We start from the raw sequence: 123,041 nt of genomic DNA, 5'->3' as shown, positions 1-123,041 counted from the left end.
GTTCAATCAGGAGAAACCTCATGTTGAATGAACAATATTTACATATTTATTGATGTGTGCACAATAAAATCAATGGGAAAAGTCTTTTTGCAATTAGACCCCATTGTGACCTCATCGAATTCCCATCGTGACATCATCATATTTTAAAGTCGAGAAGCAGGTATGAGTATTATAGGCCTCCCCCGATGGAGTGTAGACACCGGTGGTGATGTGATGAATGAAGAGGATGCTGAGCTCTGAAAGAGAAGAGGAGTGAGCTCTGCTGAGCTCAGACCTGGGAGCTGGAAATGATGAACTGGAGGTGAAGGGGGAGGAGAAGGGGCACGACGATTCACACTTAAATGTGAGCTGACAGCATAGAGAGGAAAACATTTAACCCCCCATTTGTCCTCGGGACAAATTTGACCCATTTGCAAATGTTCAATTTTCGACATTTGGGTTTCTTTCAACCAAACTTCCCAAAATAACAGGCATGGTTCCATATGCTATTCACAAGTAAAATTAAGGATCAGATCTCTACTTTCATAGAATTATGGGTGTTTTATTTAAATTAATAACATTATCCTGACTAAACGTTGACATATCTGTGATTAACCATTAACTTCATTCATCTGATCTTAACTATTAGTCAACATCATTTAGAATTTCTGCTTTTTTCTAACACAAAAATTATAGATAATTTCATATAATGAGGTTTATTGACCAAGAATTTCAAAAATCAGTGTTAAACTATTGGTAATAAGTTTGTGTAAGTGGTGAAAATACTGGTGGTAATGGAAAAAAAGTGCCAAAAACGTTGAAATAAGCGACAAAATATTGAGAGCAAGAATTGGTTTAACTAAAAGTGTAAATGCCCCTAAGCAGCTGATGTGAAGCAGGAGGAGAGGGAGAGTGAGCTGAATGAGAATGAGTGAGTAGGCTAACATAATGAATGTCTTCCTTGCTGAACTTACACTACATTACACTTACACTTGGATCTACTCCAAAAGCGTGGCAAAGACGGCCCAATCCATTGCAGCAGACCCTAGCCACCCCTTGTCCTGTCAGTTTAAGCTACTTCCCTCAGGCCGTAGGTACTCAATGCCCAGATGCAGGTCCAATAGACTCAGAAACTCTTCTCTTCTATTTCCATTTTAAACAATTTGCTAGAACTGTTTTAAATGTATGTATTTCATTTACTGTTGTGTTTTAGATACTGTGGGTATTTCATGTTTTGCTGTATTGTTGTGTGTCTTGTCCTTATGTCTGTCTGCTGGCTGTACAAACAATTGCCCCTCAAGGACAATAAAGTTACCTTACCTTAGCCCCCACCCACAACCTCATTTTCTATCCTCTTACTCTATTGTGTTGTCTATTATTATTTTTTATGGATTTTATTGTTATTGTTTTTATTGAGCCGGAACAGGTACACAAAGAAGCACATTGTACTGTGTATGAGTGTGTATGTGACAAATAAATTAGAATTTCTTTTTATCATCCTGTCCTGTTTTTTTTTTTTTTTTTTTTATCTGTGTGAAGAGGTAAGTGGGCGGGAATGTGTTTTTGTGTGTGGGTGTGCAAGTAAGGGATTGTGAAAGTGGAGTTTGCCCTTTTAAAAAACAATGTATGTACACATTCATGTTGTCCTTGTCTGTTTAAGTTTAAAAGACAGTTTGAGCTGCCTGGAGAGATCATGGAGAGCGCTGTGGTGCAAGTCACCCTCTTTGGGCTGCTGCTGGTTTTGGCTAGCACACTACCAAACAAGGTAAGGTCACAAAACTTAATGGACACACTACCACACTGCAAGGAAACTGAAACTATTGAAAATGTTGTTGCTGTCGGGCAGAAAACTTGTATCTCAAAATGCCATCATCACCCTCTGTCTGTGGGTTTTACAAATATTTAAACTACGATTCTGTCTGACTTCTTCTGAAGTAAATAGATCAACAATATGTTTTCATTTTCTTAAAGGAAAAAAAGTTTGGACATACAACCACAACACAGCAACAACATTTAGTGTATCACTGCTGATTTATTACTTCTTTTCTGATGTTTGTTTAATTATTTTTGTATGTCAGCGTCTTTTGGTCAGGTTGAAGGACATGCGGGCTCTCTCACCCTCAGTGTTGTATCTATGTGTGTGTGTGTGTGTGTGTGTGTGTGTGTGTGTGTGTGTGTGTGTGTGTGTGTGTGTGTGTGGGTGTGTTTGTTACTCATGTTGTTGGGCTGTAAATCTGTTTACAAAGTGAAAATGGGGGGGCCACAATCAAGTTAATCATTACATTTCAGGGTTAAGACTTGGTTAAGGTTCAGTAGTATTGGGACACATTGCCATGAAAACATGGTTAAAACAATAAGAATGGGGTGTTTCTGCAGTTAGACCAACAAGATTTCACCGATGCCACCCACACTTGTTTGTTTTCAACCATCATCTGATCTTTGGTCAGCTGGTCGTCAGCCAGCGACATTAACCAAGCCATTTATTTTATTGTGAAATGTGCATCCTCCTGTATTTGCTCAGGACGACTGGAACATCTACAGCTTTCACATCAACTCCACAGTGACCAGTCGTTATGCAACCACGGTCATCACAAGCCGCGTGGCCAATCGCATGGACGACTCAAAGGAAATAGAGTTCCAGGTCCGGATTCCCAAGAACGCCTTCATCAGTAAATTCAGAATGTATGTGAAGCAAAAATACTTTTTACAGGATTTTGCAAATAAAGATTTCTACAATAAAGCATCATGAAATTAAATCATGGGCTACTCAGGAGTATGCATATAAACAAAGACTTTTGCTTGTTCTTCTTCAGGTTTATAGATGGCCAAGTGTACGATGGTGTTGTGAAAGGTAAAGAGAAAGCTCAGCAGCAGTACACTGAGGCTGTGTCCCGTGGCCAAAGCGCTGGGCTTGTCAGGTACATAGATCAATGGATCAGTTTATTGCCAGGTCTAATAAAGCTTGTTTTTATTTCGTATTTTTTAGAAGAGCCTTGTGTGTGCTTCAGGATAAAGGAGGAGAAAAAAAATACAATCTTTATTTTGTCTGACTTTTCTCAAATATTTGCCTTTTTCTTTTTAAATACGGCTACTTTAATGTCTTCAGGTCTTTGAAATTCTTCAAATGAAATAATCTGAGAAGGAAATGTCGCTCTTTAGTTGAATTACTCACATCTCACATCCACACCATAACCTGTGATGAGAGGTCATAAGTGTCATTGTTCTATTGTAAAGGGGTCAGAAGGAGGACCACTGCTTTAATGTATCGTCTCTGTTGCAGTTCTGTAGGGAGGACCCTTGAGGAATTTAAGACCTCTGTGACTGTGGCTGCCCACAAAAAGGTCACCTTTGAACTCACATATGAGGAGCTGCTGAAACGCAAGCTTGGCAAGTACGAGCTGCAAATCCACGCTCGACCCATGCAGCCTGTCAAAGACTTCAAGGTGTGTCTTTCCTGTTGGTTTCTATCCATGTTAAAAAACATTTTACATAATCAGAGCTTCAAAGTGTTTTATTCTTTTTTAATTTATTCTCAATGCCAGGTCGATGTGTACATTAATGAGAAAGCTGGTATCAATTTCATCGAGGTTAAAGGAGGACTAAGCACCAAAGCCCTGGCTAATGCCATCACCAGAACACATGCAGACAAACAGGTACATGCAGTGAAGCATTGCTATCTTTGTCCTGAACAATATTTTACTAATATTGGTAATAAAAGAATATCTGTTTGACCACAGTATACATAATGGCCCTGGACATTCTGTCTTATTTCTCATCCTTGTGCACGTCTTAGCATCATTTATTCATTTTTAAATACTGTATATATTTATGTACTTTTGCAACAGTTTTCACTTTGTTTTCACAGTTTTCACACAGTCGAATCTAATCAAATTAAACAAAATGCAGAGAACTCATATTTTTGGCCGATGAACCCAGTACATCAATTTCCATATCAAGAGTCTCTAAAACCTGTTTCATCCTGTTTCCAGGCGTGGGTGTATTTCTACCCAACAGAGGACCAACAGAAAACATGTGATGGCTGTGGAGAGCAGGGTATGAATGGAGATCTGGTTATTGTTTATGATGTCAACAGGGACACCTCACTTGGAGACATCAAGGTAAAGCTAGAGTCCATTTCCTGGTTGACTCCAGTGGTCTATTTGCATTGTTAAAAATACTGTACTTATTTAAATGGCTATCTTCCCTTGTTATCTTAACTTTCTTCTTCCTCTCTCTAAGACATCAACTGGATACTTTGTTCATCACTTTGCTCCATCTAGTCTTTCCCGCATACCAAAAAATGTTGTCTTCGTTATTGATCAAAGTGGCTCAATGAGTGGCAGAAAAATGCAACAGGTACAGCATTTGAAGAGTTAAGTTTGTGACGGATTGTGACTGTAGCACTGAATGTTTTAATGTCAGTTAATTATGTCTGTGATTCACTTCACAGAAAGCTTTATTAAATACACAATTTAAGAACACGTGAAACAAATAATATTACATGGTTTCTTACTTAAATAAAAGTTCTAATGTGTGAATGATTTTTTTGCCCAGACCCGAATAGCATTAATCCACATCTTGAACGACCTGGCAGAGGATGACCACTTTGGTCTTATCACTTTTGATAGCAGCATTTTTCACTGGAAAAGAGAACTTGTTCAGGCCAACAAGAAAAACCTGGAGAGTGCTAAGACATTTGCACGGAATATTCAAGATAGAGGAGGTAAGGTTTTTAATAAATATTTTATGAAGGTATGTGACTATTTTAGTAATGGCAGTAATGAAACATAGTTTCATTCCATTTCAGCCACAGATATTAACGCAGCAGTGTTGGAAGGAGCGCGTATGCTGAATGCACATCCCAGAGAAGGTTCAGCGTCTATCATCATACTTCTCACCGATGGAGATCCAACCACAGGTTACAATAAAACACACATACACACAAACGTGAGAACATACTTCAAGAGAGTAATGTAAGACCACTACCGCGACACAGTCCATGTATCACTGTGTGAGCTCAGCTTCCCCTTTTAAATCCCATGCTTTGGTTCTTTGCAGGGGAGACAAATCTTGAACGAATACAATCAAATGTCAGAAGGGATATTGCAGACAAGTTCCCACTCTACTGTCTTGGTTTTGGTCATGATGTCAATTTTGAGTTCCTTGAGAAGATGTCACTGCAGAACAATGGTGTGGCACGACGGATTTATGAAGACTCTGACGCTAATTTACAGCTCAAGGTATTTTAATTCACTTGCTCACATTATAAATACTCTGTTCACCATGTGATTTGCTACATTTCCATAGATAAAATTGATCCTGATTGGCTGTGGAGAGATAAACATTCATACAGCATCCATACTGTACCGTATGTCAACAGGGTTTCTATGACGAGGTGGCCACTCCTCTGTTGACAGATGTGACAATGATCTATAACGGAGGGACCAATCTAACCCAGACTAACTTCAGCCAGTATTATAATGGCTCTGAGATTGTGGTGGCCGGTCAGATCACTGACAACGACATTGAAACCTTCACTCCACAAGTTGTAGCCATTTCGGTAAGGATCGCTCCACCCAGCACATCAACTGTAATCTTCTGAAAGGTTGGTGAAAGCCTTTGTATATACTGACATAATAATTAATCTGGACTATGACAGAGGGATAGAAGAGTGACATTTTCTAACACAAACGCCACCGTGGAGTACACTGGGACAGATTTTGACAGCCACATCCAGAGGGTTTGGGCCTACCTCACAGTCAAACAGCTTCTGGAGAAAGAGTGAGTGTGATGTTGACAGCTGTGGCTCAGGTGGTAGAGCGATCGTCTACTAATCGGAAGGTCGGTGATTCAATCCCTGGCCCTATAGTCCCATGTCGAAGTGTCCTTGGGCAAGACACTTAACCCCAAATTTCTCCTGATGCTGTGCCCTCGGTGTGTGGTTTTGTTATCTAATGAGCAGATGGCAGCCTCAGCCACCAGTGCATGAATGTGTGTGAATGGTTCCTGTACTATGTAAAAGTGCTTTGAGTAGTCGTTAAGACTAGAAAAGCACTATAAAAATACAGTCCATACAGTCCATTTACCTGTTTAGCAGAATATAATTTTAGGTAAGGCACATAGTGAAAAGACTGCAAACTGCATGACGCCAGATGTGTCTGGATATGGCCAATAAACGCGACTGGATGTCTGATCAATGGACACAGCTATGTTAACAATCATTTCAGCAATAACACAACAAACACAACAAAATGTTATCAAAAATAGTGTTAGCTGTTAAATAACTTTATCATACTTTACTGTCATGTCAAATGTTTGAATTTGTGACACAATTTGTGACACAGGCTGCTGTTTTCTGGACCTGAGAAGGAGAATGTGAAGAAAGAGGCCTTGGAGCTGTCGCTGAAGTACAGCTTTGTAACCCCACTTACATCCATGGTGGTCACCAAGCCTCTGGGGGAGAACACAGATGTGCTCCATAAACCTAAGGAAGGTGGAACAACACAGGCATGGCCATCTCCTGTAGGGCGTAGACCCTCGGGAAGAAAAGCTCAGAGGAAACGTCTTCAGGCACGCCCTGGTTCCTTTAGTCGTAAGCAACACAAACGTTACCAAAACAAATTCATTATTTACTAATATAATGTATTTCATATAATGTATATAGCCCTACATTGGATTGGATTATCTCCTGAATTACTTGTTTCTTTCTAAAAGTAACATTATTTGTTTTAACTGTCTAACTTTCCCATATGTGAAACGTGATTCCACTTGAATAAAACCTGATATAGCATGACTTACAGCAAACTAACCATGACCATTTCAAAGTAAATTAACAACTTTTCTGTTATCATCTCTTTCTTTTTAACAGCACAACTTATGCCGGGTAAGACATAGATGCATATCATCTTTTTTCCTTTTAACAGCAAGGCGTCTTTCTTAAGGCATTAGTAGTGGTTTCTCCGGAGGTATGGGTACACATTTCCACTGTTCTGATATGAATACACTCGTGTATATATTTTGCTCTATATAGAGATTTGTTCAATTTCGTATAGGCTTTGCCTTCTAAGCCACGCTATGGGTTTATCCCTTCGCGCATGCGCAGTCGTGAAGATTTTCTTTCCCGCCCTTGCGTGCCGCACGGGCTCCAACTACGTCCGCAATTACTGTATAAAAACAGGGCGGACCCGTTGCTCTGCTCCCAACATCAGCTTTTTCTTCCGCTAATGCAATAGGAGCAGGTGGCCCGAATCTTAGAGGGCTACGCCTATACTCATAGAATCTGGAGTTACAATAACGTAACTATCCTGCCCGTTCTGCGCCTGCCTGCCTTCTAAAGAGCTTCAACGGCGTGCGGACACTTTTCTGGCCTTTGAGGTCGACGGAGAGGGGGACGGCAGCTGGGCGGACCGACGCGACACCGTCGACGCCCTGGAGCCGCTGGAAGAGGGCGTCTTCGACGGGCACGAGTCCGATGACTCGTCTCCCCCGAACGACGACTCTCTCACCGGGTTTCCTTCCTCCCCACTGGGAGGACTGGATCTGGAGACAGGGATCGATGCTTTTCCGCTACGGCTCTCCCCGTCTCCAGAACGACCAGAGGCACCGCCTCAGCGGTCTTCCCCTCTGCCGCAGGTGGCTCCACCCTCCACCACCAAGGTTCTTTTTATGGACCTGCCGGAGATCATAAAAAGGGCGGCGGACCAGAGGGGCATAGCGCTTCCAGCGGAGCCTCCAGCCCCCTCTCGCGGCCTCCTGAGCGGTGACATCTACTCTCAGGAGCCGCCGTCCAAACGGGCCCCACTCTGGCCGCGCTTCACGGAGCTTCGGCCGTTCGTGGAGGAGGCTCTCTCTCAGCCAGGGAAACTGAGGGCGCCAGTCTCGCGCTATGCCCCGTTCACACGGGTTCATGGCGACACAGAGGCAGGCTTTCCTTCGGTCCCCCCTCTGGAGCAGAGCCTGGCGTCGATCCTGCTTCCGAAGGCTACCTTCTTCGGCCACCGGAAGCCGACCCCCCCGTCCCCGCAGGACCAGGTTTGCGTCCAAGTCACTGACCGGTCTCACCAGTGTGCGGCCCAGGGCTTAGCGGCGCAAAACAACATAGCCTTGCTAGCCTCCGCCGTCTCCGCCATGGCCACCAACCCGGAGGCCCTTCCTCCGGAGCTAGCTACGGAGATCGGCAAGGCTATGACCGCCATCCTCACCCTCAGCACGGCGACTACGGTGGTGTTGTCGAGGATCCAGGCTTGGCAGACTGTGGCCCAGCGAAATATCTGGCTCCACATGTCACAGCTACCCACGGAGGTCAGGCGCGAGCTTCTGTACGGTCCCATAGCTCCCGATGGACTAATTGGACCTCATCTACAGACAGCCACATCCCACCTCCACCAGGCAGCCGAAGAGGCAGAGCGGCTACGGCGGCTTGGCTCCTGGAAGGCGGCACCTCAACAACAGCGCCACCGCTCCACCAGCCGCCACAAGAGGAAACGCCCCACAGCCTCTGCTGCGGCTGCGCCCTCCCAGGCTTCGATCTCCGCCCCTCCGCCTGCCCCACCGCAGCGACAGCCGGCCCCCGGCCCCCGACCGGCAGGCTTCACGGGGTCGAAGGATCATGAAGGCGGCCCCCACCTGGTCTAACCCGCCCCCGGAGCCACCCACCAAGCAGCGGCGACGGTGGCAATGACGGGGCGCGGGGAACGTCTGTCCCTCCACGGTTGAGAATCGGAAACACAACGGCCCTTTTAAGGGCCACTCAAGTCTTTCTAAAGAGCAGTTTCCCCTCAACCTAGCCCTGGCTATGCCAGCGGGATGAGGACAACGATGTCCCGCCACCCTTTCTACAGGGCCCTACCATGGGCTGGGCGACACGTTCTACCCACGTCTCGCCCAGCGGCGGGACGGGCTCTGCGCTTCCTGCTAGCTATGTCTGTGAACAACACACAGACATGCGCGCGCCCGCTCTCAGAGCACAGCGCAGCATGGATCAGACTGACACACATGGACTTGTGGATGTCAAAACTGATATCACGGGGCTACACACTCCAGTTCGCCTCCCCCCCGCCTCGCTTTGCGGGCGTGTTGGAGACAACTGTGTCGTCCCAGGCGGAATCAGACGCCATGATGTCAGAATTACGGGAACTGCTGTCAAAGGGAGCAATTTCCCGAGTTCCTCCGGGGGAGGAGAACGAGGGTTTTTACTCCCGATACTTTCTCACGCCAAAAAAGTCAGGCGGGTTTCGTCCCATCCTCGACCTGTCCCAGTTCAACCGGTGCGTCATGGTACGTCCATTCCACATGTTGACTATCAAACATGTGTTGGAATGCGTGCGCCACAACCGACTGCCATTCGGTTACTCACTGGCCCCTCGCACTTTTTCCAAGTGCATGGAGACGGCACTTCAGCCGTTGCGGAAAAAAGGCGTCAGAGTCCTGTTTTATCTGGACGATTTGCTCATCCTGGCTCCCTCTCGGGAAACGGCGGCGCTACACACCGTGTCAGTCCTGCAGCACCTGCAGACACTCGGTTTTGCCATAAACTGGCAGAAAAGCGCATTGGTTCCCTCACAATCGATAGTTTATCTGGGCGTAGTGCTAAACTCGATTGTTATGAGGGCCAGGCTGTCAACGCCGAGGCAAGATGCGCTGCTTTCTCTCCTGTCGCGCACCACGCCCTGCGCAAAGGTGTCAGCGCTTTCTATCATGCGCCTTCTGGGCATGATGTCCGCGGGCTACATGGTAGTACCTCTGGGGCACATCGACCCCATACGCCACAAGTGGCGAATGCTGACTATCCCTCCCTCTCTGCAGTCAGACCTGTCAGCTGGGGTTCCCCTGGGCAGAGTGACGTCATACGTGACAGTGTACACGGATGCGTCCCTCACTGGCTGGGGAGGAATGTGCGAATCACAGGTGGTGGGAGGGGAATGGCCTCCTCCTCCCCTCCCACACATAAACTGCCTGGAGCTGTCCACGGTGCTGAAGGTCTTGAAGCACTTCCCCCCGAAGGTAGCAGGGAGACATGTTGTGGTGCAGACAGACAATGTCACAGCAGCGGCGTTCATAAATCGCCAGGGCGGCGTACGCTCGGCCCGGCTATTGGAAATAGCCAGGAGCCTCCTGCTGTGGTCTCACAGCCATCTGCTGTCCCTCAGGGCCGTCCACATCCCCGGGATACTAAACCGGGCGGCAGACCTAATGTTGAGGGGGGGACCCTCTCACAACGAGTGGAAATTGAATCCCACTATCGTTTGGAAGCTGTGGAGCAGGTTCGGGGAAGCGGAGGTGGACCTGTTCGCCTCACGAGAAAACACACAGTGCGCTCTGTGGTTTTCCTTGAGCTCACGGGACAACCCACCCCTGGGCGCGGACGCTTTCTCCCACCATCCCTGGCCCAAAACCCTCCTATACGCTTTCCCCCCGGTCCCTCTGATCCCTCGCCTCCTGGAACGCATCCAGGAGGAAGGCCTGTCGGTCATCCTGGTGGCACCGGAGCGCACAAACGCATCCTGGTTCCCGACGCTGGTCCAGCTGCTGGCGGTTCCCCCCTGGCAATTGCCGTGGCACGAGGACGCCCTGTCACAGCTGGACGGCGCGATAGCCCACCCCCCGGTGATAACCCAGCGACTGTGGGGCTGGCTGCTGAGCGGGAACGCTTTCAGAGGTTAGGCTTGCCACCTGCCGTGGTGCGCACCATTCAGAGCGCGAGAGCTCCCTCTACAACAGCGTGTTACGCGGCGCGTTGATCCGCTTTCCAGCGCTGGTGCACGGAGAGGGAGTCAGACCCCATATCGTGCCCCCTGCCCGTCGTACTGACTTATCTCCAAACGCTGGTAGATAACGACTTGGCCCCATCCACGGTCAAAGCCTACGCGGCGGCCATTTCATCTTGCCACGAAGGCTATGGAGAGAGAACGGTTTTTGCGCACCCCCTAGTTAAACGTTTTTTGAAAGGGGTCCGACGGCAGAAACCTGCCGTGCGTTCTCTCACGCCCCAATGGGATCTGACCCTGGTACTCCGAGCTCTGGGGAAGCCCCCTTTCGAGCCCCTGGCACAAGCCCCTCTCAGGTTGCTGTCTCTAAAAACGGCGCTCCTCCTTGCATTGACATCAGCCAAGCGAGTGAGCGACTTATGTGCGCTGTCAGTCTCGCCGTCCTGTCTCTCAATCAGAGGGGACGGGAGCGCAGCCACCCTACAGCCCAACCCTTCCTTCACACCAAAAAGTTTAACAAATTCCTTTTGGTCGAGGGTTTTTTCCCTCCAGGGTTTTTTCCCCCCGCCTCATAACAACGACGCGGAGGAGGCCTCTCACAGATTGTGCCCGGTGCGTGCGTTATCACAGTATGTTTTACGCACGGCAGACATAAGGCGGACACAGCAGCTGTTTGTTCACTACAGGGAACACTCCCAAGGGGCGGCCCTGTCGAAACAACGCCTGTCCCACTGACTGTGCGAGGCTATCACCCAGGCCTATAACGCAGAGGGGGCGGTGCCCCCCCAGGGCATTCGGGCACATTCTACACGGGCTCTGTCTACATCGACAGCCCTGTTCAGAGGCATGTCAGTGGCCGAAATCTGTGCTGCGGCCTCTTGGGCATCTCCATGCCCTTTCATCCGCTTCTATTTGCAGGATGTGTCTGAGCCCTCCCTGACTCACTCGGTCCTCTCTTCTCACAACGACGAATGAGGCCCCGTCGTATGTATAATTGTATATATTATGTACATATGTATATGTTTTTGTCACTATTATACAATCACGACATGTGCCGCCTTATGTTTTCTTCTGCCCCCTCCCCTCCCCCCTACTCTGGGTGTCTGGGAGGAACTCGGGCATCCCATAATTATCAATCATGTATTCCCCTCATCAATCATGCACGCCTGCATTCTCGGCTTGGGCTTTCAGCCGGCTAACAGGTCGTTGCCATGGCGGCACATGAGAGATAAAGTGACAGTAAGGGAAAACAGTTAGTCTATGTTCCACTTGTGGGATCTGTCGCAGGTGGCATTGACTACATCAGCTTCGCCCTAACCCATAGCGTGGCTTAGAGGGCGAAGCCTATACAAAATAGAACGATAGTTACGTTATTGTAACTCCAGATTCTATGAGTATAGGCGTAGCCCTCTAAGATTCGGGCCACCTGCTCCTATTGCATTAGCGGAAGAAAAAGCTGATGTTGGGAGCAGAGCAACGGGTCCGCCCTGTTTTTATACAGTAATTGCGGACGTAGTTGGAGCCCGTGCGGCACGCAAGGGCGGGAAAGAAAATCTTCACGACTGCGCATGCGCGAAGGGATAAACCCATAGCGTGGCTTAGAGGGCTACGCCTATACTCATAGAATCTGGAGTTACAATAACGTAACTATCGTTCACATTTCTTGAGTGACATGCAACATTTGTTTAAATTTGACTAAGGCAAGGTTTATTCCACATCTGCATTCATGAAAAAGGTGTAACAGTGTAATGATCACCTCATGAGTAAATCTTTTGTTCTTCTTAGCTAAATGTATTTCACAAGACACTGCTTAGATCAGGGAAACTTTGGTCCCCTCCTGCAGACTCACCTGGAGGGGACATTGCAGCCGACCTGTGGTGTCACAAATTCTAGTAGTTTGCCAGCAGGTGAAGGCAAGGGGCCATGGCAGTCGCTCTGAGCTGTGAAATCTTTTGCAAGGATATTGAAGAGCTCATGCAAGTTGTATGACAGTAATGTGTTGCTCAGCATGTCTTGTGAAGGGTATTGCTCGAATAAGGGGTGCTCTGGCCATTTCCATAGGCCATTCAGTCCTTGTACAACAGTGCAAGTTTATCAGTACTAGTTTATCAGCATTAACCTTACTGTAATGAACTGTGACACTTCAAAGACATATTCCTTCACAATCCTTCATTCTACCCATTATTCTTTAGTTGAAGAATTCCTTATAAAGTCACGACCAACAGTGATCAAGTTGTTTCCATGGCAACTTCATCAGGTAAACTTAATTTTGGGATGCTCGGGAAGTCTCTGATTTCCTCTGCTTCGATTCGGTTTTGATTCAATTAGACTCGGTTGCGATTAATTCAATATAGCAGCGCTGCCATCTTTTAATGAACTGTGAGGAAATCTTCAGGTTCACAACCAAGTTGTGACTGTAAAGGTGATGGCAGTTGTCTGTTGTTTCTTCTGTCTGACCTTTAGCAGTGTCGGCACACAGAAATAGAACAGACTGGAATAGCTTCAAGCTGGAAGCAGCCACTTAGGGTTCAGAGCTTAAGAGCTTTCTTTGGAGATCAGGGGATCCACCTGAGTACCGGGCACACAGGGCACTTTAGGCCAGCTTGGGGGGTTTTAGGAGAAGCAGGGGAAGTCTGAAAACAGGTTGACAGGACTGAAGAAACGGAAAAGAAAAAGGGGGAGAGAGGAGCCTGGCTTTTCTCTCTTAATAATAGCCTCAGTCAAGTGGGCATGTCAAATATCAAAATGGTGCTAAACTGACCCCTCCCAGCTTAACAAACAACATGATTCCACTTGAATAAAACCTGATACATCATGACTTATAGCAAACTAATCTACAACCATGACCATTTCAAAGTAAATTAACAACTTTTCTGTTATCATCTCTTTTTTTTTTAACAGTACTGTTACATAAACAAGGTAAGACATAGATACATAGATACACATCTGCAGCATTCTGACATGGTTATTTATTAATTACTCATATAATGTATTTCATATAATGTATATAGCCCTACAGCATACATTTCTCATGTGTACTGTACACATTTGCATTCTTTGCAGTACAATGCATCGTTTTCATTTTGTAAAAAAAGAACTGAGCAGAAAAAAAGAGGGTGGAGGACGGTGCAAGCTAATTAAGAAATCATGACTATTTCAAAGTTATTTAACAACTGTATCACAATGTCATGTTATCATCTTTTTTCCTTTTAACAGCGAGGCTTCGTTCTCAAGGTGTTAGTAGTGGTGGTCTCTCCGGAGGTATGGGTACACAAGTCCACTGTTCTGATACGAATACACTTGTGTATATATTTTACTCTATATAGAGATTAAAAAACACATAGCATGTTTCATGGTATAGTTTCCATAAAATGTATCTATTTCTGTTCAAAATCATACAAAAAGTTTAGTAATTTATTATGAGGTAAAAATATTAGTTGCCCTCATGTCATTAGGTTGCAGAATTCTCGAAACAAAGACTGACAACAAAGGCCTAACATGTGTATACTGTAACACACATACATGTGTATATAATAAGCCTAAAGTAATTTTTTTGTGGTGTTAAAGAAGGGTGAATACTTTTACTAAGAGATTTGTGTCTTGTCCACACAAGTACAAGTGTGCTTTTACCTTTTACTGTAAATGTAATTCTCAAATGATACATGTTTACTGATCACCACATGATAGTCAAAATTTTGGATAATCATTATCAAACACTCTATAATTCATCTTAAAGGGGTGATAGAATGCAAACCCGAGTTTAGCTTGTCATAGTTGAATAACGACAGGTCGGTGGGTAAAATGGCCATACAGAGAACCTCAAAGTCCCATTGACACCTCTTTCCTATCCAAATCTCACAATTTGAAACTGCCGCTGAAAACGGGCGAATCCCAACAAAGCTAATAGTTGACGTCAACTCGGTGGCTGTACCTTATTAGGCTCTGGTCTGTACCTTTGTCACGCCCCAAAATTTACATACAGACCACTGGTCTGAGACCAGCTGGTGTTCTGAATGTAGGTCGCGTAGATCTCAGACACTAATTTTATCTGCGCACTGCTCTGTGTACTTCCACGGGAATTACAAAGAAGACAGTTTGGAAGTTTTTCAAGGATATTGAAAACAGACCACGGTCGTAAATGCAGTGTTCCAGACTGTACAGGGAATGCTGACACTTTTCACATTTCATCGTGAGCTGCCGGTCGTGATGCTCCAGGTAAGCAGTAGTTGGTGGTTCAGTTACCCCAGAAAAGGTGACTGTGCGCTGGGTACAGAGCAGCGCGAGCTGCCGGTCGTGGAGCTCCGTCATGTCAGCGGTAGTTGGTGGTCTAGTTTGGGGTAACTGCGAGTGTGGCAGGCATGTTCCCTGATATTATTAAATTCAGTTATGTTGTCATTTATATTGCAACGTAAATAATACACTTAACACTTACAGTAGCTGCCATGGCCTCGCACAAATCTCCTGGATTTTGAAAACCAAATGTTGGCAGGTATGAGTTACCCCAGAAAATGTGACTGTGCGCTGGGTACAGAGCAGCGCAAGCTGCCGGTCCCAGTGAGTGCTGTTGGCCATTGCGTATTTGCTCCTCAGCTTCGCTTGTTGTAAACCAACCAATCAGCGCGCAGCTCTTCTAAATATTCATGAGCATACCATAAAAGGGAGAAAACCTCTCGTTTCATTCTAGGGCTATTTCACAGGGTTGCATTAGGGCGCATAGAACAGCACCCGGGCTAGTTTCAGCCCAACCAATGTTACGTACCCTATTCTGAGACCTTAAGGAACAGTGTGAAATACCTTATATAATCATTCTCTCACCCCTTTAAGTTAGTTAAATTGGTGTTGAGAGCAACAATCATTTTCAGTGTGTCCTTCTGCTGTGTGACTCTGTGTTCCTCTCTAGTTCCTCTTTCCCACAGGTTTCTGCTAAAAACTGAGAATCTGTCTCTTCCACTCTGCTTTGATGTCACTGGAGATGTTCGGCTTAAACTACTTCACCATCCCAACTGGGGTCAGTAATGTAACTCTTTGTGCCATCACAGTTTTACTTAAATTCCTTTAACAGCCCAGTCAATAGTCGGTTATATAATGTGTATCAAACCATAATTATCCCCTAGTTTGCAGTGGAGGAAAGTAACTAAGTACATTTAATTAAGTAGCATTAAGTACTACTACTTAAGTATAATTTTGAAGTACTTTATGAGTATGTGCATGTGTACCACCAAAGAGATTTTTCTCCTCTTAACATTATCAGATGATTTCATTGAAATAACTGTTGTTTTGGTCTAAAGAGGTATAATTATCTAATATTTCACAAAAACAAAAAGATTAGAGAAAAGACCAAAAGATTAATTCAAATTTATGTTTACTAACATCTTGTGGGCCTGACCCCTAGATTGAGTACCACTACTACACTGCTACAGTGCAGTACTTTTACTTTTGATATGTTTGACAATTTGCTGATAATACTTCTGTACTTTTTTTTACTTAAGTGGGATTTTGAGTGGAGTATCTTTTTTATGTTGTTGTACTGGTAATTCCACTTAAGTGAAGGATCTGTGTACTGTATAAGTGTGGTGTTGAGTTGCATTTGTTCTCTTTTGTATTAGAGCTGTCTGTGAATGGTGAGCTTGATACAGTAACGAATGGAGGCTTCAGAAGGATTGTCATCCACTTCAAGACTGACCTTTATGTTGAGGTTGACAATGACAATGTCATCACTGTACGAGAGGGACAGACACTGACACGCCACACTGGACAGGCTCTCATCACAGCTGGAAGGTGACTTTGCATTGCAATGGTCCCGACCAAGAAATAGTCGGGCATTAAAAACTTTTTTACAACACCTTTTTTTGTACGGATTAAACAAACGAGATACATCATGTTAATTAGTGAGCTTTAGAGGTGCTGGTGCAGATTGTGTTACCCTTGGACAGAGCCTGGCTAGCTGTTTCCTCTGTTTCCAGTCTTTATGCTAAGCTAAGGTAACTGGCTGCTGACTGTAGCTTCATATTTCCTGTACAAGCATGAGAGTGGTATCAAACTTATCATCTTACTCTCTGCAAGAAAGCCAATCAGCATATTTCCTACAATGTCAAACTTGTGCAAACAAGTCCAAAATTAAGACAATGTGCATATTTCTCTAGTTTGACAGTGATTAGGCGGAACAAGGAAATAGATGTTGCAGCTGGAGACACACGCATGGTCATCTATATTCATGAGAAGGATGGCATGGAATTCCTCTGGCCAGTTTTGAGACAGAAGCCAGTGGACAACAACGTTACAGGAATTATAAGTGGGTGAAAATGTTTATTTGATTTGATATCGGGTCAAAAATAATTTGTATGTGTCTCTTGTAGTGTCAGCTTGTCATTGTCATTGCTTTATTGTTTTTCCTCTTTGTGTCCAGCTCTAAAGCCAGCAGTTTATGAGGAGGTGCAACAAACTCCTTCAACAAAACTTAAGATCAAAGACCAGGAGATTGACGTTACCAGGTATATATGTTTGTATGAAAAATAAAGCTGTTAGAGAGTGCTTTAATTATTATTACTCATATTATACACAGAGATATATAACTATTTATGTCTCTCTTTTGTAGGGTCAATGCTGTTGACTACAGTATAGTCTCTCCACCAACACTGGACTGCTGGCTCACGTCTGCGGAGTCTGTCCTGCAGAGACGCCTGGATGATTTCATCGTTACTCAACTTTAACTGGGAATTATGTTGAATCACTTGCAAAGATTTAATTTTAAAGAAAGAAAGGCAAACACTGATTGATCTTGGAAAAAACTTTCCACCTGTTGCTAACAAATAAATAAATAGTATTCCCGATCTTCCTTTGTAGCTCATAATTGATTTTTCAGATGGCATCACTGTTTTATTTGTTTGGAATAATTCTTCAATCTTAAAACTTTATTCTTAATGTGCTCATATTATGCTTTTTGGCTTTTCCCCTTTCCTTTATTGTGTTATATATCTTTTTATGCACGTTATAGGTTTACAAAGTGAAAAAGCCCAAAGTCCACCCCAAAGGGACTTACCATCTCCAACAGAAAACACTGTTCACAAACTGCTCCAAACAGCTCTATTGTAGTCCAGCCTTTACTTCCGTGACAAACGTGCGTCACTTTGTAACACACGTTATAATGCTCGCCTAGCTGCTAGCATGGCACTCCTCATGCTCTGCAACTGACAAGCTAGCTGTACTTAGTGTGCATATGCGACTCCCAACAAAGATGGAACAGAAGTGTGATGCCTCACTCTGTAGCTAAAACAGAGAATTCAACACACAGGGTGAAAAGAGGAGCTGCAGCAATGTGCTGTACAATAAATATATGGTGTTTTCTGAAAATTAAACCACATAAACCTATTCTGGTACAACCTCTAAATACAATCATAAATCTCAAAATTAGCATAATATGAGCAGTTTAAAAGATTAGAAGAGAAAATAGTAAATTAAGAATTTAAACACCTCCATGGTCTGCAACACCACATTAAAGTGCTGATTCTATATGTAACAAAATATATAAAGCCAAATTGTCTCTTTTCAAACCAATGTTGTCTGTGTTTGCATGACAATTCCTGGTAAAGTTGGCAGGCTGGACCCAATATCAACAGTTAAGGTCACATAAGCCGTTCAATCAGGAGAGACCTCATGTTGAATGAGCAATATTTACATATTTATTGATGTGTGCACAATAAAATCAATGGGAAAAGTCTTTTTGCAATTAGACCCCATTGTGACCTCATTGAATTCCCATCGTGACATCATCATATTTTAAAGGGGGTCGAGAAGCAGGTATGAGTATTATAGGCCTCCCCCGATGGAGTGTAAACACCGGTGGTGATGTGATGAATGAAGAGGATGCTGAGCTCTGAAAGAGAAGAGGAGTGAGCTCTGCTGAGCTCAGACCTGGGAGCTGGAAATTATGAACTGGAGGTGAAGGGGGAGGAGAAGGGGCACGACGATTCACGCTTAAATGTGAGCTGACAGAATGGAGAGGAAAACATTTAACCCCCCATTTGTCATTTGTACAAATTTGACCTATTTGCAAATTTTCGACATTTGGGTTTCTTTCAACCAAACTTCCCAAAATAACAGGCATGGTTCCATATGGTATTCACAAGTAAAATTAAGGATCAGATCTCTACTTTCATAGAATTTTGGGTGTTTTATTAAATTTAAAGTGATGGTTCGGAGTAATTTCACCCTAGGGTCCTTTGCACCATGAACGCGAGCCAAACACCCCCCCAGAAGCTTTTTTCAGCTTGGTCTAACATTGGGAGAGTTAGCGTAGAGTAGCGTTATCAGCTGAATAGCTTAGCGCAGGGGCTAATGGACCCACGTTTGTATCTCGTAAATGACCCCACTAATAATGCCCAAAATGATACCAAACGTCTACTGTAGTACAAATAGGTTATGTACTCATAAAACGATGGATTGGAAAGTTTGTAAGTACACCAGAAGTTTATGAACACTTGTCTGCTCTCTTCTGCTCTCTGCTGCTACTGCTGCTGCTGCTGCTGCTGCTACATGCAGTTAGACGAGTGCTTACTACACCGAAAAGAGATACAACAAAAATATTTATTAATTTAATGATTAAATAAGGTAATGTCTCCAAACTTACCTCAGTTATTACTTGTCTCCTGCTAGTTATTCTACAACACTTAGTTAAAAAAAAAAGTTAAATTAAAAAATATTTTTGTTGCATCTCTTTCGGTGTTGTAATTTGTAGACCTCCCTAAGCACTCGTCTTGCAGTAGCAACAACAGCAGAGAGCAGAAGCCAGCAGGCAAGTGTTACTTACAAACTTCTGGTGTACTTACAAACTCAACAAAATCCATCGTTTTATGAGTACATAACCTATTTGTACTACAGTAGACGTTTGGTATCATTTCGGGCATTATTAGTAGGGTCATTTACGAGATACAAACGTGGGTCCATTAGCCCCTGCGCTAAGTTATTCAGCTGATAACGCTACTCTACGCTAACTCTCCCAATGTTAGACCCAGCTGAAAAAAGCTTCCGGGGGGGTGTTTGGCTCGCGTTCATGGTGCAAAGGACCCTAGGGTAAAATTACTCCGAACCATCACTTTAATAGCATTATCCTGACTAAACGTTGACATATCTGTGATTAACCATTAACTTCATTCATCTGATCTTAACTATTAGTCAACATCATTTAGAATTTCTGCTTTTTTCTAACACAAAAATTATAGATAATTTCATATAAATGAGGTTTATTGACCAAGAATTTCAAAAATCAGTGTTAAACTATTGGTAATAAGTTGGTGTAAGTGGTGAATATACTGGTGGTAATGGAAAAAAACGTTGAAATAAGCGACAAAATATTGACAGCAAGAATGTGATTGGCTGGTAGAGAGTGTGGCTAAATCCAGTTGGTTTAACTAAAAGTGTAAATGCCCCTAAGCAGCTGATGAGAAGCAGGAGGAGAGGGAGAGTGAGGTGAATGAGAATGAGTGAGAAGGCTAACATAAGGAATGTCTTCCTTGCTGAACTTACACTACATTACACTTACACTTGGATCTACTCCAACAGCGTGGTAAAGACGGTCCAATCCTTTGCAGCTGACCCTAGCCACCCCTTGTCCTGTCAGTTTAAGCCATGTAGTTAATGCGGACCACCATACTGTAGCTTCTGTAGCTTCTTTAACTTCTGCTAGCTGTCCCCCATCAGACCCCGAGCAGCCGGGCGTGTGGGTGACTGTCCGAGGGAAGAGTAGCGTTAGAGGGAAGCGTAGCGTTAGATCTAGACCAGGGAGTGCACATGATGACGGTCGCTCTAAACCGGAGCATCTTCGCCTCTGTAACAGTTTCTACCTACTCAGTGATACACCCGCTGAGAAGCCAATTCTGGTTATTGGGAGCTCTATACTGCGACATGTGAAGCCGGCGGCCCCAGCGGCTACAGTACCTACGGTCATATGTGTCCCCGGGGCTAGAGCGGGCAATATAGAAACCCACCTAGTGCTGCTGGCTAAAAAGAACCGTAAATACAGTAAGATCATACTTCACGTAGGGGGTAATGGTCGTAAATCGGAGATCACTAAATTGAATGTTGAGTCACTTTGTGCATACGCAAAGACAATGTCGGACTCAGTAGTTTTCTCTGGACCCCTGCCAAACTGACCGAGTTTTATCAGACATAAACCATGACAACCCAAGTTTGATATTAGTAATCAGGGGTGCAGTACTACGCGCCCCTCTGTGCTTCCGTTGGAGCAGTCACCCACTCATAGTCTAATAAGCACGGTGTCTGTTCCCCGACTCAGATCGGTTAAATCAAAGGTAAACAAAAGATGCGCTATACTTAACAACCTAATTGGAATTAAAACGACTGCAACGATAGAACAAAATAGGAAAATTAGATGTGGACTATTAAATATTAGATCTCTGTCTTCTAAAGCATTATTGGTAAACGGGTTGATATCAGATAATAACATTGATTTATTTTGTCTTACTGAAACCTGGCTGGGCCATGAAGACTATGTTAGTCTAAATGAAGCCACTCCTCCCAGTCATATTAATACTCAAATTCCTAGAGGCTCAGGCCGAGGAGGGGGAGTTGCAGCCATCTTTGGTGCAAGCCTGTTAATTACTCCTAAACCTAAATTAAATTATAACTCCTTTGAAAGTCTTGATCTTAATCTTCAACATCCAAAATGGAAAACATTCAGCCAATTATATTCGTTGTTATTTACAAGGCTCCAGGTCCGTATTCTGAATTTTTATCTGAATTCTCAGAGTTTTTATCATGTTTAGTCCTTAAATCAGACCAAGTACTTATTGTAGGTGATTTTAATATCCATGTGGACGTTGACAATGATAGCCTTAGTACTGCTTTCAACTCATTACTGGATTCAATCGGTTTCAGTCAGAGGGTGCACAAGGCGACGCACTGTTTTAACCACACCCTCGACCTTGTGCTGGTATATGGTATTGAAATTGAGGATTTAATAATATTTCCGCAGAATTCGGTATTAACAGATCATTCTTTAATCACTTTCGAATTCTTACTACCTGACTATATTAAATTAGATAAAAGCTTCTACACCAGATGCCTATCTGACAGTGCTATCTAAATTTAAAGAAGATATTCCAACAGCATTCGACTCTATGTCATGCCTTAACATAACAGAGGACCTCTATGTTAACCTCAGTCCCTCTCAAATTGATACATTTGTAGACGGTGCTACGACTTGCCTACGGACGACCTTAGACTCTGTTGCTCCCCTGAAAAAGAAGATGATGAAGCAAAGGAAATTAGCACCTTGGTATAACTCCCAAACTCGCAAATTAAAACAAATCTTGCGAAACCTCGAATGTAAGTGGCGTTCCACAAAAGTGGAAGAATCCCGTTTGGATTGGCAAGAAAGTCTCAAAACCTAAAGGAAGGCCCTAAGAAAGGCCAGATCAGACTAGTACTCATCACTAATAGAAGAAAAAAAATTTAATTGAATTGAATTGAAAACAAGAACAACCCAAGGTTTCTTTTCAGCACTGTAGCCAGGCTGACATAGCTCAACTGAGCCATCTATTCCTCTAGCTCTGAGTAGTGATGACTTCATGAGCTTCTTTAATGATAAAATTATAACAATTAGAGATAAAATTCATCACCTTTTGCCCTAAACTTCTAACGGTTCACCGTTAAACTCAGAGTCGCTAGAAATAACGACTAGTCTCGACATATACTTAGACTGCTTTTATCCTATAGACCTTCAACAATTAATGCTAAAGATATCCTCAGCTAAGCCATCTACCTGTCTCTTAGACCCCATCCCAACGAGATTACTCAAAGAAGCGTTACCCGTAGTAAACACTTCATTACTAGATATGATCAATATGTCCTTATTAACAGGTTATGTACCGCAGTCATTTAAAGTAGCTGTGATAAAACCTCTTCTGAAAAAGCCCACCCTCGTCCTGAGGTCTTAGAAAACTATAGACCTATATCTAACCTTCCCTTTCTATCCAAGATCCTTGAGAAGGTGGTTGCTAATCAGTTATGTGATTTTCTACATAGCAATAGTTTATTTGATGACTTTCAATCAGGATTTAGAAAGCATCATAGCACAGAGACGGCACTGGTGAAAATTACTAACTACCTTTTAACTGCTGCAGACAAAGGACTTGTCTCCATTCTTGTTTTACTAGATCTTAGTGCTGCATTTGACACTATTGACTATACAATCCTGTTACAGAGATTAGAACACTTGGTTAGCATTAAAGGAATTGCTCTAAGCTGGTTTAAGTCTTATTTCTCTGATCAATCTCAATTTGTTAATGTTAATGATAAATCCTCCAAGTACGCTAAAGTTAGCCATGGGGTTCCACAAGGCTCAGTGCTTGGACCAATTCTATTCTCCTTATATATGCTTCCTCTAGGCAATATTATTAGGAAACACTCAATTAACTTTCACTTAACTTAATTAACTTAGCATTAAAGGAATTGCTCTAAGCTGGTTTAAGTCTTATTTCTCTGATCAATCTCAATTTGTTAATGTTAATGATAAATCCTCCAAGTACGCTAAAGTTAGCCATGGGGTTCCACAAGGCTCAGTGCTTGGACCAATTCTATTCTCCTTATATATGCTTCCTCTAGGCAATATTATTAGGAAACACTCAATTAACTTTCACTGTTATGCGGATGACACCCAATTATACTTGTCAATCAAACCAGACGAAACCAGTCAGCTAGCTAAATTTCAAGCGTGCATTAAAGATATAAAATCCTGGATGATCTATAATTTTCCCAGTTATTGTACTGGGACCTAAACACCTCATAACCTCATTATCTAAAGACATAGCTACTCTGGATGGTATTGCCCTGGCCTCCAGCACTACTGTCAGAAATTTAGGAGTTATTTTTGATCAGGATATATCCTTTAATGCCAATCTAAAACAAACCTCAAGAACAGCCTTTTTTCATCTTCGTAACATTGCCAAAATTAGGAATATCCTGTCTCAAAACGACGCTGAAAAACTAGTCCATGCATTCGTTACTTCCAGGCTGGACTATTGTAATTCCCTACTGTCAGGTTGCTCAAATAAGTCCCTTAAGCTGATCCAGAATGCTGCAGCGCGTGTTCTCACAAGAACTAAGAAAAGAGATCATATTTCTCCTGTATTAGCTTCTCTGCACTGGCTTCCTGTTGAATCCAGGATTGAGTTTAAAATCCTTCTCTTGACCTACAAAGCTCTAAATGGTCTAGCACCATCATATCTAGAAGAGCTCCTAATACCCTATTGTCCCACTAGAGCACTGCGCTCCCAGAATGCAGAGTTACTGGTGGTTCTTAGAGTCTCTAAAAGTAGAATGGGAGCCAGAGCCTTCAGTTATCAGGCTCCTCTCCTATGGAACCAGCTCCCGATCTAGGTTCGGGGGGCAGAAACTGTACTGTACTCTTCTATTTGATAAAGCTTATAGTTAGGGAGTGAGGAGTTGCAGTGTTCACCTAACTGGCCCACATGCTTCTCTTCATAATTGTTAGATTAATAATACATAACAAAGTAGAGGGAGGCAGGCCAGCCAAGCCCGATCCGGCAGGGGGAGAGTTCTAAGCCCGAAAAAGCTACCTCTCCTTATGACCTGTCTCTCTTAGTTACGCTGTTATAGTTACGCTGTTATAGTTCTAGACTGCCGGGGGACTTCCTTCCTTCCTTTGACACACTGAGCTGCTCTCTCCTCTCCCTTTCTATTACTATCACTATTACTATTTGTGTGTATCCCGTCCCAGAAATGCTTGTTACTAATCCTAGCTTCTGGGGAGTTTACTCCCCGGAGTCCTTATGTTTTTCCCCCCAGCGTATTTCCTTGGAGAACGTTGGCACCAAGATCCTGGTTCCAGCTGTCGCCGTGGTCCTGCTGCACTCCCTGCTGAGCTCAGCGGTGCCCTGCAATGTCATGCTGCTTCCTGCTGAACCCTGCTGCTTCCAGTCACTGTTCCATTATTAATGTGACTACTATTGCCACTGTTCATCACACCCCCAACTGGCGCGTCAGACACCGCCTACCAAGAGCCTGGGTCTGTCCGAGGTTTCTTCCCAAGAGGGAGTTTTTCCTCGCCACTGTCGCACTGCTTGCTCTTGAGGGAATTACTGTAATTGTTGGAATTGTTGGGGCTTTGTAAATTATAGTGTGGTCTAGACCTACTCTATCTGTAAAGTGTCTCGAGATAACCTATGTTATGATTTGATACTATGAATAAAATTGAATTGAATTGAATTGAATTGAATTTAAGCTACTTCCCTCAGGCCGTAGGTACTCCATGCCCAGAGGCAGGTCCAATAGACTCAGAAACTCTTTTATCCCAACTTTTATTTCCATTTTAAACAATTTGCTAGAACTGTTTTAAATGTATGTATTTCATTTACTGTTGTGTTTTAGATATTGTGAGTATTTCATGTTTTGCTGTATTGTTGTGTGTCTTGTCCTTATGTCTGTCTGCTGGCTGTACAAACAATTGCCCCTCAAGGACAATAAAGTTACCTTACCTTAGCCCCCACCCACAACCTCATTTTCTATGCTCTTACTCTATTGTGTTGTCTATTATTATTTTTTATGGATTTTATTGTTATTGTTTTTATTGAGCAGGTACACAAAGAAGCACATTGTACTGTGTATGAGTGTGTATGTGACAAATAAATTTAAATTTCTTTTTATCATCCTGTCCTGACAGTTTCTGTTTTTTGTATGTGTGTGACTGCTGTGAGAGGTAAGAGGGTAAGTGGGCGGGAATGTGTTTTTGTGTGTGGGTGTGCAAGTGAGGGATTGTGAAAGTGGAGTTTGCCCTTTTAAAAAACAATGTATGTACACATTCATGTTGTCCTTGTCTGTTTAAGTTTAAAAGACAGTTTGAGCTGCCTGGGCTGCACTCTGGTGGAGCCATCATGGAGAGAGCTGTGGTGCAAGTCACCCTCTTTGGGCTGCTGCTGGTTTTGGCTAGCACACTACCAAACAAGGTAAGGTCACAAAACTTAAAGGACACACTACCGCACTGCAAGGAAACTGAACCTATTGAAAATGTTGTTGCTGTCGGGCAGAAAACTTGTATCTCCAAATGCCATCATCACCCTCTGTCTGTGGGTTTTACAAATATTTAAACTATGATTCTGTCTGACTTCTTCTGAAGTAAATAGATCAACAATATGTTTTCATTTTCTTAAAGGAAAGTTTTGGACATACAAGCACAACACAGCAACAACATATAGTGTATCACTGCTGATTTATTACTTACTTATTTTCTGATGTTTGTGCTTAATTATTTTTGTATTTCAGCATCTTTTGGTCAGGTTGAAGGACGTGCGGGCTTTCTCACCCTCAGTGTTGTATCCATGTGTGTGTGTGTGTGTGTGTGTGTGTTTATTACTCATGTTGTTGGGCTGTAAATCTGTTTACAAAGTGAAAATGGGGGGGCCACAATCAAGTTAATCATTACATTTCAGGGTTAAGACTTGGTAAAGGTTCAGTAGTATTGGGACACATTGCCATGAAAACATGGTTAAAACAATAAGAATGGGGTGTTTCTGCAGTTAGACCAACAAGATTTCACTGATGCCACCCACACCAGCGACATTAACCAAGCCATTTATTTTATTGTGAAATGTGCCTCCTCCTGTATTTGCTCAGGACGACTGGAACATCTACAGCTTTCACATCAACTCCACAGTGGCCAGTCGTTATGCAACCACGGTCATCACAAGCCGCGTGGCCAATCGCATGGACGACTCAAAGGAAATAGAGTTCCAGGTCCGGATTCCCAAGAACGCCTTCATCAGTAAATTCAGAATGTGTGTGAAGCAAAAATACTTTTTACAGGATTTTGCAAATAAAGATTTCTACAATAAAGCATCATGAAATTAAATCATGGGCTACTCAGGAGTATGCATATAAACAAAGACTTTTGCTTGTTCTTCTTCAGGTTTATAGATGGCCAAGTATACGATGGTGTTGTGAAAGGTAAAGAGAAAGCTCAGCAGCAGTACACTGAGGCTGTGTCCCGTGGCCAAAGCGCTGGGCTTGTCAGGTACATAGATCAATGGATCAGTTTATTGCCAGGTCTAATAAAGCTTGTTTTTATTTTGTATTTTTTAGAAGAGCCTTGTGTGTCCTTCAGGATAAAGGAGGAGAAAAAGAATACAATCTTTGTTTTGTCTGACTTTTCTCAAATGTTTGCCTTTTTCTTTTTAAATACGGCTACTTTAATGCCTTCAGGTCTTTGAAATTCTTCAAATTAAATAATCTGAGAAGGAAATGTCGCTCTTTAGTTGAATTACTCACATCTCACATCCACACCATAACCTGTGATTAGAGGTCATAAGTGTCATTGTTCTATTGTAAAGAGGTCAGAAGGAGGACCACTGCTTTAATGTATCGTCTCTGTTGCAGTTCTGTAGGGAGGACCCTCGAGGAATTTAAGACCTCTGTGACTGTGGCTGCCCACAAAAAGGTCACCTTTGAACTCACATATGAGGAGCTGCTGAAACGCAAGCTTGGCAAGTACGAGCTGCAAATCCACGCTCGACCCATGCAGCCTGTCAAAGACTTCAAAGTGTGTCTTTCCTGTTGGTTTCTATAAATCTTAAAACACATTTTACATAGTCAGAGCTTCAAAGTATTTTATTCTTTTTTAATTTATTCTCAATGCCAGGTCGATGTGTACATTAATGAGAAAGCTGGCATCAATTTCATTGAGGTTAAAGGAGGACTAAGCACCAAAGCCCTGGCTAATGCCATCACCAGAACACATGCAGACAAACAGGTACATGCAGTGAAGAATTGCTATCTTTGTTCTGAACAATATTTTACTAATATTGGTAATAAAAGAATATCTATTTGACCACAGTATACATAATGGCCCTGGGCATTCTGTCTTATTGTTCATCCTTGTGCACATGTCTTAGTATCAATTATTCATTTTTAAATACTGTATATCTTTATGCACTTTTGCAACAATTTTCACTTATCCCTTAAGAGTCTCTAAAACCTGTTTCATCCTGTTTCCAGGCGTGGGTGTATTTCTACCCAACAGAGGACCAACAGAAAACATGTGATGGCTGTGGAGAGCAGGGTATGAATGGAGATCTGGTTATTGTTTATGATGTCAACAGGGACACCTCACTTGGAGACATCAAGGTAAAGCTAGAGTCCATTTCCTGGATGACTCCAGTGGTCTATTTGCATTGTTAAAAATACTGTACTTATTTAAATGGCTATCTTCCCTTGTTATCTTAACTTTCTTCTTCCTCTCTCTAAGACATCAACTGGATACTTTGTTCATCACTTTGCTCCATCTAGTCTTTCCCGTATACCAAAAAATGTTGTCTTCGTTATTGATCAAAGTGGCTCAATGAGTGGCAGAAAAATGCAACAGGTACAGCATTTGAAGAGTTAAGTTTGTGACGGATTGTGACTGTAGCACTGAATGTTTTAATGTCAGTTAATTATGTCTGTGATTCACTTCACAGAAAGCTTTATTAAATACACAATTTAAGAACACGTGAAACAAATAATATGACATGGTTTCTTACTTAAATAAAATGTGTGAATGATGTTTTTGCCCAGACCCGAATAGCATTAATCCACATCTTGAACGACCTGGCAGAGGATGACCACTTTGGTCTTATCACTTTTGATAGCAGCATTTTTCACTGGAAAAGAGAACTTGTTCAGGCCAACAAGAAAAACCTGGAGAGTGCTAAGACATTTGCACGGAATATTCAAGATAGAGGAGGTGAGGTTTTTAATAAATATTTTATGAAGGTATGTGACTATTTTAGTAATGGCAGTAATGAAACATAGTTTCATTCCATTTCAGCCACAGATATTAACGCAGCAGTGTTGGAAGGAGCACGTATGCTGAATGCACATCCCAGAGAAGGTTCAGCGTCTATCATCATACTGTGTGAGCTCAGCTTCCCCTTTTAAATCCCATGCTTTGGTTCTTTGCAGGGGAGACAAATCTTGAACGAATACAATCAAATGTCAGAAGGGATATTGCAGACAAGTTCCCACTCTACTGTCTTGGTTTTGGTCATGATGTCAATTTTGAGTTCCTTGAGAAGATGTCGCTGCAGAACAATGGTGTGGCACGACGGATTTACGAAGACTCTGACGCTGATTTACAGCTGAAGGTATTTTAATTTACTTTCTCCCATTATAAATACACTGTTCACCATGTGATTTGCTACATTTCCATAGATAAAATTGATCCTGATTGGCTGTGGAGAGATAAACATTCATACAGCGTCCATACTGTACCGTATGTCAACAGGGTTTCTATGACGAGGTGGCCACTCCTCTGTTGACAGATGTGACAATGATCTATAACGGAGGGACCAATCTAACCCAGACTAACTTCAGCCAGTATTATAATGGCTCTGAGATTGTGGTGGCCGGTCAGATCACTGACAACGACATTGAAACCTTCACTCCACAAGTTGTAGCTATTTCGGTAAGGATCGCTCCACCCAGCACATCAACTGTAATCTTCTGAAAGGTTGGTGAAAGCCCTTGTATATACTGACATAATAATTAATTTGGTATATGACAGAGGGATAGAAAAGTGACGTTTTCTGACACAAATGCCACCATGGAGTACACTGGGACAGATTTTGACAGCCACGTCCAGAGGGTTTGGGCCTACCTCACAGTCAAACAGCTTCTTGAGAAAGAGTGAGTTTGACGTTCTCCACCTTTTCTCTGTGTTGTTGTTGTTGAGTCTATCAAATCTAACAAAAATTAAATAAGAAAATATTGGGAAAAGGCCCCTCACAATTTCACATAGTCATGTATTGATTTTTTGCCAAGCAATTGACTGTTTAAGGTTCCAGGTTCATCTCTATTGTCATAATACAATACAATACATGATTGCACAATGAAATACAGTTGTAGCCCACTCCACATTACACACACAGAAATGTATAACAAAATATTTAAAGTAGAAAAAAAATAATAAAATAGCAGAGTAAATTAAGGCATTAAAGGGATACTTGCCGATTTCAAGTCAGCTCTGTGTCATCTTTGTGTCCTCTTTGTGTTGGCAGTGTGTTAAGATAAACGGTGTGTGCATTCCCTCCATGGAGCAATTGCATGGAGCTAGGGGCAGCCACGTTTAGCATCATCCAGCAGAATCCAGCAGACCACAGCTACTCCGAGCTCCATGCAGTGGCGCCATGGCAGAAAGGCACACACCGTTCATTCAAACACACTGCCATTAGACAGAGCTGGATTGAAATCTGCAAAATATGTCTTTAAGGAAAAAAATAAAAGGGAAAACAAAATTTACATTTACAAGGAAGTTAAAATTACGTAGACACAGAAAATAAATAAAATATGTGCAATGTCAGTGTAGATATAAGCGCAAATATAAAACTCTGCTTAAAGTAGGATTGACTGCAAAAGGAACCTCATCTCACCGATATCACTGATGCTCAGTAGGGTACAATGATGTTCTGTCTCACCCGCTTGAATCACCCTCTGCAGAACCCTGCTCAGGATGCTTTCTATTGCTCCTCTGTAAAGGTTAAGGACTTGGCATGGGAAATTTGCTTTTTGCCTTTCATTAAGATGTACAGTTGTTTACAAAAAAAAGTTGACAAGAGCAAGTATTTTATGTGTGTGCATACAGTAATTTTAGGGGAAGCCTAAAAACACAAAAAAAATAGAATGTAAGGAATAATGTAATGTTAAAGGACCTGGTCATTATGCAAACTAGATCCACGACGGGGGTACGCTTCAAGGGTCTTGCATCAGCCTGAAAGGGTTCAATTCACAATAATGCCAGGCTTACTCTACATTATCCCACTTATTACATATTTTATTACATGGCTTATTACACAGTTACTCATACAGATGTTACCCGTTGATGACGCCTGCGTCCCAGTGGGGACGGTTAACTTTACAGCTGATGAGCACAGCTCTCCGGCGGAAGCTAGGTGGCCCCGGTGAGTTTGCTAACCATGGAGCTAACTCTGTTTGCAGTCTTACCATTAGCGCTGTTAGTACTCCTAGTTTCCTCTACCCTCTCTCTCCCTTTGGTTGATCAGCAGCATGAACTCAGTATGAGCACAAATATTGATTTGAAAAAGTAATTTATTGATTAAAAATGTTTCCCAGAGTCTATGATGAGAACTCCGTCCATGGCATCGGCCTGGTTTTTCTGTTATTTCTAAACAGCAGAAAGCCATGATTGACCAATCAGAATCGAGTATTCAACCATTGCTTAATTTGTAAAGTGGGAAGTCCCGGAGCGCAGAGGGGGGGTGGATCCGGCGACTCAAAACGGGGGTTGGAGGTAACGGAAATTAATCACACTGCCTATGTAGCTTCTCTGACAAAAAAAAAACTAAACAACGCTGTGTGTACATGAGGCCAATTATCCATCGGACTATTAAATTAACCAAAAAACGCACCGAGGTCTGCACATTCTTGATCGACAGAAACGTTTTTTGCTTGTTTGGGATCCGACTGGCCAGCGTATTTGGAAAAGTTAAGCAAACTTTGTTGTCTTTTTGAAATTTTTCCAGCAATCTCAAGCAGCATAAGTTCTTGTGTCAGTAGAAGTGCAGCGCCGCGCTGTTGATGTGTCTCCCCTCCCTCTGTCTTTTCGGAAAATTGGAAAATTCACCTCAAAACGCATCGAAAATGCAAACACAATATTTTTGTGGAGCTTCAATGGGGGAATAAAGACTAACAAGACAGATAACAACATTGAACACTACACAAACAGTAGTTTATTTTTTTCATTTAGGCGATTAATTTTTCCTGGTGAGACAGGAGGTGCCAGATCCAATAAAAAAGGTTCCGGATCCAACGTCGGAGGTGCCGGAACATGTTCCGGCGTGTTCCGGCTCAAATTAAGCCCTGTATTCAACAATGCTGTGTAATAACAAAACATGGTGTTAGCTGTTAAATACCTTTATCATACATTACTGTCCTGTCAACTGTTTAAAACATATGGTTTGATTTGTGACACAATTTGTGACCCAGGCTGCTGTTATCTGGACCTGAGAAAGAGAATGTGAAGAAAGAGGCCTTGGAGCTGTCGCTGAAGTACAGCTTTGTAACCTCACTTACATCCATGGTGGTCACTAAGCCTCTGGGGGAGAAAACAGATGTGCTCCATAAACCTAAGGAAGGTGGAACAACACAAGGACACAGCACTGGAGTCCCCTTTCCACCCCCAGTCCAACACCTCTGTGTGTAATGATCACCTCATGAGTAAATTGTTTGTCTTCTTAGCAGTAGCATTAATAAGGTGGGTCTTATCTAATATGAGTCTTTCCGAGGTTTTGACACCACAGTGGAGAAAAAGAGAAGGAAGGAAGGCGACCGAAACACAAGAAAGTTGGCGCACTGCAGAGTAGTGTGGAGCTCTATTGTTAAGACCAAACAAAATTGTATCTCACAAGAAAGAGAGAGACATTGCTCAGATCAGGGAAACTGGGGTCCCCTCCTGCTGATACATCTGGAGGGGACGTAGCAGGCGAGGGTCACAGATTCTGTTCAAAGGTCCCTGCTGTGGCAATTATGTATTATGTTATGTTATTATTTATTATGTTATTCATCTGACTCTTCTTGGCCCCATTGGGTTAGGATGTTGTCAGTAACCCAGCTGTATCTCAGGTTATTGTTTACTTGTGAGAAAAACATGGACAGTGAAAGTGAAGTGAAGCAGTGTTGGACTGAGCCTGAAGGCAAAACTCTTAGTTTGTTTTTCTACCTACCAATCTCACCTGTTGTCATGATGTAAGATTTTGGATATAAGTGGCCAATAAAAGCTCCCCCTGAGGGTCAAGGTAAGGAGCTCAACATCTGGAAGGACAAGATGAAATGCTGTTGTGTTTTCTGAAATGACGTGTTTTGTGAAATGTAGTTGTGCTTTATCCTTCAGGGATACCAGGCTTTGCAGGCTTCCCTTTGCAGGCAGAAGGTAAACTTCATTTTTGCAATTCTGATCCATCCTTCTAATTTTGCTATTATGGTTGGACAGTCCTCTTAATATGTCATTCTAATGATAAAAAATTGAATAGACGTTTTTTGAATTTGTATCATAACACACATAGTGAAAGATAATGAATTTTAGGTGCATATTTTAAATAGCAAAATGGGGCATATCCACAAAAATGAAGCATGAAATGTCAAAAACTAATGAGTTTCTGTGTGTCCTCAAAATATATTTTAAAGGGGTGATAGAATGCAAAACGTATTTCACCCTGTCATAGTTGAATAACTACAGTTAGGTGGGTAAATAGGACATACATAGAAGCTCAAAGTCCCACTGACACCCCTTTACTATGAAAATCTCATATTTTGAAACTGCCGCTGAAAACGGGCGAATCTCGACAAAGCTAGAAGTTGACGTCAACCTCCCAAAAACCGGAACCTTTGTCAGGCCATGGGTGTATTAAGAGAACGGTCACGCCCCAACATTTACATAGGCTACACAACTGACCTGAGATCAGGTAGTCTTCTGAATCTAGCTAGGTCACGCAGATCTCTGCGATTCCATTACAAAATTCACTTCTGAAACTTTTTTATGCGAGAAATCAACTATGTAAAGCTCAAATATGGGCCACTTTACGAAAATGGATGGCTAATTGCAAATTTTGTCCGACTGTGTGTCGGAGTTCAGCGCCGGTGCTGCCTGTGTTGCTGCCTCGCCGCCCAGCCTGCCTTCCTTCACAGACCCCGGCCTGCTATGAGGTACTTGGAGCTCCGTCACGACTGGCAGCCCACAGCACTCCATACCCACGCAATGTCACCATCTCTTGGGGCAATAGACAACTAAATGCCCCTGCTCTGACAGAGCTCCAGGGCCTGAAAATCCCCTCTTCCTGCTAGCTAAATGCCCGGTGTATGTGAGTGAGAGCACGGTCAGCGAGCTTGTTACACTAGCAATCTCTTACCCCGGGTTTCAGTTAATCTTTTAATGTGTGTAATTATAATGTGTTGAGTTATTTAATCAAACGATTGGGAAACTACACGCCTCTTGTCCGCAAGTCTCATTGATAGAGCCTGCGGCTGGATGGAGCTAGCTAGCCTCCTCTTAGAATTCCTCTGGAATTCACAAAAATTAATTAACTTGAAATCAGACACCGTTGTTAGCTTTATAAGACATTTAGTTAGATGTGGTATAACTGGCGTGACGAAATTCAAACTGTAAATATACTCGGAATTACGACAAAAATGAAGCTAACTATCCGTGATTTGTAGCTACACATAGATATGATTGAAGTGACAGTCATAGCTAACGAAACACCTAGCTAAACTTCACAAATATTAATTAACTTGAAATCGGACACCGTTGTTAGCTTTATAAGACATTTAGGTATATGTTGTATAGCTAAGTGGCGTGACATTGTGTGTAACATGTGGTAAGAGATTGCTGGTGTAACAAGCGCGCTGACTGCGCTCTCACTCTTACACAACGGGCCATTTAGCTAGCAGGAAGAAGGGAGTTGCAGGCACTGGAGCTCTGTCAGGGCTGCCAGCCTAACGGAGCTCACAGCAGGCCGGGGTCTGTGAAGGAAGGCTGGGCGGGCGGCGAGGCAGCAGCACCGCCGCTGAAGTCCGACACTTACCATACGTCTTACCATATTTGCAATTAGCCATACATTTTCGTAAAACGGCCTATATTTGAGCTTTATATAGTTGATTTCTCACATAAAAAAGTCTCAGAAGTGAATTTGGAAATGAAACATTGTCTGGAATATGAGATTCTGTCGCTTCTCTAATGTGTGTGTATTGGGGATTCGCTGAACCAATCAGCGCGCATCTCTAATGTCTGCGTATGGCAATTCGCTCAACCAATCAGCGCGCAGCTCATCTAAATATTCACGAGCAGACCATATTTGGAAGAAAAGCTCTTGTTACAAATAGGGCCAAAACACAGGGATGCATAAGGGCCAATAAAGTATCAACCAGGCCATTTTTAGCCCAACCAATGTTACATACCCCATTAGGAGACCATAAGGTACAGTGTGAAATACTCTATATAATCATTCTATCACCCCTTTAAATATTTACCAACAAAAGATGATTTGCAAAAGATTTTCAACAGTTAGAAAAAGTGTTGAGGCAAAACGTGGCCACTGATAGATTATTCTAATAATCTTGTATCGTGTATTTAATGATTTGTTTTAAAGCCGTCCGAATATGAACATCAATAAATGCAATATTCTCTTAAATTAATACAATATCATCTAAAGCCTTTAAATGTAAATGTATATAACTGGCTTTGTGTAAATGTATTCACAGCAATTTCTTCTGATTATGGGTACTATGTTTCCTAACATTGTGCCAGATAAAGAATCTAATGGTAAAGTATCTACTGTATTGGGCTTGCAGAATTTTAAAAACAAAAAAAAAAGTTTTCATAAACAAGTGTGTATACTGTAACCCTAAAGTATTTTGTTGTGGTGTACTTTACCTAAGAAAAACGCTGAAATTAATGTGGCCACTGACATATTATTCTAATAATATTGAAGATATACATACATATAATAATGTGCTTCCATTTCATGTTTTGTAAGTCATAATGTAAACTATTTTATGCCACTGTTGGATCTAAATTTTCAACAAAACAATTTACTTTTTGTATGCCCCTTAGCCTAAACTTTCCAAATATTTCTGAGCTGTAGCAGTTTTTGAGATATTGTGCTAAAAGTCAAACAAACAGAACAGAAAACCTCCTTGGTAGAGGTATAATGCCCCCTGTATCCAATGTCTACATTTACATAATGCAAAATTAACCCTTGTATTATGTTGAAAAAAAATTACATTGATGATGTTACGGGTCAAAATGACCCGTACAGTGTAAATACGCTCAAAACTAACTTTTTTTCCTCATCACAAACATTTTTTTTTGTAGGTGAAAGCTATGAAATTGATTTGCAGTGTTGGTTAATGCAATATCCTCAAAAGCTTTAAAGAAAATAAATGTATATACGGGTAACTGACTTTGTGTAAATGCATTCACAGATTATGTTCTTTTTGATGATCTTGTTGGTTATGATGACGAAATGATTGTGCCTGACAAAACAACTAATGGTAAGGTATTTATCTCATATATGTAAATCATCATAATCATGGTATAGTTTATATAAAATCAGAAGTTTGTGGTAATTCATTATGACTGATGATGGGATAAAAGGTTGGGAAGGTAATAAAAATAAAGATAGTTTTTGTTATGACTACATTTTAGTGTTGCCTTTTTTGTCAATGATATTGCATGTTGATATCACTACAGCCAGGGTTTAAAGCAACACTATGTAACTTTTAGCTGCAGCTGTAGTTCCAATGAGACTAGACCCCAAGTTCATTGGTTACACCTACCCAGGAAGCCAAGTGTGAAGTAGATAGGATGAACAGTTCTCGAGATATTTGAATAACACACACACTCAAACTCACACACACACACACACACACACACACACACACACACACACACACACACACACACACACACACACACAGTGGGTCCTCGATTTATATTTAGAGGTAAAAATATTAGTTGCCCTTGTGTCACTATAAGGTTGCAGAATTCTCAAAACAAAGACTGACAACAAAGGTCTCACATGTATACTGTAACACACATACATGTGTATATAATAAGCCTAAAGTTATTTGTTGTGGTATGAAAAAGGGTGTACTTTTACTAAAAAGTTATGTGACCATAAATATAGTAAACTAACATAATTTGGCTTAACTGTTCTTTGGAATCTTGTGAGTCTGAGAACATAATGGTACCCATCTTTCATTCCTTATGTGCCACACAAGTACAGGTGTGCTTTACCCTTTTAAATGTAATTCTCAAATGATACAAGTTTACTGATATGAAAGTCGAGATTTTGGATAATCATTATCAAACATGTTATAATTCATCTTAAATTAGTTCAATTGGTGTTGGAAGCAACAATCATTTTCAGTGTCTCCTTCTGCTGTGTGACTCTGTGTTCCTCTCTAGTTCCTCTTTCCCACAGGTTTCTGCTAAAAACTGAGAATCTGTCTCTTCCACTCTGCTTTGATGTCACTGGAGATGTTCGCCTTAAACTACTTCACCATCCCAACAGGGGTCAGTAATGTTAGTCTTTGTGCCATCACAGTTTTTCTTAAATTCCTTTAACAGCCCAGTCAATAGTCGGTTATATAATGTGTATCAACCCATAATTATCCCCTAGTTTGCAGTGGTGGACAGTCACTAAGTACATTTGATTAAGTACTATACTTAAGTATAATTTTGAAGTACTTTTATGAGTATGTGTACCACCAAAGAGATTTTTCCCCTCTTAACTTTATCAGATGATTTCATTGAAATAACTTTTTCTTTTTGGTCTAAAGAGATATACTGTAGTTATCTAATATTTCACAAAAAAAGCCAAAATTAGAGAAAAGACCAAGATTCATTCAAATTTGTTTACCAAATTAATCATTTCTTAACATCTTGTGGGCCTGACCCCTAGAATGAGTACCACTACTACACTGCTACAGTGCAGTACTTATACTTTTGATACTTCAAGTACAATTTGCTGATAATACTTTTTTTTGTTGTTGTTAAGTGGTAATTCCACTTAAGTGAAGGATCTGTGTACTGTATAAGTGTGGTGTTGAGTTGCATTTGTTCTCTTTTGTATTAGAGCTGTCTGTGAATGGTGAGCTTGATACAGTAACGAATGGAGGCTTCAGAAGGATTGTCATTCACTTCAAGACTGACCTTTATGTTGAGGTTGACAATGACAATGTCATCACTGTACGAGAGGGACAGACACTGACACGCCACACTGGACAGGCTCTCATCACAGCTGGAAGGTTATTTTGCATAGCAATGGTCCCGACCAAGAAATAGTCAGGCATTAAAAACTTTTTTATTACACCTTTTTGTACGGATTAAACAAACTAGATACATCATGTTAATTAGTGAGCTTTAGAGGTGCTGGTGCAGATTGTGTTAGCCTTGGACAGAGCCTGGCTAGCTGTTTCCTCTGTTTCCAGTCTTTATGCTAAGCTAAGGTAACTGGCTGCTGACTGTAGCTTCATATTTCCTGTACAAGCATGAGAGTGGTATCAAACTTATCATCTTACTCTCTGCAAGAAAGCCAATCAGCATATTTCCTACAATGTCAAACTTGTGCAAACAAGTCCAAAATTAAGACAATGTGCATATTTTTCTAGTTTGACAGTGATTAGGCGGAACAAGGAAATAGATGTTGCAGCTGGAGACACATGCATGGTCATCTATATTCATGAGAAGGATGGCGTGGAATTCCTCTGGCCAGTTTTGAGACAGCAGCCACTGGACAACAACGTTACAGGAATTATAAGTGGGTGAAAATGTTTATTTGATTTGATATCGGGTCAAAAATAATTTGTATGAGAAGACAAATATTTGTTGCTGTGTCTCTTGTAGTGTCAGCTTTTCATTGTCATTGCTTTATTGTTTGTCCTCTTTGTGTCCAGCTCTAAAGCCAGCAGTGTATGAGGAGGTGCAACAAACTCCCTCAACAAAACTTAAGATCAAAGACCAGGAGATTGACGTTACCAGGTATATATGTTTGTATGAAAAATAAAGCTGTTAGAGAGTGCTTTAATTATTATTACTCATATTATACACAGAGATATATAACTATTTATGTCTCTCTTTTGTAGGGTCAATGCTGTTGACTACAGTATAGTCTCTCCACCGACACTGGACTGCTGGCTCACGTCTGCGGAGTCTGTCCTGCAGAGACGCCTGGATGATTTCATCGTTACTCAACTTTAACTGGGAATTATGTTGAATCACTTGCAAAGATTTAATTTTAAAGAAAGAAAGGCAAACACTGATTCATCTTGGAAAAAACTTTCCACTTATTACTAACAAACAAATAAATAGTATCCCCAATCTTTCGTTGTCTTGTGTGAAGTTAACTAGATCATAATGGATTTTTCAGATGGCATCACTGTTTTTTGTTTGGAATAATTCTTCAATCTTAAAGTGCCCATATTATGAAAAAAACACTTTTTCTGGGATTTGGGGTGTTCTTTTGTGTCTCTGGTGCTTCCACATGCATACAAACTTTGAAAAAAATCCATCCATGCTGTTTTGAGTGATATACGGTTTCTGAATGTGTCCTGCCTTCAGTCTCCGGGTGAGCTGTTCAAAATCGGCACGGCTTGTGACATCACAAGCCGAAAACAAGCTGGCTAACTGCAACCGTTAGCTCGTAGCGTTAGCATTAGCTTGCTAACGCTGATGCTAACACTAGCATGCTACCTTGTTCTCAATAGCAAAGCACTGCTACAACACACAACTTCACCATAATCTACAAAAGAACTACTTACATGTGCGCCCTCATTTAGAAGTCTCCCAGCTAATCCTGCCTTGTAACTGACCGAAGTTGGAGAAACAGGCTCTTTTACTGTCTATGGAGCTAGCTAGCTGACATGATCTACATCTGAGCTACTGCGCATGTGAGAGTGCAATCAAAGACAGTACAGAAGAAGAAAAGGTCTCACTCTGTAGCTAAAACAAAGACCAGGTGAAAAGAGGATCTGCAGCATTGAGAGAGAGCTGTGCAGTACAACAAAAATATGGTGTCTTTTGAAAATTAAACCATGTAAACCTATTCTGGTACAACCTTAAAATACAATTATGAACTTAAAAATGAGCATAATATGGGTGCTTTGAAACTTTATTCTTAAAGTGCTCATCTTATGCTTTTTGGCTTTTCCCCTTTCCTTTGTGTTATATATCTTTTCGTGCACGTTATAGGTTTACAAAGTGTCCAACCCCAAAGGGACTTACCATCTCAACAGAAAACACTGTTCACAAACTGCTCAATTGTAGTCCAGCATTTACTTCCGTTACAAATGTGCGCCACTTCGTAACACGTTATAATGCTCGCCTAGCTGCTAGCATGGCACTCCTCATGCTCTGAAACTGACAAGACAGCAGTATTTACTGAGCATGTGCGACTCCCAACAAAGATGGAACAGAAGGGAGATGTCTCACTCTGTAGCTAAAACAGAGAGCTCAACACACAGGGTGGAAAGAGGATCTGCAGCAATGTGCAGTACAACAAATATATGGTGTTTTCTGAAAATTAAACCACATATGTGATGATGATGCAAGGTAGAATAGGACCCAAATGCAAGGAGATGGCAGGCAGGCAAAATGTTGAACACAAGGATTTATTGGTACAAAAACAGGGAGCAGACCAACAAAAGGGACCCAAAAGGCAAACGGCAAACACAAGGAGTCCAAAACTGAGGCAAAAGGTAAAAGGCATAGTCCCAAATCCAAACAGTCCCCAGAGACAAGGACAACAAAGAACCGCAGAGAAGATTCCAAAAACACACCGACAGGATACAGACAAACTGACAGGGCAAAGACAAAACAATCTGACAGCAGACAAAGGAAACACAGAGGCTAAATAAACTAGGTAATGATCAAACACGGGACAGGTGACACCAGGGCTGGGGAACAGGTGGAGCACATTAGACAATCACACAGGTGGGAAAACACAGGAAGTAAAACCAGATAAGACAAGACAGAAAACCAGACTATCAAAATAAAACAGGATAACCAGAAACACAAAATGAACAGGGAAATAAGGAAACCAAAATATACACAATCCAGTATACACAAAACAGGATAAATCTACACAACAGGGAACAGAAATATGCAGAATATACACACAAAACAGGAAACAGCAACAGAAACATACAAACTGGCAACAGAAACATCCACAACCACAACAGTACCCCCTCCTCAAGGGACGGTTCCCAGATGACCCAAAAACAAAAAGTCAACCCTGGGAGGGCGGAAAGGGACCGATGGGGGAATAGTCAAAAAGGATCAAATAACAAAGTGTCCAGGGAACCAAAAACAACCCAAGGAGGGCGGAAAGAGTCTGGGGGAGGCAGAGATTCAATGGGAAACTGGGGAAAAAGGGAACTTGAGAACCAGGGACAGGGGGGCACAGAAGCACTGGGGACCGTGGGCACTAGGGAACAGGGGACTGAACTGTTTAGGGCAGCAGGGCTGCTGGCAGCAGTGAAGGCAGAATCCTTCCGCCGGCCAGTGGCGAAGGCAGAACCCCTCAGGCGGCCAGGCAGGACGCCAAGGGCTCTTGGGCAGCAGTCGGCGAAGGTGAATCCCTTCTGGTGGCCAAACAGGACGGTGAGAGCAGCTCCCCCCCGGAGAACGAGCAGGTCGGCCAAGGCAGAGCAGGCGAGGGGGAAGCTGGGCAGGAACCAGACGAAGGGTCTGCTGGGCTGGAGCCAAGCAGCGGGTCAGTGGGGCTGGAGTCAGCCAACCAGGCAACAGGAACAGAGGTCGACAGGGGTGCCGACAGGACACGAGGGGCAGGAGTGGGTCTGACCGCCGACAGGGTACAAGGGGCTGGAGTCGGCCAAGCCGCCGACAGGACACGGGTGACAGGAGTAGGTCAGACCGACAAAGGCGAAGTCTCTGGGGGGCAGGACAAGGGCAAAGTCTCTGGGGCAGTCTCAGGGATGCCGTCAGTGGAGCTGGAGACCGACAAGTCTCAGGGTTCAGGACAACATAAACCTATTCTGGTACAACCTCTAAATACAATTATGAACCTGAAAATTAGCATAATATGAGCACTTTAAAAGATTAGACGAGGAAATAGTAAATCAAGAATTCAAACACCTCCATGGTCTGCAACACCACGTTAAAGTGCTGATTCTATATGTAACAAAACATATAAAGCCAAATTGTCTCTTTTCAAACCAATGTTGTCTGTGTTTGCATGACAATTCCTGGCAAAGGTGGCAGGCTGGACCCAATATCAACAGTTAAGGTCACACAAGCAGTTCAATCAGGAGAGACCTCATTTTGGATGAACAATATTTACATATTTATTGACGTGTGCACAATAAAATCAATGGGAAAAGTCTTTTTGCAATTAGACCCCATTGTGACCTCGTCGAATTCCCATCGTGACATCATCACATTTTAAAGGGGGTCGAGAAGCAGGTATGAGTATTATAGGCCTCCCCCGATGGAGTGTAGACACCGGTGGTGATGTGATAAATGAAGAGGATGCTGAGCTCTGAAAGAGAAGAGGAGTGAGCTCTGCTGAGCTCAGACCTGGGAGCTGGAAATTATGAACTGGAGGTGAAGGGGGAGGAGAAGGGTCACGACAATTCACGCTTAAATGTGAGCTGACAGCATGGAGAGGAAAACATTTAACCCCCCATTTGTCTTCGGGACAAATTTGACCCATTTTCAAATATTCAATATCAGACATTTGGGTTTCTTTCAACCAAACTTCCCCAAAATAACAGCCATGGTTCCATACAACGCTATTCACAAGTAAAATTAAGGATCAGATCTCTACTTTCATAGAATTTTGGGTGTTTTGTTTTATTTAATAGAATTCTGACTAAACGTTGACATATCTGTGATTAACCATTAACTTTAGTCATCTGATCTTAACTATTAGTCAACATCATTTAGAATTTCTGCTTTTTTCTAACACAAAAATGATAGATAATTTCATAGAAATGACGTTTATTGACCAAGAATTTCAAAAATCTGTGTAAAACTATTTGTAATAAGTTGGTGTAAGTGGTGAATATACTGGTGTTAATGGAAAAAAAGTGCATTCATTTGAAGATGCTGCCATCATAGAGGCATCATCGCTGCCTTAGAACAAACTCAGAGAGCATGAGGAGGAGCTTCTTTCCTCAGGCTGTCCGTCTGCTCAATGACACCTGGGGCTAGCCCCCCACCCACAACCTCATTTTCTATCCTCTTGCTCTATTGTGTTGTCTATTATTATTTTTTATGGATTTTATTGTTATTGTTTTCATTGAGCAGGTACACAAAGAAGCACATTGTACTGTGTATGAGTGTCTATGTGACAAATACATTTGAATTACTTTTTTTCATCCCGTCCTGACAGTTTCTGTTTTTTGTATGTGTGTGACTGCTGTGTGTATGCAGAGGAGGGAAGTGGGGGGGAATGTGTTTTTGTGTGTGGGTGTGCAAGTGAGGGATTGTGAAAGTGGAGTTTGCCCTTTTAAAAAACAATGTATGTACACATTCATGTTGTCCTTGTCTGTTTAAGTTTAAAAGACAGTTTGAGCTGCCTGGGCTGCACTCTGGTGGAGCCATCATGGAGAGAGCTGTGGTGCAAGTCACCCTCTTTGGGCTGCTGCTGGTTTTGGCTAGCACACTACCAAACAAGGTAAGGTCACAAAACTTAAAGGACACACCACCGCACTGCAAGGAAACTGAATCTATTGAAAATATTGTTGCTGTCGGGCAGAAAACTTGTATCTCCAAATGCTATCATCACCCTCTGTCTGTGGGTTTTGCAAATATTGAAACTGTGATGAGGCAATTGTGTCTGATTTCTTCTGAGTTAAATAGATCAACAATATGTTTTCATTTTCTTAAAGAAAAACACGTTTTGGACATACAAGCACAACACAGCAACAACATTTAGTGTATCTCATTGCTGATTTATTACTTACTTATTTTCTGATGTTTGTGCTTAATTACGTTTGTATTTCAGCGTCTTTCGGTCAGGTGTGTGAGTGTGTGTGTGTTTATTACTCATGTGTTTGGGCCGTAAATCTGTTTACACAGTGACAATGGGGGGCCACAAACAGCTGGTGCCTCTGATGTAAATCCTTACATTAGAGTTAAGACTTGGTAATGGTTCAGGAGTATTGGGACACATTGTGTTAGGTTGTAAAAAGTTAAAACCATGCTTTTGTTTTATGTTTTAAATAATAAATTGTATGCTGCAGTCAGGTTATGAAAATAGGAATGGAATCTAGAATGACTACTAAGGAAAAAACAGCTGGTTATTTATCTCCCCTCTCTTCCTGTTTCTTGCAGATAGATTAGGTTAAAACCAACTATTAACATATGAAGAGAAACGTCTCTTTGAGTCTCCAACCTCCTGGTGCCAAGTCTGGGTTAGAACAAAGGAAATGCAAACTCTGTAAACTTGAATATAATCAGCACTACCAAGATAAATGAACTTTGTCTGTGACCTGGGGTAAACCTAAAATCAGAGGTGTGTCCTTAATCAGAGACCCACAATTCCACAGGAATACAATTCGGAAACCGATGTGATTTCGGGACTACAAGCCTGGGACCCGACAAGGGATCTGTAGTCCGCTGTTTTACAGTGTATTGTTTGTCATGTCAGATGGCTGCTAACTGTGACCCGACAGGGGAAGCATGTTTTGCAGTCTGCTGCTGGCAGTGTTTTATGTTTTATGTTTGATTGTGTTTTGTCTTGTCATTTTCATGTTGTTTCATTGAACCTTTTGCTTAACTTTCAATTCGAACGAACACATCTTTTAGAGATTTCTTAACAATTGCCATGAAAACATGGTTAAAACAATAAGAATGGGGTGTTTCTGCAGTTAGACCAACAAGATTTCACTGATGCCACCCACACATTTTTGTTTTCCACCATCATCTGATCTTTGGTCAGCTGGTCGTCAGCCAGCGACATTAACCAAGCCATTTATTTTATTGTGAAATGTGCCTCCTCCTGTATTTGCTCAGGACGACTGGAACATCTACAGCTTTCACATCAACTCCACAGTGACCAGTCGTTATGCAACCACGGTCATCACAAGCCGCGTGGCCAATCGCATGGACGACTCAAAGGAAATAGAGTTCCAGGTCCGGATTCCCAAGAACGCCTTCATCAGTAAATTCAGAATGTATGTGAAGCAAAAATACTTTTTACAGGATTTTGCAAATAAAGATTTCTACAATAAAGCATCATGGAATTAAATTATGGGCTACTCAGGAGTATGCATATAAACAAAGACTTTTGCTTGTTCTTCTTCAGGTTTATAGATGGCCAAGTGTACGATGGTGTTGTGAAAGGTAAAGAGAAAGCTCAGCAGCAGTACACTGAGGCTGTGTCCCTTGGCCAAAGCGCTGGGCTTGTCAGGTACATAGATCAATGGATCAGTTTATTGCCAGGTCTGCCAGGTCGCTCTTTAGTTGAATTACTCACATCTCACATCCACACCATAACCTGTGATGAGAGGTCATAAGTGTCATTGTTCTATTGTAAAGGGGTCAGAAGGAGGACCACTGCTTTAATGTATCGTCTCTGTTGCAGTTCTGTAGGGAGGACCCTTGAGGAATTTAAGACCTCTGTGACTGTGGCTGCCCACAAAAAGGTCACCTTTGAACTCACATATGAGGAGCTGCTGAAACGCAAGCTTGGCAAGTACGAGCTGCAAATCCACGCTCGACCCATGCAGCCTGTCAAAGACTTCAAGGTGTGTCTTTCCTGTTGGTTTCTATAAATCTTAAAAAACATTTTACATATTCAGAGCTTCAAAGTATTTTATTCTTTTTTAATTTATTCTCAATGCCAGGTCGATGTGTACATTAATGAGAAAGCTGGCATCAATTTCGTTGAGGTTAAAGGAGGACTAAGCACCAAAGCCCTGGCTAATGCCATCACCAGAACACATGCAGACAAACAGGTACATGCAGTGAAGAATTGCTATCTTTGTTCTGAACAATATTTTACTAATATTGGTAATAAAAGAATATCTATTTGACCACAGTATACATAATGGCCCTGGGCATTCTGTCTTATTGTTCATCCTTGTGCACATGTCTTAGTATCAATTATTCATTTTTAAATACTGTATATCTTTATGCACTTTTGCAACAATTTTCACTTATCCCTTAAGAGTCTCTAAAACCTGTTTCATCCTGTTTCCAGGCGTGGGTGTATTTCTACCCAACAGAGGACCAACAGAAAACATGTGATGGCTGTGGAGAGCAGGGTATGAATGGAGATCTGGTTATTGTTTATGATGTCAACAGGGACACCTCACTTGGAGACATCAAGGTAAAAGCTAGAGTCCATTTCCTGGATGACTCCAGTGGTCTATTTGCATTGTTAAAAATACTGTACTTATTTAAATGGCTATCTTCCCTTGTTATCTTAACTTTCTTCTTCCTCTCTCTAAGACATCAACTGGATACTTTGTTCATCACTTTGCTCCATCTAGTCTTTCCCGCATACCAAAAAATGTTGTCTTCGTTATTGATCAAAGTGGCTCAATGAGTGGCAGAAAAATGCAACAGGTACAGCATTTGAAGAGTTAAGTTTGTGACGGATTGTGACTGTAGCACTGAATGTTTTAATGTCAGTTAATTATGTCTGTGATTCACTTCACAGAAAGCTTTATTAAATACACAATTTAAGAACACGTGAAACAAATAATATGACATGGTTTCTTACTTAATTAAAATGTGTGAATGATGTTTTTGCCCAGACCCGAATAGCATTAATCCACATCTTGAACGACCTGGCAGAGGATGACCACTTTGGTCTTATCACTTTTGATAGCAGCATTTTTCACTGGAAAAGAGAACTTGTTCAGGCCAACAAGAAAAACCTGGAGAGTGCTAAGACATTTGCACGGAATATTCAAGATAGAGGAAGTGAGGTTTTTAATAAATATTTTATGAAGGTATGTGACTATTTTAGTAATGGCAGTAATGAAACATAGTTTCATTCCATTTCAGCCACAGACATTAACGCAGCAGTGTTGGAAGGAGCACGTATGCTGAATGCACATCCCAGAGAAGGTTCAGCGTCTATCATCATACTTCTCACCGATGGAGATCCAACCTCAGGTTACAATAAAACACACATACACACAAACGTGAGAACATACTTCAAGAGAGTAATGTAAGACCACTACAGCGACACAGTCCATGTATCACTGTGTGAGCTCAGCTTCCCCTTTTAAATCCCATGCTTTGGTTCTTTGCAGGGGAGACAAATCTTGAACGAATACAATCAAATGTCAGAAGGGATATTGCAGACAAGTTCCCACTCTACTGTCTTGGTTTTGGTCATGATGTCAATTTTGAGTTCCTTGAGAAGATGTCGCTGCAGAACAATGGTGTGGCACGACGGATTTACGAAGACTCTGACGCTGATTTACAGCTGAAGGTATTTTAATTTACTTTCTCCCATTATAAATACACTGTTTACCATGTGATTTGCTACATTTCCATAGATAAAACTGATTCTGATTGGCTGTGGAGAGATAAACATTCATACAGCGTCCATACTGTACCGTATGTCAACAGGGTTTCTATGACGAGGTGGCCACTCCTCTGTTGACAGATGTGACAATGATCTATAACGGAGGGACCAATCTAACCCAGACTAACTTCAGCCAGTATTATAATGGCTCTGAGATTGTGGTGGCCGGTCAGATCACTGACAACGACATTGAAACCTTCACTCCACAAGTTGTAGCTATTTCGGTAAGGATCGCTCCACCCAGCACATCAACTGTAATCTTCTGAAAGGTTGGTGAAAGCCCTTGTATATACTGACATAATAATTAATTTGGTATATGACAGAGGGATAGAAAAGTGACGTTTTCTGACACAAATGCCACCATGGAGTACACTGGGACAGATTTTGACAGCCACGTCCAGAGGGTTTGGGCCTACCTCACAGTCAAACAGCTTCTGGAGAAAGAGTGAGTTTGACATTCTCCACCTTTTCTCTGTGTTGTTGTTGTTGAGTCTATCAAATCTAACGGAAATTAAATAAGAAAATATTGGGAACAGGCCCCTCACAATTTCACATAGTCATGTATTGATTTTTTGTCAAGCAATTGACTGTTTAAGGTTCCAGGTTCATCTCTATTGTCATAATACAATACAATACATGATTGCACAATGAAATACAGTTGTAGCCCACTCCACACATGCCATTAGACAGAGCTGGATTGAAATCTGCAAAATATGTCTTTAAGGAAAAAAATAAAAGGGAAAACAAAATTTACATTTACAAGGAAGTTAAAATTACGTAGACACAGAAAATAAATAAAATATGTGCAATGTCAGTGTAGATATAAGCGCAATTATAAAACTCTGCTTAAAGTAGGATTGACTGCAAAAGGAACCTCATCTCACCGATATCACTGATGCTCAGTAGGGTACAATGATGTTCTGTCTCACCCGCTTGAATCACCCTCTGCAGAACCCTGCTCAGGATGCTTTCTATTGCTCCTCTGTAAAGGTTAAGGACTTGGCATGGGAAATTTGCTTTTTGCCTTTCCTTAAGATGTACAGTTGTTTACAAAAAAAAGTTGACAAGAGCAAGTATTTTATGTGTGTGCATACAGTAATTTTAGGGGAAGCCTAAAAACACACAAAAAAAATAGAATGTAAGGAATAATGTAATGTTAAAGGACCTGGTCATTATGCAAACTAGATCCACGACGGGGGTACGCTTCAAGTGTCTTGCATCAGCCTGAAAGGGTTCAATTCACAATAATGCCAGGCTTACTCTACCTTATCCCACTTATTACATAGTTTATTACACGGCTTATTACAAAGTTCCTCATACAGATGTTACCCGTTGATGACGCCTGCGTCCCAGTTGGGACGGTTAACTTTACAGCTGATGAGCACAGCTCTCCGGTGGAAGCTAGGTGGCCCCGGTGAGTGAGCTAACCATGGAGCTAACTCTTTTAGCACTCCGGTTTCCTCTACCCTCTCTCTCCCTTTGGTTGATCAGCAGCATGAACTCAGTATGAGCACAAATATTGATTTGAAAAAGTAATTTATTGATTAAAAATGTTTCCCAGAGTCTATGATGAGAACCCCGTCCATGGCATCGGCCTGGTTTTTCTGTTATTTCTAAACAGCAGAAAGCCATGATTGACCAATCAGAATCGAGTATGCTTAATTTGTAAAGTGGGAGGTCCCGGAGCGCAGAGGGGGGGTGGATCCGGCGACTCAAAACGGGGGTTGGAGGTAACGGAAATTAATTACACTGCCTACGTAGCTTCTCTGACAAAAAAAAACTAAACAACGCTGTGTGTACATGAGGGCAATTATCCATCGGACTATTAAATTAACCAAAAAACGCACCGAGGTCTGCACATTCTTGATCGACAGAAACGTTTTTTGCTTGTTTGGGATCCGACTGGCCAGCGTATTTGAAAAAGTTAAGCAAACTTTGTTGTCTTTTTGAAATTTTTCCAGCAATCTCAAGCAGCATAAGTTCTTGTGTCAGTAGAAGTGCAGCGCCGCGCTGTTGATGTGTCTCCCCTCCCTCTGTCTTTTCGGAAAATTGGAAAATTCACCTCAAAACGCATCGAAAATGCAAACACAATATTTTTGTGGAGCTTCAATGGGGGAATAAAGACTAACAAGACAGATAACAACATTGAACACTACACAAACAGTAGTTTATTTTTTTCATTTAGGCGATTAATTTTTCCTGGTGAGACAGGAGGTGCCAGATTCCAATAAAAAAGGTTCCGGATCCAACGTCGGAGGTGCCGGAACATGTTCCGGCGTGTTCCGGCTCAAATTAAGCCCTGTATTCAACAATGCTGTGTAATAACAAAACATGGTGTTGGCTGTTAAATACCTTTATCATACATTACTGTCATGTCAACTGTTTAAAACATATGGTTTGATTTGTGACACAATTTGTGACCCAGGCTGCTGTTATCTGGACCTGAGAAGGAGAATGTGAAGAAAGAGGCCTTGGAGCTGTCGCTGAAGTACAGCTTTGTAACCCCACTTACATCCATGGTGGTCACTAAGCCTCTGGGGGAGAAAACAGATGTGCTCCATAAACCTAAGGAAGGTGGAACAACACAAGGACACAGCACTGGAGTCCCCCTTCCACCCCCAGTCCAACACCCCTGTGTGTAATGATCACCTCATGAGTAAATTGTTTGTCTTCTTAGCAGTAGCATTAATAAGGTGGGTCTTATCTAATATGAGTCTTTCCGAGGTTTTGACACCACAGTGGAGAAAAAGAGAAGGAAGGAAGGCGACCGAAACACAAGAAAGTTGGCGCACTGCAGAGTAGTGTGGAGCTCTATTGTTAAGACCAAACAAAATTGTATCTCACAAGAAAGAGAGAGACACTGCTCAGATCAGGGAAACTGGGGTCCCCTCCTGCTGATACTTCTGGAGGGGACGTAGCAGGCGAGGGTCACAGATTCTGTTCAAAGGTCCCTGCTGTGGCAACTATGTGACATGACGTGTTTTTTGAAATGTAGTTGTGCTTTGTCCTTCAGGGGCATCAATCCTTCCAGACTTCCAATATGGCTTGCGGGGGATGCCAGGTAAACTTTTTTGCAGTTCTAATCCATCCTTCTAATTTTGCTATTATGGTTGGACAATCCTCTTAATTCTAATTATGGAAAATTAGAAAAAAAATTAAAAAAAACACACATAGTGAAAGACAATGGATTTTAGGTGCATATTTTCAATAGCAAAATGGGGCAGAGCCACAAAAATGTAGGCATGTATTGTCAAAAAACTAATGAGTACATTTCTGTGTCCTCAAAATATATTTTAAATATTTAAAACAAAAGATGTTTTGCAAAAGATTTTCAACAACTAGAAAATGTGTTGAGGCAAAATGGACGTGGCCACTGATAGATTATTCTAATAATCTTGAATCGTGTATTTAATGGTTTATTTTAAAGCTGTCCGAATATGAACATCAATAAATGCAATCTTCTCTTAAATTAATACAATATCATCTAAAGCCTTGAAATGTAAATGTATATAACTGGCTTTGTGTAAATGTATTCACAGCATTTGTTTCCTATATTTCACTGTGTATAGAGATTTTTTCACATTTCCTGAGTAACCTGTCTGAAATTTGAAGAAATATGACAAAGGGATGTCCCCTTTCCACCCCCAGTCCAACACCCCTGTGTGTAATGATCACCTCATGAGTAAATATTTTGTTCTTCTTAGCAGTAGCATTAATAAGGTGGGTCTTATCTAATATGAGTCTTTCCGAGGGTTCGACACCACAGTGGAGAAAAAGAGAAGGAAGGAAGGCGACCGAAACACAAGAAAGTTGGCGCACTGCAGAGTAGTGTGGAGCTCTGTTGTTAAGACCAAACAAAATTGTATCTCACAAGAAAGAGAGAGACACTGCTCAGATCAGGGAAACTGGGGTCCCCTCCTGCTGATACATCTGGAGGGGACGTGGCAGGCGAGTGTCACAGATTCTGTTCAAAGGTCCCTGCTGTGGCAATTATGTATTATGTTATGTTATTATTTATTATGTTATTCATCTGACTCTTCTCGGCCCAATTGGGTTAGGATGTTGTCAGTAACCCAGCTGTATCTCAGGTTATTGTTTACTTGTGAGAAAAACATGGACAGTGAAAGTGAAGTGAAGCAGTGTTGGACTGAGCCTGAAGGCAAAACTCTTAGTTTGTTTTTCTACCTACAAATCTCACCTGTCATGATGTAAGATTTTGGATATAAGTGGGCAATAAAAGCTCCCCCTGAGGGTCAAGGTAAGGAGCTCAACATCTGGAAGGACAAGATGAAATGCAGTTGTGTTTTCTGAAATGACGTGTTTTGTGAAATGTAGTTGTGCTTTATCCTTCAGGGATACCAGGCTCTGCAGGCTTCCTTTTGCAGGCACAAGGTAAACTTCATTTTTGCAGTTCTGATCCATCCTTCTAATTTTGCTATTATGGTTGGACAGTCATTCTAATGATGAAAAATTGAATAGACGTTTTTTGTATTTGCATCATAACACACATAGTGAAAGATAATTAATTTTAGGTGCATATTTTAAATAGCAAAATGTTCTAGCAGTTCTATCTCGTAACAAGATGGAATGTCAGTCATTAGGCTAACCACTTTAATCCTATGGAAAACACGCTACCTAGCATGACCAGCTAATGTGCTAGCAGACTTGTGGTGGTATGATCTAGCTAGCCTAAAGAGCTAACGTGTAGACTAAACAAGCTAATGCAGATAACTAGCATGACCAGCTAGTGTGCTAGCAGTAATTCGATTGGAAAGGGCTGAGCTACCAAGTGTGATATTGATAAGAAATAAAATATCACTGTCCAGTTCTATCTCTTAACAACAGGTAGCATGTTTTCATAGGATTAAAGTGGTTAGCCTAATGACAGACATTCCATCTTGTTAAGAGATAGAACTGGAGAGTGATATTTTATTTCTTATTAATATCACACTTGGTAGCTCAGCCCTTTCCAATTTAATAACTGCTAGCATACTAGCTGGTCATGCTAGGTAGCCTGTTTTTCATAGGATTAAAGTGGTTAGCCTAATGACTGACATTCCATCTTCTTAAGAGATAGAACTGGACCGTGATATTTTATTTCTTATTAATATCACATTTGGTAGCTCAACGCTTTCCAATTGAACTACTGCTAGCACACTAGCTGGTCATGCTAGTTATGTTATTAACTTGTTTAGCCTAGCTACACATCAACTCTATAATGTTTTGAAGACGTTCAAACTCTTGGAAGTAGGCTAAATCTTACCTTTTAAGCACGATAGTGAAGCATCGGCGGCAGCTCTGGAACGGGCGGCCGTTACGATAGTGAAACTGGCAGACGTTTTTTTTCTTTTTTGAATTTGCCATCACGTCGCACTATTAATGACATCACAAGCAAAACGTGCCAGTGATTGGTTGGTTAAAATGTTAATCCAGGGCAAACAACTTTGTCATTGATTCTGGACTGTTAATTACTTGGTGATATCAGATCGTGCCCCCTCTTCCTGCTGGCTAAATGCCCGGTGTATGTGAGTGAGAGCGCGGTCAGCGAGCTTGTTACACTAGCAATCTCTTACCCTGGGTTTCAGTTAATCTTTTAATGTGTGTAATTATAATGTGTTGAGTTATTTAAACAAACGATTGGGGAACTACACGCCTCTTGTCCGCGAGTCTCATTGATAGAGCCTGCGGCTGGATGGAGCTAGCTAGCCTCCTCTTAGAATTCCTCTGGAATTCACAAAAATTAATTAACTTGAAATCAGACACCGTTGTTAGCTGGCGTGACGAAATTCAAACTGTAAATATACTCGGAATTACGCCGAAAATGAAGCTAACTATCTGTGATTTGTAGCTACACACAGCTAGGATTGAAGGGACAGTCGAAGCTAACGAAACCCTTACAGCTCACAAATATTCATTAACTTGAAATCGGACACCGTTGTTAGCTTTATAAGACATTTAGTTAGATGTTGTGTAAGTGGCGTGACGAAATTCAAACTGTAAATATACTCGAATTACGACCAAAAATGAAGCTAACTATCCGTGATTTGTAGCTACACATAGATAGGATTGAAGTGACAGTCGCAGCTAACGAAACACCTAGCTAAACATCACAAATATTAATTAACTTGAAATCGGACACCGTTGTTAGCTTTATAAGACATTTAGGTATATGTTGTATAGCTAAGTGGCGTGACATTGTGTGTAACATGTGGTAAGAGATTGCTGGTGTAACAAGCGCGCTGACCGCGCTCTCACTCTCACACAATGGGCCATTTAGCTAGCAGGAAGAGGGGAGTTGCAGGCACTGGAGCTCTGTCAGGGCTGCCAGCCGTAACGGAGCTCACAGCACGCCGGGGTCTGTGAAGGAAGGCTGGGCGGGCGGCGAGGCAGCAGCACCGCCACTGAAGTCCGACACTTACCATACGTCTTACCATATTTGCAATTACCCATGAATTTTCGTAAAACGGCCCATATTTGAGCTTTATATAGTTGATTTCTCACATAAAAAAGTCTCAGAAGTGAATTTGGTAATGAAACATTGTCTGGAATATGACATTCTGTCGCTTCTCTAATGTTTGTGTATTGGGGATTCGCTGAACCAATCAGCGCGCATCTCTAATGTCTGCGTATGGCACTTCGCTCAACCAATCAGCGCGCAACTCATCTAAATATTCACGAGCATACCATATTTGGAAGAAAAGCTCTTGTTACAAATAGGGCCAAAACACAGGGATGCATAAGGGCCAATAAAGTATCAACCAGGCCATTTTTAGCCCAACCAATGTTACATACCCCATTAGGAGACCATAATCATTCTATCACCCCTTTAAATATTTACCAACAAAAGATGATTTGCAAAAGATTTTCAACAGTTAGAAAAAGTGTTGAGGCAAAACGTGGCCACTGATAGATTATTCTAATAATCTTGTATTGTGTATTTAATGATTTGTTTTAAAGCCGTCCGAATATGAACATCAATAAATGCAATATTCTCTTAAATTAATATCATCTAAAGCCTTTAAATGTAAATGTATATAACTGGCTTTGTGTAAATGTATTCACAGCAATTTCTTCTGATTATGGGTACTATGTTTCCTAGCATTGTGCCAGATAAAGAATCTAATGGTAAAGTATCTACTGTATCGGGCTTGCAGAATTTTAAAAACTAAAAAAAAAGTTTTCATAAACAAGTGTGTATACAGTAAGCCTAAAGTATTTTGTTGTGGTGTAAAAAAGGGTGTACTTTACCTGAAAAACGCTGAAATGAATGTGGCCACTGACAGATTATTCTAATAATATTGAAGATATACATACATATAATAATGTGCTTCCATTTCATGTTTTGTAAGTCATAATGTTAACTATTTTATGCCACTGTTGGATCTAAATTTTCAACAAAACAATTTACTTTTTGTATGCCCCTTAGCCTAAACTTTCCAAATATTTCTGAGCTGTAGCAGTTTTTGAGATATTGTGCTAAAAGTCAAACAAACAGAACAGAAAACCTCCTTGGTAGAGGTATATAATGCCCCCTGTATCCAATGTCTACATTTCCATAATGCAAAATTAACCCTCGTATTATGTTGAAAACAAATTACATTGATGATGTTACGGGTCAAAATGACCCGTACAGTGTAAATACACTCAAAACAAACTTTTTTTCCTCATCACAAACATTTTTTTGTAGGTGAAAGCTATATGAAATTGATTTGCAGTGTTGGTTAATGCAATATCCTCAAAAGATTTAAAGAAAATAAATGTATATACCGGTAACTGACTTTGTGTAAATGCATTCACAGATTATGTTCGTTATGATGATCCTGTTGGTTATGATGACAAAATGATTGTGCCTGACAAAACAACTAATGGTAAGGTATTTATCTCATATATGTAAATCATCATAATCATGGTATAGTTTATATAAAATCAGAAGTTTGTGGTAATTCATTATGACTGATGATGGGATAAAAGGTTGGGAAGGTAATAAAAATAAAGATAGTTTTTGTTATGACTACATTTTAGTGTTGCCTTTTTTGTCAATGATATTGCATGTTGATATCACTACAGCCAGGGTTTAAAGCAACACTATGTAACTTTTAGCTGCAGCTGTAGTTCCAATGAGACTAGACCCCAAGTTCATTGGTTACACCTACCCAGGAAGCCAAGTGTGAAGACGATAGGATGAACAGTTCTCGAGATATTTGAATAACACACACACACTCAAACTTACACACACACACACACACACACACAGTGGGTCCTCGATTTATATTTAGAGGTAAAAGTATTAGTTGCCCTTGTGTCACTATAAGCTTGCAGAATTCTCAAAACAAAGACTGACAACAAAGGTCTCACATGTATACTGTAACACACATACATGTGTATATAATAAGCCTAAAGTTATTTGTTGTGGTATGAAAAAGGGTGTACTTTTACTAAAAAGTTATGTGACCATAAATATAGTAAACTAACATAATTTGGCTTAACTGTTCTTTGAAATTTTGTGAGTCTGAGAACATAATGGTACCTATCTTTCATTCCTTATGTGCCACACAAGTACAGGTGTGCTTTACCCTTTTAAATGTAATTCTCAAATGATACAAGTTTACTGATATGAAAGTCGAGATTTTGGATAATCATTATCAAACATGCTATAATTCATCTTAAATTAGTTCAATTGGTGTTGGAAGCAACAATCATTTTCAGTGTGTCCTTCTGCTGTGTGACTCTGTGTTCTTCTCTAGTTCCTCTTTCCCACAGGTTTCTGCTAAAAACTGAGAATCTGTCTCTTCCACTCTGCTTTGATGTCACTGGAGATGTTCGCCTTAAACTACTTCACCATCCCAACAGGGGTCAGTGATGTTAGTCTTTGTGCCATCACAGTTTTTCTTAAATTCCTTTAACAGCCCAGTCAATAGTCGGTTATATAATGTGTATCAACCCATAATTATCCCCTAGTTTGCAGTGGTGGACAGTCACTAAGTACATTTGATTAAGTACTATACTTAAGTATAATTTTGAAGTACTTTTATGAGTATGTGTACCACCAAAGAGATTTTTCCCCTCTTAACTTTATCAGATGATTTCATTGAAATAACTTTTTTTTTGGTCTAAAGAGATATACTGTAGTTATCTAATATTTCACAAAAAAAGCAAACATTAGAGAAAAGACCATGATTCATTCAAATTTATGTTTACCAAATTAATCATTTCTTAACATCTTGTGGGCCTGACCCCTAGAATGAGTACCACTACTACACTGCTACAGTGCAGTACTTATACTTTTGATACTTCAAGTACAATTTGCTGATAATACTTTTTTTTTGTTGTTGTACTGGTAATTCTACTTAAGTGAAGGATCTGTGTACTGTATAAGTGTGGTGTTGAGTTGCATTTGTTCTCTTTTGTATTAGAGCTGTCTGTGAATGGTGAGCTTGATACAGTAACAAATGGAGGCTTCAGAAGGATTGTCATCCACTTCAAGACAGACCTTTATGTTGAGGTTGACACCAATGTCATCACTGTACGAGAGGGACAGACACTGACACGCCACACTGGACAGGATCTCATCACAGCCGGAAGGTGATTTTGCAGTGTAATGGTCCCGACCAAGAAATAGTCAGGCACATCACCCCCCTTAAAACAAAGATTTTTTGTTTTTACACCTAGATTTTTGTATGGATAAAACAAACAAGATAATACATAATACATAATGTTAATTAGTGAGCTTTAGAGGTGCTGGTGCAGATTGTGTTACCCTTGGACAGAGCCAGGCTAGCTGTTTCCTGTACAGGGAAATGACCTGTGCATCTGTGCAGGGCCATTAAAAAAAGTGCATATTTCTCTAGTTTGACAGTGATTAGGCGGGACAAGGAAATAGATGTCGCAGCTGGAGACACACGCGTGGTCATCTATATTCATAAGAAGGATGGCGTAAAATTCCTCTGGCCGGTTTTGAGACAGCATCCACTGGACAACAACGTTACAGGAATTATAGGTGGGTGAAAATGTTGGATTTGATTGTGTGATTGAATCACAGTGATTCATACCCTCAACAATATATTGAATCAGTGTTTTACACCCAACTGTGGATGGAGAAATAATTCATCAAAGGGGCAAAATGTTTTGCTGTGTCAATTGTAGTGGCAACTTTTATTGTCATTGCTTTATTGTTTGTCCTCTTTGTTTCCAGCTCTAAAGCCAGCAGTGTATGAGGAGGTGCAACAAACTCCCTCAACAAAAGTTAAGATCAAAGACCAGGAGATTGACGTTGTCAGGTACACTGTGTTCTGTTTTATTAGTGGTATAAAAAAGAAAGCTGTTTGAGGTTATTAATTATGATATAATGATTATGTAAGATATTATTACTATTTTTGTCTCTCTTTTGTAGGGTCAATGCTGTTGACTACAGTATAGCCTCTCCACCGACACTGGACTGCTGGCTCACGTCTGCGGAGTCTGTCCTGCAGAGACGCCTGGATGATTTCATCGTTACTCAACTTTAACTGGGAATTATGTTGAATCACTTGCAAAGATTTCATTTGCAAGAAAAAACAAGGCAGACACTGATTCATCTTGGAAAACAAAGTTTCCCCTGGCTATAACTGACATAAACTAATAAATAGTATCCCAGATTCCCTGTTGTCTTGTATGTATTAAATCACATTTACCTAAAGAATTGGTAAATGTTTCATTTCTTTGGAATAATTTTAAAATATAAGAATACAATTTTTAAAAGATTAAAAGAAGACATTTTTCATCAACTCATGTACCAATACCTATTTTTGAGAAAATGTCAATATACATTATAAGTCTTTATCATTCATATAAGATTAAAAGGGTATATCATGTAATTAAAACCACCATAAAGAATACCATAACTCATGATCAAACACTATCATGAGTCATATATTTTTCTGTAAACTACTAACTACAGTGATCACTTAAATGTTGTCATGTACATTTATGAATCTTTATAAAATGGAAATGTTCAGTGGCAGTGCCTCACCCAGCTAAAGTAAATATATTGTCCACCTTTGCTGTAACAAAGTAACTCCCATATTTATTTGCAAAGTACACAATAGGTGGTTGTTGTTTTTACTCTGGTTTGAACACATTTCCTAAGAGTAGTAAGCCAACAAGGGTTTTGTATTTACACTAGTTCAACATTATGTGGTCTAACCAGTTGAGCTGCTGTGGAGCTGTGTGCCATTGTGTTGCATGGGATTGTCCTCTCCCAGTGAACTGCAGTTCAAAGGTGGATTTTTATGAGCGTAGGTGGTAAACTTGTTTATCAAGGCACAGTTTACTGAGAACTGCAAAAGGAAAAAAAATGGGTCTTTGCCAAATCCACATATGAAGACAAAGAACATGTAACAAATTGTTGCCAACAAACCGACAATGTAGTGTTAACTCCATTTAAAATGCAGCTCTGTGTGAAAAGCTGCTTTAACCTAGTGATCAAAGTGGAAGTGTTGTCTTCATAAGAAAAGGAAAAAAGTTAGACTTGGACCCATCTACAGTAAATTGTGGTGGTTACACTGTAATGAAGAATTCAGAGCAGGAAGTTATGTGCATTTTGACCTGGTTAGGGACTCTGCTGGGACTAAATCAGAGATAGACAAACAGAAACAGAGAGAGAGAGAGAGAGAGAGAGAGAGAGAGAGAGAGAGAGAGAGAGAGAGAGAGAGGGAGGGAGCGAGGGAGAGAGGGAGAGAGAGAAAGAGAGAGAGAGGGAGAGAGAGAGAGAGAGAGGGAGAGAGAGAGGGGGAGAGAGAGAGGGAGAGAGAGAGGAGAGAGAGATAGAGAGGGAGAGAGAGAGGGGAGAGAGAGAGAGAGAGAGGGAGAGAGGGAGGGACTACTCCTGAGACTCCTGACGCGCTGTATGGTTCAATTTTCACATGACTCAAACACTTCTAGGCAACTCTGACAAGGTGTACTCCTGGTCTGAGGAGTGGAACTATACTTACAGTGGATTACTAAACACAGTAAGTAAGATGAGGCTACTAGTATAATTTGATATCATTTCTGATGTTACCTTATAGCCTGGCAATGTTAGCTGTTTTACTATATTAAAAGCAAACATGGGTTGTTATTGTTGCTACTGCATATACCTGCCTGCATTCATGTATGTCTCTTCTTCCCTAGGCCATAACCAAAGGCCAAACCCATCAACCAGCTATTCTCAAACAGTTTGTCTCGATTCACTGCCCCCCATGCCAGTGTGCAGTTTCAGCCAGGATATCATCAACTTGATTTTCCAGCCTTAAGTCATGATGAGGACAAAGACGCTGGGCTTGTTTAACAAGGCTGTCATGTCGCACCTGCAAAAATGCTGTAGGATTTAAATCTTTCGGTGTGTCCCCAGGCAAAATGTTACTTCCTGGACAGTCCATTTGGTGCATTTTACTGCCTCTATGCATGTCAGTCTGTGGTTTGGAGATTTCTGGAGATGAAGTCATTTGCTCACAGGTACTGGACCTACATTACATTTCCTCTGCTGCAGTAGTGTACATATAGTTTTTATTGACAGATTATACTTTTAATTTCCTTTCACTACTGTAGCCTGCTCTGACATTTTAATTTCCCTTTTTACTGATAAAGTGTTTTATTCGCAAACATTTAATTAGACGCAGGGGCATGACCATCTGCCAGCTTGTCACAACATAGGGCTGGTGTATGTACATAATATAGCCCTCTGAACAGCAAATATTTACCGTCCAGATAACATTCAGTACAAATATGATGCCACACATTAAATATATGTCAAATTCTGTCTCTTTTTAGGGTCTCTCTGATTGCACCATGAACAAGAGGAATATTCTTGTAGTAGAGGACAACAATGCTGTGAATGTTCAAAACCTGACTCCATCTATCGAGCTCTGCTGCAGAGACAGCGCAACGTGTACATTATGTCTGGTGATAGACATAGACATAAACATCCATCTGGATAAAGTCATTGAGGATGAAGGCCACTCTGGATATGAGGAAGAGGATTATAGCGGGGAGACAGAGAGGAATTCAAACGGTAAAAACTAAGGCTACATGTAGCCTACTGTCACATTATCACTTGTCATTAAATGACCATACCGGTTGTTTTGTACGGTTAAATCCATTAATGAGCCTCTATGTCATTGTCTCCCAAAGTATACCACGTTAAGATAAGATAAAATAAGACAGACTTTTTTAATCCCACACTGGGATTAATGGAGGTTAATATAACTGGGGGTTAATGTATCAAGCTTTAAAATAATGTTCTACCACCAAGGCTGCTTATATTGTAATAGGTAACCCATCACAATGAACACATTCTTTTTATTAATATTCGGTCAAATTTACAATACCGTCACATGGAGTGGAAACTATTTTGAGCAGGTCCGAGATTTAACAGTAAGCTGCTGAGGAGCGTGTTGTAGGGTGTTGGGAATTCATTACTGGAATAATGCATGAGCAAACATGGAGGTTGTGACAAGGTTATCGTGAAATTAACAGTAGTTTGTTGTATTTGTGTAAATGGTTGATGTATTTCTGCCATGAACATTTCCTTGAAAACACTATAATAATGTAACTTTAACACCACAGAGAAATTTCATTTTTAGCTTTATTCTCATCGTTGATTGATCAACTTGGCTAAAATGTTTACTGTAATCAACTTGAATCTAGTGGAGTAAATAAGTCACAGTAAAACTCTATGGTCATTTTTGAAAAAAAATATATGTAGGCCTTCAATATGTTATTTATACTCAGTTCATAGTTAATGGGTTGAAACATGACCAAACACTGGTGTAGCGTGGGTGTTGGAAGTGAGTTAGCAGTGTTCTACAGGTGCGTTTCCATGAATTCTGAGCCCCACCTTGTTTCTGTTGCAACAGCGTCTGTGACAGTGTGTTACTACGCAGTACATACCCTGCCCATGTGCAAGAAGGTGGAGTTTACGGTTAATCATACAGCTCTTACTCTGCAAAACCAGGCAAAGGTACTGTAGACTCCCTGTACTGGAATATACAATCTGTACTGTCAATAGGGATGTACTATATGCACACTTCTGGGCATCTTGTCTTATAAACTGTTTGTGTGTGTGTGTGTGTGTGTGTGTGTGTGTGTGTGTGTGTGTGTGTGTGTGTGTGTGTGTGTGTGTGTGTGTGTGTGTGTGTGTGTGTGTGTTTGTGTGTGTGACTTCTATAGATTTCCGTGAAGATTACTAAGCCAGCTGGGGTTTCCTTCAGCAGCCAAGTGTTTGTTTATTCTACACCACCACCGCCACCACGAGAAGTTGTTTCTCCTTCTCTAGATGAAGGTATGACGTTTGGTCTTCTAACTACAAAGCACCTGTTGAACTCATAACTGGCTGCTAGTGACACATATTATCTGTCTTCAGTTTGCTCCCAGGAGTGGAAGGAACGTGTAGAAGAGTGTCATGGTGAGTAATCCCCTTCATAATACGTGTAATATGTGTTGGTTTTACTTGTTTAATTTCTGTATTTGGGGAAATTAACAATTTTTTTCTTTCCTTTCTTTCAGTGCCCAGTCTCAACTGTGTAATTGACCAAAAAATGAATTGGGTGGAGCTGCATTTTGGCAGGAATAAAAGCCCCCCCTCTGTGTGTGTCCAGTATGAGAAGAATGGTATATGTCAGGTCAGTGTTGGATATCAGTGCCTCATTTTGGGGCAGTCACAGTTATTCATTTGTGTTTTTTGCTTCTTTTTGTTTGTTTGTTTGTTTGTTTGTTTTTGCAGAGGTAAAGAAAGTATTCGGATAGCACAACAATGTAAAAAAGAGTAATGCGTTCAAAATAACACTTAAGTGAAAGTTCAAAGCATATATAGCGTATAATCTCAGAATGGGGCCTTTAGATGTTTATAAAAAAAACGACTGCATTATTATTACTCATGTATTTGGTAAAGCAATGCATCATATTTTACAAGCTGATCACGTTTTGTATTTTAAATGTTTGCAGAGAAGTATCCTGCAACAATATGCATTAGACAATAAGTATTGTCATTATTGATCAATCTGCCGATTAGTTTCTCAATTAATCCTTTTGTTAATAGAAATGTCAAACATTTGTAGAAAATGTAAATCACAATTTCCAAAAGGCCAACTTGGCATATTCTATTTGTTTGTTTTGTCCAATCAGCAGTCCAAACCCCAAATATATTAATTTTATTATCATATACAACAGAAAAAAAAAAAATGAAATAGAACCAGTGAATCAGAAAAGAGAAGGAGTTATGACCAAAAAAGTCATAAAAAACATATTCAGGCACTCAAGGTTGGTTACAAAAAATAATAGGCCTTTAATTGATTTGGCAACAAAACTCCACCACCGCGTGTCAGCTAGAAACTTCTCTGTCTGAAATTCAGTAGTACTATGAAGTAACATAAAATAGAAGTTGAGTAAAGTACAGGTTACCAACAGTACTTGAGTAAATGTTCCTCTCCACCACTGGCTTCTCACTCTCATTAAAGCCATGATGTGTTAAATGTTACTTTATAGATATGGAATAGGACGACCATCCCTCTGCATTCTGTGACCCCCTGCATGTGTCTTCAGGTACCATCACTTAAACATCATGATTACTTACGGCTACCACACCAACAGTGTTGTCTACACAGAACTTTATGATTGGTGTGTGTGTGTGTGTGTTGTTAGGTATGGGATGAGGATGATCAGAGGTCTATGCGCACTCAAAGCTGCCCCTTCATTAATAACACAGGTGAGATGTCACTTTCTTTCTGGTCTCAGTCCACAGGGTGAATAGTGGGTAGTTTACCATTGGTCGGCTGATGTTTCCTGTTTGTCTATTTTAGATTCTCTCCAAAGGAGCGTATGGCAGAATGTGTCAGTGTTTGTAAGCCAGGGACAAATGAACAACTACCACACAATGTTGTCATGGAACCTGTCTGCCCCCTGCAGGCTGGGGGGTGAAGTGTGGCCCTGCCAGAAAGAGAACAGCAGCTGCTGCAGAGAAATGAAGGGCTTTAGACAACAGCTGGAAAATGGCACATGGAGACAAAACAGCAAGGGGCACTGGGTAAGAAACTTTAATACTGAGGGTTGTATCCCTTGTTTTATGCCTGCCATTTTTGTTTTTGTTAACTTCAAAAGTATTTTTTTTCCCACACTTTAAAAAAAATCCTATCTGCTTTGACAGTGCCCCACACACACACACACACATATACATATTTATATATATATATATTCTGTATCAGCTTATCTCAACTTTTGATTGCAGCTGTATAATGTTTACACTGAGTGAACTATCTTTGTTGAACTATAATATTCAAGATGTCTTGTGCAAAACGTTATACACATTTACCCAATTTTCAACTGACATATTTGGTATCATTGGAAATTTTGGGGAACGCCTGGCTACACAGCATGAGTTGTTAATGACTGACCAAAGATGTATAATTGTGTCCTCTTCAGGAGACAATAAGGGTGTTTGAAGACATCCACGTTCAGCTCTCAACATGTGTGATGGTAAAGTATTCGCAACTGTCCTGTGAGTCATACAGTATATTTCCTTAGTTAGTGATGTTCAATAACTCATTTATGTTTATCCATTTATGCAGGTGGAAGTAAAGGGAATGGGACATGAGCTGGGTCCATTCTGTTTAAAAAACAGTGAGTCTGAAATTTGATCCTTAACACAAGCTGGGGCTGGTTGGGACTATTTTGCATATATACAGCACCTGTTCCTTTAACTTTTTATGAAAAGGGTTTTGTTTTGTACTAGGCCTACTTGCAGACGACAGGTCACGCTGGATTCTCCTGTTTGTTGGTGTAATGCTGCTGGTTTGCTTGGCTGTGCTCATGTTTTATCTCCTTCACGACTTTGTCAAGAGTGAGTTTTCCTTTTTTTTTCTTAGGCAATCACAGAAAAAATGTTTACTAAAACTGGGAATTGTGCATCAAGTGTGCATATATTTTACCCACATACAGTTTAAGGAATCAATTATTTGTGCACTGAAATTATACATATCCCTGTTGTGTATTTCTGCTCAGCCCTCTGGTATATTTACTTTTCATTTTCTAAATTTTACAGAATGGGCTTGGAGCTGGCATCATGGCGGATTTGTAAAGAGTGAGTAATTTCTTTTAATACTACTACTTGTAATAAAAAAGAATCATCAAGTCATGATTGAACAACTCTCTGACATCCCCCCCCATGTTTTTTCTCTCTAAAGTTGGCAGAAAGGGTCATATGGTGGTGTTGCTGAGCCCCCCAGATGTGGATGATGGTGTTTCGGAGTCAGTATGTCAGCTTGGCTCCCAGCTCTTTAACCAGGGTTTCAGTGTGTCTGTGGATCAGTGGAGCAGGAAGGAGCAGTGCACTATGGGGCCTCTGCCATGGCTGCACTCCCAGCTGCTGCAGCTGAAAAGCCTGGGCGGCCGAGTTGTGCTCGTCTTGACCCGCAAAGCCTTGGAGAGAGCAGAGGAATGGACCCATGGGAACAAAGAGGTTATCAAGATGAAGGGAGACAAGGGTCTCCCTCAGATATGTTCCCCTTACTCTGATGTGTTCACAGCCTCTCTATTCCTCATTCAAGCGGACAAGCAGCTGGGCAGAGCTGGAGAACGTTTTCTTCTGGTGAAATTGGACTCCCATCCAAGCATTGACAGGAGACTACCGGAGCTTTTTCAGGGGCTGCCCCTGTTCCAGCTTCCCTCTCAGATCCAGGCTTTGTTGTCTGAGCTCACTATGGGAAGGACAGGGAGGCGATCAGGTAGAAGGACACGGACAAGGTGGAAATGGAGTGCAAAGACCAAAAAGGGACAAGACCAGCAGAAGGCATCACACTGTAAATATGTTGGCCCTGAGAAAAACTTGGAGCAACGCCTTTGAAGTTCAGTTAAATTATTTTTGCATATTATTGCTGCTCTGTGAATATGAAAGACATGTTCATCCATATTGTGGATGAGATAAACATAGGTCACTAAAGGCTGACTGGCAATGATCTATAATGTTGTTATGGTCAAGAAATGCCATGAAATGACCAACAACAATACGTCCATTCCTCACTACTTTTTTCGACTACACTTCTCTGTCTGGAGTTTCCAGAACCCAAACCTGTTTATTTTTACTTAAGATGTCCTGTCTGGACTGCGCACCAAGACCCTTAGCAGACTCCAGTATGCCCAGAACTCTGCTGCCAAGGTTCTAACCCACACCAAGCCCTGGCAGCATTACATTCTCATCCTCCAAAAGCTCCACTGGTTGCCAGTCAAGTCATCACCTACAAGATACTCCTGCTCACCTACAAATCTCTCCATGGACTCTCACCGCAATACCTCATAGATCTCCTCCACCCCTACACTCAGTTACATTCCCTGCGGACCTCTGACAAGGACCTGCTGGTTCGCCCGCGCACCAGGTTGCGGACTTTTACGGACAGATGTTTGTCTGCCAAGGCTCCCACACTCTGGAACAGTCTACCACTCCACGTCTCTGCCCCATCCCTGCCCATGTTCAAAAAGCACCTCAAAAAAATTAATTTTCATTAAGTCCTTTGACCCCTAACCCCCCTCCCCCCCTATTTGTTAAGCGACCTTGAAAGGCGCTATATAAATCCAAGTTATTATTATTATATTATTATTAAGTAATTTCCTAACAAATGGCTGGACACTGCAGTTTTTAGAAAACGTTACTCAAATAGGAGTAATTTGTTAGGGACTATTTTCAGCTGCGGTTTTGATGTGTTATTGAACAGCTTGGCAGCAGGAGGAGTTTGTGGGACTGGCTCAAATGTTCATTGTCATGAAGGAAAATGTCACAAAGTGCAACAATGTCAAAAGTGTTTTTTGGACAATAACGGTGGTCTATGGCACAGAGGAATAAGTTATATAAGGCTTTGACTACACAGACTACTTTTTTCAGGATTAAATCATTGTTTGTCATTGTCTTCACATGGAATTTGTTGAGTGTAAGAAAAATATAGAATATGACCAGACTTATCTTTTAAGCTTTAAAATGTTTAACCTAAAATCTTACAGACTAATTCTATCCATGTACTGTAAGGCTTTCAACACTTGTCTATAAATAAATGTGCTTATTTTAGTGCATGGCGGATTTCGGATAGTGATTGGCCATCTCTGGGTGAAGGGCGGTGGATCTTATTGGTGCAATCTAGTGTCATTTTAAGGACACACAGAAGTACTTGTTAAAATATTCCACTACATCCCGGAGGGGCGGTGCTTTGAGAGTGCTGCATGCTCCGCCCGCTCGGGATGTTTGGTTTATTTTCTATAATCAAACACAAAGGAGTGTTGAAGTGTGACAAGTGCGTCTCGGCTGTATTCGCAGCATTTAAACTTTACTTAGGAGGACAGAGTTCAAACTCGACACACATAGAAGAGGTACAGTAAAACCCTTAACTTATGGCTAGCGTATTCAGGTCCACTTAAATGATTGCTTCGTTATTTGTAAAAGTACAGAAGTATGCTACGTACTCATAAATTATAGCTGTCAGGTTATTGTAGTGGAGTAGAAAGTGCAATGTAATGTCTCTTGCATGTAGTGAAGCAGAAGTATAAGTTGCATACAGTACAATTAAAATACAAAAGTGAAATAAGTGAGTAAATGTACTTAGTTACTTTCCACCACTAGTGCCACAAACAGACTCCCCAACTCTTTTTTTGTACCTGGTGGAGCTTCTTTTCTTTTTTTCAAGTGGAGCTTTTTTTATTTTAATCCCTCATCATATAGCCTACTTTATTCTGTCAGCCATCTGTTCTTAACTTGCAAGCATCATTAAACAAACCTGGGTGTGATATTTAGGAGAGAAACCTATATCTCTTGTGGACCTGATGGGACAGATAGGAGTAAGGATGCTTCACAGGAACCCGCTGCAGGCTGCCTGGCTTTGTTGTCTGTTGGCTGTTCAGGTGCACAGCTGTCCAGATACCTGCGGCAAGTGTTCAGGCCCAGAAAATGACCAGTGTGAGGAATGCAGAGCAGGATGGACACTCCATAATGACACCTGTGTAGGTACTGTATATAGAGCCTATCATCACATACATGTATGGCATAAATCATACACACTAGTGTTCTAAATGTATTTATGTTTTGATCTGTTTTAGACGTTGATGAGTGTGGCACGGAGCTGGGTATCTGTCCTACAAACAGCTACTGCTTCAATACAGATGGTTCCTTTGAGTGCAGAGGTCAGTGGTTTAGAATTGGAGGAAAAACACAACATGAAGGCTTTTTCTAAAGAAGTAGAAATTACAATGTCAGACGTGTCTTCAAGTTGTTTTGCTCTACCAGCAATCCAAAATATAAAGATATTAAATTTAAAGTGATATAAAAGAGAGAGAAGAAGCAAATCCTCACTTTTGGGAAGCTGGAACCAGTGAAAGATTGATATATTTGACTGATAAATGGCTTGAACAATTCATTAATCTGTTTTTTTAAATTGTTGTCTTTTCCTTTCTATTTAACTTCTCACTGACTGACTAATTGTTTCAGCACTAATCCAGGTGAACAGAGCCCCAAAACTGAAAACACAAAGCTTTATGTCTTTTTTTTTATCGCCAATCAGCATGTAAAAAAAGCAAAAAGCTTAAACTAGAATATTTTATTTTTTCAACTCTTGAGTTTTTCGTATTTGTATTATTATTATGTTTTGGGGTTGTCCGCCATCTCATTCTCGTAAACGTGATATCTCAGGGACGCCTGGAGGGAATTTCTTCAAATTTGGCACAAACATCCACTTGGACTCAATGATGAACTGATTAACTAATTAAATTAATTACTGATTAAAACACTTTTCTGGCCATATTCAACACGATAACTCAGGAAAAGAAGGGGATGCATTTGGTGGACATGGATGTAAACTTAATTGGTTGGCAGTGGCATACAACCACAAGGTGCTAACTCTAGTTTGGTCTTGACATACATTTAATCAATTATCAATGCCCTATTTTCCCCGCACAACATTTCCAATATTCCTCAAAATGTTTTGTTTTTCTAATATTTATATGATAACAAGATGGGTGTGTCCATGTATGTACAGTGCAAGGTATGTGTGTGTGTGTGTGTGTGTGTGTGTGTGTGTGTGTGTGTGTGTGTGTGCGCACTACCTACATAGCAGAGGCTTACTTTCTTTATAAAATTACACCCATTATAGATCATATTAATCATCCATATACTGTATTGTATAGAGCTCAAGCATCACTGCATAAACTCTTGTAACAGTAGATGAAGCATCTTTTAGCGTTCATACAAATGCTCACAAGGTAAGCCAGTCAGTTTTTGCAATAGTCTATTTGACGTTATGAAACAGGAGACATTAAATTACACACATCTACAAAATGTCAAGCATAACGCAGTAAAGTCCAACAAGTACTCCATTGTGTCCCCTGATGACCACTGTCAGTTACTACAGTCGTATACTTGTTCCCTTTTAATAGCTGCACTGGAGAGCCTAAATATTAAATAACGCTAAGGCACCTTTCACTCATATACATTGTTTTGTAAATAAAGAAATTAAATGGTCACTCTTTCCTCAGACTGTGACTCGGCCTGTGTGGGCTGTATGGGTAGCGGACCAGCACGCTGCCGGAAATGTGCCTCTGGGTACACACTGACAGGGTCCAAGTGTTTGGGTAATTGCTTAAAAAGAGAATATGTTTTAAGTATTATTTCATCAGCATGCATACATTATGTGCTCCTTGGGAGCTGCATTGATCTACAAGTCTCTGATGAGATGATATCTTTGTTTTTCTTAGATATAGATGAATGTAGTGACAGGGTACTTGCCTGTCATGGTCTGGATGAGATTTGTACCAACACAGAAGGCTCCTTCCGCTGTGACTGTGCTGAAGGATTCATCCATAGGGACGGCGTCTGTGTGAAGAAGCAGCAGCCTGGTGAGTCTCATCACACACAATCATGTGAACACCTAACCACACTGCAACCTCTCACATGTTTATCTCCCTTTGCAGGTGTTCAGGTGAAAGGTCTGTTTGAGGATATTCAGGATGACGAGGTGGAGGTGCTGCAGCAGATGATCTTCGGGGTGGTACTTTGCGCTCTGGCCACGCTGGCTGCTAAGGGGGATTTGGTTTACACATCTGTATTCATGGGAGCAGTGGCAGCCATGGCAGGGTACTGGCTTTCTGACAGGGGAGACCGTATGTTAGACAGCTTCTTAAAGGGACGTTAAAGCTCAAAAAGACTTTAACATTGTATGTCCAGATGGACAATGTCACACTTTTCTATCTGTAAGATCATTTATGGCAACATTTTAACAACCACTGAACCACCATGAAAATAATATAAAACCAAGTTCAGTATACAGACAGTAAATCTACCCACAATAGAAAAAGAACATCCCTTCTTTCATATTTGAAGCCTTTTAATGAAATCCAGGTTTTAGATGCAAATACCCAGAAGAAGTGACAAATCAGGTGACAGCTTCTTCTGTCCCTGCAGCTTATTTCTGTGTTGTCTGACTGACTATGGGAAATATTTTTTTTAATTTTCACCGGCTAGAATTGATCATGATTCTTCGTCCCTACACAGTTTTTAGATATCATCCTGTAATATCACAGAGATGGGCAACATGAGTGTGGAAGTTTATTCTTGACCTTGTAAATAGTAGTATGACAAAGTTTAATTCAATGTCCACTTACCAACTTTGTCTGGAGCCTTTCAACTGTATTTTACTGTCTTCATCAGTGGATGGTGTTTGCTTTGTTATCGTCACAAACTCCAGTAACTGATGAGGACCACAAGATGCAGTTGAAGACTTTTAAACGACTGTCCAGTTGTACCACTTTTCTGTAATGAGCTGGAAAGTGCTTTTTATTGTTTTCAAGCAGCTACCTTGTTCTGGCATTTGTAGCCACCAACAAACAATGGTGTCAATTGTAGCTTCAAGAATTTACAGCTTGCTTGAATTTGTTTGCAGAAACCATGTACTGTATTAGATTTACTTCTTATACTGTAACAATGGCACTGCATTTGTAACATGTACATTATACTATATAGTAATATTTCTAATGACCCTTTCCTCCACGTGTACACTGTAAACCCAGATTTACAGTAGTTTAGTGGTCACTACTTTACATTATTACATTACATGTCATTTAGCTGACGCTTTTATCCAAAGCGACTTCCAATTAAGTGCTTATAACCCTGAAGGTGCAAACTTCAGGTGCAAAAAAAGCAGCAAGTGCAAGTATATTAGCTTTAAATAAGCAAAAATACAAAGAGACAAGTGAAAGTACAGCTTCAAGAAATATATATATAATAAAAAAGAAAATCTTACTTACTTATTCTTTCATGTTTTGTTAAAAAACAAAATTATTACTAAATCACATTAGTTGTCTGTAATGATCAGCTTCAGTATGCAGTGCGTATTATTAAGCAGAGATAACTAAGGATCTTAAGATTCTGTATGGGAGGGGTGGGTTCATTTGAATTGTTCTTGGCTGAAGCGATGCAAAGGCTCATGGGGAAAAAAATATGTTCAGAACAGTTTCTGTCCTAGTTAAAGTGTGTTTTTATAATGTTCTGTTAATGTTGGGCATGCATTTATGTTTAGTTTTAGTTTTGGTTGATTTAGGATTCATGTTATCTACATTTATTGTTGTACCACAGGGGTGGCGAACCTGTGGCTCTTGAGCCGTATGCGGCTCTTTGCCTGCTCCTTTGAGGCTCTTACTGTGTGCTGTGTTATTGGTGGGTTTTGTTTTGTTACTTTTTTAAACATTTCAGATAAGTAAAAAAAAAAGCATTTGAATGCATCTGCCAGTACATTTGCCAATTATTTTAAAATAAAAAATAATGCAGCAGAGTTTTTTTATGGACAGATTCTGCAACCTGAGGAAAAACAGCGGCCACAGATCACCTTCCTCATTAACCCTTTTACTGCTGAATCAGATTGTTTGAAAGCCCCTCTAGTGACAAATGAGTGAAAGAGTCGCTTCGAGTGGCCACAACTGAGTACAACCAAACCTAAAAAGGATTGTGGATAACAAAGACTGTCAGGTTTCACACTGAGTCAACCTAAGTAAGAAAAAAAACCTATGAAAACTGCTATGTATTATGACTGTCATTAGATCTGGAAGTCACTGTTGCTGTTGTAATGTGGACGTGCATGTGTTGTGTGGCTTTTTGCTATGGTGCGTGTTTTTTTGTGGCTCTTAATGCTAAACTGGTTGGCCACCCCTGTTGTACCATGAGCGAGACCCGGGTAGGGACTGATGGGGTCTGGGCAGCGAAAGAATGCTTCATGTTTTCTACACAGATTGGAAATCAGTAACTCTGTCTCTAGAGAGAATTGTTCTACACAGCACAGGACATTGGAAAGCTTCAATGTTTTAAGTTCATTGATTTATCTCTGTTTCTTTGGAATGAATGCATTGAATACATCACAAAGGAAAAAACATTTATATAAACAAAGTATTTCTCTAGTATTGATAAGTAACCTAATGTTCCATATTTGTAATGTTTCTTTGTATTTTTAACTTAACAAGCTTATTTTAGACAACATAACTCCAGAAAAAAATAATTTATGTTTACAAATGATTTTTAGCAATGACTATTGATGTAAACTTGATTTGTCTACTATGTTAATACAACTTAACCCGTTAAGTTTCACCTTGTGTAAAAACTAAGACGGTTTAAGGCAACGGGTTTCCACGCAAATTTCAACTCATTCGGGATAACATTTTGTCTTTAGAATATAAAACACTGAAATAAAAGTCCTGTGTCAACATGCTGTAAACCCAGGATTCCTCTTTTTTATCATTTTGCAGGACGCTGCTGTTGAGTAATATATAATTATTGAATATTAAAACCCAGGCCTTTTGATATTGGAACAATGGAGGTAGAATTAGTTATTAGAGTAAGTTTACTGAACTTTGCTATTCTAACCACATAGTATTACAGTATTCCTACCATTTGTTTTTTGCAGTAATAATTACAGGACTAGATTATTCTAATAATGTATATTAAAATTTAAACTGATATGAAATTAGTGCACAATTCTACTTACTAGTGTGCTTGTTTACAACTTTACAAACGTTTCACGCCATGCATTCAAGTTGCATACTTGTATTTGTACTAGAAAATAATTAACTAATACGATTTAACTGATTTTAACTTTGAGTAGAAATTTGCAAACAGAGACAGAAAGAAAGTCACCTTTATTTGATGGATATAAACAAGCTGGCCAACACTCAATAGTAATATTCTGATACAGCACATACAATAGAGCAAACTGGGGCACTGAGGACAGCCTTCTATGTTTAAAAAACAGAAAACATCACATGCTTCATTCAAAACTTCAACCGACTCAATCTCGCTTTTTTCCTCTAGGGACTTCCTCTGATAAAGTTTTTTTTAAATAGATAATTCTCGTTTGCATTCATAACACGCATAGACACACATACGCACACCCATTAAAGCACACACACACACACACACACGCATCTCTCTTTTATGAATAGATTTACACAAGCATGCTGCACTCTCACAAAACTGCACAGGCTGTCTACTAGGGGGACACAGTAAGTGAGACACACATCACTCTCAAACACGACATCACACCGTCACAATGCATGATGCAGATGCAAGTAATGAAGAGGAATGATGCTTCATGGGAGATTAGCTCACGTTCACACAAGTAATCATTCAGCATGCTGGACACTCACATTGAACTTGTTCCTAGGTCTTTACTGTACAGCTCAAAACATTTACTTATACAAATAGTACAGTCTCAAACTGGCATATTCAATAAGCTGAAACAATAGAAAAAAAATAAATCTAACTTAAATACAAAAATGAAGAATACAAAAGTAAATAATATTTGTTCTGTCAAAACAAAAATGTTTCTGTCATTGGTCACAGTGATTTGTTTAATCCAAAGTTTTCAGCAACATACAGCAAAAGAAAAACAACCCGTATACAACAATAAAGTGAAAATGTATGTTAGGCTTTTCAGACCTTTTTCTCAAAGGCCTTTGAGAATTATTGGTGAACCTACAAACCCTTCAACTCAAGTCTCTCTAGACGGCTGCTTCTATTCACAGATGCAGACTTGACTTCTTGACTCTACCTCACACTGAATGTGAAGTCAGTCATTCACAACCAGGATTAGTCTTTCGTCTAAGCCCAGGAAACCAGCCCCAGCTTCTAAGCCTTTGTGTCTCCTAAACCTTATTTTCTGACACAACAGTTAAGAAATCGCTCTGCATAGAGAACAGGAGATTATCCTTACATCATCGCTTTCAGTTGGCACATTATGTAAAAATCAGCATGCATGGGCACAATTGAAATGTTTCATGTTTTCTACCATGTAAATCATATATGGTATTTCATGGTAGGAGAACCCCCTACTTCAAGTATTCAGTAGATAAGGACCTGAAAATGGAGGATTCGTACTCCGCCCCCCTGATGGTGAAGTGAGAGGTTTTTTGCTCCTCTGTCTGTCTGCATTGTCTTCCCTTTTTTAATTCTAAAATCCAAATCAGGACCTTTCTCGTAACATTTGTAAACACAAACACAAAAGCTTCACACAATCTGTTGATTCTTGGTCAGTGACAGGAGCTGTAGAGGTTCATATGTGAAGCGGACACATAAAAGGCGATGCATGGATCACCTCGGTTTGTGGAGAGATGGATAGACATTTATATACAACGATCGACAATTGGCCATATAAGGGAGACACACAAGCACCATGAGGGGAGGGAGAGGAAGTAGGGGATTGTAACAGTCTAATTCAATTTTCCACTATACTGCACCAGTGTGTTGGTTTTTCTACTTAATCAGCTGTCACGGTCACGTATGTTACCACATCTGTTTACAAACGACAACGACGACAAACACGCGAAAGAAATGCATCCCGACAGAGTCACTCAAACCTCCACTTGGATGTTAAACGTGATAGTCCTCACTCACAAGTGCAAGTTTCTGACTGCTGAGTGCAGCAGACATAATCTCATTGCTACTTATGTGAGCTGCAAAGTTCAGTCTTTTTTGTTCGAAGTTGTCACCACAAGTCAAGTGGTGTTCAACTAAATGTTTTCACATTGAAGAAAGGAATGTAATAATGTCATCTTTTCTAGACTTCTAGATATATTTGGATACACTTCTCTATTTCCCATTAACTGCTCTAAAGCTCTTATATATATATATATATTTTTTATTTTTATTTTTTTTTTTTTTTTCTTTTTTTTTGGCTGTCCTGTGTTTTCAGACAGGGAATGTTACTCTCTGTTGAGGGGTTTTCTCACAATGTGCAAATCAGAGGAAAATCACACCACTCAACACTCTAAATAAGACATCTCTCTGACCTCCAGCCAGTTAGAAAAATAACCATGAAGAAAAAAATCATTTATTATCTTGTCGGTTTGAAACGATTTTCTGACCACGTATAGACACACTATAGATTTCTCTCTATATGTATAATATATGCACATCTATAATATATGTGTACAGTTTTTACGAGGCACAAGCCACCTTGTTGAGAAGGAGAAAACAAGTCACTATGATTGAGGAGGTCACACAGACTACTGCTGGAAGAGGAGAATTACAAGGGAGAGGGGAGCAGGAGCATACTGTAGGTCAGAGACTGGGGTGTCAATGGTACAAATAGACCTGCAGGGAAAACATCTATTGAACATCCTCCACTTCATAGTCTATAATGTATTTATAGTAGCAGTATTAATAGAGGGAGATCACCTCTGTGCGGGTGTTGAAGTGATCGTTGATCACAAAGCCCACAAGGTCAAATCGTATGTACAAAGCAGTCTTTTACAGTTTGTTTGTGAAGTCCATTGTGGGATCAAGCTCCTTGACTGTAAAATGACTAAAAGATGCTCTTGACCAGGTCTTCTGACACCATTTAGTTTGAGCACCAGCAGAAGCACCATTAGTAAAAATTCCTGCAACACGGAGGAGGTGCATAGGTGCATAGTCTCAGAAACTCAAAATAATCTGACTGATTAATAGTTTCTGACCGCTCTCTTGGCCACTCTGATTGGATGGTTAATTACACTTTGACTGATAAATCTGAGTGAGGATGGGGAAATAAAAATGCATTCACTCTGAATTGACATCTGCATAGATTGATTATTTTTTTTGACTACTTCTGATTAAAATGAGGTAACATGAAGAGAAACATCGATGGCACCCGCAGCCTTGAGGCTAAAACAAGCGCAAGAACTGGAGGGCCCTGCTCGTGCAGCCAAGGAAACCCCTGATGCTGCAGGCAAGGCTAAAGGCGTACTATCAGTCAGCTCTAAGCTCTTCCTTTTACCAACAAGAAATGACAGCAACAACAAAAACACTCAAATCTGGTGTGTGGAAAAAGCAAGTGAAGGGACACTACATCACTTTTAGAAATGCTGAGCATAAGCCTTTCTAGAAATAGATGGTGTTTGGGGCATGTATAAAGGTAAAAAAGAGGTCCATGTGTGCCACAAAGGATAAAATAGCTCATCAACACAATCAGATGATTGAAACTACAGAAGAGTCATGAGGGTCGCGATAGCCAGGTAGAGGGGTCAGATGTCTCCAGGTTGGTCAGCAGGGCAGTGAGGATCAAGAAACCATGACAGTGTCAGGTGGGGGGGCCAAAACACAGCCAGAGGAGTCAGTCAGGCAGATGAGACATATAGCAAGACAACCATGATCTTGAATCAATTACTGGAAGAAGGAAGAGGAACAAATACTGGGCTGGCAGACTGTCGGGAGATCTCTGCTGGGAGGATCAAGAGGGCATTGTTGGCCTGAAGAGGTGCAGTGTTGAGCTGGTGACAGACAGTTGAAGTTTCCTGTGTGAGAGCTCTGATGCAGGGCTGCCTTGTTGATCGCATTCCCTGTCCAAGCAAGAATCTGATACATCTGTCTCTCCATCGGCATCAACATCTGTCCCTTTCCTTCCAATTAAGTCCCGTATCTGTGATCCTGTCGGAGGAAGTAGATGACGCAGAAAATGAAGAACATCGTTGCCGTTTGGAAAAATTTTTTTTTTTTTAACAACTGAAAACATTCATTTTGTGTGTTATTATACATTATGCGTGTCCTAATATGAAATGTTTGAAATCACCTGCTCAGCTGTCAGTCTCCCCGCAAGACCTGGACACCTGAGTGCACCCTCCTTTCCCCCGGAAAATAAACTAAAGGTCCCATTGCTGAGTGTTGATTGAGTGGAGGTAATATATGTTTGCCCGGGTATTGTAGTGTTTCAACATCATGGCATGGCTGTGCTCCTCCTGTAGTGACTGAATCATCTGAACGTGAGATATAACAAAATACAAAAATCCAGACGTCACACAGCCATTTCTTTTGTTATGAAATATATTAGGCAGAGAGGAAACTGAGAATCATAAAGTGGAAAAGTCTTAAACATATCTCACCCCTCAAAACAATATTAGAGCTTTGGTTGTCACAGCGAAGATTATGCCCAAATGCCCTCATCGTCATCCTGTTAATGGCAGTGGTATGCATGGAGGAAAGAAAGTAGACAGAAACTGGAGTAACTGCTGATCAAAAGACATCACTTGAACAGCAGGCAGTGTGATAGAAAAATAAGCGTTTAAAACGTTTACACGTATAAGAAAGCATCAGAGAATTTATTAATGTGATAAGTACTTGCAGTGCTGCTTTTGTCAATGATTTTCTAGGATTATACTTTGATCGGTGAATTGGCGGGATTTAAAAAAAAATGACATCTAACCTGGTCCTGGGCAGGGCGGTGACCACCATGTGGGGGCCCTCTGGCCGGCCCTCCACGATGATGGGGCGATGGGTGACGTGGATGTTGGCCATGGTGCGGGTGCTGTGGGTGCTGAGGGTGCTGAGGGTGTTGAGGGTGTTGAGGGTGCTGGGGATGTGGATGTTGGGGGTGGGGTCCTTGTTGGGGAGCGCCGTGTGGGTGCTGAGGGTGAGGGTGTTGCGGAGGGGGATGTGCATGTGGGTGCTGTGGAGGATGCTGCGGGTGCTGTTGGTGAGGGTGTTGGGGCTGTGGGGGCCGTGGGTGCTGTTGGTGCTGGGGAGGTGGTTGGGGGTGCTGAGCGTGCTGCTGGGGGTGCTGTGGGTGAGGGTACTGGGGTTGTGGCTGCTGTGGGTGTGGGTGCTGTTGGGGGGCCTGTGGGTGCTGCGGGTGCTGTGGGTGCTGCGGATGCATGGCGTGTGGATATGGGGTCTGCTGGGTGTGGGGGGCGTGGGGAGGGTGGGGGTACTGCGGCTGGGGCTGGGGCTGGGGCTGGGGCTGGGGCTGGGGCTGGGGCTGAGGTTGAGGCTGAGCATGCGGAGGCTGAGGCTGGGAGTGGTGAGGACCGTGTGGATGATATTGCTCATCTTCGTAGTTGTCGGCTATCAGCTTCATTCTGCTTTGTGTCTGTAGAAAGAGGAAACTGGTTAGGACATGATGATCTACAGCTGTTAAAAAGAACATCAATCCCTCACAATGTACATCAAATGAGTTTATGGCGGGACAAAGCACATATTTTCAGTATATGTTGGTTGACGTTAAAACAGTAACACCTTACAATGTAATACAATCCAGTGCAACAACCATGCAATCAACACTAAGGCTTATACTTTTCTTTTTTTTTCTCAGACTTCAGATGTTGGGTCTTGGAACTCACCATTGACAGGGCTCAAAACGAGGGGCGGGATAAACGGCTGTCTTTCAAATTCTCTCTGCACGCAATAGGATAGCGCTACAACTAAGCAGAGCAACGAAGAAGGTAGCAGAGCTAGTTGACAGATTAAACTTTTGCCATATCCGGTCTAGGGCTGGGTGATATGGAGAAAATCAAATATCACGATATTTTTGACCAAATGCCTCGATATCGATACCGCAACGATATTGTAGTGTTGACTATTGGTGCTTTCACAAAATATTTACACAATGAGATTTTTGATAACAAATCATCAGTAATGTGGATATAATGACTAAGTGGGTAAAGGCAAATAACAGAACAATTACAACAGTCTGGTAAGTTCATAAAATGACATCACTTTACTGTAATGCAGCCTTTAAAACCAGGAAAAGACAACACTTATGCCATATTACGATATAACAATATCCAAAATCTCAAAGAAAGTCTTCCAGAGTCGTGGCCAAAGCCGATTCGAAAGACCGCTGTTCCCAGCAGCAGCAGCCATAAGCCCGCCCACCGACTCTGTCAACAATGTGATCAGCCCGGCCAGAGTTTGGTTTTTCCAGCTCGCAAGCCAACGGAGAGTTGCTAGACCCCCTGGCTGCAAAATACATTTGCTGCCACTAGGGTGCATCTAGATTGAACTTTCAATAATACCCGTGTCTATAATGCATTGTAAATACACTTATAATATATACAGTATAGTATTGGGCACCTTACAGAGACCTAAGGAGGCCATTTTGTCACTGCCTGAATTTCTAGTGTATAATTTGAGTCTTTGACTTAAGTTTCACTCGAAATCAAAGTCTCCGCCCTATAGGTTTAAGACTTGACTTGGACTTGACTTCACTTACCTGAGACTTGACTCCTTGAAGACCTGACATGACTTGAAAGCAAAAACATTTAAGTCTTAAATTTGGACCTGGTACACCTTGAATATTACATTTTTAGGCCTCTGCACTGAATGGATTTGACCTCAGCTATGCACATGAACACTGCTTTGATGGGAAACCATCAAAACTCAAAATAAGTGTCATGTTAATGGCCAGAAAAGAGAGTCAAATGACTTGGCAATTTGCAAATGAGTGTAACTTGATGTGGACCTGTGTGGAATGAGTTGGACTTGACTTGCCCGTAAAACAGCTCTGACTCAAACAGCAGAATGAGACACATTTGGGGAAAAACTGAACTAGCAAAGATGATTAGTGGCCATGTGTGAGCAGCACCCCCTATAGATGAAATGGAAAAAACTGGCTAGTTGCAGCTACATTTTTCTTTTTGATTAACGTTGCCTTGGCAACCAGCTATAGTGCAGACAGAATTTTCCTTGACGTTGTGCTGCAGTACTAACGTGTTGTTTGAGCTGGTGCATCAGTTTGTCCCGCTCCCTCTTGAGGGCCAGCACCTCCTCCTGGGTCTTCTTTTTATTGGAGGCCGACAGTTCCAGCAGTGCAATATTAGCATCTTTCTCACTGATGGCTGCCAGCAGAGCTTGTTGCCTGAAGAAGAAAAACCTTATGGCATCAGCATGTATATTCTATAAAATAGGAAGAACATTAAAGAAATGGTATATAGTTAAGCCATCGCATTAATAAAACACTTCAATTTAAAGTAACTTTCAGTTTGTGTTGATTCTAGCGGCCGCTATGGACAAAAGCGGTAGTGTTTGTACCACACCTGCTGTCGTAAAGATCTTTTCTTTACAATGCTATACTGTGTTACTAAGTTAGCGTTACCAGTAGGTCATATAGTTGAGATTGTTGCGAATTGTTTTGCTCAGACAGAAAATCATTCATTTACAATAAGAGAATACGTTACAGATGCATCGTTGCATTATGCAACAATGTAATAATAACATCATATAGCGCATTTCATGAAACCCGAGGACGCTTCACACAAGTACAGGAGGACAAAAAAATACAGTAGGCCAACACAAACACGGACAGTAAAAAAATAAAACCGGGCGCTAAACGGAAGGGGGGGCCTAATTTACTGTAGGCTACTGACTACAACCACATCGCATTCTAAAGTTATTTTATGAATGAAATAGACATAGTACGTACCTGAGGGCCAATTTTGGGTCAGTTTTGAACCATTTACAATCCTGTAATTGTCTCCATTTGTTAAAAATCCGACCAAGGTTGACAGTTTTTCTGTCAATTTCCCTTTTAGCTTTTAGTTGTTCTTTGTTTAATTTCCTTTTTTTCTGTCATGGCCCTGCCCCAGTATTAGCCATAACTACAACAGATAACTTCTAAAATCAAATTAAAATACAATTAGGACTGTATAAAGATATCTCCTGCTACCTTTTACCTGGCTGGTTTACACAGGCTTTTTCAGTATTACGCCGAAATCTGTGACCCATTAGAATGTGTGACTGTAGAACTGGTTTGCCTGCCGTAAATCTTTTTGTGACTTTGCGGGAAAAATTGGACCCGTGCAGAGGCACTAATAAAAACTATATAAAAATAGCATTCTTTTCACTGTTAGGTCTCCTTGATGTTACAGGTCATTTATGATCATCAGATGAAAACTTACACAGTTGCAGAAACATTTAAAAGTTCCATGTAGTTACTTTAATTACATCAAAGTCAAATACTGCTTAAGTGCAAGTAAAACTACATATGGCCAGGGCTGATGTGACTTTAAATTGGTATAAAATTAGTCATGAACTGCATGCCCTGTTTCTCCCCTCAAATTAATATAGTTAATATATACATTAATCCATGCCTTAGTCAGAAACACACCAACATAAGTGAAATGATGGGCTTTTTTTGTGAGGCTGACATCAATTGTCAGGATGGGCACTAACTTCATCTCCAGTATCTCCTCCAGCTGTTTCCTGCGCTCCTGTCTCATGTTGGTGAGGTGGCCGTCCCTCTCCTGCAGCGACTGCTGTGTGGAGGAGAGACGCTGCTTGGTGGAATCCAGCTCCTGCCTTGTCCTTTCCAGCGTGTTCATCAGCTCTTCCAACTGCATTATATGTGAACACACAACAAATGTATAAATAAGACACACAGACATAGAAATGTAGACATGTCTCATAAAAACTAATGCAGTCCAACACTAAAGTCCTACAATAAATCCCACCTTCATGAAGGTTAAAATAAACTGACAACTAAGTGTATTTCTCAAGAGTAAATTTGCACCTTTACGTGGTGGCCACTGTCCATGGAGCTGTCCTTACGAGGGTCTTGTCCTAAGCCTTTCTTTTCGCCTTGTGGTCCCAGTTTGATATTTGGACCCTTCTTAGTCAGGTCTTTGCCTCCTTGTCTGTAAAAAACAATTTAACAGCATTTCCATGCCAGTCATTTTTCTGAATTCCATTCTGTAGTTGCTGTACCATTTATCTATTGGGGAAATAGCATTAGGAGGTAATTAGTTGTGTGAGTATGGTACTATATATTCCCGTATATCACAACAAAAAACATGAAACACAAACAAGGAGAACAAGTAGAGCGTAATGGACAATAATGTCTTGTTTCAAAATGGTACCAATCATAAGACCACCAGGACAGCAACAAGACACGAGCATCACAGATGAATTGATAGCTTCATGTTACGTAACATGACATTGCTGAAATGACTCACAGGTTTAAGCACCAGAGTTAGGATGGATATAGGTAGAGATGGGTCCACAATGGGGGAGAGGGGCATAACTTACCTGGGAGCTAGACTGCAGATGGGGAGAGGAAGAGATAGAAGAGAAGGGGGTGACAGGACAAGTGAAGGAGACATTGGAAGCAGCAGACGAGAGCACACAAAGGAAAAAAGTAAAACAAAAAAGAGACATTAGAACCAGAACATAAAGAAACAACCACAAAAAAACAAAAAACAATAAAGAAGACCCAGAAGAGTTCATTGTCTAACAACATGGGAGATTACAGAGGCGCCTGTGACAGCCGCTGCTCTGCAGCCTGACACAGCTAATGCAGGATGCACCTTCTCTGATAACATGGAACCATGTGCATCTGCTGCCAAGCCTGGGAGTGGCAGACATGCAGTCAGACAGGCAAAAGTCAGCAGGGCAAAAGGGAGGAAGACAAGTCTGAGTGCCGAGCAAAAGGAGAGGAAAGCCAAAAGTGGTTTGACCGAGAGAAGGAGTGAGCTAGTGAGAGAATTAGTTATGGATGCAGGGTTTTTCAGACAGAAGAGACCCAACTGGACTGACATACTTCAAGATGGAGGGTTCAGTCCTGACCCTATACCTACTACAGCACCTCACTCACAGAGCGCGTGTAGACCTGGAGCACAGCAGCCCTATTCATGCAGGCCACTAGGTTGATAATTTCCCTTTAGTATCTGGAAGAGCAAGCTAGGCAGGGTGTGGTGGGGCAGGAAGGTGGGCACCAGGAAAGACCACTAGAAAAGAGAGGGGCCGTTCGGGTGATGTTACTGGGATGATTAGAAGGTGAAAGTTACAGAGGGTGAGGGTGATGTAGGGTGAGGTGGGCAGATGGGTGGATGGAACGAGCAGGGGAAATGTGCTCATGGCAGGAGGAAGCCACAGCTTTAAGGACAGAAACTTAATACGTTTCAACAAACAGCCAACACCACAAAAAGACACAAAAGGGTATATGTGTGTGTCTGTAAGTGTGTTAGTGTGCATATGTGCTCTAAGATATTTCAACAAAGGACACTGAGCGACAAAAAGTACAGTACAGTCAACTAAAATGGATGAAAAAAGCGTGAGCAGTTGGGAAAATCACACCAAGAAAACTGCTTCTAATGCAGTATATAGTGTAGTATTTACAATATTACTTAGTATTAAATATATATATACAAGTGCAAATTTTGTGGCTCTCAGTTACAACTCTGAAAACTTTACAGTGTAACTAAAATTTGGTTGCTAGTTTGCTGAATCCTTGGTGCAATTGGTTTTATTGTGTGACTTTACCATGCCTCATTACAGAAACAGGCCACAACAGGAACCCCAGCATGAAGTTACGTCTACTGTTCAGGAAATCAAAGGAACACTACAGAATATATGAGCATCTGCACATATATTGCAAAAATTATGACCTGAAGTTTTGTACTTGTGAGCTGGCTGAGCATATCACTGAGCAAAACACATGCTGCAGAAATAAAAGCAAACCAGGAATCCAGGGATCTTTGTATCATGTGTACAGGTACAGCAATAACACCACAGACTAAAAACAGAGCCTGCCACTCTGATACAAAGATACGTGAATCCTTCAGACAGCAGGCAGACCCAGGCACACAGGTGAAACCAGATGCAGTTGCAGCAGTTGCAGTCGGAGACTTTAACCACGCAGCCGAGCTGAAGTGCCAGGGCAGAGCACTCACTTTCCCAGGAAATCCCACACCATGCCCCCTATCTGCTGGGGGGCAGCGGACACAGAAGGGAGCGGGTCAGGGGGGGCTCTGCCACCGGGACGAGGGGTGGGGCGAGGGGCAGAGGGAGGGGGGCTGGTATCAGGGGGGCACAACAGGAAAGAAGTTGCGTGGGAGATGGAGAAGAGAATTTAAAAACAGAATCGGATTGGAGAAAGGGAAGAAAAAATGAGGTTCGAGACCGAAGTTGAAAATGATCAATGGCAAAGGGTGAAGAAAGGAGTAGGTGGGCATGAAACAGAAGATAGAAAGAGGAAAGGGACAGAAAAAAAGTGGGTAAAGATGGCAAAAAAGGACAAGAACACTTAATTAATCAAACATCACTAACAAATCAGAGTGACACAGAAATGAAAGGGCCCCTTTATAATTAGCTGGGAAGGAACAATACAACTTTTTTTAAGTGGTGGGTCATTGGCAGACAGTGCTCATGTGTATTTCTCATGCAGTCCATCCAGTCTTTGTCTCATCAATTTAAATTCATTCCAGTTGAATGACGTTGGTCTCCTCCATTATCGAACCAAAGCTAAAAGCTGCTTCCAGTGCGAAGACTCTGAACCACATACTGCACTGAGAGGTGAGCCAAGAGCTGATGAGGCCACCAGCTTTATTTATGTGGTCCATTAACTGAAATCACTTTGACCTCTTCCATTAAGGGGGTGACTGAGTGGCACTTGTGTTCTAATATCACATCTAACATAGGGTCACAACTTTTACAGAGAATTCTAGGTGTATCGCAACATGTAGCTGCAACTATTGTCCATCGAAAGGTGTATTTCTGAGTGTATTACACAAAACCAAGACTGGAACCAGTGCAAGACAGTGTGCTGACACAAAGTCATGATTTCACACTTGTACATAACAACGGAAAAATTACAGCACATGTATACAAATAAACATGGAAGTTCACTTAAAAATGGAGAACATGGAACAGGGCACTTTAAAGTTGGATTATTTACTACTTGAACTTTGACTGTTAAAATGTCAGGGGCTCATGGCCTCAATGGACAAACAGTAACATAATGTATTGTTTAGGATAATAACATTAAAAGGTGGTTCACCCAAATTACAAAATAACATATTTTGTCAGCTCACAAACAGGCAGAAATCTCAGAGACCAAACCTTCTGTCTGGCAACTGCACACAGTAGGAGTAAGTGAAAGAGTTTACATTGATAAACCAGCTCTTAAAAAAACGTCCCATTTTTGACGACATCTACTGTAGTTTTTCTTTCTATCATATCTGGATATATGACGAGAGGAAAAAGAGGATATATAAATATACAATGGAAATGTTTTTGTTTTTTCTTCTCGTGTGGGTTTCTCTCTTTGCTGTATCTTGTTTTGTTATTTATTGTATTTATTTATTGTTTGTATGTATCTCCTGGTCCAGAGCTGAGAGTGGTGGGTTTTGGAATTTTTTTTTTACTCACAGCTCATCTTCCTATCAAGTTTGAATGAAGTTATTGTGAGTAGCTTTAGACAAAAGTTTCTGCCAAACTAACGTAATGTAATAATGCAACAATTTTGCCAAAATAGCAAACACATATATTCATTATTTCTATGTAACAATAGTACTAGACAATATATATATAATCACATCAGGGTAAGCCAAAGGTTAAGTTTGAATACTTTAACTAACTTGTCGAGACAATCAGATTCAATTACCTTTCCAACTCAGCGATCTTCTTGTCCTTGTCATTCTTTTCGGTCTCCACCTCTCGCAGGATGTCCAGGAGTCTCTCCACCTCCGTCTGAGCCTTGTTGGCCTCGTCCTTGTAGTAGCTCACCTCCTTCTCCAGCAACTTCACTCGGTCCACGTACTCCGGGTTCCCTCTGGGGCCGGACTGCAGCTCCACCTCATGGGCCTTCTGAATCCACATGCCAGGGAAAGACACAAACAAACAAACAAACAAACAAACATGCACACACCCGAAGATACACTCCATTAACATTATAACATCAACACAACCATGCACTACAGCACAGAATGTTTTACTGCCCATGGAAGAGAGATACATACAGTACATTGCAGTCCATCAATGTCTTATATTAACCACTCCCCTTGCTCTCTCTCTCTCTCTTTCTGAATAAATAAAGCAGAGTAAAATGTTGTGGACAAGCCAAGGGCATCATTACTGGTGCTGGCTCATTAGCTTCAACAGAGCTATTATTTAGCTCCATTTAACAGCCCTCTGAGACTCCCAGTCACTTGGCACACTTGGTGATTATGCAGAATACGGGACTGTGTATGTGTGTGATTGTGCAGCAATCAAACAAATCAGTGGCAGTGAAATGCTAAATCATGATCCTGCCTCTTTGCTTATCTGTCACAAACTAATCAGAGCTTTACTGCTTGGTCAATATGGACTAATCTCGCCATTGTTGCAACAGTTTGTAACTCTCCATTAAGTACATTACAGTGGTACACATCACCCTCTAGACAATATGCAGCCACACATGTCAACACAGGTCGCAAAAGTGCAAGAGTTGTACAGAGCCAGAGAGCATCCACCAAAACACTGCAGTGATCTCAGACCACGGCTGATACCTCAGCTAACCGCACCACACTGAGACGAAAGAAAAGCGTGGCAACACTGACAGTGACAACATGCAACAAAGGTCGACCATGTCATGCAAACCCAACGAAGCTGCACAGTCTTTGTGATTGTCAGTCAACAGAATGGAGGAACAGAAGCAACAGGGACCAAGGAAATCTGTCGGCTAAAGTAAGTTTCATATTTTAAGCATGAGGAGCGATGTTAGGATTTAACTTGCGGGAGATTTTTCTCAATGATTCAAATTGTAAATATACACATCAAGTTATTTTAGAACCACGAAACAATGTGGAAGTATATCAAAAATACGTTATTGGACAGATAAATTTGACTCCATTCAGCCTGTGGGTTTAAATAAGGATTTTGATGTGAGCATTATGCTAAAGATGGGGTTTAAATGATGCGTTTGAGGGTTGTAGAAACTCCACTGCATAATGGCTTTCGTATTTTCATTATTTTATTTTCCTGATTTCTTTCTGTATTGGTTTATCCTCTGTTTCTGTGATATATTGTATTTATTATAAAAGTATCATGGAAAATAAATTACCTCAGGATAATTAAAGCTTATCCTGTTTTGCACCTGCGATTTCATTAAGCTCCACAAAAAGCATCAGTGATACAGGTGAGAAAAATTTGAAAAAAATCAAAGCTTTAAAAATCGATAACCGTGCGTCCCTCAAAACTATTTAAAGCTTGACTTAGACATTTACTGGGATCCTCAAAAACACAGAATTGTATTCTGTTAATGACAAACAAAATTGTACTAATGCAAATAATTTCTCTGTCATCTTCAAACTTAATTCAGTAACAAGAGAAAAAGATGGAAAAGGTTTGGCTTCACAGTTCATTCTAGGGTTGTAGGTGTCAAAAGATATGAGAAACTAAAAACAAGTGGAACAAACAGGACAAAAACACAGGTGCTATCTCTGGGAGATCAACCATCTAATGAAGGTCTATTGACGGAAGACTTAACCTCATCTTTAAATTCTTGTATTGGAAGTAAGTGTGCAGAGCCTTTTTTTCTCCAATGTGCAAGGGTTAGGATAAGGGAAAATTATGTTGTAGTGAAAGTAATCACAGATAAACCAACTACAGAGCCACAATTACAAAGTTCAGAATAAAAAGATATACTGTCTAATTCCAACTAACCAGTGAGTGAACTTTAAATACTGTATATGTAGCACCAGTTTCACCACGTTTCACAAACGTTGCAGAATGAGTACGTTGCACAGGGCTCTGAGTGCAGTATAAAAATCATTATATTAGTACAGTGCGATGATCATGCATCTGGGTGGCTCGGTGGGTGAAATCAGAACCTGTGCTGGGGGCTGGCATGATCACCATCTAGCATGTTTTAAATAAGTTATCAGTGGTCCTCATGCTTTCAATATGTGCCTCAGAAAGCTCAAGAGAGGGACTTACAGGATTGTTCATGTGACTGAATAGCTGCTCAGCTTGCTACATTGCAAACGGAGGGGTTGAGGAAGGGAGTGGGGCGGGAGAGTAAGCGTTAGGATTTAGTTTAGTAGACAGAGGAGAGAACAGCAGCATCACATGTTACAATACATGTTTGACAGAGCAGTAACATAGTCTCAGTACAGCACATGTTGTTACATGTTAAGGGCAACACATAACGGACAAATGTAGAGGAACAGACACGGGGATAGTCTAGGGGTTATATAGTATGAGGAGGCAGAGGAGGGTATTTAATGGACTGTCTGCCCCTGCAGCAGTCTAACAAAGAAGTGCAGTGCAGCCCGTTACAGGAGAGAAAGCATGATGGTAGCCATTAACCTAATCCACTGTGTTTTATATAACGCAGGTTCACGTTTTGGGTTCAGTGTGGATTACAGTGATATTTACAGATAAGGAATTAGCTTAATGAAGGACTACGGGTTTTCACAGTTTTTCACCTTGTTATATATATATATATATATATATATATATACACATAATGGCAAAAAGTGTGTTCTGTTGAGTCATTCCGAATTATCCTCCATGAAAATAACAAACAATGTAAGAGTTGAAAAAGTTATGAAAAAACACCAAACTCTTTCTCTCTCTAAGAATAAAAGGAATAGTTCACAATTTGTGAAGTCTATAACTACTTAACACTGGACACATAGTGAGCCAATTATTTTCTTCACAGTGGACACACAAGCTTTGGTTTTTATCTATAGTTCAGTGCAATTACAATGAGGGACATCTGTACAGTCTTCATTCTGGGCAGACAAGCTCTCCAAAGTTCAGCCAGAGTTTAAGCATTTATCATGAAAAATGAAAGTGTATTGGTGACTAAAATAGGCCATTTCTATCCTGGACCTCTTTCCTATTTCATAACAATAAAGTATATATTTGTTCATGTTTGAAACACATGATAATAATTTTCTAATGCTTTCAGTTGAGTGTTTTTCTTAACTATTTTATTTATGTAGTCATTCTTTCTACAGCCAATGAGAATAGCCATAGGGCATGTAATTGCAAAATAAATTTGATTAGATGTATGTGGGACTGTTCCTTGTATGAGTGCATTGAGTCTTCTTTGTGTGATGTTCATGTTCCCTCACCAAATCAAATGGGAAAATGAAATAAAAATAAATTTGAGACTGAAAGTAAATTATTGACCTTAGAAACAGTAGTTAGCAAAACAAACTAACCACAATTGCCTATTGCACAATATTCCTCAGCAGGTAGAGATCAGTTGTCATGGAATTGTACTTTTAGATGTCGTTTTTGATGTAGATCATGGGATACAATCAAAAGCTCCAGAACAGCTACTGCTACTACACTACATCTATAAATTAGTATGAACACATGTATTTGCTATGACAGTGCTGTGGTATCATGTTAGCTTTACTGAACCATAGAGTTTTTTTTTGTTTGCCCTGAATAAAAACTCTGTAATATGTGAATTATTTTTATAACTAAATACTACATATGGATCTAGGTTCAAAATTAGTAAATACCTCAAAATCCAATCTACACATTTGCCTGAGTAATTCTGCTCTGTGAAACGCACACCTACCTTCTGCAACTGCGTCTCCAACTTACTACACTCCTCTTTTTTTTGCTCAATGGCGATCTCCAGTGACTTGAGCTTTGAATCCTTCTTGAGGCCAGAGGATGCCAGGGAGGAAGCATGTTCTTTTAAATCGATGAGACTGGACTGCAGGTAGACAGACAGTACAGACAGTTAGCATAGGTTCAAATCAGGAGGTCTTACTATGGCATAGTGCCACAGCTTACATGTCATATAAAGGCCTACTGAAAGAAAGAGGAAATATGGAACTATAGAGAAATATAAAGGCACACCATGTGTACAATATGCAGCCATGTGGACACAATCCACACACGCTTTCAAAAAAATCTCTTTGCTCCATGCATACTCACTGACCTCTTTCTCTGTTAATTCTATCTGCAGGCTGTTGACCTTCTCCTTCAGGTCCTTGTTGTCCTTCTTATAGGACTCCACTTCTTCAAGACGTTCTCTGTCTTCCCTTTCCCTTGGTCCTTTAAACGCTCTATTATCCTCTCCTAACACACACACACACACACACACACACACACACACACACACACACACACACACACACACACACACACACACACACACACAGAACTTAAGAATGTTAAAGAGCCAATTTATGGGTATAAAAATTATTGGCTGAGTGTGAGCAACAATACACATTCATCAAGCAAGGAATGTCATGAACAAAAAGCTTTGCAAGTATGAGTAAATGTGAAGGATTATTACTTTTATCTTTTTTATCTAGTAGCTCATGTTTTTCAGAAAGATTTATGCTCATTTTCAATGAGCGTCTGCACATTGAAAACATAACTTATCTCAACTACTGTATGTTGTCTGAGAACATGAGAACAAAGAAGTTGTAATTTAAAAGGAATAAAGTAACAATATTTCAAGAACAATTCCACCTGGCCTAGTAGTCTGCTGTTACTGTATGGTATCTCCTTCAGACCGTCTGATAGACACAGAGCCCTGTTTGGGACAGCTCTGTGTATTTGTACCTAAACACAACAAAAAGAGGGGGTGGGCACTGGGCAGAGGGCGTCTTTGGAGGCGGGCTGTAGGCTGCCCACCTAATCAGAAGCTACAAACTCTACTGGTATTTTCTGTGTTATTTTTTCCATTGGCTGGACACAGTTTCTTAACTTTTGATTGGGTGGGCAAGACGCACGTTTGGGTGGGCTGAGCCCAGTCTTGCCCCTAGCTATCGCCAGCCTTGAGGGGGCAGACACCTACTGTATGCTCTCATACTTCATGCAGCGGCAGTTCGCATCCCAACCGTGAACACACATTGCATCTACAGGGCAAATGCGACCAAAATTTGTAAGGGTGCGACTAAGATTTTTCCTAGGTCGCTAGTAAATCTCTGTTATTGTATGGAGCTAAATCGGGGCCAAATGTTTTGTTCATTCGAAAAAAATATATATAGTTGAAAAAATAAAGCTTGAAATTGAAAATTTAAGTTTTGGTCAAAACTTGGAAAAAATAAAACCATGTATTTGAACTAAAAATAAGTGTACCAATTTTTCTTTCAGTTTGAATAAAATATAGATTCAATTCTGGAATTATTTTGAATAAATTATAAATTTTCATTTTTCACTTTTATATTTGTTTTCAGTTCCACATTTCATGTTTTCAGATTCAAAAGTAATTTTTTTACGGCTTCAAATCTTTTTTTTTTACGGCTTCAAATCTTTTTTTTTTTCGGTTTCAGATCTGTTTTTCACTTTCAGATATTTTTTTTTTTTTCGTTTACTTTTGGCCCTGATTTGGCGTGGGGGCGTGGCTTCAACTCAGAGGGGCGTGGCATTATGAGTGACAGCCTATCAAAGAAGGCAGAAGACTCCTCTTTCATGTTGACTTCAGGAAATGGTGTTACTGTGAGAACTATGACTGAATGCTTTCTATCCACTATATTTTTACTTAAACTGATGCCAGTGACAAAGTTCCATTTAAAAAAATGTTTTGGACAACAAATGGTACCAATTACATTATAAGAGCAATAAACTGTGCCAGATTGTGCAGTTCAGCAGGAACAATGACTTCTCCCACTTCCATGTATGACTTATAGCACCACAGTATTCACTGGCACCAGCCCACAGGTAGGACATGTGAAAGATATTAGCATTTTTGAATAGATACTTTGCGACGTTATCCCTCAGTGGCATTTTTTTTTTGTGATTAACACATAAAAGGAAAATAGGTGGACAGCTGGACAAAGCTGGCAATCAAGCATCGCTAGCACTAAAGTTAGCATTAACTAACGTTAGCTTCACACTAGCTGGTGTTTTTACACTAATTTCAGTGTCCAGCTCAAGTTTTTTTTTACTTTAACGTGTATTGGTCTTTGTTAACCTCGGTTTGTCAGAATGACCATAACTTGACACTGGCTGCAGTGAAGAAGGTCTCCTTTTATAGAGTAGACAAATATGACTTTACATTAATGCTCTGACCTGATAAATTACGTTTTACACTATAACGTTACATGTAACAGCATGACCAGGACAAGTTATGTTGTTTAAACTAACCATGAAAAGGTAACACTAGCAATGTTAGTTATCTATAATGTTTTACATTTATAAGGCTGTACGGCTGCAGGCAGCCACTGTCGAGTTATGGTCATTCTGGCAAACAGAGGTTAACAAAGACCACTACACGTTAAAGTCAAAAAACTTGAGCTGGACACTAAAATTGGTGTAAAAACACCAGCTAGTGTGAAGCTAACGTTAGTTAATGCTAACTTTTGTGCTAGCGATGCTTCATTTCCAGCTGTCCACCTATTTTCCCTTTATGTGTTAATGACAAAAAAAAAAATGCCACTGCGGGATAATGTCCCAAAGTATCTATTCAAAAAGGCTAATATCTTTCACATGTCTTACCTGTGGCTGCGCCAGCAGGTTGCCTTGGCGGAGCGGACGCTATGCTGACTGCCGAGTGAATACTGTGGTGCTACATTCAATGTCATACATGGAAGTGGGAGAAGTCATTGTTCCTGCCGAACTGCACAATCAGTTTATTGCTCTTATAGTGTAATTGGTACCATGTGTTGTCCAATACAATTTTTTAAATGGAACTTTGTCACTTGCATCAGTTTATTAAGTAAACATCACATGTATATAGTGGATAGAAAGCATTCAGTCATAGTTCTCACAGTAACACCATTTCCTGAAGTCAACATGACAGAGGAGTCTTCTGCCTTCGTTGTTAGGCTGTCACCATAATACCACGCCCCTCTGAGTTGAAGCCACGCCCCCACGCAAAATCAGGGCCAAAAGTCTGAAACCGAAAAAATTATCTGAAAGTGAAAAACAGATCTGAAAACGAAAAAAAAGATTTGAAACTGAAAAAAAAAAAAAGATTTGAAGGCGAAAAAAATAAGTTTTGAATCTGAAAACATGAAATGTGGAACTGAAAACAAATATTAAAGTGAAAAATGAAAATTTATAATTTATTCAAAATAATTCCAGAATTTAATCTATATTTCATTCAAACTGAAAGAAAAATTGGTACACTTATTTTAAGTTTGAATACATGGTTTTATTTTTTCCAAGTTTTGACCAAAACTTAAATTTTCAATTTCAAGCTTTATTTTTTCAACTATATATTTTTTTTTCAAATGAACAAAACATTTGGCCCTGATTTAGCTCCATATTATTGCGGCCACCACGGCAAAAAACAAGTTAGAAGTTTTTAAATGCAACTAACTTCAGTTCGTTGAGTAATAGCGTGTAAGATGGAGCCTGCTGGACCTGGGCGAGAGATGACCCATGGCCATTATCATTGTTCATAAAAATGCAGCGCAGTGACGATACAGAAATTTCATAGCCTACACAAGACGTGTGTAATGCAGCTGACCCCATAGGCGACGATTTATGTTTTCCTCCGTGGGTGTTCACCATAGACAGTATATAATGGACCAATAGACCCCGTTGCTCTGGACGGAGACCAGTGAAGGCTATTAGAAGCACTTTTCTGGTGATGGCCAGCTTTACTGCGCAGCCTCCAACTGAGAGAATGTGACGTGAGCAACGTGTCTGAAAGTTGTAAGTCTTCTGGTAGCTGTGCCAAGAGAAATCTCAATCATTCCCAATCTTACAGATACGGAGACTGTAGGTGTATGTAAGGAGATAACATGGGCACAGGCTAATTATTGATCACTAACATGCTAGTTAACATTAGTAATTAAACCTAAACATCTCATGTAAGTCGAAACTGCCTGCGAGCTTCTCCTGTACTATACGGTAATTCCTCTACTATGCGACAGTAAGTCACTTGGTTATGACACAATCGTTAGCTTATTTTTACAAAAACGTCTGCTACGGATCCATAACGTGAGGTACAAGGTAATGAAGCCTTTTATACATTGTCGTGTTTCTTTGGAACTAAACAACGGACAAATAGAGTCTTTAAACGCTTCAGATGTAAAGTTATTCGCAGTCAAGTGACATAAAAAAAAAATGGCGGTCAGCGGAATGCTAACAGGAGGTGATGGCCAGTTAGCAACAAAATGGCGCCATTATGGCTCGCGTTCTAAAGCGAAGCTTACCCCCTTGGTGCTCACGGGCGCATTTCCTTTAAAAAAAAAAGTAGTCAAAAAATGTTTGCATTTCAGAACCTTAGGAAACGGACAGCATCCGATACAAACACACTATTAACTCGATAATCAAGTAGGCTATCTTTCAACTCAGGACAGCGCCACTTCTCACAAATACAGATAGGATTGGAGATGAGAAGTTTAACTGACCACCAACTACCGCTGACCTGACGGAGCACCACGATTGGTCGCTCGCGGTGCTCTGTATCCAGTGCACAGTCACCTATTCTGGGGTAACTAGACCACCAACTACCGCTGACCTAACGAGCACCACGACCGTGCGCTGTATCTAACATGGGACTGACAGCGACATAACCAATCACATTATGACAGACGCTCCACTTAGCACCAATTGCAATGTTTAATTTTAAATGAATGTAGCCTACTGGCAGTCTGGCACATGTGGGTGCTCGGTATTTTCCGTGGGTGCTCGAGCTCCGGAGCACCCACGGTATCGGCGCCTATGGCTGACCCGCCAAAGCGCATTCAACCCGTGCTGGACGCGATATTACGAATCCCACTATGGCCACGCCAAGACCCGCCCTTCAATAGCATTCACACACTACTATTGGCCAGGTGTCCATGCTTACATGTACAGGTCCTATCCCCTGACCAATCCCCTAACCTTAACCTAGGCCGAGGAAGGGGAGTTGCAGCCATATTTGATTCAAGCCTGTTAATTAATCCTAAACCTAAACTAAATTATAACTCTTTTGAAAGCCTTGTTCTTAATCTTCAACATCTAACACGGAAATCAGTACAGCCAATTATATTCGTTGTTGTCTACCGAGCTCCAGGTCCGTATTCTGAATTTTTATCTGAATTCTCAGACTTTTTATCATGTGCAGTCCTTAAATCAGACAAAGTACTCATTGTAGGTGATTTTAATATCCATGTGGACGTTGACAGCAATAGCCTTGCTACTGCTTTCAACTCACTACTAGATTCTATTCAGAGTGTGCATGAGGCCACGCACTGTTTTAACCACACCCTCGACCTCGTGCTGGCATATGGTATCAAAATTGAAGATGTATTAGTATTCCTGCAAAATCCTTTATTATCAGACCACTTCTTAATTACTTTCGAATTCTTAATACCCGATTATACGAAATTAGATAAAAGCTACTATACTAGATGCCTATCTGACAGTGCTATAGCTAAATTTAAGGAAGACATTCCAACAGCACTAAACTCATTACCTTTTTTTAATACAACAGGGGACCTTTATGTAAACTTTAGTCCCTCTCAAATCGACTATTGTGTAGATGGTATTACGGCCTGCCTACGGACTACTTTAGACTCTGTTGCTCCACTCAAAAAGAAGAAGATGAAGCAAAGGAAACTAGCACCTTGGTATAACTCCCAAACTCGTAAATTAAAGCAAAACTCGCGAAAACTTGAAAGCAAATGGCGCTCCACCAAAATGGAAGAGTCTCGTTTGGACTGGCAAGACAGTCTGAAAACCTATAGGACGGCCCTCAGACATGCCAGATCAGACTATTACTCATCATTAATAGAAGAAAACAAGAACAACCCAAGGTTTCTTTTCAGCACTGTAGCCAGGCTGACAGATAGTCACAGCTCTACTGAGCCATCTATTCCTCTAGCTCTGAGTAGTGATGACTTCATGAGCTTCTTTAATGATAAAATTATAACAATTAGAGATAAAATTCATCACCTTTTGCCCTCAACTTCTAATGGTTCACCTTTCAACACAGGACTGCTAGAAAGAACGACTAGACCTGACATATACTTAGACTGTTTTTATCCTATAGACCTTCAACAACTAATGGTAAAGGTATCTTCAGCAAAGCCATCTACCTGTCTCTTAGAACCCATCCCAACGAGGCTACTCAAAGAAGCGTTACCCGTGGTAAACACTTCATTACTAGATATGATCAATATGTCTCTATTAACAGGTCATGTACCGCAGTCATTTAAAGTAGCTGTGATAAAACCTCTTCTGAAAAAACCCACCCTCGATCCTGAGGTCTTAGCAAACTATAGACCTATATCTAACCTTCCCTTTCTCTCCCAGATCCTTGAGAAAGTAGTTGCTAATCAGTTATTTTCTAATCAGATTTTCTCCATAGCAACAGCTTATTTGAAGACTTTCAATCAGGATTTAGAAAGCATCATAGCACAGAGACGGCACTGGTGAAAATTACTAACAACGTTCTAACTGCTGCAGACAAAGGACTTGTCTCCATACTTGTTTTATTAGATCTTAGTGCTGCTTTTGACACTATTGACCATACAATCCTGTTACAGAGATTAGAACACTTAGTCGGATTTAAAGGAATTGCACTAAGCTGGTTTAAGTCTTATTTTTCTGATCGATCTCAATTTGTTAATGTTAATGATAAATCCTCTAAGTACACGAAAGTTAAACATGGCGTTCCACAAGGCTCAGTGCTTGGACCAATTTTATTCTCCTTATATATGCTTCCTCTTGGTAATATCATTAGGAAACACTCAATTAACTATCACTGCTATGCGGACGACACCCAATTATACTTATCTATCAAACCAGACGAAACAAGTCAGTTAGCTAAACTTCAAGCATGTATTAAAGATATAAAATCCTGGATGACCTATAATTTTCTGATGTTAAACTGTAACAAAACTGAAGTTATTGTACTGGGACCTAAACACCTCCGAACTTCATTATCTAAAGATATAGCTACTCTGGATGGTGTTGTCCTGGCCTCCAGCACTACTGTCAGAAATCTAGGAGTTATGCCCATCTAAAACAATCATCGAGAACAGCCTTTTTTCATCTTCGTAACATTGCCAAAATTAGGAATATCCTGTCTCAAAACGATGCTGAAAAACTAGTCCATGCATTCGTTACTTCCAGGCTGGACTATTGTAATTCCCTACTGTCAGGTTGCTCAAATAAGTCCCTTAAGACTTTCCAGCTGATCCAGAATGCTGCAGCACGTGTTCTGACGAGAACTAAGAAAAGAGATCATATTTCTCCTGTTTTAGCTTCTCTGCATTGGCTTCCTGTGAAATTCAGGATTGACTTTAAAGTCCTTCTCCTGACCTACAAAGCCCTAAATGGTCAAGCACCATCCTATCTAGAACAGCTCTTAGTACCTTATTGTCCCAGTAGAGCACTGCGCTCCCAGAATGCAGAGTTACTGGTGGTTCCTAGAGTCTCTAAAAGTAGACTGGGAGCGAGAGCCTTCAGCTATAAGGCTCCTCTCCTGTGGAACCAGCTCCCAGTCTGGGTTAGGGGGGCAGACACCATCACCTCATTTAAGAATAAACTGAAAACTCTCCTCTTTGATAAAGCTTATAGTTAAGAAGTGAGGAGTTGCAGCGTCCGCCTAACCCGGCCCACCTGCTTCTCTTCGTAGTCATCAGATTTATTGATCATATATAATCAATAATATTGTGAGAGTAGAGGGAGGCAGGCCAGTACAGCCTCTCATCAATGTTTTCATTTGTTTCCTTTTGTATGCATCCTGTCCCAGAACTGCTTGTTACTAACCGCCTACCAAGAGTCTGGGTCTGCCGAGGTTTCTTCCTAAAAGGGAGTTTTTCCTTGCCACTGTCGCAATAGCCACTGCTAATGCTTGCTCTTGAGGGAATTACTGTAATTGTTGGGGCTTTGTAAATTATAGAGTGTGGTCTAGACCTACTCTATCTGTAAAGTGTCTCGAGATAACTCTGTTATGATTTGATACTATAAATAAAATTGAATTGAATTGAATTGAATTGAATTGAATTGAATTGAATTGAACCTTAACCACTCGAGGTGAAATGCCTAACCCCAACCAATAGAGCTGCTTCAAGGGCGGGTCATAGTGGGATTCCAAATTTTGCGTGCTGGACCCATTCATAATGAGTCGGCCGTCACTCTGTGAGTAGCATATGCTTCAGTCCACCGCACTCCCCCTCTCTCCCTATCTCCCCCTCTCTCCCTCTGTCTCCCTATGTCTTTGTGTCTGTTTTTTTTTTTTTTTTTTTAAGATTTCGGCCTTTATTTTGATAGGAAAGCTGAAGACATGAAAGGGGAGAGAGAGGGGGGAATGACATGCAGGAAAGGGCCGCAGGTCGGCGTCAAACCTCTATATTTACTAGCTATCCGGGCGTCCTCTTTCTCTTTTAATCAGTCTGTTATTGTTGTTGAAAACAAGTGAATGAGCTTTACATATACATATATTTTTAATATATCCTAGGCTCTTTATTTCAGATAACTTTCATTTACATGTGTTGCAGCTGTATATTTATCTAACTGGTAAAGGAAACCCTGTCTTTACAATTTATTTTAATCACAATCTGTTTTAATAAAAGAGCTTGTGAAAAGTAGCTTTGACTTAAAACTGAACATTTAGCCCACTTTGTAAAAAAATACAGAGCTATATATCGTGTATCGCCATTCAGTGCTAATGGCGACGCAAGGAAAAATTTGGGTGCGCCTAAATTTTGTGCTGGTGCACCTAAAAAATAAAAAAGTTAGGTGCACCAGTACAACCAAGGCAAAAAGTTAGTCTGGAGCCCTGAATCCATTGTAATGCTATAGTGCTTTACCATACCTTCTCTGACAGAGCCTCCTCCAGGGTGGCCAGGGCAGTGTCTGTGTTACTGGAGTCGGTCTGCAGAGACTTAACCCTATCCTTCAGGTTCCCAAGTTGCTTGTCCTTGTCCCGCAGCTGCTCCTGCAGGTTCTCAATCTGACACAGGCAGGGTGGTGGAGAGAAAAAAAGCAGAGAAGCATGATGTCACAACCAGAGCAGTATCTGTACCACAGCAGTTGGTGTAATAGCTGGACTTGAAGATTACATAAGTCTTTGAAGAGTAACCCTCTACAGACAACGTCATGTTCATAGTTTGAAATGTGCTGGCGCTTTACAACAAAGCATTTTCCATTTCAAGAAAAAACATCAAAACTGGCAGACTTTAAAGAAGAGTTAAGAAGAAGTAGAATGAAGAGTAGAACGGAATATAAAATCCATCTGTGAGAAAGTAGGAATTGTGCATTAAGATGTGAATGTGTGCACTTATCTAATATACAGTATTATATGATTGACACAACAGAGAAACAAAACCAAATAATCGCATCAGGAGATTAGAAATCACAAGAGATGACAGCAAGAGATAAAAGTGGATGTATCAGGGAGAGGAGGTGTGATAGAACAAGAGATGAGAGAAAAAAAAGCAAATAGAATGGGTGAGCAGGTCAGGGTGAGTTAGGGAGTAACACTCTGTGAGTATTTATAGCACACACACACACGCGCACACGCACACACACGTGCACACGCACACACACGCACACACGCACACACACACACACACACACACACACACACACACACACACACACACACACAAGAGCCAGTGAGGCAGAAATATCTTCTTGCTTGTCTTTCTATGGACACTTTTCCCCCTGAGAGCAAAAGACACTCTCTCACTCTTAATGGAGAGCATAACCACTTTGCTTTGTATTTTCACAGAGTGACTGGTTTAGTCCAGGACACAAGAGTCTGACAAAACAACTCGCTCCACTCATTGCTCATTTTAAATTTCAAATTACATCTGGAGTACACCGACACAGACCTCCGCTTACTCACCATAGTTTGGAGTAACCGATAAATATTGCAACAATAACTCAGCGTGTGCTAAGTAAATGGTTTGGACAACTTTTCTAACATTTTCCTCAGTTTGTATTCCGACCTTTTGACTTTAAAACTCCTTTCATCCCTTTCTACATCCTAAATGGGAAGGCTTTCTTCAACTCCGATTCTCACCTTCTTCTGCAGGACATTGATCTTCCTTTCTTTGACCTCCAGCATGTCCTTCATGTCCCTGATTTCTCCAGCGAGAGTGCCCTTCTCTTCCGTCAAGTCCTGCAGCTGCTTGGTTTTCTTGTTTAGGAAGGATTCTTTCTCCTCCAGTCGCAGACGTAGAGCATCCACCTGACACATGATGCCAAAAACACACACTGTAGTGAGTCTACTTTAAATAAAAGAATTGTACATAATGTGGACTTGACTGTAATTGAGGCTCAGGGCAGGCCTATTATTTGCTCAGTTAGAGTATGAAAGTGCTCGTGAGAAAGTGTATTGTTAGACTGATTTACTGATTTAATGTAATAGGAATGTTACCTTACCTCTGTTTGAAGGATGGCAGCACGTTGCTCCTTGGCAGTGAGAGACTCTTTGAGCACCTCAATATGCTGTTTGCAGTCGGAGTTCTGGTTGTTGAGGGTCTCTAGTTTTGTCTGCAGAGCCAGCAGCTCTGACTCCTTCTTTGACAACTCCTGCTTCAGCTGGTCAATCTACGGACATGTGAAACACCCATTTGCACGAGCAATGTAATGTTTTACCATCACAGCACACGTGCGTGTGTGTGTGTGTGTGTGTGTGTGTGTGTGTGTGTGTGTGTGTGTGTGTGTGTCATAGATAAAGAGTGGGAAACCTCTTTTTACCAAACAGTCAGTATGACTTGTGCACTATGTTCATCAACGCATTCTTTCATTAAAAATTAATTTGGACCGACTGCCCTGCATTCATTATATATTATACATCACCTCCATTCATGATTGATGAAAAGAGGTCTAAAAATAGAATAACAAAACTGTGGCTGTTCTACGCCTCGCCGACTAATGTGAGGAGCGGTATGTAAACACAGAGTCCGAAGAGACATACAAGCCCCAGAGAGCGGCTGTACACCTTGATACGATCACAGATTTCAGGTAGCTCTGTTGCTGTCTTGACAGTGTAGCTCTTACTACTAAAACACAAGTTATGATGTAATCATGGAGCGCTGACTGATAGAAACACTGACTGGTCTGAAAACTAAAGCAGGTGAAGTCGGTTTTATAAAACCCAATCTATTACTCTGACTGGGCAGGCGTAGACTTCACTCTTTGAACAGAATTCAAATCAAAATTGTTTGTTGGCGGCAGAATAATAAAGTAACCAGCTTTTATACGTAATTAAGGAAGAAAAGTTGATTATTTTATTATGCAACAGCAGGCGCTTGCTGATTTTGCCTTTTTGGTATTCTTGATACTGAGCTCTTGAAAAAAACAACCAGCGATAGTTGCCAACAGGACACTTTGCTGATGACACTAAATGCTAAAGCAGCTAAATTAAGAGACACATCGGCTTCATTTAGTATTCTCCTCTCTGCAGTGGTCTCTGTACCCCAACCGACTCAATCGTGTTTGTTTTTTTCAGCCATATTTTCACAGGATCTATATTTCATGCATGGTGCAGACGGTATCTACCTTGTTCTTCATAAACTTAGAGTGGTTCTTATAGACCTCCATCTGTTTGATCTCCTCCTCTCTGTCCTCCGTGTTCAGTAAGCCGTTCGCCTTCAGCATTTGGATCTCATCCTCCAGATCCCGAATGTTGCGCTCCAGAGAGGCAATTTTGGTGTCCTGCACACAAACATGCAGAGGAGACACACCTCAAAACCCAGACTGGCATGTCCACAAGTTGCATGCTGCAAATAAACCTGAACCAAAGATAAGAGTCCAGAACAGACAGAAAAACTAAAAAAATATAGAGAAACTAAAAGACAGTGGGAGTGAGAAAGCGATAAGGCGAGATAGAGAGAGACTGGCAGAAGCTCTTTGATGTAGCTGAGAGCAAGTGCAGTATCTGTCGGTGAAACCAAAAGCTTTCTACCCAGCTCCTCGCAACTGCTCAGAGGATTAATCACCATTGGGAAATATTGAGCACACATCCAGCACGGAGAGATCAGCAAGAACCAGAGAGAAACGTGCAGAGCGACAGGAAGAAAAGTAACAAGCCGTAGCGTTTTCTGTAGTTGCTCGCAGATCAATGCAGAATCCAGTCTCTGGACTGCGACTGCAAGTGCAGCTTTAGCTTCACAGCTTTTTAAATAAATAATACGTCTTTAACATTAGCCATGGTCCATCTCCCTCTCCAACAGAGCATAGAGCAACCTTGGTCCTTCCTGTCTTTCTCTCTTTTTGTGTCTCCTTCCTTCCGCCTAGTGGCTCTGAACTTATGAACTTGTGGCCGTTAGCAGGGTCAGTCACTACAGAGAAACATGGGAAATATATCGAAATGATGAATGATAGACTATCCACGAAGGAAGGATCTGAGGGGTTCATGCATGAGCACTGCACATGTACATGCACTTCGCCCTGCCGCTGCATCTCACCTCTCCGTTTTACGAGGCAAACATAAATGAACTAACATCGCTGCGATAGATACAAGACACCGTACCTTCAAAGGAGGGAGATTTTATTCCATCCAGATGTAATCACTGGTACATCGACCTTGTCAGTAAATCTTGCTCTTAATTTCTCATTCCTTGCCTCTGTGTGTATCTCTTTCTATCTATCTCCCTGCATACTGGCTAGTCGCTGTCATAAACAACCACACCTGTTTCCATGGTAGCAGCAGGCAGGCTATATACTGTGCACGGTCTCTGGTGAGTGAGGAGGAGAAGAGGGCGGGAGGGATGTAGGGGAGTCGGGGAGGGAGGATTATTCGTGTTTCAGCATCAGCATCAAAACAGTAGAGGGAGAGAGGAGAGAGGAGAGGGGAGAGAGGAGAGAGGAGAGAGGAGAGGGGAGAGAGGAGAGAGGAGAGGGAGAGAGGAGAGAGGAGAGAGGAGAGAGGAGAGGGGAGAGAGGAGAGAGGAGAGGGGAGAGATGCAGGGTCTTCCTGCACAGCACAGAAGACGGAGGCGGGTCTTCCCTCGCTCTGTATGCAAATCAACAGGATCCCAGAGCACAGATGGAAGGCTGTGGCCTGCACAGTGCAGATCCAGCCGAGTGAAAGGGGCTGTGTCAGCTCAGCGATGATGTCATGATTTATTTTGAGGAAGTGATGTCAGGCCTCTGCAGTGAGGCTGGCAAAGTGTACAGCCATCCGACACTTGTTGTACAGTTCAGCAGCACAACAAGTATTGATCTGAATATTATATTTGCATGGTACATATTTGCATGTTGCAGCTGCATTGGTTTAAAAAAATGTAATATGGATGTAAAATGTGTTTGCTTGAGCTGAAGGCTAAAGGCAACCACACTTGATGGTGATGGGTGGGGTTTCTAAAACTGGAGTCTTATCTTCTTAAATATTTTCTAATGTAATGTGAATGTTTGTCCCAATATTTAAATGGCCCTTAAGTGTCCCCTGAAGCTTTAAAGTTACATATACATATTCTTTTGGTCATTGTTTCACTGTTACTGTATATATTTTTTTTTTAATTGTTTATTTTCACATTTTTCTTCTTACCATAAACATAGAAAAACAAGAGAGCAGGAAAAAAAATAATAATAATTATAAAAAATAAATAAAAAAAAAGGTCTACTACGCCTTCGTTTAGTTGGTTAGCAGTGTAAATTTTGTACTTCATGTATACACAGACATCGCATATATATATACATACATTCTCTACACAGGTTTTATACAGACCGTAGACCATATTTAAGTACATTATTTGGGGGGATTTCTTCTTCTCAATCCATATTAATGCATGTTATTGCTTGCCATTCATGGCCAAAATAATCTTTAAGGGGAGACCAATCATTTACAAACGTATCCAGAGTTCCATCCAGTACATTATGTCTTCTTTCATATGGTAGCAGTGACAAAGAGTTAAAGTAGGAAAGTGTTCTTTAATCCAAACATGAAGAATGGAAAACTGTTATATTTTGAGTGAATTATTAAAATCCAAGACGCCATTTTAAGACTTGCACGACAAATTTTAAATATCGTGTGCATCGTTGAATACACATTAGAAGTGAAAATTTAAAACAAAGCTCTGCAGTTTTAACCATTGCTCATTTGCACAAAATTAAGCTTAAATGATGGTTCACAGTCTGTGATGTTAAAGAGTTCTCTATTAAAACTGAATATGCCATTGCTACTCATTAAACAAGAGTGATGCAGCTGTTGAACAGTAATATTGATTGTTGTTGATGTTTACACAACTGCTTTGTGAGTAGTGTGTCTGCGTGTGAGCGGAAGATAGAGAGATGTGTCAGTGTGTTTACTATTGACTCAGCTGATGATCATCACAATAACAACAATAGATTCAGAACAGTTAGAACACACACCAGGGCCTCGGTTTAGACATGCAACTGTATACATGATACAAGGCCTGTAAGTGTCAGTGACACAAACATGTAAAAACATCTGTCTTCTAGTTTTAGACAGATTGTCCATGATTAGCTTATTTGTTTGCATACAGTTGCAGAGGAACCTTCCTATCAAAAATGGTAGCTGGATAAAACTAATTAAATACATATGAATTACTCCATGAAGTGTTATTTTGAAGACAAATTATTTAAAGAATAATGTTCTAATGGTGACTGCTGCTGTAGTATATTGCGAGTCAGGTTCTTACTTTCATTTCTATGATGGTCTGCAGGGCCTTAGTTTTGCTTGGATCCTGATGCAGCTGATTTCTTCTGTGCAGTTCCTTTGAGAAAAAGATACAACATTATGTGGCAACTGTACAGAAGAATCTCATGTAATCTCTTCTGAAAGCAGGAGTGTATGACTAAAATAGACTGGGGAAACCTCCCCCCACCCAAAATGCATATAACACATGTAAAATGTTCAATGCAAATGATGGGCTTTGCTTTTTTCTGTTCATACATTACATAATCGATATGCTACAATATGAGCCACAGAGCAGAGCATATTATGAGAGACTCAGCACTGCCCTCTAGTGACGACATACTAAAAATACAGTACATTTTCAGTGTTGTACAGTGAATCCCATATTTTCTTAACCCTTGTCATAGAGTACCTCTCGCAGATGGATGTTCTCCTTCTCCTTTTGATCCAGAATGACCTCCAAGTGTCCAAGCTGGGCCTCTGCCTCAGCAATGCGCCTGGCTCTCTCCTGCTCCTCCTCCTCAGACACCCTGCCCGGCCCGGGGGGCAGCCCTTTACTCTGCAGCATTTCCAGCAGCTTCTTAATGGACTCATCCCTGGCACCTAGTGTCTGTTTCTGGGTCTCGATCCTCAGCTCCATCTCCTCAAGGGTCTTTCTCAGCAAGAAGAGCTCCTTGGCCTGCCTGTCGTGTTCGGCTTGCAGCCGACGGAAGTTCTCCTCCGTCAGCTCAATAGTGGTGAAGTGGTCCGAAGCAGAGCGGTTGCCGCCCTCCTGCTGCAGCAGGTGGTTTAGGTCTCGCTGTGTTCGCAGCTCATCTTGCAGAGCCTGGATGGTCATCTGGAGATGCTGAAAGAGACACTCAACAATTATTGAAATTAATTTTAGGAATAAGCACAATGCCAAGTTTTTCATGACAACACTCCATATTAGGGAAACCACACGTAAACACACTTCTTGATATAATGATATTGTCAAAAGACAGTACGGCTTATTTGAGGAAAAGTATGAGAGAGTTTTTTTTTCTTTATTCTGGAACAAGAATCATATTAACTTTTTTAAATATACTAAGACTTGAAATAAATCACAGCTGTCACACCTATACATTTGTCAGTGTAGGCTGCTCTGTTTTTAGACATGTGAGCAGAATTAACGAGGGATGTTTACTAACTGTTAATTAGGGCTGAGTATCGTCGATGGTTTTCCAAATCGATTCAATTCCGATTCACATGGTTCCGATTTGATTTTATTCATGATTCGATTTGATTTTTAATTTGATATCAATTAGGTTAGTAACGTTTCTGTTACAATACAAATTTAGCTTGGATATGAAAGAGATTCTACAATTGTACAATGTTGCCTCTAACCTGCTGCATTCCTAAAAGTATCAATGTTTACATTAATAACTGACCTCAAAACAGTTACATTAATGTTATTTTTATTAAATATGAAAACACAGTAAAGTGCAGCCCTACAGACTCTACAGTCAGTGTGTATTGAGTGTAGTTTCATTCAGATATCTTGAGGTGACAGAGGGACCACTTTGAAATGGCCATGCCAGTTTTTCCCTCCCCAAAATGTAGCCTTACTTTGGAGGGTTATTTAACCCCCTTACCAAGCTAGCATGGCATATTAGGTACCAATGGATTCCTTAAGTCTTCTAGTTTCATATGATAAAGAGACCAATTCTTGGATTTTATGAATTGATTTTGGATCAGTCAAATGCAAATCCTAAAATCGATTTTTTAAACGCAGCCCTATTGTTAACGTGCTAATCAAGGCGGAAGACCACCCTGATGCTTCCCTACCGTGCAGCGGAGGTCTTTGCTCTCTAACAGTCAGCCTGAGAGGCCTGGATACAAATGTGTGTTTCACACCTCCAGAGGTGGCAACACGTTGTAATGAAAAGGGGTCTGTGAGCTAATTGAGCATCATGTAGAAAAAGACTGTATGAGTATGATTATTATTTTTATCATTATGAAATCGTTGTTGGAAAAGGAGTCAAAATTTGAGATGAATAAACAGATACTGCAACAGAACCTACGGTATCCATACAGAGATGGCACATTAATGTGTTGAATAAACACGTGCTTGTTTGTGAATTTGTGTGTCCAGAATAAAAAAATAAATAAAACCATTCTCTATTAAGCCTGTTATATTTCTTTATATGCAGGGGTGTTGGTTTTGAGTTTAGGGAAACAATGTTCGGGCCGGGTTTCTGTCACAGATTGACTCAGGCTTGATCCTGCCTGTTGATATTTTCTTCCAGCAGATATCTCCAAAGAGAGATCAATCAAATGTCCAGAAAATGGCACAATCAGGATTTAGAGGAGAGGACACAGATTCTTACGCTTTAATCAAACCCACTTCACAGGCAGTCTGGGGCTGTATGGTTTGTGGTACAACAAGGGGATGGAGCACCAGACACGTTTGGATTGACACAATTGAACAAACTAATCACTTTTTTATAGTTTCAGTGTTTATAGAGGAACATATGAGGGTCCACAGGGAAAGGAGACAGGGTGAACTGCCGGAAATAATTCCCTTCCTTTCGGAGGTTCACAGGAGAGGAGGTTGTAATGGTGCAAAGGGATTGCCAGGTGTCTGAAAATACACGCCACACTGAAGGTGACTCTATGTTGTGCACTCAACACGAGGTGCAAACATAGGGACAAACCTTGGTTCTCCTGGCATCCAGCAGCTGCAGAGCATGGGCAGAATGAACAGAAAAACAAACGTATGGTAAAAACAGAGCGTCAGAGCATGATGCAACAGAAATGGATGATCAACCCAAACCAGCCAGAGATTGAAAATGAGATATCCAGCAGTCTGTCCAGCTGTCTTTTTTATCAGCCTTCAGCCCTCAGTCAGAACATAATATTCATAAAGTACCTGCAGAAAAAATATTACTTGTTGAGATTACCTTTCTGGAAAGAGATGAAGACCAATCAACCAGTATGATCTTACAGTTACTTACCTTTGATGTATTAGATGGATCTAATATTGTTATTAGTAGAAGCATTTTGTTTGGTTGGGTTTTATCTGTCATAAAAAACCTTCACATAACACACGTGTTAAAATATTCATGGTAGTAATACCGTTAGTAGAAGTGTAGTAGTGACAAGATAATGATGAGATATTAGTGTTTAAATTAATGTATTGAGGAGCTCAAACATTAATCAATCAATGAGTTGATCAACAGTAAAGTAATTGGCCATTACTGTTAGCTGTTTAAAGAAGAAACAAATTGAATATATTTTTGTTTTGGATTGTTGGTCTGACAAAAACAAGACATTTAAAGATGTAACTGTGGGCTTTGGAAAATGATGATAGCAATTTTCTGACGTTAACAGAAATAATAATTAATCCAGAAAACAATTGGCAGATGAATCCATGATTAAAATTGTTATTTTTAGTTTCAGACCTAATTTATTGACACTATTAACACAGCAGGATAGAAAAAGCAGTGCATTGATCTTAAAAACATAATTAAAGGACAAATACCAAAGTACAAAACTAAATCTGTTTTTCATTGCTCTAACATGTCTTGTTGGCTCACTTCCTCATTACAGAACAGACAGGATACTGTCAGCATGTGCTCTTCCAACCATCTGGGGGCAGTGTTTGTGTTAGCAGAAGCAACTGAACATGATTTCTGCTGACTGCTGCCATCTTCAACAGTTTTGGTCACACTCCCTGTGAGCCAGTGCCATTTGGTCTGGCACACCACATCTCAAATTCTTAATTTCACACTGAGAGTGGTCTCATTTATGTACATGATGCCACCACTTGGAAATATCATTTATAATGGAACGGATCTGTAGACTGTCCAAACCTTAAAACTAAATCTTTATCTTTTACTGACAAGCACATTTTAATACAAAAGTTATCTTCCTCATACACGTAAAATAAAAAAATAAATACATTAGAATGTGCTACTAAAGAAAATGCTTAAAATACCTCTTCTTAACCATAAATAAATACATGCAATGTTACTGTAATCAGAATTTACCAAAATCAAAATGAGAAATGACTGGTTTCTTAATGAGTTATGACCACATAAGGCAAGGCAAGTTATTTATATAGCACAATGCAAACACAAATGCAATTCAAAATGCTTTACACAAGCATAACCATACAAAGGAAATAAAACAGAAAATTCAACAATCACACAAAATAGAGATGCAAATATTGGCCTGCTGCTACCCTGCTAACTAAATCCATTTAATATGGAGCAATATTCAAACTGTTAAATTAAAACCTTTTTCTCTCTCCTTTTAACTTCTCTCTCTAATCTCACCTGACACTGCTCCCTCTCCCTGTCTCATCAGTACTCCCTCTCTTTGCCCTGATCAATAATCTTGCAACTAAACATGCAGTAGGCAGCCCAGTGATCCATTTCCATAATTGCACTGTGGGTTAAAATTACTATATGGCAGTTCCCCCCACATCTAGCAGAACTGTACTGGATCCTGTGAGTCAGTCATGACTCAGCAGATATTGTCATATTGGTCATCCTGCCTCAAGAGAAGGCTTCTCTTTCACTGCATATCTGGAAAATGAGCTTCCAGAGATTTCACAGAGTCGAGGGGAGATGTTGAGCTACAGTGCTTCCCTCTCTAACTGACACCTGGGGCAGCCAGGGGTAACTGGCTGTCATAAATTCTTTTGTGCAGAAATGCCAAAACCTCATGTGGGTAAAACTGTAAATTGGTGAGAATCTACAGGTATTATAGCGTCAAAAATCAAATCATCTAGTTACTACAATTGATCCTGAGCGGAACAGGAATGTCTATACCAAATTACATGAGAATCCTTCCAATAGTTGTTGTCTCTTAAAACCATAAATGTCAACCTCATGGTGGAGCTAGAGGAAAAGTCTGGGGACCACCAAAGTCATTAGGATATATCATCCTAGCACCGTCAATGTCTTAACAAAATGCTGTGGCAATCTATCCCATTACGTTGGAATAATTTATTGTATTTCATAGAATAACTGAAAAAGTTGACCTGCTAGAGGAAAAGTCAGGGAATCATGACCAAAGTCACATGGAGTCCTCTGGGTACTGTGAATGCCCCAGAAGATAGCAATCCATTTATTGTAATCCATCCACTATAAAACAAATATTTCAACCTATGGTAGTGCTAGAGGGAAAATCAAGGGATCCCCAAAGTCAGTAGACTTCATCCTCTTGGGACCAAGAAGATCTTGACTAAATGTCCTTGCAATTCATCTAGTAGTTGTTGAGATATTTTAGTCTGGACCAAAGTGGTGCACTTACCAACCACACAACATACCTAGGCTACTCTGTACTCTGTAGATTGATACTCAAAGCTGGGGACATTCAAGTCTTTTACCAGGGGGCATAGGCACGAACAGCTATATGTGCTGTATACTGTGTGTGTGTGTGTGTGTGTGTGTGTGTGTGTGTGTGTGTGTGTGTTAAGAGAGAGTGGGTGTTTGTATCTGACACATGGACAGCTCCAAAGCGCTGAGTCAGAGCAGGCTCTCTGTGTTGTATGTCGTGATGGCTGACAATATACAATTACACCCACAGCCATACATCTGTTAGGCTCTGGCTAGTCTCGCTTTGCCAGACCATCCACACGCTCTGGCTACTTCACACAGCATTCTGGGATGGGAGAAAAATGTGCTCTGGTTTATTGCCATTTTTTTAAACCAATCACAATCATCATGGGCAGCAATAAGCTCCACACCGAGCCGCTGCAAAATAGTTGTGCGAGAGAAAACTCAGATTGGACAGATAGTCTAGCTAGATTTTAAAATTACAACAGAAAAGAAAGCAGAAGGAAACGGTAATCGGCAAAAATACATGTACCCGGCGGAATTTCCTGGAAGAGGAACGTCAAGGATATAAACTAGGCTCTGGCCAATGTTCTATGAATCACAGCTCTGTGATTTAATACTATCTATTAAATCTTTCACTTTACACTGTTGCAAAATACTCAATGATACACAGCCTCTAGATAATGATGAAGTGAAGCTGTATAATTCCACAGTGATTTTGCATGAGAACCAGACAGACAGCCTAACAGTGAAGGCAATCAATTAACCATTCAAATAGATAAAAAGGCTGACTTTCATCGGCAACAATATCAACAAAATAACACCTTTCAAATTACAAAACCATTCTTATGCAAGGGTTGATTCAAAATAATGTTTGGTGTAAACACTTAGTGCTCCAGACCATGCGGAGCAGAGGAACAACAAGGACAATGATCCTTAATGAGTTGTTACATACATTTATGTGGAGTTTAATACTGCAAACATCCGCCAAAATACAGAATACACAGATACACATTAGCCATCAGTAACAAGTATACTCTTTTTCTCTGAACACTTTTCCTTGTCTAGTTCTGCCTGAATTTTATTATTTATTGTATTGTCCGAGTTTGGTACCTACCTACCTATCTACCTATCTATCTATCTACAGTATCTCCATCACTTCTTTCACTCCATCATCCCTGCATATCTTGTCTACTTGTTACAAAACATACAAATCTTAGGGTGCTTTCACACCTGAGCTGTATGGTCTGTTTTAACAGATTTGTTTGGGGTGGTGTAAAAGCTCATTGAACTCCGTTTCCAGCGTGTGACATTTGTTTACAATGTTTGTTCCTAGACAAAGTGCAGTGTCAATGCTATCCAAACCAAATGAAAAATGCAACAATGTTGCAACTTGCACCGAATCTACCAATATATATGTTTGAACCCCCCTCCCCCCCCTTCTTGACTAATTCATTAATTATTTTGCCTATAACATGTCAGAGAGCAGTGAAAACTTTCTTTGACACGTCAACATGTGAACATGAGGAGCAGGACAGGAACAGGGGATCAAACTACCAACCATGCAATTAATGGATGGGGCTGAGTGGACTACCTCCTGAGCCACAGCCATTTCATGTGTTGTCCAATTCTTCTTTCCTGGTTTGAAGAAGAATATATTTTTATTATTGGATTTTCACTTTACATAGATGGACATTTTTGCACTGCTCTGATTGAATCTAAAACTGTGTTGTTCTGGAGAAAAAGACATCAGCAGACTGTAACACATCGTATTCCCTTTGCTTTGTTCTTCCATTCTCCTCTCATATCTTAATGAGGTTGCTACAGGAAGTATCCATGAGCTCTTTTGACTTTTCACATAATACTTCCTGTGTCCACTTGAGCTCACCATGTCATGACATCGCCAAAAACATCAATTTCTTTGCTCATCATGTATACGTGACTGCTGCAAAAAATGTTTACCACCAATTGAACAGAGCTAAATAGGAACTCAACAAACTGTGTGGGGTGCACACCTGCTGCATCTCAGTGAATACAAATGATATGTGCAAACGATAATTGTGACTATAAAGTACCTCTCCCACACAAAATACAGACTGGCGGTGATGACGAATCCTCTGCACACACATTACCAGCTGGCACAAAGGGAAGAAACCTCTAATCACCAATGCAAACATCCCTGTCCAAATCACAGACTGTATGGCACACACAAGTAAGTATGTGCACATAATAGGGATCGATCAATACAGTTTTTTTTCAGGGCCAATACCGATTATTATTATTATTAGTTAATGAAACCGATAACTGATATGCATTTACAGTTAAAATGAAAATCTTTAAATCAAAATTAAGATTTTGGAATGTTACAAACTCCAACTAGCCTGGTTGACACCAGACCTTTCTCAGTTGTAACTGAGTGTGGGTCTGGGCAAGGTTAATTTGCAGCTCATTTCCACCAACGGACGCCGCTCAAATGCCTCTGGGCGCATTGTATAGTCCTTCAACCAATCAGACCAACGATCCGGTCGACATAGCAGCGGCAGCGGCAGCGGCATCAACGGGTTGCTGCGCTTCGGTAGCCATCATGTTGAATGTAAACAAAAAGTTGCTCGATCGTCATTGTGTTGCGATTGGTGTAAAGCCCGCCTCACCGGTTGTGATTGGTGCCTCGATTTGGACCAGACTGACTTGCAGAGCAAATCTCAAATTTGCCAGAAGTTTGTCAGGGTTTTCCCAGGATAAACTCCAACACAACATTTTGTTTAAATGCTTTAAGCAATTATTTAATAAATGAGAAACTTTCAACATAATACACAGTCAGATAGTGTTGTGGGCGGGACATTAAGTAAAACTCAGTGGTGAATGAAACCGAAGCAGAGGGACAGACACAGAGCTGTAGCGGAGCCAAAGTAGCGCACTTTTTAATGAATTAATTTTATTGGTTATCAGGCCAATAAAACGCTGATACAGATAATCTGCAAATTGCCAAAAACGGGCCGATAATCAGCCAGGGCCGATGATCGGTCTATCACTAGCACATGCATCGACATGTAGTCACAATGTGCTCCAAATAGACCAAAGCTCCTTACAATTTACTGAGACACAGTGACATGTAACAATAAAAAGAATTTTATAAACCATGTCATGTCTGAGGCAAAGTATCCATGCACAGAGTTGTGTGATATGGGAGATTCAGCCTCCATTTTGGGGATTGCGTGGATGAGGGCTGACTGGGTGGCTGAGCAGCAGTGTTCATGACTGCTGCTCAGCCACGACCCGATATGGTCCGCTCTAGCTCACACGTTTGCCTCCAGCAGCTCTTGCCCAGCTTCAGCACGATAAAAGATTCTGCTGAATTAATTCAAATGGATCAACGTTATAACAGCCTGAGCCAGTTGCATGGTAGATTAAAAATGCGCCTCACAAAACAGTCCTGGGCTAATCATTGCCTGTAGTCATGACCATCTACTGTCTTGAATCAAGCTCTGCAGGCTACGGTTGGTATTTCACTCACAGTTGAGTCTTGGCTTTACAAAACAGATCAAGGACAAACTAATGCCTGAATGGTTTTCATCTTTTCCTAAGATGTGGTAAAAAGAAGCACATAGTCCCAGATCTCATTTTTCACGAAATAAATAATGCACAGCATTTGCTCAAGCTAACAGAGGCCTAGGGCACCTGTATGCAATTGTTAAGGGTGCTACAAGACAAATGTAATGATTGGCCTGAAATTACTCCATTATTAATGAGGCCATTTGCTCCTCAGTCAGTCTTTCAAACCACCCCAACGTAAGTATACACTTACGTAAGGATGCCTTACAGCCCAGAAATCAAGATAGAAAAGACCAATTATAGTAATAAGACACATCTGCCTTTTATTAGCTGACATACTTCATTAATGAACCCAACCAGGAGGATATAAATATCATTCAGTGTAGAGTCAGAGTGAACACTGATGGACAAGGCTGAGGATTTAAAAAAAGAGCCTTCTCTTTGTATCGAGCACAAAGGCATGAAAGCCCACACTGTACGGCTTTTATAATCTGCCGGACACATTCAGCTCCTACAGTGTATGAAGCCAAGCTAAAAATACATACAAGGATTCACGCTGAGTATTTAATCGCACTGAACATAAGGAATAAGTAGAATGATTAATGGCTAGGACCTTGTCAGTGGCAGTGCTGGTTTAGCTTGAACAGGCATATTCTCCTCCCAAATACTGTCCACATACATTTTCACGAATCATAAAGATATAAAAGAATCAAAGGACTTCTGGCTCCCCTCTAGGGATCACTAGCAGGTAAAACTGTGAGGCAGAGAGCTCAACATCCTTTCCTTTTAGCAGCATGGCATTGCTTCAGGGATAAGCTGGCCAACTGCAGTCTCTTTAATCTCCAGTCAATTCAGGAAAGCCACAGACGAGGATACAATGTTTATCAAGACAAATGCAGCGAAGGAGACATGCACAAAGACAGACAGGTCTCACAAAGGGTCACACTAACAGTCTGCTGTGACCTTGAAGGGTGGAGTGACAGTGTTGAGTAATGAGTGGCCTACTGGCTGCTCAGTGTCTGACAGCATCATTCAACCAGACAGACAGAAATGCAGACATACTGGCACAAAGACCACAACCAGCTGGCAAAACTTAGCCTTTACGTTGCACAAGGCATTGTAGAATTAGCTGCATCATGACACAGAACTGCTTCAAAAAGCAAAATGCCTTAGAGCTCAATCTAATCAGTCTAGCAGTACGCTGACATATTCCACAATCTACCTCAGTGTGCCACGCTACATCTTTGAACATTGATAGATTGTGAGAACAATGTTACCATATTGAATGTGAATGGAGTAAGTGATGATTGGCTGTTTTTATATCTACATTATTTTAAATATTTAATATTATATATAATCTAATAATAATATTCAAAATAATAGCTGCAAATTGAAAATGTTCTACATTTTGTGAGCAAAAAACAGTTTATTGGAAGACAGCAAAGGCCAGATAAACAGAGGTAGACAGTGAGAGATGATCAAAGTCAGAGTAAGTAAATAAAAGATCATGGAAATGGGATGATAAGGAGAGTAAGATAGAACGTTTAAGTATCCTTGACATTTGTCTCTGGAACTTGTGCCTACTCTTGTCAGTTACTGATTTAACTGGGCCATGACTACACCCCCACATTGAAGCAAAAAACCTTTTGCCAATCGGATAATAACCTTTGAAAATAAACTAAAATGAATGTGGTGCCCAGATTGCATACAGAAGTTACAATTCATTAGTTGTTGTAGTGTCATTGTGCTTTTCACATAATCATTAAACAACTGAATGAGAGCAGATTTTCATCATCAGCCTTATGGACCATAAGATTGTTTTATACATGCAGGCTCATTATATTAGCCTTGTAGCCTTGTTTCAAAAACTTGATTACGGAAAACTAGATTAAAGGGTTTTGTATTTCCTGTGGCTCAAGTCATCTCTCTGACATTGATTCTGTACTGGAGCAGTATGGGAGGAGAGTGCGTGTTAAATATTTATGTGTGCAAGAACTCTTTCCAGAAAGGTTTCCACAAGTACTGAAAAACATGACTGACTGCAATAATTCTATTGAACTCTTGGACTGAGCATGGCAGTGGTCTATTGCAGAGAAGGGAATGGTGAAAGCAGAGACACACAGATCAAAGAAGACAATGGAAAACAGCAAACTAGCAAAGTGAAATTCACTGCAGTAATGACTGAATTATGACAGCTGAACGGGCTTGTCTCACCTGATTCTCCTCATGAGTGACTCTCATCTGCTCTTTAAGGATTGATGTGCGAGCTGCCTCTTCTTTTCTCATTATCCTCTCCTTTTTCAGCTCAGGACTCCAGAAGCTCTTGATGCTGTTTGTGGAAGATCCCAACTTGCTGTCCTTCAAGTCAAGCTCCCGGCGCAGCAGCTCATTCTCCCTCTGCATATCCCTGAGCTGGACCTGCATCTCCAGCAGCTCCCCCCCACTGCCCCGCACCGCCTGCCTCAGCAGTGCGGAGGGCACGCCCTGGTGGTGGTGGTGGTGGTGCAGCATGGAGAGGGAGCCCAGGTCACTGTAAGACAGAAGGTCACCATGGGGCAGCCCCACTGAAGCAATATTTGGACTGCTGCCCATGGCTGTGACGCGGCCCCCATACATGGCCCGGTTGGTGGCGCGACCCAGAGTCATAGTGCTTTTTGGGTAGGTGGCAGTGGAGCCCACACCTTCGTGGTCACTCAGGTACATGGGCCCGGAAGTAGCATAGGCAGCGTTGAGTGACTGGATGTTCTCCATGGAGAGCGTTTTTCCCCCCGCACCACCCCCGCCCCCGCTGTTGGCCCTCCGATGGCCCAGTCTGGGGGACCTTGGCAGGCGCGGGGACCGTGCGGGGCTGCTCTCTATATGGCCTACAGCTCTGGCACTGCCGTACATGTCCTGTGAATCAGCGGCGTAGCCACCAGAGGGTCCTTAACGGGAGCGTGCTGAAATGAGACTGCTCTGACCCTTTGTACCGCACATGGGTGACTTATTTCATGCCCTAAAGGGTGGAGCACATCAAAATCAGATCTGAGGAAACAGGAGAGAAGCACCTGTTAGATGACTCACAACGTGTCAGATGAAAGGCACAGACATACCACAGACACTTTAAATAAATCCACAAGGTATTACAGGGTAAAACAAACATAGTTGTCCTGCAAGATGATACAGTTGAAGAAATATATAGTTCTGTTAGCTTTACAGCTGTATCAGTCCACATCAGCAGCAAACTGCCACATTGTATTTGGCTCCTATTTCCAATGGCCCACAGGAAGTTCCCAACATCATCCTGGATTTCCCACTGGCCAACATTTATCTACATCCCATTAATACTTTACAGTCAGGAAAAACTTGATTTACAACAACACTGCCTATATCAGCTATGTATATGTTATATTTATCTATAAATTGCAGGAACGTCTGTCGGTCAGTGTGTGTGTATGTTATATATAGTCAAATCTTCAAAGCTCAAGCTGAGTCATATCTCTCAAAGTCCGATGGATTTCAAACTTGACAGGTGTCTTGCTACGGGCACGAGTAAGTGCGGTGCCAAGTTTGACGTTTGGATTAGAAATGCAAAATATATCGTTAAATATATAGGTAAAAGAAGCACACATTGGCTTTTGCCACTCTAGCCGCTCTAGCCGCTGGCCACTCCCCCTCTCACCCTGAGGACCAGAGACAGAGAGCAGCAGAGCTTTGGCAGCTAAAATGTGACATACACTTCAGACCCACAAACATGTGCAAAGTAGCACTACTTTGGACTCTTTTTCTGCTATTGTATTAAGTTGCTGTGAGCTGGCAGAACATAAAGCGCCTTCACAGCGCTGTGCAATGCGAAAAAATCTCAGAGTTGAACCGGGCAGACACATCAGTTTTCATCAGACTCGCCCTGGGCCGGGTTAATTAAGTCTGCTAACTTACAACACTAATAACATTACTGTCGCCAAAATACCCCCGCAAATTAAATCCATACTTCACCGTTAACCGTCAAGCCACTAAACCTGTATGGAAATGAGCACCTCTGCTGAAGTGTTAAATCCGTTAACGATCATACGACACAAGACTACGTGTGTCTCTCTCTCTCCCTCTCTCTCTCTCTCTCTCTCTCTCTCTCTCTCTCTCTCTCTCTCTCTCTCTCTGCACACACACATACACACACACACACACACACACACACACACACACACACACACAGTCCGGTTCTGGTGGATGATGAATGCAGATATTTGCTGATTAGCTCTCATAATGAGCCGGATGGGTAGCACACTGCCATGAGTCCATGACGCTAATGTCTGATTACTCCACATTTTCATTGTGATATTTTGTGATTACATTCTGGATCTGCCCCGTTGTCTCTCAGGTAAATACAGTAGTACAATGTCTTCCTCTGATGTAGATGTAGCCTACACTGTAAGTCAATAGCAGGCTATACAGTGGAGTTGCATATTAAGTGGTTTGGGGTCCTTCTCTAAGTAATTTTGGGGTACAATTTGGTTTTGAAGAATTCTACAAGAAGCAATACCACAGGCCAAGCAATCACCCGTTCCAAACAGGCACATTTTCAACGGGCACTGCACTAGTAATAATAAACTAATTAAAACACAGAATACAATATTATATTTTATATAACATTTGTCTGTTCTGATAAATGACGTAAAATGTTCTATATCAGAGCAAATAATGATACCTATCAAGTAATGACAAAATGAGATGTTAACCAACATGTTTAGATTAGTGGTTCTAAAAAAAAACAAGACAGATTCTATTTATCCAGTAATACCGTGAAGTCCAAATTAGCGGTTTATGTGAGTAAGGGCTGTGCAATTAAACAAACGTTAAATCGTGATTACGATTTTGGCTCCTAAATTTCTTATTTTGTCTTGTGTTCTGAATGTAATAAAGTAAGAAGAACAATTTCACAGTTCAAGGTGTTTTCACTGTTGATTTGTTTAACTGTTTCACTGTTTTTAACTTCAATAAATGCAACATCTTTCCAAAAGTCAATGAATAATCACGTTAAATAATCATGATTTCAATATTGCCAGAATAATCGTGATTATGATTTATTCCATATTGTGATGTTTGTGTCTTTGGCTCCCTACTTGATCAGTGATCACAAGATTTGGATACAGGGTTTATTACTGTAATACGTGTTAGAAACTGAACCAAAGCTACAAAGAGCACCAGAGTACAGAGACATACACCAAACAATACAACCAATACATTGTCCCCAACTCAATGCAATAAAAGAAAGCTAACATAATCAGGCCCATGGCATATGACAAAGCAATCATCTGCTGCATTGTATTGTCTCATAAACACATCAAAATTACAAATTAAAATTGACAAGGGACTTCCAATGATTTTATGCAATTCACAATAAGCTATACAGATTTTCTAGTCACAATTTTAATAAAAATACCATAAATCAAAAGGATTTTAAATACTGCAGAGATGCCTAATGAGGAGAAAAGGATATAGGAGGCTTAATTTTTAATGTTTTAATAATGGTTCTGCCATTTCATGCCACCTCAAGCTTCAAAATAGAACAAGATATATCACAGTCTAATTACAATAGATTTAAGCTTGAGATTACACATAATGGCAGTGTCATTATTACATTATGGTAGATAACTTTTTGTGTAAATACTGAGCCGTTTAACAACAAATGATAAAGACAAAGAGATCGTTAATGTCACAGGCTTTCTGGTGATGAATAATATTGGACCGTCTGTGAGACAAAAAAATTAGACCCTTCGATCAAAGTGAACTACGGTACTTTCACTCCTCTGGTGACACTTGCTGCTCAGACCCAGTTGCCATGGTGACTATGCCTGGGCTAACGGAGATAAAGCACCTCAGTCGTCTGACATAAGTCTCCAAACATTGTGGCCAAATGGTAATGGTGTGTGTTGCAGCAGTGCCAAGGTGACATGGCCGTAGGCTTCATGGAAGCTTTTTTTTCCAACAATCCCAGGTTTTTTACTTCATGCATATTCTTTCATATTTGTTTTGAGGGACAGGTGAAATAACAATTCCTGGCACAGAGAACCATGTGTCAACAGGTCTCGTCGGTGTATGAAATCCAGGGAGATTTTGGATGACAGGAACCCTCAGTTGCACTCACTGAAGCACCACCCGTGTGGAAACACGTGGCCAGGGGGCAATCAATGCAGCCTGACAGAGGAGGTCAGACAGGACACTGTCATCTCTGTTAGTAATATTAAGTAAAATGTGTCTGGGTGGATGGGAACATACTAATATAAAATGGAAGAACAAATGAACCAGAATCAGTTCAAAGGCTTCAAAGGTAAATATTTTGCATTCATAGCCTAAAAACTGTAAAACAACTCTTTTTATTTCTATTTCCCTCTAAGAGACAAATTCAATTCAAATGTTTGATATGCAGACATATGCAGCAACAAACACTGTAGCTCTTATCTACAGTGGTCAGCCTGCTACAGCAGGTCTGTGAAGTCTGGTCGGTAAATGTTTTAGGAGCAAAAACCAGAATTCAGCAATGGGCAAACAGACAAAACAACAAAAACATCTTGCAATATATTATAACTGACGTGCTGTAAATCTATTTAGTTGAGGATTGTAATGTTTGTTTTTTGGGGAAACTTTGTGGATGATTCAACTCATTTTTTGAGGCCTTACATCCTGTGAAGCATCTTTCAGTCAGTGTTTGATATGATGTATTTGTAATGACTGCTTCTCTTTAATGAAGCTTTTCTATTTTCATATGTTGTCATCATTTTGTTAGAGTTTCTTCATGTCGTCAGTGTTGTTCCAGTGATTCACGCAGTGTCTCTCTGGCCTGTTTGTACCTCTTTCAGTTCCCTAATCTTGCCTTAAAAATGTATATGTACAAATTGTGTTTGTCAGCCCTCTTATTAAAGTTGACATGTTTCAGTAAGTATTCAACTTCAGCTATGATTCACTTTTGTTGCTGCCTTTGTAATTGGGAATTACAGGAAAACTATGTAATGTCATGTGGGGAAAAGTTTAAAAAATGATGCCAACTGTGCCGTGCTGGTGGGCCAGTGGTGTGGGATGTGTGCCATGTGATTGCCACTTCAACGATTTGATTCCCCATCTCTGTTGCATGTCTTCCCCCTCGCTCCTCTTTCCTGCAATCTTCACTGCAGCTATTCAATAAAAGGCACATATGCCAGAAATATCTCCTTTAAAAAATCATTATGACATATGCCAAACAGTGGAAAACACTGCTTGTCACCTCAGACTTCCACCTCAAAAATAAACACACTGAACCTGACAGACTCAACCAAAACCAAACATATTCACTTATCCTAACTGCTCCTTGCTTGCCTTTTATCTTGTACAGTAAAATGTTTCTATTTTTCTGTCCACCCGGCTGCATAAACTTAAACTTTAATGAAATGGGAGTGGCACAGTCACACATTTTACAGATTCATAGCCCAGAGCTTTGAAGTAATTGGTATGGGGATAGTGAATAGGTATGATCAATGAAGTTAAAGTCTAGAGTGTTGGGCTACAACATTTTTTTTATTAATCAATTAATATTTTAGTCCATGAAATGCCAGAAAATAGAAAAAATGCCCAAGGTGACATATTTAAATGCTGTTTTTTCTCTCTCTAGCAGTCAGATTCCCAAAGATATTCAATTTACAATGATATAAAACAGAGAAAAAATTGGAAATCCTCTCATTTTAGAAGCTGAAATCAATACATTTTTGGTGTTTTTGTTTGATTAATTACAATTACGTATTTTTTTGGTCGATTGACTAATCAGCACTAGTAGCCTACAGGTCAAATACTGAATAGGTTGGCTCCAATGAAAAACATTACTCTGATTCTTTTATTCTTCTAACCCTGTTCTAAACCCCCCACACACGGATCCACACCAAAGCACACTTCTCAGTATGCCAGACAAGGGAGGGAAATGATCAGTGCAATATAAAAAAAAGAGTAACATATTATTGCAGAAACAGCACAGTTAACTTTACAATAGATAGTCCAAAAACAGAGATATTGTGCCAAGATGTCACATTACCTGAAAATCTGTCAGCAAATGCCAGTAAAGGCCTCTGAAGAAATTTTCACTGGCAATTCAGAGGGCAGTGGTGCGTTAAGAGCAGGGAGGGCAGATGTAGTGACACAAAGATTTCACCACAGGCAATGTTGAGTGTATCTGTGGGGTCAGGGAGACCCTTTTTCTATATGGCGATCATGACATTTTGAAAGCAAGCATGCAGGCATTTTGTTCCAAGCCTACTCTAACAAAACTGCATAAGACTATAGGCCTACTAGTTTAAACAGCTTTGAGTACATACTTTTGAGGTCAGAGCGCATGTCTATAGCGGACAAAGGCCATTTCCTATTTAAAAAAAAAATGGGTTTGATAATAAAGACATTCCATGTGAAGTGCCAGTGCGGTGCAATGCTTATGCAGCCTCCTCATCACGTATTCTACTACAGTATTAACGCCCGCGTGTTTCCCACTGACTTCAATGGCTGGTTGATTGGATGCGAAAATAGCCTATATATGCGACTCCAAATGGCCTGTTCGGAAATCATGTGAGACGTCCTCGAGAGATGTTTATCTTAATTAGGCCTGCACATAGGCTTCTGTTATCAATTCAAATTCTAATATCTGCTGACTGATGTGTACGCTGAATTAGATATACATTTAATGCAGCACGACCGAGCAATTGACAGCTCATTGGGCCTTTACATTTTCGATGGCTCCGACGTGGTGTGTGTTGAGCACCTGACTAGGCTACACCAAGGAAATATGAGTCTAACCCGGAGTAGGGAAGCCGATTGAAACCTTTATTTTGAAATATGGCGCTGGTCGTTTCAACACGGCTTTAAAAATGCAAATTCTCAGATATCAAGTGAGCACTAACTGGCTGTGTCCATGCAATCAACGAAAACCGGAATGTTTTTTTTTAACGCACATATATGTGCTAATAGCCGGTGCTTTTTCCGCCAAATCGCTCACAAAACGGCCCAAAAAACGACAGATTACACGTGTCACTACTTCTATAACGACACGCGGAACACAGGGTGTAAAATAAAAAGGCAAATGTACCTTGATCGATGTTAATTCCTTTCCTTCACCGCTTTAGACGGCATCGTGTCGCCTCCATTCACCCGAGCAGCCTCTCTCAGCATCCTGCCCTGTCATTGGGCAGCGGACACGCTCTCTCTCCTCCTCTACACACCAGGGAGCAGCATCACCACTACTGCAAGTGGCAGCTGGCAGGAGGGGATGGGCGGATGAGATGAATTTCACGTCATCTTGGTGTTGAATGGTAATCATTGGCCGCGTCCACTCACATTAGTCAAAGATATTTGAAAACATTATGATGTACTTACAGTGCATTTTAGGGTAGGTGGGCCTAATTCAAAATTAGATGTGTGGATCAGCAGTCAAACCTGCTGTGGGTAGAGCCAACAGAGTTTTTGTCAGGGTTATTTTTGCCCTTAATTTTGACTTTCAGGCAGTCTTTCCTCTCATGCAGTGTAGCCTACCCATAGAAATAAAAACAAATGGATCTGTGTAGGCCTACCACTTTTATCAAACCATTCTGATTTAAGGCTGTAGGTGAAATATGGTTGGGTAATACCAAGAGACCGGACTGTAGCAGGGGCGGGGCTAGAAGGGGGGCACGGGGGGTGTCACTGTCGGCTTCCATGATGACTATCCAAAATTCTGATACTGTGAAACCAGCACTTGAATTGTTTTTTAAACAAGTGGCATACTGAGCCTATGGAAAATGTGTATTATATTCGGATATACGATTTTGTTGAAAATAAAAACAAATTAATAATGAATGGGTTGTGTTTTATTTAGCACAATTACATTGTGTTGTAAAATTCACATTTCTATTAAGATTTTCAATGCTCTACTCTGATAAAACACAACTACCCCAACACATGAAGACACTCTGATATTCTTGCCGAGTTAGATGGCAAGATTAATACCACTCTCATATCTGTTAAATGTGGAGCTATAGCCAGATGCTTAGCATAGCTTAGCATACAGACTAGATACAGTGAGAAACAGCTAGCCTGACACTGGACAAAGGTCCAATCCACCTATCGGCACTAGGGATGGGCATGATTACTCGGCGATCGATAATTGATTATTAAGAATTTCCTCGATTACGTTAATTTGTTATCGATTAATCTAATGCTGGTTGCATTGCGTAGTGTGAGTCTTGAGCAATGAAATTAATTTCACAGTGTGGCAGCAATTAAACATTTTACCACCCAGGGGCAATATTTGACTCCATACACAGTTACCTGGCTGCGAGTTTCCGTTTTGATTTCAAAAGTAATCATGAAGAGGACACGGCAAAGTGTGGTTTGGGACCATTTTGATTTAAAAAAACAACTTAATTCACTGCATACACTGAGATGCCGTGCATGTACAACACGGCCACGACTCAAATGATGTAGCCTACCACTAAACAAAGTACAACCAACCGAAAATTACCCAAGGGAACTGCAAGTTCATTGACATGGATATTGGAACCAGCATATCACATTCCGTCACGACGTACCATCACCAGACTGGTAGAAACTCACTACGAAGAACGGAATAAGGTTCCCCGGGCTGGCCAAGTTAGCGCGGAGGTACCTGCGCATCCTATTGCTCGGCATATCCATCTGGGAATTTTCCGTTGGAGAACTTTTGGGAAGGGGCAAAAATACTGGTTAGCTGATTGGATAAACCATCTGTCTATCACCACCTATGTTGGCGATAGATGGGCCAACTCAACCAATCAGATCAAACTCTTGCCGAAACCAGTCGGGAGAAGAGCAAAAACATCTTTTCCTCAGAGAAAAGCCTCCAGTGCCGTTTTTTGCTCTTCTTTCAATGAAGGAATACTTTCTAATTCGGATAAAACTTGCGCGATA

At 40.9% G+C, this 123,041-nt stretch overlaps 9 protein-coding genes across 9 annotated transcripts; 8 read left to right on the top strand and 1 right to left on the bottom strand.

The window, feature by feature from the left end:
- Nucleotides 1-1,672: 1,672 nt before the first annotated feature.
- On the top strand, nt 1,673-8,613 carry LOC114553715 (inter-alpha-trypsin inhibitor heavy chain H3). Its single transcript, XM_028575055.1, has 14 exons — nt 1,673-1,744; nt 2,501-2,661; nt 2,793-2,897; nt 3,260-3,422; nt 3,522-3,632; nt 3,969-4,097; nt 4,219-4,335; nt 4,534-4,702; nt 4,787-4,897; nt 5,038-5,219; nt 5,360-5,539; nt 5,639-5,760; nt 6,324-6,472; nt 7,316-8,613. The coding sequence occupies exons 1-14, from the start codon at nt 1,673-1,675 to the stop codon at nt 8,611-8,613; spliced, it is 3,069 nt and encodes a 1,022-aa protein (XP_028430856.1).
- A 183-nt stretch (nt 8,614-8,796) lies between these two features.
- Nucleotides 8,797-11,660, top strand: LOC114553714 (uncharacterized). Its single transcript, XM_028575054.1, has 2 exons — nt 8,797-10,636; nt 11,518-11,660. The coding sequence occupies exons 1-2, from the start codon at nt 8,797-8,799 to the stop codon at nt 11,658-11,660; spliced, it is 1,983 nt and encodes a 660-aa protein (XP_028430855.1).
- Nucleotides 11,661-13,948: 2,288 nt separating this feature from the next.
- Nucleotides 13,949-17,430, top strand: LOC114553713 (uncharacterized). Its single transcript, XM_028575053.1, has 6 exons — nt 13,949-13,952; nt 15,586-15,693; nt 16,292-16,463; nt 16,829-16,977; nt 17,092-17,176; nt 17,281-17,430. The coding sequence occupies exons 1-6, from the start codon at nt 13,949-13,951 to the stop codon at nt 17,393-17,395; spliced, it is 633 nt and encodes a 210-aa protein (XP_028430854.1). The 3' UTR covers nt 17,396-17,430.
- A 3,044-nt stretch (nt 17,431-20,474) lies between these two features.
- LOC114553712 (inter-alpha-trypsin inhibitor heavy chain H3) lies at nt 20,475-31,956 on the top strand. Its single transcript, XM_028575052.1, has 14 exons — nt 20,475-20,510; nt 25,547-25,666; nt 26,334-26,494; nt 26,626-26,730; nt 27,093-27,255; nt 27,355-27,465; nt 27,711-27,839; nt 27,961-28,077; nt 28,269-28,437; nt 28,522-28,608; nt 28,656-28,837; nt 28,978-29,157; nt 29,257-29,378; nt 31,695-31,956. Exons 1-14 carry the CDS (start codon nt 20,475-20,477, stop codon nt 31,909-31,911), a joined length of 1,899 nt encoding a protein of 632 aa, XP_028430853.1. The 3' UTR covers nt 31,912-31,956.
- A 356-nt stretch (nt 31,957-32,312) lies between these two features.
- Nucleotides 32,313-38,588, top strand: LOC114554576 (uncharacterized). The gene is made up of 8 exons (XM_028576500.1): nt 32,313-32,503; nt 32,599-32,637; nt 35,688-35,756; nt 36,673-36,780; nt 37,343-37,514; nt 37,878-38,026; nt 38,163-38,247; nt 38,352-38,588. Exons 3-8 carry the CDS (start codon nt 35,729-35,731, stop codon nt 38,464-38,466), a joined length of 657 nt encoding a protein of 218 aa, XP_028432301.1. The 5' UTR covers nt 32,313-32,503; nt 32,599-32,637; nt 35,688-35,728; the 3' UTR covers nt 38,467-38,588.
- A 1,541-nt stretch (nt 38,589-40,129) lies between these two features.
- LOC114553711 (inter-alpha-trypsin inhibitor heavy chain H3) lies at nt 40,130-57,407 on the top strand. Its single transcript, XM_028575051.1, has 23 exons — nt 40,130-40,197; nt 40,769-41,264; nt 42,785-42,904; nt 44,245-44,405; nt 44,537-44,641; nt 44,816-44,978; nt 45,078-45,188; nt 45,434-45,562; nt 45,685-45,801; nt 45,993-46,161; nt 46,246-46,356; nt 46,497-46,678; nt 46,819-46,998; nt 47,098-47,219; nt 49,200-49,408; nt 49,788-49,835; nt 51,128-51,166; nt 54,574-54,642; nt 55,519-55,626; nt 56,188-56,356; nt 56,623-56,771; nt 56,967-57,051; nt 57,165-57,407. The coding sequence occupies exons 1-23, from the start codon at nt 40,130-40,132 to the stop codon at nt 57,277-57,279; spliced, it is 3,225 nt and encodes a 1,074-aa protein (XP_028430852.1). The 3' UTR covers nt 57,280-57,407.
- Nucleotides 57,408-59,194: 1,787 nt separating this feature from the next.
- On the top strand, nt 59,195-64,625 carry il17rc (interleukin 17 receptor C). Its single transcript, XM_028575049.1, has 14 exons — nt 59,195-59,245; nt 59,561-59,801; nt 60,646-60,749; nt 60,959-61,070; nt 61,152-61,193; nt 61,295-61,410; nt 62,273-62,329; nt 62,429-62,492; nt 62,587-62,810; nt 63,206-63,259; nt 63,352-63,403; nt 63,528-63,623; nt 63,825-63,863; nt 63,967-64,625. The coding sequence occupies exons 1-14, from the start codon at nt 59,195-59,197 to the stop codon at nt 64,623-64,625; spliced, it is 1,911 nt and encodes a 636-aa protein (XP_028430850.1).
- A 1,400-nt stretch (nt 64,626-66,025) lies between these two features.
- creld1a (CRELD disulfide isomerase 1a) lies at nt 66,026-69,920 on the top strand. The gene is made up of 6 exons (XM_028576205.1): nt 66,026-66,136; nt 66,665-66,767; nt 66,860-66,943; nt 68,291-68,386; nt 68,510-68,650; nt 68,726-69,920. Exons 4-6 carry the CDS (start codon nt 68,317-68,319, stop codon nt 68,944-68,946), a joined length of 432 nt encoding a protein of 143 aa, XP_028432006.1. The 5' UTR covers nt 66,026-66,136; nt 66,665-66,767; nt 66,860-66,943; nt 68,291-68,316; the 3' UTR covers nt 68,947-69,920.
- A 5,440-nt stretch (nt 69,921-75,360) lies between these two features.
- Nucleotides 75,361-121,378, bottom strand: erc2 (ELKS/RAB6-interacting/CAST family member 2). Its single transcript, XM_028575048.1, is given in 20 exon segments — nt 75,361-75,698; nt 75,841-76,024; nt 76,151-76,218; nt 76,471-76,908; nt 76,976-77,133; nt 78,753-78,900; nt 80,214-80,374; nt 80,551-80,674; nt 84,421-84,620; nt 88,336-88,476; nt 88,705-88,817; nt 88,820-88,844; nt 97,477-97,614; nt 98,689-98,856; nt 99,051-99,218; nt 100,173-100,328; nt 103,277-103,351; nt 103,685-104,119; nt 114,345-115,154; nt 121,207-121,378. Coding segments are annotated over 18 exon segments (3,564 nt in total). The 5' UTR covers nt 115,020-115,154; nt 121,207-121,378; the 3' UTR covers nt 75,361-75,698; nt 75,841-75,851.
- Nucleotides 121,379-123,041: the final 1,663 nt, after the last annotated feature.

Source organism: Perca flavescens, chromosome 4, assembly GCF_004354835.1.
Source record: "Perca flavescens isolate YP-PL-M2 chromosome 4, PFLA_1.0, whole genome shotgun sequence".
Lineage (NCBI taxonomy): Eukaryota > Metazoa > Chordata > Actinopteri > Perciformes > Percidae > Perca > Perca flavescens.
The sequence above is the reverse complement of the archived record's forward strand: the minus strand, read 5'-3'. Positions and strand labels throughout refer to the sequence as shown.

Coding starts and splice junctions, on each gene's coding strand:
- LOC114553715 (XM_028575055.1), top strand. CDS start 1,673: ATGGAGAGCGCTGTGGTGCAAGTCACCCTCTTTGGGCTGCTGCTGGTT. Junction 1,745..2,500: donor CTAGCACACTACCAAACAAG/GTAAGGTCACAA, acceptor GTATTTGCTCAG/GACGACTGGAACATCTACAG. Junction 4,898..5,037: donor CGATGGAGATCCAACCACAG/GTTACAATAAAA, acceptor GGTTCTTTGCAG/GGGAGACAAATCTTGAACGA.
- LOC114553714 (XM_028575054.1), top strand. CDS start 8,797: ATGTCCCGCCACCCTTTCTACAGGGCCCTACCATGGGCTGGGCGACAC. Junction 10,637..11,517: donor GAGCGGGAACGCTTTCAGAG/GTTAGGCTTGCC, acceptor CTACATCGACAG/CCCTGTTCAGAGGCATGTCA.
- LOC114553713 (XM_028575053.1), top strand. Junction 16,464..16,828: donor GCTCTCATCACAGCTGGAAG/GTGACTTTGCAT, acceptor ATATTTCTCTAG/TTTGACAGTGATTAGGCGGA. Junction 16,978..17,091: donor CAACGTTACAGGAATTATAA/GTGGGTGAAAAT, acceptor CTTTGTGTCCAG/CTCTAAAGCCAGCAGTTTAT.
- LOC114553712 (XM_028575052.1), top strand. CDS start 20,475: ATGACGGTCGCTCTAAACCGGAGCATCTTCGCCTCT. Junction 27,256..27,354: donor AGCCTGTCAAAGACTTCAAA/GTGTGTCTTTCC, acceptor TCTCAATGCCAG/GTCGATGTGTACATTAATGA. Junction 28,078..28,268: donor GTGGCAGAAAAATGCAACAG/GTACAGCATTTG, acceptor GTTTTTGCCCAG/ACCCGAATAGCATTAATCCA.
- LOC114554576 (XM_028576500.1), top strand. CDS start 35,729: ATGATTGTGCCTGACAAAACAACTAATG. Junction 35,757..36,672: donor GCCTGACAAAACAACTAATG/GTAAGGTATTTA, acceptor GTTCCTCTCTAG/TTCCTCTTTCCCACAGGTTT. Junction 36,781..37,342: donor ACTTCACCATCCCAACAGGG/GTCAGTAATGTT, acceptor CTTTTGTATTAG/AGCTGTCTGTGAATGGTGAG.
- LOC114553711 (XM_028575051.1), top strand. CDS start 40,130: ATGATCAAACACGGGACAGGTGACACCAGGGCTGGGGAACAGGTGGAG. Junction 47,220..49,199: donor AAACAGCTTCTGGAGAAAGA/GTGAGTTTGACA, acceptor TTTGTGACCCAG/GCTGCTGTTATCTGGACCTG. Junction 51,167..54,573: donor CTTCCTTTTGCAGGCACAAG/GTAAACTTCATT, acceptor ATGCATTCACAG/ATTATGTTCGTTATGATGAT.
- il17rc (XM_028575049.1), top strand. CDS start 59,195: ATGTCAGTCTGTGGTTTGGAGATTTCTGGAGATGAAGTCATTTGCTCA. Junction 62,330..62,428: donor CCCCCTGCATGTGTCTTCAG/GTACCATCACTT, acceptor GTGTGTTGTTAG/GTATGGGATGAGGATGATCA. Junction 62,493..62,586: donor CCCCTTCATTAATAACACAG/GTGAGATGTCAC, acceptor TGTCTATTTTAG/ATTCTCTCCAAAGGAGCGTA.
- creld1a (XM_028576205.1), top strand. CDS start 68,317: ATGGGTAGCGGACCAGCACGCTGCCGGAAATGTGCCTCTGGGTACACA. Junction 68,387..68,509: donor GACAGGGTCCAAGTGTTTGG/GTAATTGCTTAA, acceptor TGTTTTTCTTAG/ATATAGATGAATGTAGTGAC. Junction 68,651..68,725: donor TGTGAAGAAGCAGCAGCCTG/GTGAGTCTCATC, acceptor CTCCCTTTGCAG/GTGTTCAGGTGAAAGGTCTG.